The following is a 122,029-nucleotide window of genomic DNA, read 5'->3' on the forward strand; positions in this document are numbered from 1 at the left end:
TTTTAGCGGGGCAGATTTGAACCGACTCGCAGGGGTGCCCTTTTAGCTCGGGAAAAAGTTTCCCGATCGCTGATTGGTCGGACAAGATCATTCTAACCAATCAGATAGCAGGAAACTTTTTCCGAGGTAAAAGGGCACCTCTGTGAATCGATGCAAATGCGCCTCATTAAAAAAAATTGACTATAGTCATACCCATACTGTGCTGTGAGTATACAGACATATAGTATAGGGACGGTGGGCGGGGCTACACGCAAGAACTCTCCGTGCAGTGAGGGTTCGACATTGTACACTTCCTCACAGAGGTGTGCCAAGAATACCTGTGTCCAACTGTACCTTCAAATTATATATTTGAAGGGCAGTTATATGATTGATAGAGTAGATATAAGCAAAGGAAGAGTGAATGATATAGTAATAAAAATAGGATAGGAAAAGGTGAACAGAAAATTTTAAGATAAACGAAAATTTTGTTCAACAAGGAATTTAATCAAGGGAAAGCTTAATGAACAAAGTTATCTCAATAAAAAATGAACAAAAACAAACTTATCTTAATAAAAAATGAACAAAAACAAACTTATCTCAATAAAAAATGAAGAAAAACAAACTTATCTCAATAAAAAATGAACAAAAACAAACTTATCTCAATAAAAAATGAACAAAAACAAACTTATCTCAATAACAAATGAACAAAAACAAACCTGTCTCCATAAAAATGAACAAAAACAAACTTATCTCAATAAAGAATTAACAAAAACAAACTTATCTCAATAAAAAAATGAACAAAACCAAACTTATCTCAATAAAAAAATGAACAAAACCAAACTTATCTCAATAAAAAAATTAACAAAAACAAACTTATCTCAATAAAAAAATTAACAAAAACAAACTTATCTCAATAAAAAATGAACAAAAATAAATACTGTGTCAAGTGATAGTGATTTGGGAAGATGGAATGAATCATTAAGATTATAAAGAGTGGATAGAAGAGACAAGTGATACAAAGGTGAAGAAAATAAGAAAAAAATGGACGTTGGGCAGGGCATATAATGAGAATGACAGATAATAGATGAATAAAAGGAGTAACAGAATGAATGGATAAATAAATCCTACTTTCTATATATATTTAACATAACAAATATACAATTATTGCATTTAAAATGTTTTTAGAATGATATATTGTTAATTTATTCTCATGATTTATTTATTTCTTTATTTCCTTTCCTCACTGGGCTATTTTTCCCTGTTGGAGTCCTTGAGCTTATAGCATCTTGCTTTTCCAACTAGGGTTATAGCCTGGCTAGTAATAATAATAATAATAAAACTTGACAAAAGTTTATTCAAAATGTTTGATATATATTTTTTCAGCATAAGACTAAAATTTGATAATTGGAGAATTTGGAGAAATTTCAACTTTTTGAATCAATGATAAAATACTGTGTAGGAATTATATGGGCAAATAAATATCCTATTTTATATAATTTCGTTTTTATTCAGACGACTTTGAGGGATAAAAAACTATTTTTGGGGGCGTAAAAAAATCTAAAAAAAAGTATACAGGAAAATATTCCATAAGATATTACACATACAAAAATTGAAAAAAAAAATTCAAGGGTGTAAATTAAATAAAAAAAAACAGTTTCGAGGGTGTAAAAACATAAAAATTATAAAGAAAATATTTTGAAATATATTACACAGAAGATTTAAAACATTTTCGGGGGTCTAAAATATATAAAAATTATACAGAAAAATATTTCAAAAGATATTAAAAATATAAAATAAAGAAAAAAATCGAGGGTGTAAAATGATACTAAAAGCATACAAGAAAATATTTCAAAAGATATACAAATAAAAAAATGATTGTGTAAGTAGATATAAAAATGATACAGGAAAATCTTTCAGAAGATATTACAAATATAAAATTAAATTTGAAGAGAAACTTTAAGAAATAAAACAAAACGAATTGATATGAAATACATCACTCAAAAAATGGACAGAACTAGCCACCTACGACTTGGTCAAATGATCCGTGACGTCAAACACTCACAGACCAATTGGTCAAAGGATCCGTGACGTCAAACACTCACAGACCAATTGGTCAAAGGATCCGTGACGTCAAACACTCACAGACCAATTGGTCAAAGGATCCGTGACGTCAAACACTCACAGACCAATTGGTCAAAGGATCCGTGACGTCAAACACTCACAGACCAATTGGTCAAAGGATCCGTGACGTCAAACACTCACAGACCAATTGGTCAAATGATCCGTGACGTCAAACACTCACAGACCAATTGGTCAAATGATCCGTGACGTCAAACACTCACAGACCAATTGGTCAAAGGATCCGTGACGTCAAACACTCACAGACCAATTGGTCAAAGGATCCGTGACGTCAAACACTCACAGACCAATTGGTCAAACGATCCGTGACGTCCAACACTCACAGATCAATTGATCAAAGGAACTGTGACGTCAAACACTCACAGACTAATTGGCCAAAGGATCTGTGACGTCCAACACTCACAGATCAATTGGTCAAAGGAACTGTGACGTCAAACACTCAAAGACCAATTGATCAAAGGATCTGTGATGTCAAACACTCACAGACCAATTGGTCAAAGGATCCGTGACGTCAAACACTCACAGACCAATTGGTCAAAGGATCCGTGACGTTAAACACTCACAGACCAATTGGTCAAAGGATCCATGACGTCAAACACTCACAGACCAATTGGTCAAAGGAACTGTGACGTTAAACACTCACAGACCAATTGGTCAAAGGATCCGTGACGTCAAACACTCACAAAGCAATTGGTTAAAGGATCCATGACGTCAAACACTCACAGACCAATTAGTCAAATGATCCGAGATGTCAAACACTCACAAACCAATTGGTCAAATGATCGTGACGTCAAACACTCGCAGACCAATTGATCAAATGATCCGTGACGTCAATCACTCACAGACCAATTGGTCAAAGGACCCGTGACATCAAACACTCACAGATGGCCACCTATTCTAAAAAGTAATTACTCCAACGTCGCTATAGCCCACACGAACTGATATGTTATGCATTACACATTTCTATGCAATTAAACTTCTGTCTGTATTCGTATTTATTAATCGATATTGAGACCTGGCAAACGATAATTAAAAACGTGACAAAAATGTCTCATGTTCTCCAGTCTTTACATTGCACTGTATTTTAGTTTAATTCAAAATATTGATTCCCTTTTTAAAAAGGTGTTATTTTGAAATTTCTTCTATTTGTTCTCTGGGTGTCTTACTAAATCCAGTAAGAGATAGATTTTCTTAAATAGCAAATGATCAATTTCAAATAAATCTATAAAATGTATATGTGAAATTTTATCAAATAGTTGTATATGATTGTTAAAATGCCTAGAATATAAAAAAGGATGGTAAAAATACTTAAAATATAAGAAAAGTACGTTAAACTTGGGCTCCAATAGGAAAAAAGAGTCCAGTAAGGAAAGAAATTAAGGGAATAAACAAACTACAAGAGAAGCAATGAGAAATTAAAATTAAATATTTTTAGAACATTAACAACATTAAAATAAATCCCTAATATATAAACTATAAAAACTTGGAAAAAAAAATATGATAGAACAGCCTGCCTGAGTGTACCCTCAAGCAAGAGATTTAAAAAATATTACCCATATGACTCTCTGTTGGGTCCGGGGAGATCATTCAGCAATGAATTCATTTATGAAGCAAAAATTGAGGGACATATGTTTGTAGCACCTTCATTAATAAATTTTAACTAAACTTCTTTATCATACTTTTTTGGGCTCAGGCCATGTCGTCGTGATGGAAGTTCCTTCGAAGGTAGCTTCCTAGGTCAAATATACCTAGGAAGCTACCTTCGAAGAAACTTCCATCACGACGACATGGCTACCTAACCCAAAAATAAATTTTTCGCTTCTCTCAAAATCCGTTTATTCAAAAGTCTATTTGATAGATTTTTTAATTTTTCAACGCTTCGTGAAGACCTGGGATCACCTTATACGTAAATAATCGCGAGCAAGGTCCTTTGAATTAAAAAAAAATAAGTTAGATTATGTAAGACAACAACAACAACAACAACAACAAATTCAACAGTTTCTAGTCCACTGCGAGACAAAGGCCTCAGACATGACCTAGTTTTCATCACCACGCTGGCCACTGTGGATGGGTGATGGTGGGAGACTTTTGTCTGATCACTCACAGCAAGCCAACCTATAGTCCATATCTTTTATCGAGGCAGATTTGCACCGACTCGCAGCGGTGCCCTTTTAGCTCGGAAAATTTTCCTGATTGCTGATTGGCTAGAATTATCTCGACCAACAAATCAGCGATCAGGAAACTTTCCCGAGCTAAAAGGGCACCGCTGCGAGTCGGTGCAAATCTGCATCGCTAAAAGAAATTGACTATAGTATGGGTGGCCCTGACTAGTACAGCTTGGCTGATCATGGCGACGCACAAGCCCATTGTGGTGGCCGATGTGGTAACGTCACTGACTAGTGATCGCCAGACTGGGATTCGAGTCCCGCTCAAACTCGTTAGTTCCTTTGGTCGCTAAAACCTCACCATCCTCGTGAGCTAAGGTTGGAGGGTTTGGGAGAGCCTATAGGTCTATCTGCCGAGTCATCAGCAGCCATTGCCTGGCCTTCCCTGGTCAAAGCTCGGGTGGAGAGGAGGCTTGGGCGCTGATCATATATGGTTAGTCTCTAGGGCATTGTCCTGCTTGCTAGGGCAATGTCACTATCCCTTGCTTCTGCCATCCATGAGCAACCTATAAGGTATTTCCACTCAGGTCGCTAAAAGATACCGAAAACAAGAAATTAATATTTTTTTTTTCCAACAGAATGGAGAAAATGACAATAGGATTCTATTGGATACTACTGGCAACGTTGACCCTCGACCTGGTCATCCTTACCGAGGGACAAAACCTGCTGAAAGATGCCCCTCTGCATTACATCAAAGGGGGCGACCTATATCCAAGATCCATCAAATCAGAAGGATTTATCATCTCGTTGATGAATGCCTACTGGGAGGGTCCTGTGGAGTCAGAATGTGAGTATCAATCAGGCAACTTTTTTCTTCGTCACTGGTGGTAAACGGAGATAAAAAATGTCGATTCTTACATCCACAATAAGGAGGGACACCATCAGTAGAATGTGGGATACCAAACTAAATTCATTCTAAAATCTTGCTTCAGATCAGACAGGTTTATCCAGGTCAGCTCTGCTCTGGAAAGGTGGGGGCAATCAACAGAACAAAGCTGACCATAAAGTTCCATCTATTCCCTTAACCATTTTGTATAACAATATCAATTTTCAAATCCTAATGTCCTGCTTCAGATCAGACAGGTTTATCCAGGTCAGTTCAGTTCTGTAAAGGTGGGGGCAATCAACAGAACAGAGCTGACCATAACAAAGTTCCATCTATTCCCTTAAGCATTTTGTATAACAACATCAATTTGCAAATCATAATGTCTTGTTTCAAATCAGACAGGTTTATCCAGGTCAGCTCTGCTCTGTAAAGGTGGGGGCAATCAACAGAACAGAGCTGACCATAACAAAGTTCCATCTATTCCCTTAAGCATTTTGTATAACAACATCAATTTACAAATCCTAATGTCTTGCTTCAGTTCAGACAGGTTTATCCAGGTCAGTTCTGTTCTGTAAAGGCGGGGGCAAGAGGAAATCATAACAGAACAGAACTCACAATACCAAATGTCCCCTAATAATTTTATATACAGTATCAACAGAAATTTGCAAATTCTAAAATTCTGTTTCAATTCAGACAGGTTTATCCAGGACAGCTCTGTTCTGTAAAGGTGGGGGCAAGGGGAAATCATAACAGAACAGAACCCACAATACCAAATGTCCCCTAATAATTTTATATATCAACACAAATTTGCAAATCCTTAAATCTGCTCTGTTATGTAAAGGGAAGGGAGGCAAGGGGAAATCGTAACAGAATAGAACTGACAATACCAAATGTCCCCTAATAATTTTATATATCAACACAAATTTGCAAATTCTAAAATTCTGTTTCAATTCAGACAGGTTTATCCAGGACAGCTTTGTTCTGTAAAGGGAAGGGAGGCAAGGGGAAATCGTAACAGAATAGAACTGTCAATACCAAATGTCCCCTAATAATTTTATATATCAACACAAATTTGCAAATTCTAAAATTCTGTTTCAATTCAGACAGGTTTATCCAGGACAGCTTTGTTCTGTAAAGGGAAGGGAGGCAAGGGGAAATCGTAAAAGAACTGAACTGACTATCACGAAGAGACTGAAGACTTTCTTATTCCGCGAGTCCTTTGACAGTGATGATTTAACAGTAAATGAGCAATACATGATATGAAATGTTGAATACTCTGAACGAACAAGATAAAATGACAGCGGAGGTCCTGTAGAGAGTGTCCCCTTCTGTATAGGACCGGAAAAAAATCAGATATCAAAGTCAAAGGACCCCGTAAGCATTTTGTTCACCAACACAAATTTGAAATAGGAAGGGGTCACATCCTATCTTCAAAATCTGTGGATATCCTTTCTCCAGACACCCGATGATTTGTGGCTGATACGGCAATCTTTATTCATTGAGGCGATAACCAAATTTCATTCTATTTCAGGCGCATGTCGAGTGACATGTTGGACACACGTAGAATGTGCTGGATTCTCGGCCCACAAAGAAGGTGATATGATGCTTTGTCGATTAACGATTTTGCCTCCAAACGAGATAAATTTCGAGGAAAATCCCAGTAGTACATATACCTTCTGGATGGGTAAGTACACAAACTTATCAAGACTGTCAAACAGTTAAAATATACATACAGATAACACTTATATATACATACACTTACAACTTACAAGCATCTGAGTAGGGATACCTTAACGGGGGTGAAAAGGTTTGCATATCGACATGAACAGCAAAGCTGTACTAGTCAGGGCCAACCATACTAGGTTGGCTTGCTATGAGCAATCAGATTAAAGTCTCCTACCATCACCAATCCGGGAAAACAAGAAATTAGAAAGAAATGTCAACTGATTGGGGATTTTGAGAGTGAAATATAATTGACAGGAACTTGAAATACAGATTTAATAGAAGGCCTAAATTTCTCGAGTATAGCTGAGCCCAAGTCAACCAAAAGAGCCACAATACATTGGAATGTTAAATTAGGGTCTCGGTGGGCGGTTATTATTATTATTATTATTATTATTATTATTATTATTATTATTATTATTATTATTATTATTATCAAACGCTACGCAACAACCCTAGTTGGAAAAGCAAGATGCTATAAGCTCAGGGGCCCCAACAGGGAAAATAGCCCAGTGAGGAAAGGAAACAAGGAAAAATAATATATTTTAAGAACAATGACATTTAAATGAATATTTCCTATATAAACAGTGAAAACTTTAACAAAACAAGAGGAAGAAAAACGAGATAGAATAGTGTGCCTGAGTGTACCCTCAAGCAAGAGAACTCTAACCCCAGACAGTGGAAGACCATGGTACAGAGGCTATGGCACTTCCCAAGACTAGAGAACAATGGTTTGATAAAGATTCATTTGTAAATGGGCTACTTAGGAAGGTTAACATATGAAGAAGTATAAAGCAAGTGACCGCATCCCGACCGAAACGATTAATAGTTAAAGTAGAAAAAATAAAATAAAAATAAAATACCAAAAATACAATATACAGTAATACCTCTGGATACGAAAGTTTCTGCTTACGAAAAATTCAGGGTACGAAAAGCGATACAAAGATTTTTATGCCAAAGTATACAAAAAAATTTTCAGGATACGAAAAGCTTACGAGATCCCAACTCGTCGCTGAGAGTACAGTACCTTTTTTTCAGGGTATCAACCCTTAATTTAGGTGTACACATAACAATACATCTTCACTGATCCAAATGCTTTACATACAGTACCGTAACTTTTATACAGTAGTAAAGAAAACGGACCATTTTCTTAGGGCTTGGAGGGGATAACTAGGCTATAACTACATTATTGAATAATCTCATGGTGGTTTCTGGAATGGATTAGGCTGTTTTTAACGGTTGGGTTGATTATTGAATGATAGAAATGGCTGCATTGCATGTTTATTACTACAATTTAGCATGTTTATGAAAGAAAAGGTGTCTTTTCGTAAGGCTTGGAACGGATTAGGCTATTTACATGTAAAACGCGACTCAGGATACGAAAAAATCAGCATACGAAACCGTATCCTGAACGGATTACTTTTGTATGCTGAGGCATCACTGTATTAGAAGGCATCATATCCAAAATCTAAAAATAAAAGGCAATCCTCCTGGCTAGTACAGTGGTAACGTGTTTACCAAGCATTTGCTTAGCAGCAGATCGATCTGAACGAACAAGATCAAATGACAGTGGAGGTCCTGTAGAGAGTGGGGTTCCCCTGCTGTATGGGACCGGAAAAGCAGCCGTCAAAGTAAATAAGTAAAAGGTATAAGTCAATACTGTGTTGGGAAACTATCAAAACGTATAACATGTTGGGAAACTATTATAAGGTGAAAGTCAATACTGTAAACTATCATAAGGTGAAAGTCAATACTGTGTTGGGAAACTATCAAAAGCTATAAGTCAAGACTGTGTTGGGAACTATCAAGAAGTATAACGTGTTGGGAAACTATCGACCTCAATACTGTGTTGGAAAACTATCAAGAGGTATAAGTCAATACTGTGTTGGAAAACTATCAAGAGGTATAAGTCAATACTGTGTTGGGAAAATATCAAAAGGTATAAGTCAATACTGTGTTGGGAAAATATCAAAAGGTATAAGTCAATACTGTGTTGAGAAACTATCCAAAAGGTATAAGTCGATACTGTGTTGAGAAACTATCCAAAGGATATATGTTAATATTGTATTGTTAAACTATCAAGAGGTATAAGTCAATACTGCGTTGGGAACTATCAAGAGGTATATGTTAATACTGTATTGTTAAACTATCAAGAGGTATAAGTCAATACTGTGTTGAGAAACTATCAAAAGGTATAAGTCAATACATGTACTGTGTTAGGAACTATCAAGAGGTATATGTTAATACTGTATTGTTAAACTATCAAGAGGTATAAGTCAATACTGTGTTGGGAAACTATCAAAAGGTATAAGTCAATAATGTGTTGAGAAACTATCAAAAGGTACAAGTCAATACTGTGTTGGAAAACTATCAAGAGGTATAAGTCAATACTGTGTTGGGAACTATCAAGAGGTATACAGTATGTTAATACTGTATTGTTAAACTATCAAGAGGTATAAGTCAATACTGTGTTATCAAACTATCAAAAGGTACAGTACTAACTAAATTTACTTCAATTTCAGGTAGCGTTGCATCCATTCTGTATCAAATGTTTGGTGGGTACATGTACCTGGTCCCCGTAGGCAACAGGAATTTCCCGGATAGCAAAGCATACTGCGAAAGTATACCTGGACATCGACTAGGGATATTTCAGACACCCAGAGCCCTTCGGAGCCTTGAGAAAGTAATGACTACAACAGGTACGTACAAATAAATTAGTATTCGGCTGCACGCGTGCAAATAAGCCTGGCTAATCTGGTCACATTATGCGCATGATATTAGCATATACGGTGCAGACATTTGGAGATACAAACACAGGTCTAACTGAAAATAACAAAGATAAGATAGAGAAATACTGTCGTTTAACAAAATTGGACTTGCAAACAATTTGACTTAAAAGCTTCTTGGAACTAATTAAGTTTGTAAGCTGACGACCTTCTGTATTTCATTTCAAAAGTCAAATAAGACGTTAGTTAACTCTCAGTAATTATCCAAAAATCACAATATATCTTAAAAAACAAATCATGGAACAGTAAAGTACTGTACCTTGATTTAAAAAAAAAATGACACACGCATTCTAGATGAATCCTCCCTTTCTGAGATGGAATGAACAAATAAAATAAAATCTTAAGAACAGTAACAACATTTAAACAGATCTTTCATATATAAACGATAAAAAGAGACTTATGTAAGCCTGTTCAACATAAAGACAGTCTCCATTTTAATACAGATAGTAACACTGCCTATTTTTAAGCGGACCAAGTACTGCAATTACGGTTACCAATGACACAGTAAAAGTATATATATTTATACCCCGACCCAAATGAATATAATGAAAACTATTCAACCCTTCAACTTGTTTGTTGATGGAGTGGTGAGAGAGGTGAATGCTCGCGTGCTTGGTCGAGATTGAAACTAATACACGAGAATGAATATGAATGGGAGGTAAATCAGTTGTTGTTTGCAGATGATACTGTACTGGTTGCAGACTTGGAAGAGAAGCTTGGTCGATTAGTGACAGAGTTTGGAAGGGTATGTGAGAGAAGGAAGTTGAGAGTTATGTGGGTAAGAGTAAGGTTATGAGATGCATGAGAAGGGAGGGGGGGGGGGGCGCGAGGTTGATTGTCAAGGTGAATGAAGAGTTACTTGAGGAAGAAGATCAATTTAAGTACTTGGGGTCTGTTGTTGCAGAAAATGGTGGAGTGGAAGCAGATGTACATCAGAGTGAATGAAGAATGCAAAGTGTTGGGGGCAGTGGAAGGAGTGGCAAAGAATAGAGGGTTAGGCATGAATGTAAAGATAGTTCTATATGATAAAGTGATTGTACCAACTGTGATGTATGGATTGGAGTTTTAGGGAATGAAAGTGACGGAGAGACAGAAATTGAATGTGCTTGAGATGAAGTGTCTGAGGAGTATGGCTGGTGTATCTCAAGTAGATAGGGTTAGGAACGAAGTAGCGAGGATGAGAACGGGTGTAAGAAATGATTTAGCAGATACAGTGGATATGAATGTGTTGAGGTGGTTGGGCCATGTTGCGAGAAAGGAAAATGGCTGTCTGCTAAAGAAGGTGATGAATGCAAGAGCTGATGGGAGAAGTACAAGAGGAAGGACAAGGTTTTGGGGGATGGATGAAAGGAAGAAAGCTCTGGGCGATAGGAGAATATATGTGAGAGAGGAAAGAGAGCGTGCTAGAAATAAGAATGAATGGCGAGCGATTGTGACGCAGTTCTGGTAGACACTTCTGCTTCCTCCGGTCGCCTTGGTGACCGCGGAGGTAACAGCAGTAGGGGATTCAGCGTATGAAACTTCATTTGTAGAGGATAACAGGGGAGGGGGGACTGTGGCACCCTAGCGGTACCAGCTAAACTCGGCTAAATCCCCCGTCAGGCTGGGAGGAGCGGAGAGAGGAAAGGCCCCCTTTTGTTCCTTTGTTTGATGTCGGCTAACCCCCAAAATTGGGGGAAATGCCTTGGTAAACAGATACTGTAGACTATTCAAAATAACGAACACTAACCCATATTTTTTCTTGTCTTTTTTCTAAAGGACTGGAGCTATGGACCGACTTGCACAATAGTCCCGATGGGCCTATTTGGGGCGATGGCGTCTTCCTCGACTTTGATGTCACTTTGCCCATTTTCGAAGTTTCGTACAGCTTAATGGATACTTCACCTATAAGAATTAGGCCTCCCGGGGTTTTAGATGACAATCCGAGTATGAATATCCGGGGTTTTGTCTGCCAGGCAAGCTTCATAAACTAATGGCTGATATTGGGACCTTTACTTCTTACTGTACACTGAGAGAATGTGCTGGGGCTATTTTTGTTTTAAAATAAAGGTCAATTAAATTAAGTACATCATTACTCTTCTAGCACAGCCAAATCTATCCACAAATAACATTAGTTCCAACACAAATAAAATCCCCCTCCTTTGATAGAAGTATGATTTCAGCTTGGCTGGAATTCGGCTCTTAGAATCTTGAAGAGGCATGTCGGTGGTTACTGGTGAGTGTTGGTGAACCTTCGTCCCCTCACCACACACTTAGCCTTCACTTTGACTTCAGCCATCAAGGTGTATAGACACTCTCGGTGTTCTAACTTCAGCTGTTTAATTATTTTCTTCTTGCCCTTTGCAGTGAAAGTGCGTGCGGCGATGGAGAAGCCATGAGCAGACGAAAGTACGGCACCTTTATGAATAGTAATTATGTGAATCCTTGTGTGTTATGCTCTTACAAAGGGCATGATTGAAAAGTCTTTCCCCTGTAACAAGTGCAGAATCTGGCCGTCAGAACAGTGGGTGGAATATGAGATAAAAAAGGAAGAAGCTGCCAAAATGGGATTGATCACAGCTGGGCTCTTCCTCAAAATTGAGGAAATCCATTGGCACACTCCCTCCAGCAGAGTAACAAAGAAGAATGAAGATGATAGAAAAATAACAAGAGCATCAGTGATAGCGGGACCCCGCAAGTGAAGTACCAATACTGTACCTCTACAGTACTTAATATGCCTAAGGAAATTCTCCTAGATGCTTAGGAAATCGCCTTAAGGATACTGTGGCCTTCCTTAGGCATATGAGTCATCCCACTGATGCATAAATTACCTAAAGCCCTGAGTAATAAGCAGGGATTTTCTCTTCCTGTTGAGCAGGCGGAAATACCCGATGTAGAATTATCCTCTTTATCAGTAGTCTAAGGATCGCAGATAACCGAGATGCAAATGACAGTTTTGAAGGGAAAGCGACCTCGCACACCTTCCTTAAAAAGTCCAATCTATCATACTTCTCCTTCAGTGGAGAATTTACCTGTATCCTCAAAGTATAATGAGAAATACATTACAAGACTTCCCGAGCATATGAATGTGCACAACTCTCTTGCCCGCCTACAAAAGTTAGCACTCGCACTTTGGACAGAACTCTTCAACCAGTGGAAACTCTCGCGTTCATTGCGCTCACCCTCAAGGAAGAGCTTATCGCACTCGCCTATAAGGTCACGCTTACCTCTACCATCAAGGACGTCTAGACAGGCACGCTCGTCGCTACCACTTACAGGCTACAAGTGTGGTCATCGTGCTTACCTTTACATACAAGTTCAGTGCATTCTCAAGAACACTTCCAGCTATAGCGCTCTCCTCTTCGCGCACAGCAGTTCACGTGCCTCAATTGCATGAATCACTGTTTCCAGGAAATGGGGACCGCACTTACCTCTCGTGCTCACCCTTGTTTGCGCTACGTACTCAATCATCATGATCACTTTTGCTTGACTACTCTTTACGAATATCACATTCGCACTCACTGAGTGAGCACTCCAGACAGCGCACCATTACATAAGAGATTGCGAATTGCCCGAGAAGATATAGGTAACGAAAGCAATCACATGGCTATTAGATCACATTTATCACGCAATCTCCAATCATGGGAATATACGCACTTAAAATTAAGCATGCTCACACCTAGAGTTGCCAATTCCGCACGCTCTCAAAGAGATCCGAGCACTTTTAATATGTGCCAGTCGCGCTCACCTGATCAGGCAAATTTACTGGGTTGCGGCCACATTTGGTGCTCTAGCAGCATCGAGCGTGCTTTTAATTGGCACTTGCTTACCAACAAGAGCAATAGAAGAGTCTCCTATTCGTCATCACAGACAGTTCTCACTCACTAGCATGCCTGAACCGTTGCTTCCTACTTCAAGTATGCGAACTCCGACAATGGAAGAGTTTTCGTGTCACTAACTCTCCACAGCGACCACAAGCTCCCCTGTCCACAGCCACTTACACTCATCCCAAGATGTGCGCTCTGCAGCACGTAAATGCATGCCCTCCTTGGAATACAGTAGGAGCCTTTCATATAATATGCGAGCTTCATATGATAAGAACTCATCATATGGCAAGGGCTCCTTATATAACATGGGCTCACTTTGGTGCTCACTTCCCACAGCATGTACACCATTCTGCCTCAGGAACATCTCCTTTGCAAGCAAATAATTCTTTTGAAAGAAACTTGAGGAAGCATGGACATGAACACAATTTCTCACACACTCATTTCTCAATTGAGGATGATACATCGATGGATGTTAATTCACCAAGTCCCATTCATACTCATAATCAACCAGGAGATAATTCAGCAAGACTGCGTGGGTAAGAGAACTCACATTCTTGCACAAGGGAATGTTTCTATGAGATAGATAAATTGACCATTCCGGATCGTGAACCAAGCGTTCAAGCCTCAATTGAGGTAACACCCCATGAGGAGGACTTACCAAAAGGGGCCTGCAACACACCAGGCAGTTGATGTAGGGACTCGCTTGTGATGCATATCGCATTTCCCCAACGACCACTTCCTCGCAGAGGCATTCTCCAGACAATCATCGGAAGGGGATTTTTTCGAAGGAAAGCGTGAGCCCTTCAGAGGTACTGTATCTCCCCCCCACCCTCCTTTATGAGGGGGAGGATGGTTTGTATGTAGATCCCATAACTTATATCGGCTTAACCTTTGAGTTTCTTAACCCGTATTAAAGGAGGCAGAAGTCAACACCTCGCAACACCTGCGGTCCAGTGTTTGACATCCCGGGATTTTCAACCAGACAGTATGGTTATAGGAGCTCCCTCCCACACCATGAAGAGTATCCTACTAAAGAACGAGGGATTTTATTATAAGGACAAATCACAAATTTTATAAGTACCTTGTATTTTTCTTAACTACTGTACACAATCCAGAGTCCTTAAGTCTCATTTCCTGCCACAACAAACTCACAAGCCCTTGGTGAATGTCAATGTGACATCTCATTGTGCTGCCGAGGAGCCAGGCTTCCACCCGCCGTCCACCAACAACCGCCGACACGTCTCGCTAATATTCCAACAGCCCAATTCCAGTCAAGCTGAAATCCTACTACGTATTATTAGAGGGGTCACGCTTGTATAGTTAGTGAAAATGCAAATTACTTTTTAAAATTTGTGATATTCTACACATGATCAACCTGAAACGCACGTGAAATTGGTACTGCACCAATTTAGTCACGGTAAAATAATGATCATCAATGTTTTTCATGTTGCTTTTAGATGGCAGGTAGTTATTTCTGATTATGAATCACGTCTCTAAAGTTGTCTTACTAATACTGTAATACATCCTGAACACATTCTAGCTTCAATTATATATTTTCATGTATGAAAAATGACAATGTCCTAAATTGTATTTTTCCTAGCTATACATACCTGTAATTATTTAATATAGGAATTAGCTTCCTGTATTAAATGGTTACGAGGTTTGTATATCGCATCGGAACAAATTAAAATTTGTCCTAAATTGTATTTTTCCTAGCTATACAAACCTGTAATTATTTAATATAGGAATTTGCTTCCTGTATTAAATGATTACAAGGTTTGTATATAGCGTCGGAACAAATAAATGTTTATCCCCATGTGTATCAAAAAAATATTTGATGGCAACTCCTAAAATGTATCTAGCTTCACATATTATATATACTGTGCACACAACAATGTTCAAAGAGCTTAAAAATGGTTTTAAAACCTCCATTATGCTACCTCAAAAAAAAAAAAAAAAAAAAAAAAAAAAAAAAAAAAAAAAAAAAAAAAAAAAATTCATAATACCTTTTTCATTTTTTACACAAACTAAATTAGCCCATATTTGTGGTTTTCACGAATCCTAGACATTTCATTCCAAATGAAAAAGATAAAAACAGTAAACTCATAAAAAAAAAAAAATTAAAAAAAAAGAAAAAAAATAATAAATAAATAAATAAAATTGTAGTATAAACGTCATTTGTCCTTTTCTTAGTTCTCTTTAAAACTTTGTTTTCATTCGCTCCATTCTGTTATCCGGGATAAATGGATAAAGGTAGTACCACAGCACCTTGGTAAAAGATGTGTGCGACAAGGAATCTACGGTTGGTTATATTACCTTAAACAGGGTAGAGTAAAATTAACTTTAGTCAGTGCTCAGATTATGGTAAAACAATCATAATAAACAACAAGCTGGAAATCTCCTTAAATCTCCGACAGCTGCCGTCATTAAAATTGTTCAAAAAACCTAAAATTACATCGGGAACACCTACTTCCACCAAAAAGGATTATTGGTTACTTAAGGAATTTTATCCAACAGCTTGGAAGGGGGAGGGAAGGTGGCAAGGACAATGTATCATAAGTTAGGTTAGGTTGTACTGTACACCTACAGTATGTCCTATGTTTGTTTTCTTAATGAATATGGGTTTTTAGGTCCATCTTATTGCGTTTCACGTATTTGTATAATTGGGTAGCGTTCCCTTGCCGTATAGGACCCAAAAAGCCGCCCGTAAAGTAAAATAAACGGGTTTATGACACCTACTTTCATCAAGAGCAACTTTACCCAAACTTTCAAGTGCAAATTGTCAGGGTCCAAAAAGAACGAAGATATTAAGGTTTTCAAAAAGTTGATGACTTTCTTGTCATACAAATGCTTCGATAATATGGATTTGACAATTATCGCAAGACTGCGCTATGTGATACTCAAAATACCCAAGAATATACAGTATATGAAAAGCAGATCTTGTCAATCATGTAGGGCACAAGGTTTCCATGCATGACAGGATCAGGAAAACAGCGTTTAACAGCTCTTATTATTATCATTATTATTACTAGCCAAGATACAACCCTAGTTGGAAAAGCAAGATGCTATAAACCCAAGGGCTCCAACAGGGAAAATAGCCCTGTGAGGAAAGGAAATACAGAAATAAAAAAATGATGAGAACAAATTAACAATAAACCATTCTAAAAACAGTAACAACGTCAAAACATATATGTCATATATAAACTATAAAAAGACTTAAAGTAAACCAAGTCCCCTAACACCTGTTCACGTACAGCACTTGGCAATTTAATAATTTCACTTTTCTGATGCAACTTCAAAGTGTTCTTGCTCATAATACATAAAGTTATAAATGATTACAATCAAAATGCAGTTAGCATATCACAAAAAAAGCAAATGGGTAATATGTTTGGAAAGAAAAGACAACTAACTATATGGTAGGCCTATAGCCTATGTCTTGAAAGAAAAGGTGACAACTTGTTTCATAACTTGAAATGCTATTAACAAAGAACCTTTATATCAATAAATATTGTTTGATAAACTATAAATGATAGATAAACTACAAATGTTGGGTTATGTAGGTTACTTACCAACATTCACAGGATTTCATGATGTCATCTTTCAAGTTCCCGATTTAAATTGGTTATCCTGGCTCGTGTAGGACTACAGTTTTATAGGCAAATTTGGCACTATTTCGTAAAATTCACAATAAAAACACACATTATAAAGTTTAAATAGAGTTAATTTATCTTAAAGAATAGCAACGAACACTCACTTAAACAAGGGATATCAATAAATGACTGCTATTTCACTGTTTACAAAAATACCTAATCTTTAGTAATCAACAACAATCAAGGATACAGGAGTTCTGATATATAAACTTGGAAAGAAAAATAATATCTTAGCTTTTATACAAGCAGACACTTAAAAAAATAAATAAATAAATAAAATAAAAAATAAGTTCAATTTACTTAGTATAAAGTTTAGTCAGTTGTTTAAAATAGAGAAAATAAGAGAGAATTGTGCAATCTAGTAAAATTTGTAAAAATGATAATGGAACAGTTTTAATCATATATTAGTTTTTCTTTATCTAGTCCATATCATCCATATGGGCTCATGTCCCCATTATACATTGGCATATATGAGTATACAGTATTGTATAGACGTGAATAGAAGTATTTTTGTTTCTTTTTACTGCCATCTTTTACTATCATTGTAAGTCAAATTTTGATTTTGTATATTTTGTAATGTACTCTCATGCCCTGAGAGGGGTCTCTAGAGTTAATAAAAATCCTTAAATCCTTAAATCCCAAATCCTAGAACTTTCAAGGCTAAAAATGGGGAGCCGTTACAAACTTAACCCTAACTCTTACTACTATTATTTCTTGTGTTGTGACCGAAGCTACAACGTGTCAAGCAAGTTCTAAGTTTCAACAGTTTCAACTTCTTTTGGCAAATTAATACCTTAATAAGGATTTTAAGACTGAAGAGAAATAATATCATCCATCATTGGGAATACTTAGAAAAAAGGAGCATCGTTGTAAGTATCCGTAGTGCAACGTATTAAACTTTTTTTTTTTCTTTTAGCTAAGCCTAACTTCATTACCCCGTCTTAAGGTAGGCTTACGAGTAAGATTATAGAATAATACAATGTACTTAATGAAGGAACTAGTTACTGTTCATAGTGTAATTATAGGTATTATGAATTATTCTAATGAATATATTTGTCGGATATCGGTATGTTTAGAATTATTGATCTTTTAACGTCAATACCTTTCGCACTCATTAAATCAACTTCTTTTGTAATCTCATTGAATTTGTATATCAGCGGCCAGTTCCTCACGCGTTCATTAAAGATGAACATCAACCAACCTAAAGTTTCCCCCCTAACCTAACCTAAAACCTGTGTCCTTACCTACTTACCTATCCATAATGATACATACAGGTGGCCGCTATCATACATACACCCTTCAATTTCTCTTGCAATCATTAAATTTAGACATTACGGTGCCATTGTAGATAAGCGGCCAGGTCCTCGAGCACGCGTAGAAAACCGGAATTTCTTCCCTTTTTTTCTAGCCGTTCGTAAGATGAGGCCGCTGTACTACAAAAGCAGTTTCTATTGGTCAGTAAAACCTCTTCAAAAGGACACTACCTAACTTGAACGACTCCACTTAACCTTACCTACAAGCCATGTCCCTACCTAAAGGGGGGACAAACGGCCACTGTGCAACCCCCCTTTACATTGCCGTGTTCGTAGTCCTTACCTTATGGGGGGGGGGGGCGGCTAATGCCGCCCTGCTACCCACCTTACACTGCCCTGTTCTTAATCGGCCATCATTATACATAAATGCTTTAGGCTACTCTATATACATATGTAAATTACCTCTCACTGATAAATGGCTCCACTGCCAAACAATAAATGCATTAAATAATGAGCACAAAGGATTTTCTTGAAGGTAGACAAAAGTGTGAAATCGTGCCATATATCCAAACTTATGGTAATTAATATGTTAGCCTGTCCAATGCCGAATGGATGACATGTAGCAATCCTCTTGCCAGGTAGGGCAAGATTTTGGGGGAGTGAATTTTTGTTTCTTTCAATTTGAAATACGTACCCTCGTCATTTAAATCAGTAAATCCGCTGCTGCTTGGCCACAGCCAGAATCAAGAAAATTGTTGGACCCTGATAGCTTTGCATTGCCAGCAACCCAACCACGCAGGTAGGAGTGGCCTAGTCTGCAGGACTTGCATCACTTAATTCCTGGTTATCGTTCCAGCCAGATCCCTGCTTCGACCAAGGTGAATTTATGTGTTTTTTTGTGATTTCTGGTACTCTGGGTTTAGTTGAGGATATTCATGGGGGATATTATTATTATTATTACTAGTCAAGCTACAACCCTAGTTGGAAAAGCAAGATGCTATAAGCCCAAGAGCTCCAAAAGGGAAAAATAGCCCAGTGAGGAAAGGAAATTAGGAAATAAATAAATGATGAGAACAAATTAACAATAAATCATTCTAAATACAGTAACAATGTCAAAAGAGATATGTCATACATAAACTATTAACAACGTTAAAAACAGATATGGTATATATAAAGTCCGTGCAGTCAGGTAAGCACCCGGTGTTGTAATTTTCAATATTAATCTTACCCGGTGATCATGTAGCTGCAGCTCTGCTGCCCGACAGAAAAAACCTACGGGCGGGATACGCCAGCGATCGCTATACAGGTGGGGGTGTACAACAACAGCGCCATCTGTCGAGTAGGTACTCAGGTACTTCTTGTCAACAAGAACCAATTTTCTCTCTGTCGTGCCACCGGCAAGACCTACTTGATACGCTGTTGTTTCTGGAGTTGTTTTCACGCTATTTGGTGATGTATTCTCTCTAGTTATTAGCTTTCGCTGTACAGGAGTTATCATCAATACCTTATCAAGCTTTATTGATTAGATTTTGGATTATTTGTTGACGACTTGGATAGATTTTGGATTTCCCCCTTTGACTAATTCAAGATGTCTGACCCTACTCAAGTCCCCAAGTACAGGCAATGTAGCGCTAGGGACTGTTCTAGGCGTCTTCCGAAGGCCTCTATCGATCCTCACACCGTTTGTTCCAATTGTAGGGGTAAAGCCTGTCAATTGGAAGATCGATGTGAGGAATGCGCTGGGCTTTCGGAATTCGATTTTCAAGAATTCCTTAAGAATGCACGTAGGCTAGAGAAGGATAGGATCAGGAGGAGTTCTTCTCGCTCTTTTGATTTTTCCTCTCCCCATGCCCCTCAACCTATTCCTTCCCCTGTAGTGGTTACACCCGACCCTTCTACTAGCTCTCAGCAACCCTCGATGGCGGACATGATGCGTGCCATTAAGGCTCTTGGTGACCGAGTTGAGTCATTAGCGAATGACCGCAATCAACTCTTAGCCGACGTCAAAGAGTTGAAGGAGAAAAGTGCAGTGGGAAGTGTAGTGAGTGCAAGTGCTGTGAAAAGTGTCAGTGTTACGCATGAGGGTGCATCTGTTCGTGCCAGTCGTCCTCCCAGTCCGGGACCTCTTGCAAGCTCCCAAGCCCAGGGGAGAAGCAATGTCGAAGGACCAAAGGGTTCGACAGGCCTTGATCAGCGTACAGATGTACCCTCAGTGGTTGCGGACGTATCTTGCAGAGATCGTCCCACCCACAAACAGACGAGTGAGCCCATTCATTCCTCGTCTGCGGAAGAAGTTTCTCGTCAGAAACGCTGGACCAAGGTCTCACGACCTCCCAAGCGCAAGGTCCCTTCCGAGCGAGTCCAACGGCCCAGGTGTAGCCACTGGGTCAGTTCGGACTCGCCGCAGTCTTCCGAAGACTGCACACCTCCCAAGAGAGGTAGAGTTGTTCCGCAGCAGGCAATCACTCCGTCTGTTGCTGCACCAACCGCTGTAGACCCTAAGTGGTCTTTGCTGCAGTCTATGCAGACTCAGCTAGCTTCCTTCATGCAGGAGTATCGTGCTGAGAAGGTTGAAGCTTCACCCGTTAACTCACAACCTGCCACGGTTGTGCGCTCAGCTGACACTGCGGCTGCCTGCTCCCACACTCCGGCTGTGAGAGCTCCACCACCGATGCGCAGTCGACCCTGCCAGACGCATGTTGACGTTAGCCGACGTGCGGCACCCTCCGTTGACATGCGTGAGCTACCGCATCAGCAGTGGGAAGGTGCTGTCAAGCTGCCGTGTTTTGACGCAATGCGGCAGTCTCCGCAACCCACGGTAGTCCCCACCACGCACCACCACTCCGCTTTTGTTGTTGCCAGCTCTCAGACTGACCAGCAGCGGCATGATGTTGGATCCAGTGCAGCTACGCATGCACCCGTGCTGCCGGATTCAGCCGTTCAGCTTTCTGCTCCTCCTTTGCCGCTTCCTCCTCAGCATTCGGATGAAGGAATCTCTGATGACGACGAAGCTGCTCATTTGGACGATCAACACTCCGACATAGATGAACCCAAGACTAAGCCTCCCTCCTTAGACTTTAGGAAAGTCCTTGCTCTGTTTAGGGAGTTGTATCCGGACCAGTTTGTGTCTGCAGCCCCACGCTCACCTCCCTCTGAGTTCGCTTTAGGCATGCAGTCAGCAGCTCCTGCCTTTACGAAGCTCGTACTCGCGCGCTCATCCAAGAGAGCTTTAAGGGTACTGGGAGAGTGGTTGCAGGCCAAGAAGCAACTTGGGAAGACGTCCTTCATCTTCCCCCCCACCAAGCTTGCTTCCAAATCTAGCGTCTGGTATGCCACGGGAGAAGATCTCGGCTTGGGAGTTCCTGCCTCTGCCCAGGGCGACTTCTCAAGTCTGGTAGACTCTCCCCGCAGACTGGCTGTGAGACGCTCCAAGATTTGCTGGACCTTTTCGGACATGGACCATCTTTTAAAGGGAGTTTTCCGTGCGTTTGAGATCTTCAACTTCCTGGACTGGTGTTTGGGAGCGTTGAGCAGAAAGACCTCCCCTTCGGATAAGGACTCTGCCATGCTCATCATGTCATGCATGGACAAAGCCATTCGGGATGGATCTGGCGAGCTTGCGGCTTCTTTCGTGTCTGGAGTTCTTAAGAAGCGAGATCACCTTTGCTCCTTCTTGTCGGCGGGGATCACACCATGTCAGAAGTCAGAGCTGATGTTTGCTCCGCTATCCAAGTGTCTCTTTCCTGAAGAGCTGATCAAGGGGATTGCCGCCTCGTTGATCCAGAAAGACACCCATGACCTGGTGGCGTCATCCGCACGTAAAGTCACAGCTTTACCTTCCGTGCCTAGACCTAGGATGGACACACCAGCGTCTAGGTTCATTCCGCCCTTTCGTGGCAGAACCTCCAGCAGAGGAGGTACCCGTGCCGATAGTCAACGTGGCAAAAAGAAGAAGGGTTCCAAGTCCTCAAAAGGCAGAGTCTGACTGCCTTCTTCTCCAGACAGCAGTGGGAGCCAGGCTCAAGAACTACTGGCAGGCCTGGGAGAACAGGGGTGCAGACGCACAGTCTGTGAAGTTACTCAGAGAGGGGTACAGGATTCCATTCTTGCGCAAGCCCCCTCTAGCAACAACTCCCATCGACCTCTCTCCCAGGTACAGAGAGGAGGACAAGAGGCTAGCTTTACAGCAAGAGGTGTCTCTCTTGCTACAAAAGGGAGCGGTAGTCATAGTCCGGGACCATCAATCCCCGGGCTTCTACAACCGTCTCTTCTTAGTAGCGAAGAAGACAAGAGGGTGGAGACCGGTGCTGGACGTCAGTGCCCTAAATGTCTTTGTCACCAAGCAGACGTTCACCATGGAGACGACGAAGTCGGTGTTAGCATCGGTCAGGAAGGAAGACTGGATGGTCTCGTTAGACCTCAAGGACGCGTACTTTCACGTCCCCATCCACCCAGATTCCCAACCTTTCCTAAGGTTCGTCTTTGGGAAGGTGGTTTACCAGTTCCAAGCCCTGTGCTTTGGCCTAAGCACGGCACCTCTAGTGTTTACCAAGCTGATGAGGAATATTGCCAAATTCCTACATTTAGTAGACATCAGAGCCTCCCTCTATTTGGACGACTGGCTTTTAAGAGCTGCGTCAAGTCGTCGCTGTCTGGAGAATCTCAAATGGACTATGGATCTGACCAAGGATTGGGTCTCCTGGTCAATATAGAAAAGTCCCAACTCGTCCCATCCCAAACTATAGTCTATCTAGGTATGGAGATTCAGAGTCAAGCTTTTCGGGCTTTTCCGTCGGCCCCCAGAATCAGTCAAGCCCAAGAATGCATCCAGAGCATGCTGAAAAGGAACCGATGTTCAGTCAGACAGTGGATGAGTCTAATAGGGACGTTTTCATCGCTGGACCAGTTCATCGCGTTAGGGAGACTCCACCTCCGACCCCTTCAGTATCACCTAGCTGCTCACTGGAGAAAGGACATGACGCTAGAAGCGGTCTCAGTTCCTATATCCGAAGAGATGAAGTCTGCACTGACTTGGTGGAAGAACAACATTCTTCTCAAGGAAGGTCTACCACTGGCTGTTCAGACCCCCGACCACCTTCTCTTCTCGGACGCATCGGACACGGGCTGGGGTGCGACACTGGACGGTCGGGAATGCTCGGGCACGTGGAATCCGGATCAAAGAGCACTTCACATCAACTGCAAGGAGCTACTGGCAGTTCATCTGGCCTTGAGAAGCTTCAAGTCCCTCCTTCTAGGCAAGGTGGTGGAGGTGAACTCCGACAACACTACAGCCTTGGCGTACATCTCCAAGCAAGGAGGGACTCATTCGAGGACGTTGTTCGAGATCGCAAGGGACCTCCTCACCTGGTCAAGAGATCGAAAGATATCGCTTGTAACGAGGTTCATTCAAGGCGACATGAACGTCATGGCAGACCGCCTCAGCCGGAAGGGTCAGATCATCCCTACAGAATGGACCCTTCACAAGAATGTTTGCAACAGACTATGGGCCCTGTGGGGTCAGCCCACCATAGATCTGTTCGCTACCTCGATGACCAAGAGGCTCCCAAATTATTGCTCACCGATTCCGGACCCAGCAGCAGTTCACGTAGATGCCTTTCTTCTGGATTGGTCCCATCTAGACCTTTATGCGTTCCCCCCGTTCAAGATTGTCAACAAGGTACTGCAGAAGTTCGCCTCTCACGAAGGGACAAGGTTGACGTTGGTTGCTCCCCTCTGGCCCGCGAGAGAATGGTTCACCGAGGTACTGCAATGGCTAGTGGACGTTCCCAGGACTCTTCATCTAAGAGTGGACCTTCTACGTCAGCCGCACGTAAAGAAGGTACACCCAAGCCTCCACGCTCTTCGTCTGACTGCCTTCAGACTATCGAAAGACTCTCGAGAGCTAGAGGCTTTTCGAAGGAGGCAGCCAGAGCGATTGCCAGAGCAAGGAGGACATCCACTCTCAAGGTCTACCAGTCAAAATGGGAAGTCTTCCGAAGCTGGTGCAAGGCGAATTCAGTATCCTCAACCAGTACCTCTGTAACGCAGATAGCTGAATTCCTTTTACACCTAAGGAATGTAAGATCCCTATCAGCTCCTACGATCAAAGGTTACAGAAGCATGTTGGCAGCAGTCTTCCGCCACAGAGGCTTAGATCTTTCCACCAACAAAGATCTACAGGACCTCCTTAAGTCTTTTGAGACCTCAAAGGAGCGTCAGTTAGCCACACCAGGTTGGAACTTAGACGTGGTTTTAAGGTTCCTGATGTCAGCAAGGTTCGAACCGCTTCAATCAGCCTCTTTTAAAGATCTCACTTTGAAGACTCTTTTCCTCGTTTGCTTAGCAACAGCTAAAAGAGTCAGTGAGATACACGCCTTCAGCAGGAACATAGGATTTTCAATATTAAACTTACCCGATAATCATGTAGCTGTCAACTCCGTTGCCCGACAGAATTCTATGGAGGGATACGCCAGCTATCACAATACTAGAAGGGGGTGTACTTACCAGCGCCACCTGTGGCCAGGTACTCAATCATTTGTTGTTGACACCTCCTCAATTATTCCTCTGTCGTGCTTCCGGCTAGACGTTCTGGGATACGCTTATGGTCTTCGAGTTTATTCATGGATATTTGGTGAAGTATTCTCTTAGATTAACGGCTGTCGCATTACTGGAATCCTTTTTATATTAGCTAGATAGCTTTTATATAAATACTGGTTAACGGTTAATGAATTTTTGCTTGTTTTTGGATCACCCTTTGGCTAACTCTTTGAAACAAGATGTCTGACGTTTCGCAAGCTCCCTCCCATAGACGATGTAGGTCTTGCAATAGGCGTATTCCGAAGGCCTCGGTAGATCCTCACACCGCTTGTTCTGACTGTAGGGACAGGCCCTGTCTATTAGAAAATCGATGTGAGGAGTGCGCCGGACTTTCGGAATTGGAATTTGTCCGTCTTTTAAAATATTCATCTAAGTTAGAGAGAGGTAGAGTTAAGAGAAGTTCTTCTCACTCTTCTATGTTTTCCTCACCTCATGATCCCCTACCTTTTCCTACCCCTGTAGTGGCTACCCCCGAACCTACTGTGTGCCCTCCGCCTGATATGTCAACTGTTTTGCGTGCTATTCAGGCTTTAGGAGATAAAGTAGAATCAGTGGTAAGTGACCATAAGTCTCTGATGGCCGAGGTTAAAGAACTGAAGGTCAAGAGTGCAGTGGGTGGAAATAGTGCCAGTGCTGTGACGAGTGCTAGTGTCGGTGCAGTGCCAAGTGCTAGTGGTGCCAGTGTGGTGCGTGAGGATTTTTCTGTGCGAGCCAGTCGTCCTCCCAGTCCGGGACCTCTTGCAAGCTCCCATGCCCAGGGGAGAAGCAATGTCGAAGGGCTTAAGGGTTCGACAGGCCTTGTTAGGCGCACAGAATTATCCTCGGTGGTTGCGGGCGTGTCTTCCTTAGACCGTCACTCCCACCTGCAGACGATTGAGCCCGTCTTCTCGTCCGCTGATCAACATGCAGGGAAGAAACGTTGGTCTCAGGTCTCGAGACCGCTTAAACGGAGAGTTCAGTCAGCGAGTGCTCAGCCAGGTTGTAGTCATTGGCTCAGCTCCGACTCGCCTCAGTCATCGGTCGACTGTACTCCGCCCAAGAGGAGTAAGGTTCTGCCTATACAGAGCCCGACTGTGACTTTACCTCAGTCTGTTATCGTTTCTGCCGACCCCAAGTGGACCCTGCTTCAGTCCATGCAAGCTCAGCTTTCGGACTTGATGCGTGAGTGTCGGGCTGAGAGTGTTGCACCTCCTCCTCCGCCTACACTCCCTCCACCTGTTCTCGCTCCGCCTGTGCTCGCCCAGCCTGCACCTGCTCCGCCTGGTCGCAGCACCATCTGCCAGGCGTACGATGTTGAGCCACTTTCGGAGTTTGCTGTTCCCAGTGTTGTTCAGCCTCAGCCTTCTTTAAGGCAACCCTTGCTTTGGGATCAGGAGAGTTATTCCACTCTTCCTCCTCCTCCCCTTGCTGCTCCACCAGTGGTGCAACTCTCGGTTGGGGTACAACAACCTCTCCCCTCCGTGAGTCTGTCTGCTCAACCATCGCTGCAGCGAGCTCAACCCTCCTCTAGGCAAGCTCCTCTACACCCTGGACTTGCGCCTCAGGAGCCTCAGCTTGCGAGAACTTTACCTTGTTCTGCGCAACCTCAACCTCTTCATGCTCCACTCATCTCACAGGAACAGGAACGGACTACTCCGCCTCCGTCCTCCGCTCAGCTTGTGCAATCCTTGGGTTCAACTCTTGCTAGGAGTCAACCTCCTTCACCCATGCGCCTGCCTTCTGCTTCGTCTGTTGTTCAGCCTATGCAGTCTGAGCCTCAGGTTTTCCCTCAAGATGAGGAAACCTCTGTTATTGTTCCTACCCGTTCTGACTCTGCGGTTCAGCATTCTGGTCCTATCGCTTCGCTACCCTCTGCTGATGAAGTGTCGGATGATGAGGAGGCACACCTTGATCCCTCATCAGACGTGGAGGAGTCTAAGCTTTCTCCATTGTCTATTGATTTTCGAAAGGTCTTGGCTCTACTCAGGGAGATTTACCCAGACCACTTCGTCTCTGCTATTCCCCGCTCTCCTCCATCTGAGTTTTCGCTGGGCGTACAACAAGCTAAGTCCAACTATACTAAGCTTGTCCTAGCTAGATCCTCCAAGAGGGCTTTAAGGATCTTAGGGGAGTGGCTTCAGTCTAAACAACACCTTGGCAAGACTTCCTTCATGTTCCCTCCAACGAAGCTCGCTTCGAAAGGTTGCGTTTGGTATGCCACAGGGGAAGCACCAGGCTTGGGAGTACCTGCCTCTGCCCAGGCTGACTTCTCAAGTCTGGTGGACTCGCCTCGGAGGACTGCGATGAGACGCTCGAAGGTTTGTTGGACCTTCTCAGACCTGGATCATCTTCTGAAAGGGTTGTTCAGAGCTTTCGAAATGTTCAACTTTCTCGACTGGTGCCTGGGAGCCCTCAGCAAGAAAACCTCTCCTGCGGACAAAGATTCTGCCATGCTAATTATGTCCTGCATGGATAAGGCCATCAGAGATGGATCGGGTGAGCTAGCGTCGTTATTTGTATCAGGGGTGTTGAAGAAAAGGGAACAACTGTGTACCTTCCTCTCCGCCAGCATTACTCCGTGCCAACGGTCACAACTCCTTTTTGCTCCACTCTCAAAGTTCCTCTTTCCCGAGGAGCTAGTTAAGGACTTGTCGGCTGCCCTGATACAGAAGGACACGCACGATCTTGTAGCCTCATCGGCTCGTAAGTCTAAGGTTACCACCTCTGTCCCCAAGACTTATCGCTCCCCAGTGGCTGATACCCCGGCTACGAGGTTCATACCGCCCTTTCGTGGTAGAGCCCCCAGCCGAGGAAGCTCCCGTCCAGACTCTCACAGGAGCAAGTCTAGGAAAGGACCCAGGACATCTAAGGGAAAGAACTGACTCTCAGATTCTCCAGACAACAGTAGGAGCCAGACTCAAGATCTTCTGGCGAGCCTGGGAGAAGAGAGGTGCAGACGCACAGTCTGTCAGTTGGCTGAGGTACGGTTACAGGATTCCATTCTGCCTCAAACCGCCTCTGACCACATCGCCCATCAACCTCTCTCCCAACTACAAAGAAGAGGACAAGAGGCTAGCATTGCAACAGGAGGTGTCGCTACTTGTGCAGAAGAAGGCAGTGGTTATAGTCCGGGACCATCAATCCCTGGGCTTCTACAACCGTCTCTTTCTTGTGGCCAAGAAGACAGGAGGTTGGAGACCGGTGCTGGACGTCAGCTCTCTCAACGAGTATGTCACCAAGCAGACGTTCACAATGGAGACGACCAAGTCGGTCTTAGCAGCGGTCAGACAGGAGGACTGGATGGTCTCGTTGGACTTGAAAGATGCATACTTTCACGTTCCCATTCATCCAGACTCCCAACCTTTCCTGAGATTCGTTTTCGGAAAGGTTGTCTATCAGTTCCAAGCCCTGTGTTTTGGCCTAAGCACAGCTCCTATGGTCTTTACTCATCTGATGAGGAATGTAGCGAAATTCCTGCACTTATCGAACATCAGAGCCTCCCTCTACCTAGACGACTGGCTGTTGAGAGCCTCCACGAGTCGTCGTTGTCTGGAGAACCTCTCTTGGACTTTAGATCTAATCAGAGACCTAGGTCTATTAGTCAATATAGAGAAATCTCAACTCATTCCCTCCCAATCCATTGTGTACCTGGGAATGGAGATTCAGAGTCAGGATTTTCGGGCTTTTCCATCGGCCCCCAGGATAAACCAAGCCCTAGAGTGCATCATGAGCATGCTGAAGAGGAGCAATTGCTCAGTGAGACAGTGGATGAGTCTCACAGGGACCCTCTCATCACTGGCCCTGTTTGTCGAGCTAGGGAGACTCCACCTCCGCCCTCTTCAATTCCATCTTGCGGCTCATTGGGACAAGGGCTCGACTCTAGAAGCAGTCTCTATCCCTATCAACCAAGAGATGAAGACCACTCTCCTGTGGTGGAAGCACAATCTCCTTCTCAAGGAGGGTCTATCATTGGCCATCCAGACCCCCCATCTTCATCTCTTCTCGGATGCATCGGACTCGGGCTGGGGTGCGACCTTGGACGGACGGGAATGCTCAGGAGTATGGAACAAGGAACAAGGCTTACTCCACATCAACTGCAAGGAACTGTTAGCAGTTCATCTTGCCCTGTTGAACTTCAAGTCCCTCCTGCTAGGCAAAGTGGTGGAGGTGAATTCAGACAACACCACAGCCTTGGCTTACATCTCCAAGCAAGGAGGGACCCATTCGAGGAGCCTTTACGAGATCGCAAGGGACCTCCTCATTTGGTCAAGAGGTCTAAACCTCACACTGGTCACGAGGTTCATCCAGGGCGATATGAATGTTTCAGCGGATCGCCTCAGCAGAAGGAATCAGGTCATTCCCACGGAATGGACCCTCCACAAGAGTGTGTGCAACAGACTTTGGACCTTGTGGGGTCAACCTACCATAGATCTGTTTGCCACCTCCATCACCAAGAGACTTCCGCTTTATTGTTCCCCTGTTCCAGACCCTGCAGCGGTTCATGTGGATGCTTTTCTTCTGAACTGGTCCCATCTCGACCTGTATGCATTCCCTCCGTTCAAGATAATAAACAAAGTTCTGCAGAAATTCGTCTCGCACGAAGGGACACGGCTGACGCTGGTTGCTCCCCTTTGGCCTGCAAGAGAATGGTACACAGAGGTACTTCAATGGCTAGTCGACTTCCCCAGGACTCTACCTCTAAGAGTGGACCTTCTACGTCAACCACACGTAGACAGGTTGCACCCAAACCTCCACGCTCTTCGACTGACTGCCTTCAGACTGTCGAAAGATTCGCTAGAGCTAGAGGCTTTTCGAAGGAGGCAGCCAGTGCGATTGCCAGAGCTAGAAGAATTTCCACTCGTAGAGTCTACCAGTCTAAGTGGGAGGTCTTCCGAAGCTGGTGTAGAGCCAATTCAATATCCTCTACCAATACCTCTGTGATCCAAATAGCTGACTTCCTTCTTCATCTTAGGAATGAGAGATCCCTTTCAACACCTACGATTAAAGGATATAGGAGCATGTTGGCCTCAGTTCTCCGCCACAGGGGTTTGGACCTGTCTTCCAACAAGGACCTTCAAGACATTCTCAAGTCTTTTGAGACGTCTAAAGAACGTCGTCTTTCCACTCCAGGCTGGAATCTAGACGTAGTCTTAAGGTTCCTTATGACATCTAGGTTCGAACCTCTCCAGTCAGCTTATTCAAGGATCTTACCCTCAAGACTGCTTTTCTCGTTTGCCTTGCAACAGCTAAGAGAGTCAGTGAGGTTCATGCCTTCAGCAAGAACATTGGTTTCACAACCGAATCTGCTACATGTTCTTTTCAGCTTGGATTCCTAGCAAAGAACGAGCTTCCTTCACGTCCTTGGCCTAGATCGTTCGAAATACCTAGCCTCTCCAACATGGTAGGTAACGAACTAGAGAGAGTTCTTTGCCCTGTCAGAGCTCTCAAATTTTATCTGAAGAGGTCTAAACCTATTCGAGGACAGTCAGAAGCCTTATGGTGTGCCATCAAGAAACCCTCGAGACCCATGTCCAAGAATGGGCTTTCGTACTATATAAGGCTTCTGATCAGAGAAGCACATTCTCACTTAAAGGAGGAAGACCTTGCATTGCTGAAGGTAAGGACCCACGAAGTAAGAGCTGTAGCTACTTCGTTGGCCTTTAATAAAAACCGTTCTCTGCAGAGCATTATGGATGCAACCTATTGGAGGAGCAAGTCAGTGTTTGCATCATTTTATCTGAAAGATGTCCAGTCTCTTTACGAGAACTGCTACACCCTGGGACCATTCGTAGCAGCGAGTGCAGTAGTAGGTGAGGGCTCAGCCACTACATTCCCTTAATCCCATAACCTTTTTAACCTTTCTCTTGAATACTTTTATTGTTGTTTTTATGGTTGTTACGGTAGGCTAAGAAGCCTTCCGCATCCTTGGATTTGGCGGGTGGTCTATTCATTCTTGAGAAGCGCCTGGGTTAAAGGTTTGGTAGAGGTCCTTTAGTAGGGTTGCAACCCCTTGTACTTTGGCACCTTTGGGTTGATTCAGCCTCCAAGAGGAACGCTGCGCTCAGTAAGGAAGACGAACTTTAAATAAAAGGCAGAGTAACGGTTCTATTCGACTTCCTTACCAGGTACTTATTATTTCATTGTTATTTGAGATAACTGTTATATGAAATATGGGATACTTAGCTATCCTTTAATCATGTACACTGGTTTTCACCCACCTCCCTGGGTGTGAATCAGCTACATGATTATCGGGTAAGTTTAATATTGAAAAATGTTATTTTTATTAATAAAATAAATTTTTGAATATACTTACCCGATAATCATGATTTAATCGACCCTCCCTTTCCTCCCCAGAGAGAACCAGTGGACCGAGGAATAATTGAGGAGGTGTCAACAACAAATGATTGAGTACCTGGCCACAGGTGGCGCTGGTAAGTACACCCCCTTCTAGTATTGTGATAGCTGGCGTATCCCTCCATAGAATTCTGTCGGGCAACGGAGTTGACAGCTACATGATTATCGGGTAAGTATATTCAAAAATTTATTTTATTAATAAAAATAACATTTCTTGAACTTAACCTAACATAGGACACTGTCCCGTTAAATATTGGTTGGAGTTAATCTCGATGTCTGTAAACGTTAGACCATTAATGAACTCATCTTCTGGCTGTGTGACTGCTTGTTGATTATATTCAGGTACAGCTTTGATACCTGATATAGAAAAGAGGAGTCCATCTCCTAAGGTGAATACTGGCTACTAATAAAGAAATACTTGGCTAGGCATAAGTAAAGCTCTATCTATCTATTTACCAAGGCACTTCCCCCACTTTTTGGGGAGAGCCGACATCAAACAAAGGAACAAAAGGGAACCTTTCCTCTCTCCGCTCCTCCCATATCAACAATTAGAACAGCGCCAACATATCCCTACATGTAGTAAGAGGCGACTAAAAGGGACGAGACGAGGGGAATGGGAACCCCCCTTTCCTGCATTTTATTCCTGTGAGATATCAAAGAGATAAGTAAAGGTATTTTGAACATATGCCAGGCCTCTTATCCACTTCATATCTCACCACAAGCTTTCAAAATACTAAGTTTAAATATTCTTATTCTTATTTTGAACAAACTCTTAAGGTAAGGTTAGTAGCAAAAGGCATGTAGCCATGCAGATCCAGGTGCTATTAACTTTCTCAAAGGTAAAAAAAAACCCTTATCCTGGCTGAATGTGGTGCTTGATTGACAGCTTTCTTCCAGAGGAACAATGAACTGATGCATTCAGTATCCCTAAGTGACCAAATTTGGTTTGAATAAAGGGATTTTGACGAAGGAAAAATCTATTTCTGGGCGAGGGACCTGTGTCGCCCAGAGAAATGCTCCTTTTAGTACCATTTCTAAGGTATAAATACTGCTGAATATACCAGAGAAAAAAAGATGCATGGAATGCCAGGAATATACCCAGCTCGCTCACCCTTATAGGGTCACCTCGTTGTAATTTACAATTACGTTTTTATTATGGTTTCATCTATTTCATCCCCAGTGACAGGCCCACCAATTGGAGATCTGTCTAAATCTATGGCCTGTCACGTCAGAAGGAAATGATTTCAAGTATACTGTATTATTATTATTATTTTTTCAATATTAATCTTACCCGTTGATCATGTAGCAGCTCTGCTGCCCGACAGAAAAAACCTACGGGCGGAATACGCCAGCGATCGCTATACAGGTGGGGGTGTACATCAACAGCGCCATCTGTCGAGTAGGTACTCAAGTACTTCTTGTCAACACAGAACCAATTTTCTCTCTGTCGTGCCACCGGCAAGACCTACTTGATACGCTGTTGTTTTCTGGAGTTGATTTTCACGTTATTTGGTGAAGTATTCTCTCTAGTTATTAGCTTTCGCTGTGCAGAAGTTATCCTCAATACTTTCTCACTTTCATTGATTAGATTTTGGATTATTTGTTGACGACTTGGATAGATTTTGGATTTCCCCCCTTTGACTAATTCAAGATGTCTGACCCTACTCAAGTCCCCAAGTACAGGAAGTGTAGCGCTAGGGACTGTTCTAGGCGTCTTCCGAAGGCCTCTATCGATCCGCACACCGTTTGTTCCAATTGTAGGGGTAAAGCCTGTCAATTGGAAGATCGATGTGAGGAATGCGCTGGGCTTTCGGAATTCGATTTTCAAGAATTCCTTAAGTATGCATGTAGGCTAGAGAAGGATAGGATCAGGAGGAGTTCGTCTCGCTCTATTGATTTTTCCTCTCCCCATGCCCCACAACCTATTCCTTCCCCTGTAGTGGTTACACCCGACCCTCCTACTAGCTCTCATCAACCTTCGATGGCGGATATGATGCGTGCCATTCAGGCTCTTGGTGAGAGAGTTGAGTCATTAGCGAATGACCGCAATCAACTCATGGCTGACGTCAGGGAGTTGAAAGGTAAAAGTGCAGTGGGAAGTGAAGTGAGTGTCAGTGCAGTGAAAAGTGTCAGTGTTACGCTTGAGGGTGCGTCTGTTCGTGCCTGTCGTCCTCCCAGTCCGGGACCTCTTGCAAGCTCCCAAGCCCAGGGGAGAAGCAATGTCGTACGACCAAAGGGTTCGACAGGCCTTGATCAGCGGACAGACGTTCCCTCCGTGGTTGAGGACGTATCTTGCCGAGATCGTCCCACCCACAAACAGACGAGTGAGCCCATTCATTCCTCGTCTGCGGAAGAGGTTTCTCGACAGAAACGCTGGACCAAGGTCTCACGACCTCTCAAGCGCAAGGTCCCTTCCGAGCGAGTCCAACGGCCCAGGTGTAGCCACTGGGTCAGTTCGGACTCGCCGCAGTCCTCCGAAGACTGCACACCTCCCAAGAGAGGTAGAGTGGTTCCGCAGCAGGCAATCACTCCGTCTGTTGCCGCACCAGCCGCTGTAGACCCTAAGTGGTCTTTGCTGCAGTCTATGCAGACTCAGCTAGCTTCCTTCATGCAGGAGTATCGTGCTGAGAAGGTTGACGCTGCACCCGTTAGCCTACAACCTGCCACGGTTGTGCGCCCAGCTGACACTGCGGCTGCCTGCTCCCACACTCCGGCTGTGAGAGCTCCACCACCTATGCGCAGTCGACCCTGCCAGACGCATGTTGACGTTAGCCGACGTGCGGCACCCTCCGTTGATGTGCGTGAGCTACCGCATCAGCAGGAAGGTGGAGTCAAGCTGCCGTGTTTTGACGCGGTGCGTCAGTCTCCGCAACCCACGGTGGTCCCCACCACGCACCACCACTCCGCTTTGGTTGTTGCCAGCTCTCAGACTGACCAACAGCGGCATGACATTGGATCCAGTGCAGCTACGCATGCACCCGTGCTGCCGGATTCAGCCGTTCAGCCTTTCTCTCCTCCTTTGCCGCTTCCTCCTCAGCATTCGGATGAAGGAATCTCTGATGACGACGAAGCTGCGCATTTGGACGACCAACACTCCGACATAGATGAACCCAAGACTACGCCTCCCTCCTTAGACTTTAGGAAAGTCCTTGCCCTGTTTAAGGAGTTGTATCCGGACCAGTTTGTGTCTGCAGCTCCACGCTCACCTCCCTCTGAGTTCGCTTTAGGCATGCAGTCAGCAGCTCCTGCCTTTACGAAGCTCGTACTCGCTCGCTCGTCCAAGAGAGCTTTTAGGGTACTGGGAGAGTGGTTGCAGGCCAAGAAGCAACTTGGGAAGACATCCTTCATGTTTCCCCCAGCCAAGCTTGCTTCCAGATCTAGCGTCTGGTATGCCACGGGAGAGGTTCTCGGCTTGGGAGTTCCTGCCTCTGCCCAGGGCGACTTCTCAAGTCTGGTAGACTCTCCCCGCAGACTGGCTATGAGACGCTCCAAGATTTGCTGGACTTCTTCGGACATGGACCATCTTTTGAAGGGAGTTTTCCGTGCGTTCGAGATCTTTAACTTCCTGGACTGGTGTTTGGGAGCGTTGAGCAGGAAGACCTCCCCTTCGGATAAGGATTCTGCCATGCTCATCATGTCCTGCATGGACAAAGCCATACGGGATGGGTCTGGCGAGCTTGCGGCTTCTTTCGTGTCTGGAGTTCTCAAGAAGCGGGATCACCTTTGCTCCTTCTTGTCGGCGGGAGTCACCCCATGTCAGAAGTCAGAACTGATGTTTGCTCCGCTATCGAAGTGTCTCTTTCTTGAAGAGTTGATCAAGGGGATTGCCGCCTCGTTGATCCAGAAAGACACTCATGACCTGGTGGCGTCATCCGGACGTAAAGTCACAGCTTTACCTTCCGTGCCTAGACCTAGGATCGACACACCAGCGTCTAGGTTCATTCCGCCCTTTCGTGGCAGAACCTCCAGCAGAGGAGGTACTCGTGCCGATAGTCAACGTGGCAACAAGAAGAAGGGTTCCAAGTCCTCAAGAGGCAGAGTCTGACTGCCACCTTCTTCAGACAGCAGTGGGAGCCAGGCTCAAGAACTACTGGCAGGCCTGGGAGAACAGGGGTGCAGACGCACAGTCTGTGAAGTTACTCAGAGAGGGGTACAGGATTCCATTCTTGCGCAAGCCCCCTCTAGCAACAACTCCCATCGACCTCTCTCCCAGGTACAGAGAGGAGGACAAGAGGCTAGCTTTACAGCAAGAGGTGTCTCTCTTGCTACAAAAGGGAGCGGTAGTCATAGTCCGGGACCATCAATCCCCGGGCTTCTACAACCGTCTCTTCTTAGTGGCGAAGAAGACAGGAGGGTGGAGACCGGTGCTAGACGTCAGTGCTCTAAATGTCTTTGTCACCAAGCAGACGTTCACCATGGAGACGACGAAGTCGGTTCTAGCATCGGTCAGGAAGGAAGACTGGATGGTCTCGTTAGACCTAAAGGACGCGTACTTTCACGTCCCCATCCACCCAGATTCCCAACCTTTTCTAAGGTTCGTTTTTGGGAAGGTGGTATACCAGTTCCAAGCCCTGTGCTTTGGCCTAAGCACGGCACCTCTAGTGTTTACCAAACTGATGAGGAATATTGCCAAATTCCTGCATTTAGCAGACATCAGAGCCTCCCTCTATTTGGACGACTGGCTTTTAAGAGCTGTGTCAAGTCGTCGCTGTCTGGAGAATCTAAAATGGACTCTGGATCTGACCAAGGAATTGGGTCTCCTGGTCAATATGGAAAAGTCCCAACTCGTCCCATCCCAAACTATAGTATATCTAGGTATGGAGATTCAGAGTCAAGCTTTTCGGGCTTTTCCGTCGGCCCCCAGAATCAGTCAAGCCCAAGAATGCATCCAGAGCATGCTGAAGAAGAACCGATGTTCAGTCAGACAGTGGATGAGTCTGATAGGGACGCTTTCATCTCTGGACCAGTTCATCGCGTTAGGGAGACTCCACCTCCGACCCCTTCAGTATCACCTAGCTGCTCACTGGAGAAAGGACATGACGCTAGAAGCGGTCTCAGTTCCTATCTCCGAGAAGATGAAGTCTGCACTGACTTGGTGGAAGAACAACATTCTTCTCAGGGAAGGTCTGCCACTGGCTGTTCAGACCCCCGACCACCTTCTCTTCTCGGACGCATCGGACACGGGCTGGGGTGCGACACTGGACGGTCGGGAATGCTCGGGCACGTGGAATTCGGATCAAAGAGCACTGCACATCAACTGCAAGGAGCTACTGGCAGTTCATCTGGCCTTGAGAAGCTTCAAGTCCCTCCTTCTAGGCAAGGTGGTGGAGGTGAACTCCGACAACACCACAGCCTTGGCGTACATCTCCAAGCAAGGAGGGACTCATTCGATGACGTTGTTCGAGATCGCAAGGGACCTCCTCACCTGGTCAAGAGATCGAAACATATCTCTAGTAACGAGGTTCATTCAAGGCGACATGAATGTCATGGCAGACCGCCTCAGCCGGAAGGGTCAGATCATCCCAACAGAATGGACCCTTCACAAGAATGTTTGCAACAGACTATGGACCTTGTGGGGTCAGCCCACCATAGATCTGTTCGCTACCTCGATGACCAAGAGGCTCCCAAATTATTGCTCACCGATTCCGGACCCAGCAGCAGTTCACATAGATGCCTTTCTTCTGGATTGGTCCCATCTAGACCTTTATGCGTTCCCCCCGTTCAAGATTGTCAACAAGGTACTGCAGAAGTTCGCCTCTCACGAAGGGACAAGGTTGACGTTGGTTGCTCCCCTCTGGCCCGCGAGAGAATGGTTCACCGAGGTACTGCAATGGCTAGTAGACGTTCCCAGGACTCTTCCTCTAAGAGTGGACCTTCTGCGTCAGCCGCATGTAAAGAAGGTACACCCAAGCCTCCACGCTCTTCGTCTGACTGCCTTCAGACTATCGAAAGACTCTCAAGAGCTAGAGGCTTTTCGAAGGAGGCAGCCAGAGCGATTGCCAGAGCAAGGAGGACATCCACTCTCAAGGTCTACCAGTCAAAATGGGAAGTCTTCCGAAGCTGGTGCAAGGCGAATTCAGTATCCTCAACCAGTACCTCTGTAACTCAGATAGCTGACTTCCTTTTACACCTAAGGAAGGTAAGATCCCTTTCAGCTCCTACGATCAAAGGTTACAGAAGCATGTTGGCAGCAGTCTTCCGCCACAGAGGCTTAGATCTTTCCAACAACAAAGATCTACAGGACCTCCTTAAGTCTTTTGAGACCTCGAAGGAGCGTCGGTTGGCCACACCAGGTTGGAACTTAGACGTGGTTTTAAGGTTCCTGATGTCAGCAAGGTTCGAACCGCTTCAATCAGCCTCTTTTAAAGATCTCACTTTGAAGACTCTTTTCCTCGTCTGCTTAGCAACAGCTAAAAGAGTCAGTGAGATACACGCCTTCAGCAGGAACATAGGATTTACATCTGAAACGGCTACATGTTCCTTACAGCTTGGTTTTTTAGCCAAAAACGAACTCCCTTCTCGTCCTTGGCCCAAATCGTTCGAGATTCCAAGTCTGTCCAGTTTGGTTGGAAACGAACAAGAGAGAGTCCTATGCCCAGTAAGAGCTCTTAAGTACTATTTAAGACGTACGAAGCATTTACGAGGACAATCAGAAGCTTTATGGTGCTCTATTAAGAAACCTTCTTTACCGATGTCGAAGAACGCAGTGTCTTATTACATCAGACTTTTGATTAGAGAAGCTCATTCTCTTCTGAATGAGGAAGACCATGCTTTGCTGAAGGTAAGGACACATGAAGTTAGAGCTGTCGCAACTTCAGTGGCCTTCAAACAAAACAGATCTCTGCAGAGTGTAATGGATGCAACCTATTGGAGAAGCAAGTCAGTGTTCGCATCATTTTACCTTAAAGATGTCCAGTCTCTTTACGAGAACTGCTACACCCTGGGACCATTCGTAGCAGCGAGTGCAGTAGTAGGTGAGGGCTCAACCACTACATTCCCATAATCCCATAACCTTCTTTTAATCTTTCTCTTGAAATGTTTTTATTGTTGTTTTTGGGTTGTACGGAAGGCTAAGAAGCCTTTCGCATCCTGGTTGATTTGGCGGGTGGTCAAATTTTTTTCTTGAGAAGCGCCTAGATTAGAGGTTGTGATGAGGTCCTTTAGTATGGGTTGCAGCCCTTCATACTTCAGCACCTAGGAGTCGCTCAGCATCCTAAGAGGATCGCGAGGCTCAGTAAGGAAGACGTACTTAAAAAGGCAGAGTAATTGTTCAAGTCGACTTCCTTACCAGGTACTTATTAATTTTATGTTTGTTATTTTGAATAACTACTAAAATGAAATACGGAATACTTAGCTTCTAATGTTAACATGTATGCTGGTCTCCACCCACCCCCCTGGGTGTGAATCAGCTACATGATCAACGGGTAAGATTAATATTGAAAAATGTTATTTTCATTAGTAAAATAAATTTTTGAATATACTTACCCGTTGATCATGAATTAAAGGACCCACCCTTCCTCCCCAATAGAGACCCAGTGGACCGAGGAGAAAATTGGTTCTGTGTTGACAAGAAGTACTTGAGTACCTACTCGACAGATGGCGCTGTTGATGTACACCCCCACCTGTATAGCGATCGCTGGCGTATTCCGCCCGTAGGTTTTTTCTGTCGGGCAGCAGAGCTGCAGCTACATGATCAACGGGTAAGTATATTCAAAAATTTATTTTACTAATGAAAATAACATATTACTAGCCAAGCTACAACCCTAGTTGGAAAAGCAAGATGCTATAAGCCCAAGGGCTCCAGTAGGGAAAAATAGCCCAGTGAGGAAAGGAAATAAGGAGATAAATAAATGATGAGAATTAATTAACAATAAATCATTCTAAAAACAGTAACAACGTAAAAACTAAAGGGAAAAGTTATTGTTGTCAATTGTTTTCTGGTGGTTCCAATTATTACTTATGAAATGAGTAATAAAAGTCGCAATATTCTATGTAGGCTACAGTAGAGAGATTAGAGCCTTTCCATAAGATGCTTTATAGTCTGAAAAAGGGAATGAACAACAATGTTGTTTCTCTTTGTCTTGGGGACAATGAAAATCTTGTGGACACTCTAGACCTGATGCTAATCCATAAAAATAGTCGCTACAACAATTAATGCACTCAAAGTATTTGGTAACATCTCTTCTCTTGAAAAACCATAATGGCACAGAATTGTTTAAAAGAAAATTATCTCCTATTGGCACAAGCTGTTGTACATTATGCAATGTTAAAAAAAACAATTGAATTAACAAGTCTCAGGATATTGGTAGGAAAGTAGTCCAATCAGCCAACTTGCCTGCCGTAACTTTGATTGTTTTATTTTCCGCATTTTAAGGTTGATTATTTGGTTAGGATCAAGTACAGCAGTTTCTAAAAATACAAGTTGTAATGGTTTTTATCTATGAAACATGAACTTATTTAATTGCTATTCTAATTTTAAACATTGATGGTCCAATTGATTTTTTCCCAAAAATGCTTTGAATCCCAGCTGATTTATTTTATATCAATGGTCTTAATTTAGAATTTGTTTGAACTATTTATTCAGCAATATTATACAGTACAACATTTTAGAAAATTCCCAAATCTAAAGCACTTCTTATTTCAGGGTTTTAGGACCTACAAATATGGCAAATAAGCCTTATACTTCCGGTCACACGAGGGGACACAAACAAAAACGTGACCACGGATGGGAAGAGCAAGATAAATTCAAAGGCTATGACAACAACAGAGGAAATTTTAAGAGGCACAGGAATGACGATGGAGGTTTTGACAATTTCGACAGAAATGAAACTCGAGGAAATGGTTACATCAAGGTAAAGAAACCAAGACAGGCCCGGAAATATACGGTCAGCATAGCTGTTCCGGCGTCGATCCTCGACGAGACGAGCATAAAAGATGAACTTCGCACATATGTTGTTGGCCAGCTCGCAAGGGCAGCGGTCATCTATTCAGTGGATGAAATAGTAGTTTACGATGACGGTTATTCCTCTAAGAAAGACGGTGGACAAGAAAATGCCAACCAGGCGTCACTAGGTATGTATATTCAATTATGCTTCGTACTGTACTAGTGTATATGTGGTTAGTGATGGTAAGGCATCCAGACCATATGTTGATTATTATTATTATTATTGATATTATTATTATTAGCTAAGCTACAACCCTAGTTGGAAAAGCAAGATGCTATAAGCCCAAGGGCTCCAACAGGGAAATATAGCCCAGTGAGGAAAGGAAATAAGGAAATAAATAAGCAATATGAGAAATGGTTAACAATTGATAAAATATTTTAAAAACAGTAACATCAAAACAGATTTTTCAATATTAATCTTACCCGATAATCATGTAGCTGTCAACTCCGTTGCCCGACAGAATTCTACGGACGGGATACGCCAGCGATCGCTATACAAGAGGGGGGGTGTACTCACCAGCGCCACCTGTGGCCAGGTACTGCAGTACTTCTTGTTGACACCACCTCAATTTTTCCTCTGTCGTGCTTCCGGCAAGACCTACATGGATACGCTTATAATTTTGGAGTCTTTGTTCACGGTTTTGGTGAAGTATTGCTCTGAGATTTCAGCTTTCGCTATACAGGAAGCTTTTCCCTTAGCTTAGATAGCTTTTGGATTAATTTTGATTTATGGTATAACGATCTTTAGCTTTAATTTGGAATCCCCCTTGACTGTTCTCTGATTCAAGATGTCCGACCATTCTCAAGCTCCTCCCCAAAGACGATGTAGGACTTGTATTAGGCGGCTTCCGAAGGCCTCGGTTGATCCTCACACCGTTTGTTCCGACTGTAGGGGAAAATCCTGTCAGTTGGAAGATCGATGTGAGGAATGTGCCGGACTTTCGGAACTTGATTTTATTCGATTCCTCAAGTATACCACTAAGTTAGAGAGAGAGAGAGTTAGGAGGAGTTCGGCTCGCTCTTTACTTTATTCCTCCCCCCATGATCCTCAACCTTTTCCTCCCCCTGTAGTGGCTACCCCCGAACCTACTATTAGTGCTCAGCCTGATATGTCAGATGTTTTACGTGCCATTCAGGCTTTAGGTGATAAGGTGGAGTCGGTAGTGAGTGACCACAAGTTCCTTTTGGCAGACGTCAAGGAACTTAAAGTGAAAAGTGCAGTGGGAAGTGGTAGTGCCAGTGCTGTGCCTAGTGCTAGTGTCAGTGTCAGTGTTGCGCGTGAGGATACTTCTGTGCGTGCCAGTCGTCCTCCCAGTCCGGGACCTCTTGCAAGCTCCCAAGCCCAGGGGAGAAGCAATGTCGAAGGGCAAAAGGGTTCGGCAGGCCTTGATCGGCGCACAGTAGTATCCTCAGTGGTTGCGGGCGTATCTTATAGAGATCGTCACTTCCACTCTCAGACGATTGAGCCCTTAATATCCTCGTCTGCGGAAGATTTTTCGGGGAGAAAACGCTGGACTCAGGCCTCAAGACCTCTTAAGCGTAAAGTCCAGTCCGCGCGAGTCCAACAGCCAGGGTGTAGCCATTGGGCTAGCTCGGACTCGCCGCAGTCATCAGGTGACTGCACGCCTCCTAAGAGAGGTAAGGCGCTGCCTCAGCAGACCTCAACTTCTGTTAAAGCTATGCCTCAACAGACCTCAACTTCTGTTGATCCTAAGATGGCTATGCTGCAGACTATGCAGTCGCAGCTTGCGGTGTTGATGCGGGAGTTTCAGGCAGAGAAGGTTAATACACCTCCTCCTGCGAGCGCTCCTCCTCCTCTGCGCAGTCCAATCTGCCAGATGTATGAGGTTGAGGTTCCTCAAGCTACCTCCATGCGTGAGCTGCCGCGTTGGGAGTTGCCAGATACCAGCGCTGTGCAGCAGCCTCCACTTTCCTTGAGGCAGGAGCCTCTTACCACGCAGCAACCTCCTCAACAATGGGGGCAGGAGCCTTATGCTTTACAACCTCCTCTACCCTTGAGGCAGGAGTATCTTGCATTACAACCATCCTCGAGGCAGCAACCTTTTGAGGTACGACAACCTCTACCATCCTTGAGGCAGCCACCTCAACTCTCGCAGCAGCCACCTCCACTTTCCTCGAGGCGAGCACCTCAACTCTCGAGGCAAGCACCTCAAGAACCTCAACTCGTGAGACAAGAGCCTCTCTCTGCGCAGCCACCTCAACCCTTGAAGCAAGCGCAACTCTTGAGGCAGGAACCTCATGCTATGAGTCAGCCACCTCAACGCATGCATCTGCCACTTTCTCCTCAGCTTGAGCCTCTTCCCAGTCAACTTGAACCGCAGTCTATGCAGCATGAGCCTCATGCTTTACTACAGTCGCCTCTCACCACGCTTGCTCCTCAGACCTCCGCAGAACCTCCTTCATCCCAGCCTCATGACTTTGTCATTACCAGCCCTCATCCTCTTCAACAGAGACTTGAGGATGAATCCGCAAGTGCGCATGCACCCGCTCTTCAGGATTCAGCCATTCAGCAGACCGCTTTAACTTTACCTCTCGCTTCTCAACCCTCAGGTGATGAGGTTTCTGAGGATGAAGCTGCTCACCTGGATGATCCTTCATCTGACGTGGAGGAACACAAGTCATTGCCACCCTCCATCGACTTTCGCAAGGTCCTGGCTCTGTTCAGAGAACTTTACCCGGATCACTTTGTTTCTGCTACCCCTCGCTCTCCTCCATCCGAGTTCTCTCTAGGCATGCAACCTGTTAAGTCTGCCTACACTAAGCTCGTCTTCGCTAGATCTTCAAAGAGAGCTTTGAGAATGTTAGGGGATTGGTTGCAGTCCAAGCAGCAACTGGGAAAGACGTCTTTTATGTTTCCACCTCCTAAGCTGACGTCTAAGGCGGGCGTCTGGTATGCCACAGGAGAGGAACCAGGCTTGGGGGTCCCTGCCTCTGCCCAGGCTGACTTCTCAAGTTTGGTTGACTCTCCACGAAGGTCGGCTATGAGACGCTCTAAGGTCTGCTGGACCTTTTCTGACCTGGACCACTTCTTGAAGGGAGTCTTTCGCGCCTTTGAAATTTTTAATTTTCTCGACTGGTGCCTGGGGGCCTTGAGCAAGAAGACTGCCCCATCTGACAAAGACTCGGCCATGCTGATCATGTCCTGTATGGATAAAGCAATTCGCGATGGTTCCGGCGAACTTGCCTCTATGTTTGTATCGGGAGTCCTCAAGAAAAGGGAACAACTTTGCTCCTTCCTTTCCACTGGTATCACCTCTTGCCAAAGGTCACAGTTACTTTTTGCTCCTCTTTCAAAGTTCCTGTTTCCTGAGGATCTTATCAAGGAATTGTCTGCGGCTCTTATTCAGAAGGACACGCATGATCTTGTGGCCTCTTCAGCACGGAAGGCTAAGGTTGCTCCTTCAGTTCCTAGAACTTACCGCACCCCAGTGGCTGATACTCCTGCTACTAGATTTATTCCGCCCTTTCGTGGCAGAGCCCCCAGCCGAGGAGGTACCCGCCCAGACGGTCACAGGGGCAGGTCCAAGAAAGGTATCAAGTCTTCGAAAGGCAAACATTGACTCTCCTCCTCTCCAGACAGCTGTAGGAGCCAGACTCAAGATCTTCTGGCAAGCTTGGGAAAGAAGAGGTGCAGACGCCCAGTCTGTCAAGTGGCTAAGGGAGGGTTACAAGATACCATTCTGCCGCAATCCCCCTCTGACCACTTCTCCCATCAACCTCTCTCCCAACTACAAGGAAAAGGACAAGAGGCTAGCGTTACATCAAGAGGTGTCGCTCCTGTTACAGAAAGAGGCAGTGGTGATAGTCCGGGATCATCAATCCCCGGGCTTCTACAACCGTCTCTTTCTGGTGGCCAAGAAGACAGGAGGTTGGAGACCGGTGCTGTACGTCAGTGCGCTCAATGCTTATGTCACCAAGCAGACGTTCACTATGGAGACGACGAAGTCGGTCCTAGCAGCGGTCAGGCAGGAGGACTGGATGGTCTCGTTGGATCTGAAAGACGCTTACTTTCACGTCCCCATTCATCCAGACTCCCAACCTTTTCTGAGATTCGTTTTTGGAAAGGTTGTGTACCAATTCCAAGCCCTGTGTTTTGGCCTAAGCACGGCACCTATGGTGTTTACGCGACTGATGAGGAATCTTGCGAAATTCCTCCACTTGGCGGACATCAGAGCCTCCCTTTATTTAGACGACTGGCTGTTAAGAGCCCCCACAAGTCGTCGCTGTCTGGAGAGTCTCAATTGGACTTTGGACTTGACCAAGGAACTGGGTCTTTTGGTCAACTTAGAAAAGTCCCAGCTTATTCCTTCCCAAACCATCGTTTACCTGGGAATGGAGATTCGGAGTCAAGCTTTTCGGGCTTTTCCGTCGGCCCCAAGAATCAACCAAGCCCTAGAGTGCATTCTGAGCATGCTGAAGAGGAACAGATGCTCGGTGAGACAGTGGATGAGTCTAACAGGGACCCTGTCATCGTTAGCCCTGTTCACCGAGTTAGGGAGACTCCACCTCCGCCCCCTTCAATTCCATCTAGCAGCTCACTGGGACAAGAATATGACGCTCGAAGCGGTCTCTATTCCTGTTACCAAAGAGATGAAGACTACTCTCATGTGGTGGAAGAGCAACATCCTTCTCAAGGAGGGTCTCTCGTTAGCTGTTCAGACCCCCAATCTTCATCTCTATTCGGACGCATCAGACTCGGGCTGGGGCGCGACCTTGGACGGACAGGAATGCTCGGGGACATGGAACAAGGAACAGGAAACGCTTCACATCAATTGCAAGGAGTTGTTGGCAGTACATCTGGCCTTAATGAACTTCAAGTCCCTCCTGCTAAACAAGGTGGTGGAGGTGAACTCCGACAACACCACAGCCTTGGCATACATCTCCAAGCAGGGAGGGACTCATTCGAGGAAGCTATACGAGATCGCAAGGGACCTCCTCATTTGGTCAAGAAGTCTAAACCTCAAGCTGGTAACGAGATTCATTCAGGGCAATATGAATGTCTCGGCAGATCGCCTCAGCAGGAAGGGTCAAGTCATCCCCACAGAATGGACCCTTCACAAGGACGTGTGCAACAGACTTTGGACCTTGTGGGGTCAGCCAACGATAGATCTGTTCGCCACCTCCATGACCAAGAGGCTCCCATTGTACTGTTCCCCAATTCCAGACCCGGCAGCAGTTCAAGTGGATGCTTTTCTGCTGGATTGGTCCCATCTCGATCTTTATGCATTCCCGCCGTTCAAGATCATCAACAGAGTTATTCAGAAGTTCGTCTCTCACGAAGGGACACGGCTGACGTTGGTTGCTCCCCTTTGGCCTGCAAGAGAATGGTTCACAGAGGTACTGCAATGGCTGGTCGACGTTCCCAGGACTCTCCCTCTAAGAGTGGACCTTCTACGTCAACCTCACGTAAAGAAGGTACACCCAAGCCTCCACGCTCTTCGTCTGACTGCCTTCAGACTATCGAAAGACTCTCTAGAGCTAGAGGCTTTTCGAAGGAGGCAGCCAGAGCGATTGCCAGAGCAAGGAGGATTTCCACTCGTAGAGTCTATCAATCCAAGTGGGAAGTCTTCCGAAGCTGGTGCAGAGCCAATGCAGTTTCCTCTACCAATACCTCTGTAACCCAAGTTGCTGACTTCCTGTTGCATCTTAGGAATGTTAGATCTCTTTCGGCTCCTACGATCAAAGGGTACAGAAGTATGTTGGCATCAGTTTTCCGCCACAGAGGCTTGGATCTTTCCTCCAACAAGGATCTACAGGACATCCTTAAGTCTTTCGAGACCTCTAAAGAACGTCGCTTGTCCACTCCAGGCTGGAATCTAGACGTAGTCTTAAGGTTCCTGATGTCTCCTAGATTTGAACCTCTCCAGTCAGCCTCTTTCAAAGACCTTACTCTCAAAACTCTTTTCCTCGTCTGCCTTGCAACAGCCAAAAGAGTTAGTGAGGTTCACGCCTTCAGCAGGAACATAGGATTCACATCCGAAACAGCAACATGTTCCTTACAGCTCGGGTTTTTGGCAAAAAATGAACTTCCTTCACGTCCTTGGCCTAGATCGTTCGAAATTCCTAGCCTCTCCAACATGGTGGGTAACGAGCTAGAGAGAGTTCTTTGCCCTGTCAGAGCTCTAAAGTATTATCTTAAAGGGTCAAAACCTATACGAGGACAATCAGAAGCCTTATGGTGTGCCATCAAGAAACCTTCGATGCCTATGTCCAAAAACGCAGTTTCGTATTACATAAGGCTTCTGATTAGAGAAGCTCATTCTCACATGAAGGATGAAGACCTTGCTTTGCTGAAGGTAAGGACCCACGAAGTGAGAGCTGTAGCTACTTCGATGGCCTTCAAACAGAACCGTTCTCTGCAGAGTATTATGGATGCAACCTATTGGAGGAGCAAGTCAGTGTTTGCATCATTTTATCTCAAAGATGTCCAGTCTCTTTACGAGAACTGCTACACCCTGGGACCATTCGTAGCAGCGAGTGCAGTAGTAGGTGAGGGCTCAGCCACTACATTCCCTTAATCCCATAACCTTTTTTAACCTTTCTCTTGAATGCTTTTATTGTTGTTTTTGGGTTGTTACGGTAGGCTAAGAAGCCTTCCGCATCCTAGTTGATTTGGCGGGTGGTCAATTCGTTCTTGAGAAGCGCCTAGGTTAGAGGTTGTGTAGAGGTCCTTTAGTATGGGTTGCAGCCCTTTATACTTCAGCACCTTAGAGTTGTTTCAGCCTCCTAAGAGGAACGCTGCGCTCAGTAAGGAAGACGAACTTATTAAAGGCAGAGTAATTGTTCAAGTCGACTTCCTTACCAGGTACTTATAATTTCATTGTTATTTTGAATAACTGATAATATGAAATACGGGATACTTAGCTTCTTGATATACATGTACACTGGTTTTCACCCACCTCCCTGGGTGTGAATCAGCTACATGATTATCGGGTAAGATTAATATTGAAAAATGTTATTTTCATTAGTAAAATAAATTTTTGAATATACTTACCCGATAATCATGATTTAATTGACCCACCCTTCCTCCCCATAGAGAACCAGTGGACCGAGGAAAAATTGAGGTGGTGTCAACAAGAAGTACTGCAGTACCTGGCCACAGGTGGCGCTGGTGAGTACACCCCCCCTCTTGTATAGCGATCGCTGGCGTATCCCGTCCGTAGAATTCTGTCGGGCAACGGAGTTGACAGCTACATGATTATCGGGTAAGTATATTCAAAAATTTATTTTACTAATGAAAATAACATATTTCATATATAAACTATAAAAAGACTCATGTCAGCCCATTCAACCTAAAAACATTTGCTGCAACTTTGAACTTTTGAAGTTCTACTGATTCAACTACCTGATTAGGAGATCACTCCACAGCTTGGTCACCCATCCATCCATATACCAAGGCACTTCCCCCAATTTTGGGGGTAGCCGACACCAACAATGAAATAAAACAAAAAGGGGACCTCTACTCTCTATGTTCCTTCAGCCTAATCAGGGACTCAACCGAGTTCAGCTGGTACTGCTAGGGTGCCACAGCCCAACCTCCCACATTTCCACCACAGATGAAGCTTCATAATGCTGACTCCCCTACTGCTGCTACCTCCGCGGTCATCTAAGGCACCGGAGGAAGCAGCAGGGCCTACTGGAACTGCGTCACAATCGCTCGCCATTCATTCCTATTTCTAGCACGCTCTCTTGCCTCTCTCACATCTATCCTCCTATCACCCAGAGCTTTCTTACACCATCCATCCACCCAAACCTTGGCCTTCCTCTTGTACTTCTCCCATCAACTCTTGCATTCATCACCTTCTTTAGCAGACAACCATTTTCCATTCTCTCAACATGGCCAAACCACCTCAACACATTCATATCCACTCTAGCCGCTAACTCATTTCTTACACCCGTTCTCTCCCTCACCACTTCGTTCCCAACCCTATCTACTCGAGATACACCAGCCATACTCCTTAGACACTTCATCTCAAACACATTCAATTTCTGTCTCTCCATCACTTTCATTCCCCACAACTCCGATTCATACATCACAGTTGGTACAATCACTTTCTCATATAGAACTCTCTTTACATTCATGCCCAACCCTCTATTTTTTACTTATCCCTTAACTGCCCCCAACACTTTGCAACCTTCATTCACTCTCTGACGTACATCTGCTTCCACTCCACCATTTGCTGCAACAATAGACCCCAAGTACTTAAACTGATCCACCTCCTCAAGTAACTCTCCATTCAACATGACATTCAACCTTGCACCACCTTCCCTTCTCGTACATCTCATAACCTTACTTTTACCCACATTTACTCTCAACTTCCGTCTCTCACACACCCTTCCAAATTCTGTCACTAATCGGTCAAGCTTCTCTTCTGTGTCTGCAACCAGTACAGTATCATCTGCAAACAACAACTGATTTACCTCCCATTCATAGTCATTCTCGTCTACCAGTTTTAATCCTCGTCCAAGCACTCGAGCATTCACCTCTCTCACCACTCCATCAACATACAAGTTAAACAACCACGGCGACATCACACATCCCTGTCTCAGCCCCACTCTCACCGGAAACCAATCACTCACTTCATTTCGTATTCTAACACATGCTTTACTACCTTTGTAGAAACTTTTCACTGCTTGCAACAACCTTCCACCAACTCCATATAACCTCATCACATTCCACATTGCTTCCCTATCAACTCTATCAAATGCTTTCTCCAGATCCATAAATGCAACATACACCTCCTTACCTTTTGCTAAATATTTCTCGCATATCTGCCTAACTGTAAAAATCTGATTCATACAACCCCTACCTCTTCTAAAACCACCCTGTACTTCCAAGATTGCATTCTCTGTTTTATCCTTAATCCTATTAATCAATACTCTACCATACACTTTTCCAACTACACTCAACAAACTAATACCTCTTGAATTACAACACTCATGCACATCTCCCTTACCCTTATATAGTGGTACAATACATGCACAAACCCAATCTACTGGTACCATTGACAACACAAAACACATATTAAACAATCTCACCAACCATTCAAGTACAGTCACACCCCCTTCCTTCAACATCTCAGCTTTCACACCATCCATACCAGATGCTTTTCCTACTCTCGTTTCATCTAGTGCTCTCCTCACTTCATCTATTGTAATCTCTCTCTCATTCTCATCTCCCATCACTGGCACCTCAACACCTGGAACAGCAATTATATCTGCTTCCCTATTATCCTCAACATTCAGCAAACTTTCAAAATATTCCGCCCACCTTTTCCTTGCCTCCTCTCCTTTTAACAACCTTCCATTTCCATCTTTCACTGTCTCTTCAATTCTTGCGCCAGCCTTCCTTACTCTCTTCACTTCTTTCCAAAACTTCTTCTTATTCTCTTCATATGACTGACCCAATCCCTGACCCCACCTCAGGTCAGCTGCCCTCTTTGCCTCACGTACCTTGCGCTTTACTTCCACATTTTTCTCTCTATATTTTTCATACTTCTCTATACTATTACTCTGCAGCCATTCTTCAAAAGCCCTCTTTTTCTCTTCCACTTTTACCTTCACTCCTTCATTCCACCATTCACTGCCCTTCCTCATGCTGCCTCCAACAACCTTCTTGCCACATACATCACTTGCAATCCCAACAGCTGGAATAAAATTTCTAGAAAACTGTGTGGTATTGAGCCTCATGATGGAGAAGGCCTGGCTATTAGATTATTTTATAGATAGGTGTATCTAAGCTGGAAATATAAGAGTTTGGTTATGTTCCAAGAACTTGAGTAGTGCTAAGTAGGCAAACAGTCATGAAAATCATTTGTTCCGTAACTGGAATACAAACCACGCTATTTAAAGTCTACGCCGAAAGGACGAGCCATTAAAATTTAACAAGGGTTTACTACCCCACCGCTAGTTAGCAGGGGGTAGGGAGGGTAGTTACCTACCCTCCCCCCTCACACACCTGTGTTTAAGCTCACTTTGCTTACGGCTCGGGTGCTAGTCAGACGTGTCCGCTGTCACCCTCTCCTACACGACAGCCATTAATCATTGCTTTTGCTTTTTCTTTTCTAGAGTGTTGTGAAGTTGGCCTCTACAATGCGGAAGTGCCCTGTGTTACCTGACCACCCTTGTGGGACCTTCATGTCTTCAATCGACACGGATCCACACACATTATGCCCTTATTGTAGGGGTCAACGGAGTGAGAGTGATAACGTATGTATTGAATGTAGGGAGTGGCCTACCTCCCAGTGGGAGAGGTTTTCCCGGCGCCGGAAGAAGTCCAAACGAGATATTTCTCCTTCAAAGGTTTCTTTGAAGAAGGAAAATCCTAAGGACTCTTCTTCCGTAGCCCAAACCCCCTCCAAAGCTCCCATTCGGTCGGCTTCTCGTGAGAGGCCGTCGAGTGGTAGCGTAGGCCGTACTGTTGTTGACCGATCTTGGGGTTTGGGAGAGGGAGTTGCCTCCCATAGCAAGGCAGCTCCTCCCCCTCCCCTGAGGGAAGATTTAATTATTTCTCCTGATGTTAATAATGATGATCTTTTGCAGCTTTGGGCTTCCTTGGGGCTTAAGGGTTCACCCTCCAAGGAAGCCCTGTTTGACATGATCAGGTTGGGTGCAGCTGTCAAACAGTCACCGGCGGTAGCAGAGGTTGACCCTCTGTCTATTGTCAAGGCTGTTGTGGCAGAGGCTTCCAATGAGAGTGTTCAAACCTCTGCTCCTGTTGTAGCTGAAGGCTAAGCTCCCCCCTCCGAACATCCTTCGAGGGAGGAACTAAGTCCAATGGTCTCTCCTGCGGGTAATCCCCCCCCCCCCCCCCCCCCCCCGGGAGTTCACTGACAGAGACTCCTCTTCGGAGGACTTCCGATGGTTTGCCGCTCCCAGAGGACGTATCCGACGTAAGGCTCGCCTTCCTCTTCGTCGCCGAGGTCTTCCTTCTCATCACAAGGGTGTTAGAAGGCGCCTCTTCGGATCTTCATCCTCCCAGTCCCCTGCAGAGGAACCTCGTCCTTCAGCTACTGTTCCTGCTACTTCCTTGGACCTGGACCTTTCCGCAGATCGTTCGCGATCTCCTACGCCTGCCAGACCTGCTGACCTGCCCTCACCTTTCCTGGCTGCTGATGCGCTGTGGGCGCCCACCCATCCCGTTTTCCAACGGGCACCGGTCCCTCCGGGGCAAAAGGGGCTTTCACACATTGTGTGCAAGTCCCTTAAGCACCAGGTTTCCCCTGAGCGCCAGGTTTCCCCTGTGCGCCAATGTTCGCCTGTGGGCCAGTGCCCTCCGGTTGCAGTCTCATCTCGCCAGCACTCTCCTGCACGCCCACGATCTCCTGTTCGTCCTGCAGTTCCAGAGACTACGCGCGCACGATCTCCTGCTCGCCAACGGACCTCTGCGCGCCCTCGGCCTGATGCACGCCATGGACGCCCTCGGTCTCCTGCTCGTCAGCGCTCTCTTGCTCGTCAGCGATCTCCTGTGCGCCAGCGCTCTCCTGCTCGCCAGCGCTCTCCTGCTCGCCAGCACTCTCCTGCTCGCCAGCGCTCTCCTACTCGCCAACGCTTGCCTGCTCGCCCTCGATCTTCGGATCAGGGCTCCAAAGGGAAATCTTCTTCCTCTCCTGCTTGCCAACGCTCTCCTCCACGATCGCCGACGGGCCATCAGACCTCGCCTGCTCGCCATCCCTTGCCTACGCGCCATCGCGCGCCCACGCGCCCACTGCCAGAACTTCTGTGCCTGATGAGCGCCCTCCTGCGCGCCCGCGCGCTAGGGATATTCCCCCTGCACGCACGCGCCCTACGGCTTCGCCCTTACGGGCCCTTCAGGATCCTGTGGCTGCACTCCGTCCGAGGTCTCCAGAACGCGCACCAACACGCCAACGCGCCCCTTCACCTACGCGCCCACGAGCTCCTTCTCCTGCGCGCCATCGTTCGCCCACGCGCCAACGCGACCTCTCCTATGCGCCAATGGTCGCCTGCGCGCCAACGCGCACTCCCTCCTCCAGAGGGCTTTAAAATCAAAGCCCTATAAGCCTCCAGCACCTTAACAACCTCGCCCTGCAAAGACGACAAAGCCGGCAGTAGCAGCAAAGGCAGTGGTGTCAAAACAGCCCTTTCCCATCAAGGACAGGAAAGGCAAGAAGTCCTCTAGGGGAGGCAAAAATCCTAGGGGGAGTGGCCGAGGCCACAAACGCTAAGATTGGCAGTCCCCCCGCATATCCACTAGTGGGGGGATGCCTCCTAAGTTGCACGGACAGGTGGCAGCAACTCAGGGCCGATTCCTGGACGATCTCCGTGATCACCCAAGGATATCGCGTCCCGTTCATAACATCTCTACCTCCCCTGACAGCGAATCCAGTGTCGTTGAGCTCTCCTGCCATGGGATCGGCAAGAGGGCAAGCCCTTTGGGCAGAAGTCGAGACCATGTTGAAGAAGGACGCTCTCCAAGAGGTCGTCGACGGGTTTCCAGGCTTCTACAATCGTCTCTTTCTTGTAAAGAAGGCGTCTGGAGGCTGGAGACCAGTCATCGACCTCTCAGCTCTGAACAGGTTTGTCAAGCAGACCCCGTTCAGCATGGAGACGGCAAACACGGTCAGACTCGCAGTGAGACCGCGAGACTTCATGTGTACACTGGACCTGAAGGACGCGTACTTCCAGATCCCAATCCATCCGTCTTCAAGGAAGTACCTAAGATTCAGCCTAGGCAACAAGATCTACCAGTTCAAGGTGCTGTGTATCGGTCTCTCAACAGCACCTCAGGTTTTCACCAGTGTTCACCCTGATATCTTCGTGGGCACACAAGATCGGCATCCGTCTCCTCCGTTATCTGGACGACTGGCTGATCTTAGCAGACTCGGAGTCAAGCCTTCTTCGACACCGAGACAAACTTCTGGGGATTTGCCAAGATCTAGGGATCATGGTAAATCTCGAGAAGTCTTCTCTGCTTCCTACCCAAATACTGGTATATCTAGGCATAATATGGGACACCTATCTCCACAAAGCCTTCCCATCAGACGACAGGATAGCAAGGCTGAGGAAAGTCGCAAGTCCTTTCCTCAGACGAGACGAACTCCCAGCCCAATCGTGGTTACGTCTCCTCGGCCATCTCCCATCCTTGGTACGTCTAGTTCCCAACGGTCATCTCAGAATGAGATCCCTGCAATGGCGACTCAAGTCCCAGTTGAGTCAAGGACACGATTCCCCGGACGTCTTGATCCCTATGGGTCTCGCGGAACGGACGGACCTTCAGTGGTGGGTGGCAAACGAGAACCTACGAAAGGGAGTGGATCTTCTCGTCCACCCCCCGGATTTTATGCTGTTTTCGGACGCCTCAAAGAAAGGGTGGGGGCCCCATGTTCTGAACCACAGGACCTGAGGCCTATGGTCAGAATCAGAAAAGTGCCTCCATATAAATCTGCTAGAAATGAAGGTCGTTTTTCTGGCCCTTCAACAGTTCCAACAGCACCTGGCAGGTCACTCTGTGGTGGTGATGAGCGACAACACCACAGTAGTGGCTTACATCAACAAGCAGGGAGGTACCTTTTCAGAACAGCTATCCCATCTTGCAGTAGAGATACTGAGATGGACCGAAGTCCTCTCGATTCCACTTTTGGCTCACTTCATTCTGGGCAAAAGGAATGTGCTCGCCGACAGTCTGAGCAGAGCGTCTGCAAAGACGACAAAGCCGGCAGTAGCAGCAAAGGCAGTGGTGTCAAAACAGCCCTTTCCCATCAAGGACAGGAAAGGCAAGAAGTCCTCCAGGGGAGGCAAAAATCCTAGGGGGAGTGGCCGAGGCCACAAACGCTAAGATTGGCAGTCCCCCCGCATGTCCACTAGTGGGGGGATGCCTCCAAAGTTGCACGGACAGGTGGCAGCAACTCAGGGCTGATTCCTGGACGATCTCCGTGATCACCCAAGGATATCGCGTCCCGTTCATAACATCTCTACCTCCCCTGACAGCGAATCCAGTGTCGTTGAGCTCTCCTGCCATGGGATCGGCAAGAGGGCAAGCCCTTTGGGCAGAAGTCGAGACCATGTTGAAGAAGGACGCTCTCCAAGAGGTCGTCGACGGGTTTCCAGGCTTCTACAATCGACTCTTTCTTGTAAAGAAGGCGTCTGGAGGCTGGAGACCAGTCATCGACCTCTCAGCTCTGAACAGGTTTGTCAAGCAGACCCCGTTCAGCATGGAGACGGCAAACACGGTCAGACTCGCAGTGAGACCGCGAGACTTCATGTGTACACTGGACCTGAAGGACGCGTACTTCCAGATCCCAATCCATCCGTCTTCAAGGAAGTACCTAAGATTCAGCCTAGGCAACAAGATCTACCAGTTCAAGGTGCTGTGTATCGGTCTCTCAACAGCACCTCAGGTTTTCACCAGTGTTCACCCTGATATCTTCGTGGGCACACAAGATCGGCATCCGTCTCCTCCGTTATCTGGACGACTGGCTGATCTTAGCAGACTCGGAGTCAAGCCTTCTTCGACACCGAGACAAACTTCTGGGGATTTGCCAAGATCTAGGGATCATGGTAAATCTCGAGAAGTCTTCTCTGCTTCCTACCCAAATACTGGTATATCTAGGCATAATATGGGACACCTATCTCCACAAAGCCTTCCCATCAGACGACAGGATAGCAAGGCTGAGGAAAGTCGCAAGTCCTTTCCTCAGACTAGACGAACTCCCAACCCAATCGTGGTTACGTCTCCTCGGCCATCTCTCATCCTTGGTACGTCTAGTTCCCAACGGTCATCTCAGAATGAGATCCCTGCAATGGCTCAGCCTTAAGTCTAGCCTTCAAGCTCAAAGGAGTGGACATTTCTTCTTCGCTAGAACTTTCCCTACTCATATGTAGTTATGAACTTACCTGCCCTCAGTCGGAAGTGAGACCTCCTCCATGGAACGTGGTTTGAGTTCTCAGGTCTCTTAAGAGACCTCCCTACGAACCATTACGCCAGGCTTCAGATCGCCACCTGACTTGGAAGACGGTGTTCATACTAGCTTTGGCATCAGCCAAGCGAGTTAGCGAACTTCATGGTCTCTCGTATGACATCGCCCATTCAAGGGGATGGGGGGAGGTAACGCTCAGCTTCGTTCCTGAGTTTATTGCCAAGACTCAGAATCCGGGAGTGCCAGACCCTCGCTTCGACTCCTTCCGGATTTCGAGTCTTCGTTCCGTAACAGATGACCTGGACCATCTCCTACTGTGCCCATTAAGGAGTCTGAGGCTATACATGAAGAGAACAGCTGCAGTTCGTCTCCAAGTGCGGGCTTTGTTTGTCAGCACTGGGGGATCGAAGAGGAGGGTTACCAAGAACACCATCTCAGCATGGATTCGAAAGGCAATCCATCTGTCCCTGAATCCTGACCCTCCTCCATCACGTCGTCCTAGAGCTCATGATGTCAGGGGAGTAGCTACCTCCTTGGCCTTCAAGAAAAACTCAGTGACGCAGGTTCTACAAGCAGGGGTGTGGAAGCGTCAAACGACCTTCACAGCCCACTACCTGCAAGACGTGACCCACAGGAGGCTCGATACGTTCTCTATCGGCCCTGTGGTGGCTGCACAACAGCTGGTTAGGCTCCTTAATGGACAAGTAGCAGAGGGTTGAGGGCATTGTTACCCAGTTTTAGTCTGCATGAATGAAAAGGTATGCCTGGCCCTTATTCTTTTCTTCATTCTTCCCTCTCTTGGGGAAAGCAGCATCCTGGGTTCTCTGCACAGCTGACCTCAAACCACTGCAGGTAAATCATGTTCCCTTGTATTCCTAGTATTAAGTTAATACTGTCGCGTTCCCATACCCTGACGAGGTGGTATTGGGAGAGTCCTAGCCTTAAGTTTCCATCTAAAGAACTTCAGGTCAACTTCCTAGGACGAGTCACACTTTTTTCCTTCACACACAGCTTACGTAGGCCGCAGCTTTTGCATAGCAAGGTGCGAGCGAGGTGCAGGGACTCTTTATTGTTGAGTGCTGACACACTCAGATAATGAGTCCCCGGGCAAAGCCAAAGCCAGTATGGTTGGGACTTATTCCACCCTTCCTAAGGGTTAAGTCACCCACTTTAAAAAGCGTGTTTTGTATTCCAGTTACGGAACAAATGACAAATTCGTAGATAATTTGTATTTTTCCTAACTATACAAACCTTAGCTATTTAATCAAACTTGCCCTCCAGCCCTGTCCCCCATGAAGTCCTACCTCTAAGCAAAGTGAACTCAATCACAGGTGTGTGTGAGGGGGGGAGGTAGCAAGCTACCCCCCCTACACCCTGCTAACTAGCGGTGGGGTAGTAAACCCTTGTTAAATTTTAATGGCTCATCCTTTCAGCTACGCCCAAAAGTAATTACCCACTTTAAATAGCTAAGGTTTGTATAGTTAGGAAAAATACAAATTACCTACGAATTTGTCATTTCAGCGAAATGTTGCTAGACAATAGATATAAATTCAATATGGTACAAAGATCATAAATGTACTGTATCGTGCTTACTCTTATCATGTTTTAAAAAATACGTTTTTAAAAATACTATACAAGAGCTTAGAAATTCATCCAGATTTTTTTATATATGTTATTATAAGGTATTGATGTTTATTTTATACCATTTACAGTACAGTAATATCTTATTGTTATTCTTTACAGTTATTTATGCACTACAATTGCATTGCTTATATTATAAAATCTGTTCATTACTCTAAGACCAAGATTTCTGATAATCATATAGAGTTTTTCTTTATCTTTAGTAAGCAATGGAGTATTATTTAAGCTTCCCTATACATGTTCAGAATACAAAAAAGTACTTAAATTGATAAATTTCCTTGTGAAGTACAGTGTGTACTGTACAATACATTATGAAAATTTTAATTTATGACTCCGATACCAACGTAAGGTGGGTAAAACAACATGAGTTTGATTATAATTTTTCTTTATTTAATATTGAAGGAGAGTGACGTAATATTGGAAGTGACGTGGCGTCAGAACTGACGTACGGTATGTCTAACTGACATAAAGAGGCTTAGTACTGTAGACTCATTGATAGTGATATACTCTCAAAGGTAGGACATTTTAAACGCCAAGTATGCATGCACATTTTCAGTTAAATGTAAAGTACTGTACAGTATTAGAAATCGGATGCTTGTACTCCTCATATCACTAATGTTAATTTACGTCTTCCAGATAAAATGAAAATTTTGTTGGAGTATCAAGAGTTACCTCAGTACCTGAGGAAATATTTCTTTGGGTTCGATAAAAATCTACGATTTGTTGGACTGCTGAATCCTCTAAATGCTCCACATCATTTTAAATTCAATGAATGGTGTGAGTACAGGTAAGAATATAAAATAAATTGTCCCCATTTTTATATGTTAGAATAGTTAAAAAAAGAACTTACATAGTGTGTACATACAGTGCTTCAGTTTGGAAAGGTTCTGCAAGTTTTTATAGTTTTATTAACACTGTAGAAAATGTTATAGAAGACTAAAGGAGTGTGTCTCCAATCAGTGACCTGGTTAACCCTTTTACCCCCAGGCTATTTGGAAATTTCCAACCCTTAACCCCCAAGGGGTTATTTTTTTCCCAGCACATTTTGCAGTATATTTTTTTAAATTGCTCTAAATGCCTTATTTTTTGTCATAGAGAGGTCAGGTTGGTCTCATTCTCTTGGAAAATGCCTGAAGTTTCTCAAAAAAATATAAAAAATATGAAAAAAAAAATTTTTTACAGCATTTTTTTGCAAGGACGCACCGGTACGTCCATGGGGGTAAAGGGATGGCTTTTGTGAAACGTACCAGTACGTCCTTTGGGGGTAAAAGGGTTAAGCTAACAACTGTATTAATAATGATAATTACATGGATTGTATATACTATTTGTTATCTCCTGGACAATATTTTCAAGTATAATAACCTATCCCTTGCTTCTGTTGCTTATTCTTAACTTTTAAACCAAATATGACAAGGTACAAACCATTTATACAGGGGGTTGCTTTTATCCATACCTGGTACATGATAACAAAACCACTGTGATTTTCAGACTGGTACATTACTGAGTGCTGGTTTGGCATGGGATCTCACATCACTTCACGGTGAAGCAAGAACCATTAGATTTTCTTGAATAAATATATACCGGGATTAATTATCTAAGAAATAATAATCAATCATTGATGTTAGCGTGCGCAGCTCAACATTACCGCTTGCTAGTACATATGGAGCTTGATGTTTTTATTTTTCGCGAGCGAAGCGAGCGCACGGCGAAGCAAGAACCATTAGATTTTTTATTATTCTTGTTTTTTTTACCTTAAAAAAATATTGAGATTGTATACCAAAGCAAAGAAGAATTTCTGAGATCACAACATAAATGAGATTGCTTACCTAAAGAGCACCCATTACTGTATTAGCAATCAGTGCTAAGTTGAACTGCCAAGAAAAGTGAAATGGTATTGGTTGAAATTGCGTTTGTATCTAAATTTATGAAGTGCTATGAATATTTGACTTTATTTTACAACCCAAACCCTCAATATATTTTAACTGTAATTGATATTGATTGATATTAATGTATGAGGCACAGAATAGCTTGGGATAGAAGTCTGTGGAGGAACCTGGGGAAGGCCTACATTCAACAAAGGACTTTTGAAGGCTGAAATGATAATGATGATGATGAGAGAAAACAATACATAACTATATAATGAACTATTACATATACTGTACTTAATGCTTTCTTGCCTAGGGATCATATTTAATGGTTTTCAGAGATGGGGTGGTCTCAGAGAAGTGCAAAGGATCTGTACTTAATGAACTTTTATATAGGGATCATATTCTTTAATGGTTTTCAGAGATGGGGTGGTCTCAGAGGAGTGCAAAGGATCCCTTTCTTTTGTTGATGTTGGAATCGATAGAAATGTATTGATCGATAAAAAGATAGATCCTGGTCTGCGAGTGACCGTCAAGCTACCGCCCGAGCCACCGGCGGATCATGACGATACCAGTGAAATCCATGCTACTGTGGTTCCGCCTGAGGAACCAAGATCAAAAATGGGCTTCTACTGGGGCTATTCTGTTCGAATAGCAAATTCCCTTTCAGAGGTATGTCTATTTTTTTTTCTTTTTTTGGTAAAAGTATGCATACAAAAGGTGAGCTTCAATTTACAAACATTTAACCTGCAAAAATTTGGAGATGTCAACACAGATCCAACTGAAGATAACAAAGATAAGATAAAGAAATATAATTAAACAATATTATATCATTTCATACAGTAAACTGTGGCCTGATTGGTAACGTCTCTGCCTGGTGTTTGCCAGTAGGGTGTTCGAGTCCCGCTCAGACTCGTTAGTGCCATTAGTGTCTGCAACCTTACCATCCTTGTGAGCTAAGGTTGGGGGATTTGGGGGAGCCTATAGGTCTATCTGCTGAGTCATCAGCAGCCACTGCCGGGCCCTCCCTGGTCCTAGCTTGGGTGGAGAGGAGGCTTGGGCGCTGATCATATAATATATGGTCAGTCTCTAGGGCATTGTCCTAACTGCCATGGCAATGTCACTGTCCCTTGCCTCTGCCATTCATGAGCGACCTTTAAACCTTTAAATAGCCAGATATTTATTTCATATGAAACCCAACTATTTATTGAATTTTGTAGCTGGAAATCATAGGCACGGTATTCAGGATAGGCCTTCCCTAGGCTACAAAATGTAACAAAATTTGACTCACAAACAGCTTCTTGGAACCTATTAACCCTTTTACCCCCGGGGTATTTGGAAATTTCCAACCCTTAACCCCCAAGGGGTTATTTTTTCCCCAGAACATTTTGCAGTATATGTTTTTTAAATTGCTCTAACAGCCTTAATTTTCATCATAGAGAGGTCAGGTTGGTCTCATTCTCTTGGAAAAGGCCTGAATTTTTTATAGCATATTTTTGCAAGGACGTACCAGTATGTCCATGGGGTAAAGGGATGAGTTTTGTGAAACGTACCAGTACGTCCTTTGGGGGTAAAAGGGTTAAATTTGTAAGTTGAGGACCTATACGTATCATAACTCGTTAAAGGTCAGAAAGCAAAGTAGATTGCTTGCTTGTTGCCTTCTTTTGCTTGCTTGTTGCCTTCTTTTGCTTGCTTGTTGCCTTCTTTTGCTCGCGTTGGTGCAATTTGACAAATTTATTCTCTAGAAATTAGCAATCCTCAGAGGACTCGGTTTAGTGAGAACTGTATATACTATCCTGTTTATAATACTGTACTAGACAGGCAGTTAATTCTAATAGCCAGGCCTTCTCCATCATGAGGCTCAATACTACACAGTATTCTAGAAGCTTTATTCCAGCTGTGACCAAGTTGTGGAATGATCTTCCTAATCAGGTAGTTGAATCAGTAGAACTTCAAAAGTTCAAAGTTGGAGCAAATGTTTTTATGTTGACCAGGCTGACATGAGTCTTTTTATAGTTTATATATGACATATCTGTTTTTGACGTTGTTAATAGTTTATATAGGACATCTATTTTGACGTTGTTACTGTTTTTAGAATGGTTTATTGTTAGTTTGTTCCTATCATTTATTTATTTCCTTATTTCCTTTCCTCACTGGGCTATTTTTCCCTATTGGAGCCCTTGGGCTTATAGCATCTTGCTTTTCCAACTAGGGTCGTAGCTTGGCTAGTAATAATGACAATAATTGTGCTCTCTCTCTCTCTCTCTCTCTCTCTCTCTCTCTCTCTCTCTCTCTCTCTCTCTCTCTCTCTCTCTCTCTCTCTCTCGTATACAGTTTATTCATGCATTCCACTAAGTTTTGAAATGTTCTCTTCTCCATCACACTTGATACAGGTCATATCAGGGGGATAGTTCTGTTGGCCTCTGCACAAAGAAAAAGAAAAAATTTACTGCACTGTGTACGTTTTTCTCTATGCGTACTTCAGTGTCTATCATGTATTTATAATTACAATACAATGCATATTTATCATAGTCTTAGTTACGCAAGAAATATTTTGGCTTGTATTTTAAGATTGAACTAGCAGTATAATGTTAGATCTTGCTTGATTTTTGTGGTTTTATTGCATTGGTATTTTTTTTTTTACCAAAAGAGAGTTGTGCCCCTGGCAAGAAGTCTAAACACTATAAAAAGTTATATGATTAATTATGACCTTTTATATGAAGTTTTATCAGCTTTTAAACCAGGACCTAAGGTAGATCTTTAAATGCATTAGTTGTGTACTAAAAACATGTTCATGACACAATTCCTTTTTAACAACTTGTCTGAAATTACAATTGCTTTATGTCTTGTTGATCTTACTTGCATCCATAATATTAAATAAGGAAGCAGCTCGAATGTGAGAGGAACAAGTAAGGCTGATAAAGAATTGTCACAATAATCCTTTTTGTTGAAAGGCTAAGGAATTCATTTCTCTGACAAAGACTTAAAGAGAACGGGCAATGCTTGATGATGGAGAAACTCACTTTGTACCTGAATGTAAGGTTTTCATAGCATTCAGGTAGTAATTATTATTATTATTACTTGCTAAGGTACAATACTAGTTGGAAAAACAGGATGCTATATTCCCAAGGGCTCCAAAAGGGAAAATAGCCCAGTGAGATAAGGAAATCAACTGCAAGAGAACTACTGTAATTAACAATTGAAATAAAATATTTTAAGAAGAGTAACAACATGAAAATAAATCTTTCATATATAAACTATTAAAACTTAAAAAAAATAAGAGGAAAAGAAATAAGATATAATAGGTTGCCCAAGTGTATTTTGAAGCGAGGCTAGTAGATGAAATAACAGGTTTCAACCGTATTTCTCAACCAGACAAGCAACAGTAGCAAATTGAGTGTCTTAAATGCACTGTTACTATTCATCACCGTTTTCAAGCTAATGTAAACCCCATGGGGGTTCGTGCTATCAGTGTACCTCGAGCAGCGATGTAAGAAGTAATGAAAAATTAAGATAAGATATTTTAAAATTATTAAAACAGGTAATTCATATATAGACTATAAAAAGACTTATGTCAGCCTGTTCAACATATAAAAAACATTTGCTGCAAGTTTGAACTTTTGAAGTTCTACCGATTCAACTTCCCGGTTAGGAAGATCCTTCTACAACTTGGTCACAGCTGGAATAAAACTTCTGGAATATTGTGTAGTATTGAGCCTCATGATGCAGAAGGCCTTACTATTGGATTTAATTGCATGCCTAGTATTACGAACAGGATGGAAGCTGCAGCATACGCTCAATCCCTAGCTATACCTCCATTCATACATAATTTCTTTCATTTTGCTGTCCATCCTCTCAACTTTTTCTTTTACAATGCATTTGCAGCAGGTTTCCCTGTTGCAAAGGAGTACTGAATTGGCTCCTAGGGCAAGGTGCTGCAATTCATAGTTTATGGACTATTAGAGTATTGTATGAAAATCTTCTCTCAATTGTTAGATCACACTATGGTTATTTATCCAACATTCTATATGATTCAGCAATAATTAGAAACAATAGAAAGGGTTCAAAGAGTATAATTTATTCATGGACTTTTAATAACTATATCATACATACATACATACATACATATACCAAGGCACTTCCCCCAATTTTGGGGGGTAGCCGACATCAACAAAGAAACAAAAACAAAAAGGGGACCTCTACTCTCAACGTTCCTCCCAGCCTAACAAGGGACTCAACCGAGTTCAGCTGGTACTGCTAGGGTGTCACAGCCCAACCTCCCACATTATCCACCACAGATGAAGCTTCATAATGCTGAATCCCCTACTGCTGCTACCTCCGCGGTCATTTAAGGCATCGGAGGCAGCAGCAGGGGCTACCGGAACTGCGTCACAATGGCTCGCCATTCATTCCTATATCTAGCACGCTCTCTTGCCTCGCTCACATCTATCCTCCTGTATGAAAACTTAAAAATATACCACAACAGACAAGTTTATAACCGTGTAGGAACAAGGTATGCTTTCAGGATCTATCATAGTTCATGATTAGAAGTAATGACGTATAACGGTAACGTCATAGGTCTCTAAGGTCGGAGCGACCAAGGAAATGTTGTCTTGAGGTTAAGGCACAATTGGAAAATCCACAGATACATTAATGCTCTGGTAATCTTCCATCAGGACGACATGGCCTTTGCCCAAAAATGATTAATATAGCATTAGTATTCATTTCTAAAAGTACTGTCGTACTTTAATTACATCTGAAGGCTCATCATTGTTATGCATTTTGTATTTATTTTCACTTTGCTTTTATGATATGGTTCTGCATTTCTATTATGTTCCAGGTTGTCACAGGCTGCACGTTTCCTGGCGGATACGATCTCATAATTGGCACGTCGGACAAAGGGAGCGATGCAAAGAGGTCTTCATTTCCTGTGTTCTCTCATGCATTACTTGTGTTTGGAGGTAAGGTTTTTTTTAATTTTGAAAAGCTTGTTAGTCTTTATTGTTTAAAATGTTACGAGGCCTATAAATAGCTATACACCCAGGTAGGAAATCCTATCTATCTTACATAAAACAACATTACTATAAGCAATGGTCTTCTGGCTCGAGATCAATAGGATGGCTCAGTGCAACCTTCAGAACTTCGTTGGGGCGAGGGGGCAGCTTGAAGATGGTCAGTAGGTCAAATGGGAGAAGGCAGGCAGGCAATCAATTGCCTTCTTGTAGCATCAAAGCCTATTCCTAAGTTCTTGGATGCACATCACTTAGTTTGTAACTCTCCCTGGCTTCTCAATCCATGGTTTGTGGAATTAAGAACTTCTGATGTTGATCTTGATGAAGGCTTGGTACCATAAAAGCATTATCATATAGAATGCAATGGGCAGACCTGCACTGATCAGCAAAGCTTGAAGTTCTGGGTTGGGGCCTTAAATTGAGAAAATAAGTTTCTAGGTACTACATGTAAGTTTATAAGTGATCTCAAAGTTGTTGGATGCAGTAGCTGTAGAGCTCTGACATCAATTATCTCCCTCTCAGACAACTATGTTAGTTACTTTTAGTTAGGGAAGTTTTGTTAGAAAAAAATAAAGTATAATCTTTCAAATACTCTACAGTTCTGTTGGGAAACAGTTTCCTAAGCATCTGCCTGTCAACTGAAAAGAATTATTTTCAATATTAAACTTACCCGATAATCATGTAGCTGTCAACTCCGTTGCCCGACAGAATTCTACGGGAGGGATACGCCAGCTATCACTATACTAGAAGGGGGTGTACTCACAAGCGCCACCTGTGGCCAGGTACTACAGTACTTGTTGTTGACGCCACCTCACTTTTTCCTCTGTCGTGCTTCCGGCAAGACGTTCTTGGATACGCCTATGATTTTGGAGTATTGTTCACGGTTTGGTGAAGTATTTCTCTAAAATTTGCAGCTATTCGCTATACTGGAAACTTCTATATTAGCTTAGTTAGCTTTTGGAATTAATTTGATTTTTTATGGTGACGAAGAGAGTATGAACTCTCTTTCACCTTTTTATGGCCGACCCTTCCCTTAGACGGAAGTGTTGGTGTCTAAGAGAGTATAGACTCTCTTTCTTAATTTTGCTTAACAAAAGTTATAGATTTATTTTATATCTCTCCGCCTCTTATAGGCCTCTTCGATTAACTTCCTTTTATTATAAACTTATTAAAATTAATTTTTATATTTGTTTATATTCGACCTTCCTAATAGTAGGCGGTCTTTTCTTGGTACCGAAGTTAATTAACATTGAGCCCGTCATTTCGGTTTTACCTGTTAACATATTATGCTATTTTAATGTCTTTGAAAGAATTTCTTTGATCGTCTCGTACTGTTTTCAAAGTTGAACTAACGTTTTGTTTTGTCTCTGCAGTTGTTGACGTTCAGAACGTTCAACTTGCGCTCTATCGTTACGATAGAGAAAGAATTTTCACGGTTTCACGTTGCAGTAAGAGTAACCGTGTCTAACGTTTTGTTCATTCTTTCTTAACTTAATGGTTTTAATCCTATAAAGGAACTTTTCATTTTGGGAAATATTTCAGTTTTTTCCTTTAACAATAATATGTTTTAACGATATATATGATTGGGCTCTTCTCTCAGGTTCTAAGTCAAGAAAGAGAGAGAGAGAGAGATAGAGACGGAGGGAGAAAGAGGAGGATAAACGTTTCATTCAAGCGAGTAACGTTGTTATCGTTTTTGCTCTTCTCCCTAGTCTCTTTAGGGGAAGAAGGTAAACGTTTCTAGAGTGATCTAGTGTTTAGTCTCTTTCCAGCCACTAAATTTAGGGGAGAAAACGCTGGTCTCAGGTCTCAAGACCTCTTAAACGTAAAGTCCAGACCTATGCCAGACGTACGAAGTTAGAGTTCAACCCGGATGCAGTCATTGGGTTAGCTCTGACTCTCCTCAGTCATCAGTTGTATGCACTCCGCCTAAGAGGAGTAAGGTTCTGCCGCAACAGATCTCTGCTGTTAAGGCTTTACCTCAGCAGACCTTAGTGTCTGCCGACCCCAAGTTGACTCTACTGCAGTCCATGCAGTCACAACTTTCGGTCTTGATGCGTGAGTGTCGGGCTGAGAAGGTTGCGCCTCCGCCTGCGCTCGCTCCGCCTGCGCTCGCTCCGCCTGCGCTCGCTCCGCCTGACCGCAGTACCGCCTGCCAGGCGTACGATGTTGAGCCACGTTATGAGTTTACTGATCCCAGTGGTGTGCAGCTCCCTCCGCCTTCCTTAAGGCAACCTCAGCAATGGGAACAGGAGGCTTATACCTCTCTTCCTCCGCTTCCACTTGCTGTTCCACCAGTGAGGCAACACTCGCTTGAGGTACAACAACCTCTCCCATCCATGAGTCAGTCTCCTCAGCTCTCGCTACAGCGAGCTCAACCCTCCTCAAGGCAAGCACCTCAACACCTTAGCCTTGCGCCTCAGGAGCCTCAACTTGCGAGTCTTTTACTGCGTTCTGCGCAGCCACTTCCTTTTCGCTCTCAGCTCACACCGCAGGAACCTCAACTCGTTCCTCAGGAACTTGCTACTGCGCATCCGCCAATCACTCAGCAAGCGCAACCCTTGAGTTCAGCCACTCATGCCAGGAGTCAGCCTCCTCCACCCATGCGCCTACCTTCTGCTACTTCCTTTGATCAGCCTTTGCAGACTGAGCCTCAGGTGTTCCCTCAACAGAGTCTTGAAGAGGAAACCACAACTATTGTTGTTCCAGCTCGTTCTGACTCTGCTGTTCAGCATACCTTACCTCCATTTTCAAACATTATGATAATGGAGGTTATTTGTATTACTTATAAAAATATACTGTATTTGTATTCCTTGCAATATATTTTTAACAATATCGCAAAATATGGCAAAAATATGAATCATGAGTTATGAATGTAAGGTAAATATTATGTTGATATTAAAACCCCATGCAAGCATGCATAAAGCACTCTAGCACTGGTCATGGAATTTCTGAGAAATGTTAAACGCCATGCACACGCTCTGCTTACCTTACAGCATGCTCTACATACAGCATGCTCTGCTTACAGCATGCTCTGCATACAACATGCTCTGCATACAGCATGCTCTGCATACAGCATGCTCTGCATACAACATGCTCTGCATACAGCATGCTCTGCATTCAGCATGCTCTGCATACAGCATGCTCTGCATTCAGCATGCTCTGCATACAACATGCTCTGCATACAGCATGCTCTGCATTCAGCATGCTCTGCATACAACATGCTCTACATACAGCATGCTCTGCATACAGCATGCTCTGCATACAACATGCTCTGCATACAGCATGCTCTGCATTCAGCATGCTCTGCATACAACATGCTCTGCATACAGCATGCTCTGCATTCAGCATGCTCTGCATACAACATGCTCTACATACAGCATGCTCTGCATACAGCATACTCTGCATACAACATGCTCTGCATACCTTACCGCATGCTTCTCAGTCACACATCTTTGGTTGTTGCCAACTCACTAGACTGTCAAGCAGTTTCATAACGTTGCCTTCTAGTCTGCTGCTTTTGCACCAGTGAAACCCTCACTGAGAGAACTTAGCTTTTCTAGGATATGGTCCCTGTAGATGAGAAAGTTCTTTTCTCCCTCCTTCTGATATTCCCTTGAGGACTCTGTCATTTGGAGGGAGCCTTTAGCTGCGTAGCCTCCTATGGACTTTTATTTAAGCATAACATGCTTCCAGGGAAGGTAATGGTTCCACTTCAGTCGCTAATCCCGTCTGTTACCACACCTGCTCCCATAGACCTTGAGCTGTGTTGCAAGACATGCAGTCCAAGCTTAGTCCTTGTTAGAGGATTTTTTGTTTACGGAGTCAATGTGTCACGGGGAGGACGTTCAACAACCAGCAGAAGTGACTTGTTGTGACGCAGTGCGGCAACCTCAGCAACCCGATAGGAGTTGTCTGTACGACCCAGACAGTCTAGACAGATTCGGGTTGTCACTGTACTTCCTCGCTTGCCCATGGTTGACAGTTCACAGACTGTGCAGCAGTACCATGATCTTGTGTCCGGCTCCGTCAGACGACTGGCTTTTAAGAGCTCCCACAAGTCGTCGCTGTCTGGAGATTTTCAAATGGACTATGGATCTAACCAAGGAACTGGGCCTCCTGGTCAATTTTGAGGAGTCTCAGCTCGTCCCATCCCAGACCATTGTCTCCTTGGGTATGGATCTTCAGAGTCGAGCTTTTCGGGCTTTTCCGTCGGCCCCAAGGATCTTCCAAGCCCTAGAATGCATCCAGAGCATGCTGAGAAGGAACCGATGCTCAGTCAGGTAGTGGATGAGTCTAACAGGGACACTTTCATCGCTGGCCCTGTTCATCGTGTTAGGGAGACTCCACCTCCCCCCCCCTTCTGTATCATCTAGCTGCTCACTGGATAAAGGACATGACGCTAGAGACGGTCTCAATTCCTGTTTCCGAAGAGAGGAGGTCTTCTCTCGCGTGGTGTAAGAACAGCTTTCTTCTCAAGGAAGTCTACCTTTGGCTGTTCAGAAACACGACCGCCGTCTCCTCTCGGACGCATCAGACACGGGCTGGGGTGCGACTTTGGACGGACAAGAATGCTCGGGAACATGGAATCAGGAGCAAAGGACACTTCACATCAATTGCAAGGAGTTGTTGGCGGTTATTCTGGCCTTGATAAACTTCAAGTCCCTCCAGCTTAACAAAGTGGTGGAGGTGGACTCTGACAACACCACAGCCCTGGCTTACATCTTCAAGCAGGGAGGGACTCTTTCGTGGAAGTTGTTCTAGATCGCAAGGGACCTACTCATCTGGTCTAAAGATCGAAAGCTAACTGGTAACGAGGTTCATTCAGGGTGGTATGAATGTCATGGCAGATCACCTCAGCCGGAAGGGTCAGGTCATCCCCACAGAGTGGACCCTTCTCAAGAATGTTTGCAGCAGACTTTGGGCCCTGTGGGGTCAGCCAACCATAGATCTGTTCGCTACCTCGATAACCTAGAGACTCCTGTTGTATTGTTCTCCGTTTCCAGACCCAGCAGCAGTTCACGTGGATGCTTTTCTGCTGGATTGGTTCCATCTCGACCTGTATGCATTCCCGCCGTTCAAGATTGTCAACAGGGTACTTCAGAAGTTCTCCTCTCACAAAGGGACACGGCTGACGTTGGTTGGCTCCGCTCTGGCCCGCGAGAGAATGGTTCTTAGAGGTACTGCAATGGCTGGTCGACATTCCCAGGACTCTTCCTCTAGGAGTGAACCTTCTAAGTCTACCTCACGTAAAGAAGGTACACCCAATCCTCCACGCTCTTCGTCTGACTGCCTTCAGACTTTCGAAAGACTCTCAAGAGCTAGGGGCTTTTCGAAGGAGGCAGCCAGAGCGATTGCCAAAGCAAGGAGAACATCCACTCTCAGAATCTATCAGTCTCAAGGGGAAGTCTTCCGTAGCTGGTACAAGACCAATGCAGTTTCCTCAACCAGTACCACTGTAACCCAGATTGCTGACTTCCTGTTATATCTAAGGAAAGTAAGATCCCTTTCAGCTCCTACGATCAAGGGTTACAGAAGTATGTTGGCAGCGGTTTTCCGCCACAGAGGCTTGGATCTTTCCACCAACAAAGATCTACAGGACCTCCCTAGGTCTTTTGAGACCTCAAAGGAACGTCGGTTGTCCACTCCAGGCTGGAATCTAGACGTGGTCCTAAGGTTCCTTATGTCATCAAGATTTGAACCTCTCCAATCAGCCTCTTTTTAGGACCTCACATTAAAAACTCTTTTCCTCGTGTGCTTGACAACAGCTAAAAGAGTAAGTGAGATCCACGCCTTCAGCAGGATCATTGTTTTCACATCTGAAACGGCTACATGTTCCTTGCAGCTCGGTTTTTGCTAAACGAGCTTCCTTCACGTCCTTGGCCTAAGTCGTTCGAGATCCCAAGCCTGTCCAACTTGGTGGGGAATGAACTGAAGAGAGTACTTTGCCCAGTTAGAGCTCTTAGGTACTATCTAAAAAGGTCTTAACCTTTACAAGGACAATCAGAAGCCTTATAGTGTGCTATCAAGAAACCTTCTTTTCCAAGTTCTAAGTACTCAGTTTCTTACTATTCAGGCTTCTGATTAGAGAAACACATTCTCATCTGAAGGAAGAAGACCTTGCTTTGCTGAAGGTAAGGACACATGAAGTGGGAGCTGTGGCTACTTCAGTGGCCTTCAAACAGAGCCATTCTCTGCAGAGTGTTATGGATGCAACCTATTGGAGAAGCAAGTCAGTGTTCGCATCATTCTATCTCAAAGATGTCCAGTCTCTTTACGAGTACTGCTACACCCTGGGACCATTCGTAGCAACGAATGCAGTAGTAGGCGGGGGCTCAGCCACTACATTCCCATAATCCCATAACCTTTTAACCTTTCTCTTGAATACTTTTTATGGGTTGTATGGTCGGCTAAGAAGCCTTCCACATCCTTGTTGATTTGGCGGGTGGTCAATTCTTTCTTGAGAAGCGCCGAGGTTAAAGGTTGTGAGGAGGTCCTTTAGTATGGGTTGCAGCCCTGTATACTTTAGCACCTTTGAGTTGATTCAGCCTTCCAAGAGGAACGCTGCGCTCAGTAAGGAAGACGATCTTATTAAAGGCAGAGTAACGGTTCAAGTCGACTTCCTTACCAGGTACTTATTATTTCATTGTTATTGTGGATAACTGATTATATGAAATACGGGATACTTAGCTATCCTTTAGTCTTGTACACTGGTTTTTCACCCACCCCCCTGGGTGTGAATCAGCTACATGATTATCGGGTAAGTTTAATATTGAAAAATGTTATTTTCATTAGTAAAATAAATTTTTGAATATACTTACCCGATAATCATGATTTAATTGACCCACCCTTCCTCCCCATAGAGAACCAGTGGACCGAGGAAAAAGTGAGGTGGCGTCAACAACAAGTACTGTAGTACCTGGCCACAGGTGGCGCTTGTGAGTACACCCCCTTCTAGTATAGTGATAGCTGGCGTATCCCTCCCGTAGAATTCTGTCGGGCAACGGAGTTGACAGCTACATGATTATCGGGTAAGTATATTCAAAAATTTATTTTACTAATGAAAATAACATTTTTCACTAATATTCAAACGTTGAAGTTATCACATAACTGACAAAGATCTGCTTATTTATAAAGTACAAGCATACAAGAGGATTTTTCATGCTAAATCTTTTGGCATTCAGACAGTTATTAGATATTATTTGCTTCCAGTTTCATCTAGGGAGTACCATTATTGTGTGTTAGAATGAGAGTAGACTCAAACTTGGGTGAGCAGCATTACCAGGTTATGCATAAGTAGGGAATCATTTTATTGATAACTATTGAAACTTGGAGAGAAATTTCTCACCACCACTGTAGTTATATTTTTCATCATTCATCGTGAGCTTAGATTTTATTAATTTAAAGACAGTTTCATTACATCTGTCGTATTCTAATTTTGTTAATCTGGACATGAGTGCACTCCACTTTTGCTGAAATTTTGTACCTTTTTAAATGAGTAGGGAACACGTTTCATGGTTTATCGAAGGATCATGTCTTCTCTTTAACAATGATCTTTAACCCTTTTACCCCCAAAGGACGTACTGGTACGTTTCACAAAACCCATCCCTTTACCCCCATGGATGTACCGGTACGTCCTTGCAAAAAATGCGATAACATTTTTTTTTTCATATTTTTGATAATTTTTTGAAAAAATTCAGGCATTTTCCAAGAGAATGAGACCAACCTGACCTCTCTATGACAAAAATTAAGGCTGTTAGAGCAATTTAAAAAAAATATACTGCAAAATGTGCTTGAAAAAAATAACCCCTTGGGGGTTAAGGGTTGGAAATTTCCAAAGAGCCTGGGGGTAAAAGGGTTAAGTGTATAAATTACTTTGCTTCTGACACGAACTAAAGCTGGCCGGGAAACGTGAATCTGTATCTGATTGCTCCGAGCGGTACTTGATGCAGGTGTTCACTAGCCTGTTACCATATGAAACCGAGCTCTGAACCCTTGATCGGGATGAAGAACACCGCTTTCTTTCTTATCCTTCCGACAGTTCCCTAGGGACAAGGAGATCAGGACCGATTTGAACACACTAATGGTCTTCGAGGCATCCCATCACGTACACTGTATCATCAGGAAGGCTTATAACCACCAACAATCCTTTACACAATGTGCCTGCATTCCGCTCAGTGCCACCCTCTTCTGTTCGCCATTCAGGAACTGAAGCAACTAGTGCTTCCAGGAACTGAAGCAACTAGTGCTTCCAACCAGAAGGATTTGCCTGAGTTGCCGAGCTTCCAGACACGGCACTAGCTGCTCACAAAAGAGGAAGAAGCCACCTATGAAGGCTGATCATTCAAAGTCATATAAGTATTTGTTCAACCTCGTCTCACGTACATGAGGGGCTGGTGCTGTACATCACCTTCCAACCAAACATGGGGAGGTAGGTCAATATGAAGTATAGTGCTGACACTCCTGTATACTTGTTCCTGTACTGGTCAGGATGAAGGCCACTGCCATTGCCCTTCACCTCCTTCAGAGGGTTTTAGAGACATTTTCACTCATGAGGACAATACCCTGTGCCTATTGAGTGAGAGGAGTTTGAATTTCATAAAACTGACCTTTTCCTCTACTTGGTTTCAAAGAAGAAACTGCACTGTATGATTACTAGACACTTCTAGAGATGTTTCAGTAGGAGTTATTAGGAGCTCATACTCCTGCTGCCATTGTGAGGTGTCATGCAAGACAAAGCACAAACTCTACAGATTGGGACATTGGCAGCTGCCATTGTCCTTCTTATGTGCTTTGACATTCCTGTGATGCTTCAGTGATGCCACGCAAAGAATGTCGAGAGAACTAGTGGCATGTTCTGGGAGCATTTTCACTTGGGAATTGAGTTCTGGTATGTTCTCTCCTTTAAGCAAGACTAGAGGTTCCATATCAGGAAGTTTACTTACCAGAGAATACATTTTGGTTCGTCTTTTACGTGTACACACGCCTGTATTAACTGCTCAGTCTTGTTCGGAACTGAACATGCGCACCCCTTATAGGAGGATAAGCTGTTCACTCCTTCTCTTCTCTCTTCAGAAAGTTCCAAAAACAACAATGCAGACCATCCCTTCCATATCACCATTGAACTTTTATATTTTTCATCACTGCTTGAGTGGCCCTTGCGCACTTAGTCACTAGAAACAATCTTCTACGCGCTGGTCCTACACCACACAGTTGGACTGGATTATGGTGAAAGAAGAATCTATAATCGGTCACATCACTGGCACGAACTACGTGATCTTCCCTTCATGAGCACCGATGTTTCCTTCTTCCCTTCATGTTTCATTACGGGAACGATTTGATTGCGTTCACTCCCCCAAGACAGGGTTCCTCACGCTTGGTCTGTATAATCGTAGTTGCAAACAGGAAACCATGTGATTTGAACCACACACTTGGAAACCACATGCTCAGAAGCCATGGGAATCACGCAACCAGAAGACACGTGATAAAAAATCACACGATCAGAACCTGCGCTTGTTCTTCAAATGACTGTGACTTTCGATTCTCCAAGGAACTTACCTTGACTGGAAGGTCTTCCTATTCAAGGTCCTAATAAAGGAAGAGCGATCGTATACATGTATGAACAAATCACAAATATTTCAAGCAATTTAAATTTTTCATAACTGTACAAAGCTGAGACGTTTACGTTTTACTTATTGCCTCAACCAACCCACAAGTCCTAGATGAAGGTCAAAGTGGCTACTCTGCAATCCCTGCAGTAACTACCGACACCTCGTTAAATTTTTAACAACCGAATTCCAGCTATACTGAAAACACACTCCTATTAAAGGACTGGTTTGTACAGTTAAGAGAAATACAAATGACTGAAAATGCAAGATGTTTAAATAATTTCTTTTCTGTTTAGGTTTGCTCTTGTCAGGAATTTGACACGTTAAATAGGCTGCTGAATTTTGTCAAAGTACAAGATGTTAGATTTCTAAATAGTAATAAAAAAAAGACCATGAGATGTTAAAAATAGACCATGAAATGTTATGGTATGTAAGAATATTGAAGCAGATCTTTTTGTAGTGAACTAATTCTGCCTTTTAAAAGATTGATTACTAGACTATAATTATAATCTGTAATTAATTATATACAGATTAATGTAATCTGTCGTTGGTTACAGAGTTAATGCACATCATAATGATTCCCCTGATTGAAATAAACACGAAAAGAGTTCTCTCATTTAATGTCTGTTTATCGATTACGTTGCAAAAAAAAAAAAAAACAATTGAGGTAAAAATATAAGTTACACATCCGATATAAAAACTCCAAAGAAATTATCTTTATTGAAATGTTTCGACACATTCAACATTCTCTTTGCTTCATAAAAAATCTCAAGTATGGACTCAAAATACAGTATTGTTAGTTTAAATAATTTTTATGGTTTCCATAACTTCAGGGTCAAAATTTTGTGGGGAAAATTTTCCAGAATTGATTACTCTGCGACTATTATCCTGGAAAAGTTTAGTTAATTGTCATTTTATTGATACATACATACATACATATACCAAGGCACTTCCCCCAATTTTGGGGGGTAGCCAACATCAACAAAGAAACAAAAACAAAAAGGGGACCTCTACTCTCTACGTTCCTCCCAGCCTAACAAGGGACTCAGCCGATTTCAGCTGGTACTGCTAGGGTGTCACAGCCCACCCTTCCACATTATCCACCACAGATGAAGCTTCATAATGCTGAATCCCCTACTGCTGCTACCTCCGCGGTCATCTAAGGCTTCGGAGGCAGCAGCAGGGCCTACCGGAACTGCGTCACAATCGCTCGCCATTCATTCCTATTTCTAGCACGCTCTCTTGCCTCGCTCACATCTATCCTCCTATCACCCAGAGCTTCCTTCTCTCCATCCATCCACCCAAACCCTGGCCTTCCTCTCGTACTTCTCGCATCAACTCTTGCATTCATCACCTTTAGCAGACAGCCATTTTCCATTCTCTCAACATGGCCAAACCACCTTAACACATTCATATCCACTCTAGCTGCTAACTCATTTCTTACAATATTATTTTCAGACAATCGCTCAACTATGTTATGAATAACCATTTGCGAAGAAGAAATAGCCAAAAATTTATATCATAAATAATAAGCTAATACTGTAGATAAGAAATATGTAGTCAACCCAGTTTGTACAACTGTCATGTAATCATTATATACTGTCATACCTTGAATGATCATCATCATCATATTATTATTATTACTATCTAAGCTGCAACCCTAGTTGGAAAAGCAGGATGCTAGAAGCTTAAGGGCTCCAACAGGGAAAATAGCCCAGTGAGGAAAGGAAATAAGGAAATAAACTACAAGAGAAGTTCAAGAACAATAACAACATTAAAATAAATCTTTCATATATACATACATACATATACTCTCTACGTTCCTCCAGCCTAACAAGGGACTCAACTGAGTTCAGCTGGTACTGCTAGGGTGCCACAGCCAACCCTCCCACATTATCCACCACAGATGAAGCTTCATAATGCTGAATCCCCTACTGCTGCTACATCCACGGTCATCTAAGGCATCGGAGGCAGCAGCAGGGCCTACCGGAACTGCGTCACAATCGCTCGCCATTCATTCCTATTTCTAGCACGCTCTCTTGCCTCTCTCACATCTATCCCCCTATCACCCAGAGCTTTCTTCACTCCATCCATCCACCCAAACCTTGGCCTTCCTCTTGTACTTCTCCCATCAACTCGGCGTCAATGACCTTAGATGTCAGGATGCCTGAAAACTTTAAATCATTCATTCATTCTCCCATCAACTCTTGCATTCATCACCTTCTTTAGCAGACAGCCATTTTCCATTCTCTCAACATGGCCAAACCACCTCAACACATTCATATATAAACTATAAAAACATAAAAATAACAAGGGGATAAAAACTTCAAAATAACAAGAAGAGAAACAAGATAGAATAGTGTGCTCAAGTGTACCTCAAGCAAGAGATCTCTAACCCAAGACAGGGAAAAACCATGGTACATCTATCCCTTGTACAGTAATACAAATTTTTTCCATTTGCATTTTAAACATGAATAAGCAAATAATAATAAACTTATTGTAGGATCAAATTCTGGTAAACTGCATATGATATGCACAGTGTAGGGCACGTAAAGAAATGATAAAAAAAGTTTAGGAACTCATGAATACATGTACAGCCTTGATGTTATAAATCTATTTTATTTTTCACTTCCATAAATATGCACAAATTTATTTTAGAAATTTATTTATTTACAAAATGTACAGTTTAGTTAAAGAACTACATACAATTCTATGCCATTTTGGGAATGCCACAAAAGTCTAGAGGGTACAAATGTTGCTCTTGGTTCCATTTCACATTTTTCAGCGTCTAAGTATAACAAGTTAAAATTCCATCGTATTGAATCAAAATTGTAGTCCTTCAGAAATTGCTGCTTATGACAGAAGGAAATATCCTCCAAGAAAATGTTATGACGAGTTATTTTGGCAGCTTTTGTATCTTGATGTTATGGTAAAAGCTGGTTGACTATTAAGGTACATGAAGAAAAAATAAACGGTATGATGGTAATGCGTTAGCCTAGCATTCGCATGACAGCAGATTGATCCCAGCCTGGGACAGGTGAGTTTAGTGGGGGAATTACATTGGGGGCGGGCTTGTCCGGCTAATGTTCTGTTGCACACCTCTTTGAATTCTGGAACTGAAACCAGACATCTTTAACTTTATACAATGTTGTTGCTACAGTGCAGCTACACCATCTGGCATAGTTAATCCTGTTGTCATCTGTTCATGTAACAAAAAGTGCTTTATAGAAAATCTATTCAGTTTCTATTGCAAATTTCAGTTTCTATCGTTGTTCCTTTGTTAGTTGCGCTACAAAATGTCAACATAAGTAGGTTGGCACATGTCATTGCTCCCTGGCGGAAAGTCATGAGCCTGAGAATGATTTTGACATGGGTCGAATCACCTGATGGTTAAGAAACATGTACAGTTTAAAGTCACTTACCAATCACCGAGTTATATAATCAGCTACGTGTGTGCTTACTATTGTGAGGAAGTTTTTTAAAGTACTATATGGTACAAGAAAAATGTGTATGTTAATCTCGGATTTGTTTCGCTATTGTCATGGAAGCATAGACGTGGACATATGAGCAAAGTGAGTTGAGCAATATTTTAGACATTTTGTTACTAGTTTAGTCATGTACTTTTTTTCTGTATTTGTTTATTTGGGTATTCATAGGTACTGCTTCCAGTTGAAATCACTTTCTCGAGGTGGTAAGAGATGAAACTCTGCTAATCTTCACCTGCCCTCTATCCCCTGATCAGGGCCTATCTTCAAAAGTTTTAGAGCTTAGAAACCATGGATTTAAGTGTTGCAAGATGAGTGACTTTTCCTGTTTCTTGACAGACCCTACCTTGTTTTGTCCAGCTGTTTTTAAGCATTACTCTTTCCTGGATAATATGCATTTCCTTGATAAGATGGTATGCACCTATGGTCACTTGAAAACATCAACTGGGTTTTCTTTTATGATTATATCAATCTGAAAAATTAGCTGTTCTTGGAGTTTCTCACAGTAGAATTGTAGCATTGACTTGCAGATTCTCCTCGCTTTTTGTTGGGCTTATGATCTGCCAATCAATTTGGACAATTTAGATTCTGTTCTTCCACATAAGCAAAGTACTTTAGGATGAAGCTATATAACATCACGGAGGTTCTTCCATTGATTTAGTTAATAACACATGGTATTATCTTCAGCCCACGTCCAAATTATGGCAGGCGATAATCAGTCTTCTGGAAGTGCTGAAAATACTATTTTTTTTTTTTTTGCAGTTGGCTCTGTTTTCTCGTATGCATTGTGTTGGAAAGCTGCCCCATTGTCACAATTTGTCCTGGATTCTAGTCACTAAGTATGTCCTGGAAAACCTTTGGTGGTGGGAAAATCAGTGGAGTATGTTTAAGGGAACCCCTTTGGTTCCACTGGATCAAACAAAGGCTAGGGTACTCACTTGTAAAACTTGTGAGCAAAGGACATCTGGTGAGAGAGGAACGATGTTAGAACATCTAAGCATTTCTGGCCATCTCATGTGGCTTTGTGTTGATGCCTATGAATGGCAAATAGCTACTGCACTATTTGCTACAGCCAAATACAGGTACTTGCATTGTGGATGCTGTAATTCAGATCTGGAATCACATGAATTTTTATGCTTTTCCCCGGTTCAACCCTCTGAGGCAGTGGCTTTAAAGTGCTTGAAGTTCAGCGAGCTATATGGCATACTTTGCTCCTTTTTTGTGTGGAGATTATTCAGCTTAAGTCTCAGAGAGTTACTCTTTGGTCACCACTATTGTTACTGCCGGTATATGACTTACCTTTACCAGAGCAAATAGGTACAATTTGTTGAGTTCATCAAATAGGTTTTTTCTCCACTTAAAGTCTCTGTTCCAAGTTTAGCCGCGTTCATTTACCTAATCAATGTTACGAAACTATTTCTCTTGGTCACTAAAGGATAAAGACCAGCCGTTTTTCTCCAGCGCTACTTGGATCTAGGGAATAATAGACAGAATGGTTGAAAATAGAAATATTTCTATCATTATACAGTACCAAAGCTAAATCCTACCTTTGAAATTTAACTATAGCTGGAAGAATTTATCAGGCAAAATAGCATGAAACATCAGAAATATTACTGATCAATTTCTTTATAAACAGCTATATTTCAAAGGTCGGGTTTAGCCTTGATACTGCACAACCTCGTCAGACCTTATGGACTCATGGGGGAATGCCTCGTTACTGGATTTGGCCTTCAAAACGATGGTTGCCATCAGTAAACATGTTGGTGAGATTCATTCTTTGTTGAACTAAGTGTGTCATTCCTGCAAATGGTCTTCTGTGTGCTTTTAGTTTGTTTCAGACGTCATAGCCAAGATTTAGTCCTCAGAACAAAGTGTCGGTCCTGTAAATGGTCTTCTGTGTGCCTTTTGTTTGCTTCAGACGTCATATCCAAGATTTAGTCCTCAGGGAAGCTTGGTCTGAAGCTTGGTTTATCTTTGGATTCCTTTGCTATTCCTTCTATGTTCATTCTGATTTTTAAGGAGAGTATATCTACTGCGTACACTTTCTGCTCCCATCTCTTGCTCAACTTTCTTCATATATGTTGTAAAACATATATGAAGCCCCCTGTGGCCGCGGGGGCATAAAAACAATTAGAATAGCGCCAACGTTATCCCTGCGTGTCGTAAGAGGCGACTAAAAGGGACCGGACGAGGGGGCTGGGAACCCCCTCTCCTGTATTTACAATCCTGTGAGACATCATCATAGAGATGGAACTGGGGGGAGAGTGACTGCTCCCTGCACTTTTGTTTCTTTTGTTTGATGTCGGCTACCCCTCAAAACTGGGGAAAATGCCTTGGTATATGTATGTATGTATGTATGTTGTAAAAAGATACAGTTTTGCGTTGGTTACAGTCAAGTATTTCCAGGGTTTAAAATTACATTCCGTTAGAGAACCCATCTCATCTCAAAGGTTATGATTTTGCCAAGTGGAATTTGGGTCATACAGCTCGACAATGGAACCAAACTTCACTTAGCACTAAGGTACGACTTGGGGAGAAAACCTCGCAGTTGTACTATCGCCTTGTCAGATGATGTGTGGTTCAAGCATGAGCAGTTTGGAATTAATCTTTTAAGATATATCAAGGCAGTGCAGCTAGTGAGCTGTTTGCACATAATAAGGCTATTTTTGAATAATAGGTTTGTAGAAAAAATATATTTTGTAAAAACCTAAGTTAAAATTGTTATTGAGTAATGGATCATGATATAATAGAATTACTATGGTTTACATATACAGTATAGAATACTGTATAACTGTATTCATTCTGAAGGGTATAACCATATGCCATTCCATATCTATATATATATATATAGATATGGAATGGCATATATATATATATATATATATATATATATATATATTTTTATATATATATATATATATATATATTTTTATATATATATATATATATATATATTTTTATATATATATATATATTTTTATATATATATATATATATATATTTTTATATATATATATATATTTTTATATATATATATATATATATATATATATTTTTATATATATATATATATATATATATATTTTTATATATATATATATATATATATATATATTTTTATATATATATATATATATATATATTTTTATATATATATATATATATATATATATTTTTATATATATATATATATATATATATTTTTATATATATATATATATATATATATTTTTATATATATATATATATATATATTTTTATATATATATATATATATATATATATATATTTTTATATATATATATATATATATATATTTTTATATATATATATATATATATATATTTTTATATATATATATATATATATATATTTTTATATATATATATATATATATATATATTTTTATATATATATATATATATATATATTTTTATATATATATATATATATATATATATTTTTATATATATATATATATATATATATTTTTATATATATATATATATATATTTATATATATATATATATATATATTTTTATATATATATATATATATTTTTATATATATATATATATATATATTTTTATATATATATATATATATATATATTTTTATATATATATATATATATATATTTTTATATATATATATATATATATATATATTTTTATATATATATATATATATATATTTTTATATATATATATATATATATATATATTTTTATATATATATATATATATATATATTTTTATATATATATATATATATATATATTTTTATATATATATATATATATATTTTTATATATATATATATATCTATATATTTTTATATATATATATATATATTTTTATATATATATATATATATATATTTTTATATATATATATATATATATATATATTTTTATATATATATATATATATACATACATACATACATATACCAAAGGCACTTCCCCAATTTTGGGGGGTAGCCGACATCAACAAGAAACAAAAACAAAAAAGGGGACCTCTACTCTCTACGTTCCTCCAGCCTAACCAGGGACTCAGCCGAGTTCAGCTGGTACTGCTAGGGTGCCACAGCCCAACCTCCCACATTTCCACCACAGATGAAGCTTCATACTGCTGAGTCCCCTACTGCTGCTACCTCCGCGGTCATCTAAGGCACCGGAGGAAGCAGCAGGGCCTACCGGAACTGCGTCACAATCACTCGCCATTCATTCCTATTTCTAGCACGCTCTCTTGCCTCTCTCACATCTATCCTCCTATCACCCAGAGCTTTCTTCACACCATCCATCCACCCAAACCTTGGCCTTCCTCTTGTACTTCTCCCATCAACTCTTGCATTCATCACCTTCTTTAGCAGACAGCCATTTTCCATTCTCTCAACATGGCCAAACCACCTCAACACATTCATATCCACTCTAGCCGCTAACTCATTTCTTACACCCGTTCTCTCCCTCACCACTTCGTTCCTAACCCTATCAACTCGAGATACACCAGCCATACTCCTTAGACACTTCATCTCAAACACATTCAATTTCTGTCTCTCCATCACTTTCATTCCCCACAACTCCGATCCATACATCACAGTTGGTACAATCACTTTCTCATATAGAACTCTCTTTACATTCATGCCCAACCCTCTATTTTTTACTACTCCCTTAACTGCCCCCAACACTTTGCAACCTTCATTGACTCTCTGACGTACATCTGCTTCCACTCCACCATTTGCTGCAACAACAGACCCCAAGTACTTAAACTGATCCACCTCCTCAAGTAACTCTCCATTCAACATGACATTCAACCTTGCACCACCTTCACTTCTCGTACATCTCATAACCTTACTCTTACCCACATTAACTCTCAACTTCCTTCTCTCACACACCCTTCCAAATTCTGTCACTAGTCGGTCAAGCTTCTCTTCTGTGTATGCTACCAGTACCGTATCATCCGCAAACAACAACTGATTTACCTCCCATTCATGGTCATTCTCGCCTACCAGTTTTAATCCTCGTCCAAGCACTCGAGCATTCACCTCTCTCACCACTCCATCAACATACAAGTTAAACAACCACGGCGACATCACACATCCCTGTCTCAGCCCCACTCTCACCGGAAACCAATCGCTCACTTCATTTCCTATTCTAACACATGCTTTACTACCTTTGTAGAAACTTTTCACTGCTTGCAACAACCTTCCACCAACTCCATATAACCTCATCACATTCCACATTGCTTCCCTATCAACTCTATCATATGCTTTCTCCAGATCCATAAACGCAACATACACCTCCTTACCTTTTGCTAAATATTTCTCGCATATCTGCCTAACTGTAAAAATCTGATTCATACAACCCCTACCTCTTCTAAAACCACCCTGTACTTCCAAGATTGCATTTTCTGTTTTATCCTTAATCCTATTAATCAGTACTCTACCATACACTTTTCCAACTACACTCAACAAACTAATACCTCTTGAATTACAACACTCATGCACATCTCCCTTACCCTTATATAGTGGTACAATACATGCACAGACCCAATCTACTGGTACCATTGACAACACAAAACACACATTAAACAATCTCACCAACCATTCAAGTACAGTCACACCCCCTTCCTTCAACATCTCAGCTTTCACACCATCCATACCAGATGCTTTTCCTACTCTCGTTTCATCTAGTGCTCTCCTCACTTCCTCTATTGTAATCTCTCTCTCATTCTCATCTCCCATCACTGGCACCTCAACACCTGGAACCGCAATTATATCTGCCTCCCTATCATCCTCAACATTCAGCAAACTTTCAAAATATTCCGCCCACCTTTTCCTTGCCTCCTCTCCTTTTAACAACCTTCCATTTCCATCTTTCACTGTCTCTTCAATTCTTGCGCCAGCCTTCCTTACTCTCTTCACTTCTTTCCAAAACTTCTTCTTATTCTCTTCATATGACTGACTCAGTCCCTGACCCCACCTCAAGTCAGCTGCCCTCTTTGCCTCACGTACCTTGCGCTTTACTTCCACCCTTTTCTCTCTATATTTTACATACTTCTCTATACTATTACTCTGCAGCCATTCTTCAAAAGCCCTCTTTTTCTCTTCCACTTTTACCTTCACTCCTTCATTCCACCATTCACTGCCCTTCCTCATGCTGCCTCCTACGACCTTCTTGCCACATACATCACTTGCAATCCCAACAAAATTTTCTTTTGCTAACTTCCACTCCTCCTCTAAATTACCAGTTTCTCTTACTCTCACCTCGTCATATGCCATTTTCAACCTTTCCTGATATTTACTTTTTACCCCCGGTTTTATTAGCTCTTCAACCCTCACTAGCTCCCTTTTACATCCACCTACTCTATTCCCCCACTCTTTTGCTACAACTAATTTTCCTTCCACCAAAAAATGATCAGACATACCGTTAGCCATACCCCTAAACACGTGCACGTCTTTCAATCTTCCAAACATTCTTTTCGTTATCAACACATAATCCATTAATACCCTTTCTACTACTCTTCCATTTGCCACTCTTACCCATGTATACTTATTTTTATCTTTCTTTTTAAAAAAGCTAGCACTTATTACCATCTCTTGTTCAACACACATATCTACCAGTCTCTCACCACTCTCATTTTCACCTGGTACGCCATACTTTCCAATGACACCTTCTACCTCTCCAGCGCCCACTCTAGCATTTAAGTCACCCATAACAACTACATAATTCCTTCTACCCAGTCCTTCTACACACCTAGTTAATTCATTCCAGAACTCATTCCGCTCTCCTTCACTTTTCTCACTACCTGGCCCATACGCACTGACAAACGCCCAACATTCCCTACCCAACTTAACCCTTACCCACATTAACCTAGATGATATCTCCTTCCATTCCACTACTTTACCTGTCATCCATTCACTCAGCAATAAAGCCACACCCTCTCTCGCTCTTCCCCTTTCAATCCCAGACACTCTACCAGACATTTCACCAAACATCACTTCACCCTTTCCTTTCATCTTTGTCTCACACAAGGCCAATACATCCATCCTTCTACTTCTAAACATACTTCCAATCTCACATCTTTTACTCTCTATCGTACTACATCCACGCACATTCAAACACCCCAAAACTAGAGTGCGGGGAGCAGTCACTCTCCCCCCAGCTCCATCTCTTTGATGATGTCTCACAGGAATTTCACTTCAGGAGAGGGGGTTCCCAGCCCCCTCGTCCCGTCCCTTTTAGTCGCCTCTTACGACACGCAGGGATAACGTTGGCGCTATTCTAATTGTTTTATGCCCCCGCGGCATATATATATATATATATATATATATATATATATATGTATATATATATATACAGTAGGTCAATATGAAAATGAATCTGTCGATATAAATAAGATTGATACTTTTGGGTAAAATTACTAGTATTGCATACAGTAATGTATTATATAGAGGTGACTCCCAGAGAAAGAAGTTTGATAGTTTAATGCATAAAGCAGTAAGGGAAGAAAATATGTGAATTGTAAGCTTTATATAAGGATTTTGAATGTTTCAGAACCATTCTAAATGATGGAGCATAAAATTATGATTTAGATTATGTACTATATTAAGAATTTTAAGGTTTGGGTGGATGAATGGAGTGAAGAAAGCTCTGGGTGATAGGAGGATAGATGTGAGAGAGGCAAGAGAGCGTGCTAGAAATAGAAATGAATGGCGAGCGATTGTGACGCAGTTCCGGTAGGCCCTGCTGCTTCCTCTGATGCCTTAGATGACCGCGAAGGTAGCAGCAGTAGGGGATTCAGCATTATGAAGCTTCATCTGTGGTGGATAATGGGGGAGGGTGGGCTGTGGCATCTTAGCAGTACCAGCTGAACTTGGTCGAGTCCCTTGTTAGGCTGGGAGGAACGTAGAGAGTAGAGGTCCCCTTTTTTGTTTTTGTTTCATTTGTTGATGTCGGCTACACCCCAAAATTGGGGGAAGTGCCTTGGTACATGTATGTATGTTAAGAATTTTGGGTTAAATTGATAATAACGAATAAAGGTGTGTAGCAAATACATACACCAACATTTTATTGTATGAAATTATCATGTTACTGTCAGTTATAAAGAATTATAAAAACTATTAATTTACAGGTGTTGAAGGGCTAGAGTCGGCAATTAAGGCGGATTCACAATTACGAGGGTCAGAACCGTCGGATCTTTTCCACTACTACGTCAACACTTGCTCCCGTCAACAGGTTCGCACCATTCGAACAGAAGAAGCGGTATTGATATCACTGTGTGTTTTACATGATAAATTCTCAGAAAGAGGTATTAAGGAGTAAATTTTGTATTGTTCAATGAAGAATATTTTAATATACAGGATTTTCCTTCACAAGAATCAGTGATACTACGTAGCCTTTCGTAACCATATTTTAATGTCTGTATTGCAAAAGCTGGCCATATAATAATAATACTGTACAGCTAGTGGTAGGCTGCTTAATGCACCTAATACTATTTTTTAGGAAGTTGATAAAGGACTGTTCATTGCAAATGTTCTATATTATTGTTAGTTTAAGTCGACCATTCTGAGCTGAAGTAAGTGATAGTTTGAGCATTGAGCTACTCTGGATGGAAAGGAGCCATAATCTTAGTTTCATCTGGCAAGTTATTCTTCTAACACAAGTAAAGACTGTTCTGTCGAGCCTTCAGAGGGAAACGTAGTCGGGAGTGAGTTCCAATATAAAAATATAATCCTATTTTACTTGTGGATATATATTAACAAAATTACAATTAGTTAATCTTTTATAATATGGAATATAACTCCATGAAAGTATTGGTTATCTAGTTACAGCATACAATCCAAACAATTTTTTTTAGCTGCTCAACTTCTAAAGGTGGTAGTTTTAAGAGTTTTATGGGATACAATACCAGTTGACTTGAAATGAACAATCGGACAAGCAGTACCTGTCCTTTTTATTGTAAAACTGATTCCAGTTTAATTGAATACAGTAGGGGATTCAGCGTTTGAAACTTCATTTGTGGTGGATAAGGGGGGGAGGGTGGGTTGTGGCACCCTAGCAGTACCAGCCAAACTTGGCTGAATCCCTCATCAGGCTGGGAGGAGTGGAGAGAAGAAAGGTCTCCTTTTGTTCCTTTGTCTGATGTTGGCTACTCCCATGGGAAGAGCGGAGAGAGGAAAGGATTCCATTTGTTCCTTTGTCTGATGCTGGCTACTCCCAAAATTGGGGGATGTGCCTTGATAAATAGATAGATAGATCAAGAGCCATGTAGCTGGTTGGAGGAGTCTGTAGTCAGCTTTCCTTAGGAGTGGAAGCATCACCTTCTTGTGAATGTAATTCTCCTTCGCCTTTTCTTTGAGGCTCACCTGTTGCTTTTCCAATTGGCGATGATGACCGGGATCTGAGAGAGATGCGGCTTTCTTTGGGCATCACTGGTGCTCCGTTGGAGGGAAAGGTTCTATAGTTAATTCTTTTTAGTGAGGCAGATTTGCAACGACTCGCAGGGGTGCCCTTTTAGCTCGGAAAAGTTTCCTGATCGCTGATTGGATGGACAAGATAATTCTAACCAATCAGATCGCAGGAAACTTTTCTGAGCTAAAAGGGCACCTCTGCGAGTCAGTGCAAATGCGCCTCATTAAAAAAAATTGAGTACAGTCGCCGCCAGGACAGGACTTTTGAGGCTTTCCCCGCTGTATCTTCCCCGTCTCCTGCTCCACCTGCAGAGGCGCTAGGTCCGTTGAAGTGGTCTCAGCTGCTGTTAAAAGGGTCTCTTCCTCAGCTACAAAGGAAGATGGAAAACAGATGATCTGAATACCATTTGGCATGTAGCTGTTTGCGAGTGATCAGGGTTGTGCCGAGCTTTGATATCTTCAACCAACTGTTGAGTAATGAGTGAAATGGGAAAATGAACTGAAAGGAGGAAGTGCCTAGAATTCCTAGGGATGTTAGAAGGCCTCCTCAAATGCTGCTGACGCACTGAGACTGGGGAGCAGAATGCTGGGAGTTTCTTGTCCAACTGAAGGGTGAAAACCTGAAGTAAGAAGCCTTATCGCCCCGCAGTAATAGCACGTTACCCTTGCACCAAGTCCCTCTCGATTGAGTATGTTGCTTGAACAGTCCTCCTCCTGCGTTGTTGACTTCCCAAGAGTTCACCTGCTTAGTAAGGACATGTGAAACGAGTTCCTCAGTTGACTTAAATCATGAAGGAAAGTACTGCTGTTCATCAACATTACTAAGTGCTTTACTAAACTCCTTTGAAAGTTTTGCATAGTAGCCATGCTGCATGCTTATCCTGTAGGTTGAAAAGAAGTTCGTTTCTTCAGAGGATCATATCCCCGATAGCGTGATACCATGCTCCGTCACACGAGTGCCTGTCCATGGCTAGTAAGGATCTTTACCGACAACTGTGCAAGCATGATGTGGCATCTCTTTGTTTGTATGAGTGCTGAGATCGTATTCAAGAAGTCACCTGTTCCAATTCCTGTTGCATGAACAAGTTGACTGACCTTAGCGTTGGTAATATCTCAGTGCATGGGAAGATATCATGTCTCTGAGCATGTGAAGATCTAGTTTATGTTATAGTCTTTGGGTGTCGGAAATTATTGAAAGATTCTAGTATGCAGGAAGAACTCGGAGCTGGGAGTGATGGGAAGGAACATAATGACAGGTATACCAGTTTCCTGGTGACTCGAAAGTGGCATCTGAAAAGTGCATAGAAGACCAAACCCGTAGTGATAGGTCACACCAAGACCTCTTATGTGGGGACGGAGCTTTGGGAGACTTTTGGCGATATGGAATGCTGGGATTGTGTATAATGTTGTGGGATTGGTCACCCAGGACAAGTATGTCAGTGTTCCCTATTAGTCAGCTGGGACAAGACTAATAATGTCATTATGTTCCTGGTGCTTGTTGATCATATGCTTCACTATACTCCTTATGCAAAGTTGTCGTCTCTGGAACTCTCCAAAGAGGGAAGGGGACAAGGGCAGTACTATCATCTTACAGGAGGATGCGCATTTAGTCTCATATGAAACTGAGCAATGATAGCATTCCTGTACCGCATACCGAAACGTATGCTCTGGGAAGGAAACATTCCTGATACAAAACAGAAAATGTTCCAGGATCGATTTCCATAGAGGATTCGTTCCCGGTATGTACTGTTGAAAATCTTGCTGTCCTTCGCAGGTTTGGCGTCAGTGAAGCATCTCAGGGTAGGAGAGGGACAAGGGCATCTGCCAAACATCCTGACCAGTACCATGTACTGAACTGTATTTTCAGCGAAGGAAGCGTTCCCGATAGGAAGAGGCAAGAACGTACTAGCATTGTCTTCTCAAGTGGATACATTCTCTGTATGCGATGTGGAGTTTCGATGATCATAAGAGCATTCCGAGCAGTCGTGTTAAGTCACCTGCTTAGACTCGAACATGAGGAGTAGTGGGAAGGTCCCATCTCGTTTGTTCTTGGAGTTTGGGGACCTCATGACGTAGAACAGCCTCGGGGCATAGGAAGATCTCAATAAATCAGTGCAGAATACTGAGAAGATGCAGGTGACAGTTACCCCGGGGCATGGAGACTGACAGTAACATGGATCCCAGGTGCGTGGAGGGTCAGACAGCGGGAGACCAGTGAGGAAGAGGTGTAGGACAAAAGTCTACCGATGTCATCATGCTATGTTCGTCAATCATAGACACCAACGTGGATCAAAGAGTTGAGAGTGCCAATGCTCCATCCCGCTATAGGACAACTTTCAGGACTTGTTCAAGAATGGCGGGACCTGGCACCGCACTGTCTTTCCCATGGGGAGAGAAACAGTAGGAGTCACTCAAACGCGACCCCTATTGATCAGTCTCCCTGAACATCCCCATGATGTCTACAACTTACTCTCTAAAAGTAGCAGTGAAAACTTATGAATATGAGACGGAGGAGAAGGAGTAACTTGAAGTTTGCCTTTTACCGATTCGTACGGATCAGTGACGACACACTTACGGGGGTTGAGACCACAGGAACTCGGTAAAGAGACAACATGCAGATGTTACATACTTAACACCTTTCTGGGATCAGGAAAAGACGGACACCTTTCCGAGATCAGGAAAAGACGGACACCTTTCCGGGATCAGGAAAAGACGGACACCTTTCCGGGATCAGGAAAAGACGGACACCTCTCCGGGATCAGGAAAAGACGGACACCTCTCCGGGATCAGGAAAAGACGGACACCTTTCCGGGATCAGGAAAAGACAGGTGGCCCCCTTCCCCTTCACACACGGCAACAACAAGAACTTCTTCCTCTGACTGAGCACATCGATATCTGAGTATTGCCAACCTCTTTAGGATTACATTGTTGTCACAAGGTCACACAAGCAGAGGAATAAACAGCATACGAGAATGCTGTCGAACACGAACAAGAATGTGGATATCAGCAGGTTTGCACAGAAAACAGTCACACAGTTACAGTTGTTTGGGCAAAACAGCAAATCCTCTTCCTTGATTTTCCTTGCATACGCCAATGAACCAAAATATATATAAAAAAAAAATCAAAAGATTAAAACAGCGAGTTGAGGGCGCATGAATAACATCTGTACTATCCAGACGCTAAAAACAAAGTTGGAACTTGGTGCTCTATTGGGTGGGCAGGGGCTTACTGCCACCCTCCAGCTAACTACCCCCCACCTCATTAAATTCTAACAGCCATGACCAGCTTCTCTGAAAACATACTCCTATTAAAAGACGAAGGATTCTATCCTTGTAGGATCAACTGATATCAAAATAAAATAAATTTTCAGCTAAAATATGAAAGAACTGAAAATAAAAATATGTAAGCAACTAAAAGCCATACTGTACATCACACACATCTCAGAGTAAAAATTATCAATTTTTTGACTGTTTGAGATGAGTTTCACAAAGCCCTTTGCAACTCCTTGAGCAGAGGCCTGAAAATTATGCATTGCTTTTTTAATGGTCAATCCATTCACATTGTATGATGACTGAAACATGTTACTATGGTTTCCTGTAAACTATCATTAGGGTATTTGCTTTTATTGAATTTTTCCAGTTTAGTGAGGTACTGTACTATATTTTTTTCATTTTACTGCAGTTAAACAAAAAATATTCTATGGATAAATTCATGAAAACCAAATTAGAAAATAAATTGTGAAATCATTTCATTCTTTAAAAAAATGTGGAAATTATGTGCAAACAAAGCATTTCACATCACATATACAATTTAAAATCACTATGAATTTCTTACTCCACCCAACCATACGAAAACTAATATGCTGATTTTAAGTGGATCTCTGCACTGAATTTTATTTTTAATACATTGTATTATCAGAGAATTAATTATGAAATAAGAGATACATCAACATGTCTAGTATGCCTCTAATAGGACGGACTCCTTTCTTGCAATAATTGCAGTACTGAGAGACTTGAGCATTTGAATTTCAAAACTACAGGTACGTAATTGATAATTAGTTATAATTTTGTACATGAATATACATATTGCCCTGAAAATAAAAACAATATATATTAATTTGTAATAATGCATTACTATAACAACAATAAACTTTTAATTACAAAGGTAACATCACAGAATAATTCAAACGGGGTGATACTTGTACATCTCCAGTGCAAACTGACTTAATGAGGATATTTGCACTGCCTGCAGAACACGTTTCTTACTTTAGGAGTCCACAACACCTGAAAATGAAAGGAGAGGAATATGTATATAAAAGAAAGAATTTTTCTAAATTACAAAAACTGTTATTTTTAATAATGTCAAAAAATAATTTAGCATCAAGACATGAATTTGACTAAAAATTCTGCTAATTCTTGCTATCTTGTGAAAAAAAAAATAGTTGTTCCTACACTAAATACAAACCCTCATTCTTTACTATAGGAGATATTCTAGCGCGAGCTGAAAAATACGGCAGAAAAACCTTAACAAGGTCGTTAACGACTGGGCCGGTAGTTATCCACCTGTTAGGGGTGGGGAACTAGCCGTCGCAGTGGTAACACCGCTGCTCCTGCTTTTGTTTGACTGGCAGACTAGCCTTTCTTTAGTGTGTTTTTTGATTAACTTTTTCTTTTCTTTCTTTATTAGATGTGATGTTCTTTAATATGAGGAAGTGTCCTGGGATTCCCCCGAAATCTTGTGGCACATTCATGTTCTTTAATATGAGGAAGTGTCCTGGGATTCCCCCGAAATCTTGTGGCACATTCATGTTCTTTAATATGAGGAAGTGTCCTGGGATTCCCCCGAAATCTTGTGGCACATTCATGTTCTTTAATATGAGGAAGTGTCCTGGGATTCCCCCGAAATCTTGTGGCACATTCATGTTCTTTAATATGAGGAAGTGTCCTGGGATTCCCCCGAAATCTTGTGGCACATTCATGTCACCACCGGAGGTGGATCCTCATTCCCTATGCCCTTCGTGTAGAGGTCATAGGTGTTCTAAAGGCTCCCCCTGCCAATTATGTAGAGAATGGTTGCCAACGCAGTGGGATAAGTTCATGAAGAGGAAGAAGAAGAAATCCAAGAAAGATTCGTTACCTCCAGGTTCGCCGTCGAAAGGTAAGGAGTCTCGGGCCTCCTCTTCAGCCTCTCGATCTCTTCCTTCAGACTCTTCCTTGCCTCCTTCCTCCGGGGGGAAGTCAAGGAAGAGCGGCACCATTGACTTAACTCCCATTCCCCCGGGTCAGGCGGATCAAGTTGCCCCTCCCAGTGGGACAGTTTCTTCCATCATCGGAAATAATTCTATAACTGCTTCTATTCCAGATAACGTATGAATGGTATGGCCTGCCCTTGGACTTCCTGGTTCTCCTTCGGTGGAAGTGTGGAACCAGTTCCTCGTGGGCACGGTTTTACCTCGGGTTCCTTCTGTTTTGGAACCTTCGGGAGTTCCGGACCTCGCTGACATCCCGTCAGTCCAATCAGCGGTCGCTGAAGTTTCAGCAGATGTAAGAACTTCAGCTCCCGCAGAACCTACTTCGCTCCGTTTTTGCGCTCCTACGAAACAATGTCGCAAGGGCGATCATCGGGATACCTCCCCCTTCTCCTCCTCCTCCTCTTCCTTATCGTATTCGTCGTCCTCGGAGGATAGGAGAGAGCGAGAGAGAAGAGGAAAAGAACAGCTCGCTCTCCTTCGCCCAGACATTCTCGTCGGAGAGAGAGGTGACATAGGAAGAGACGTCATCGTTCTAGCTCTTCCTCGCCTTCTGTCTCTTCACGAAATGGCTCGCCGAGAAGCGATAAGCACTCTCGCCATAAACATAAGAAGAGTACATCCTCGCGCCATCGTTCTGCTTCGCGATCGTCTTCTTCTCGCGAGGAATCATCTAGGCGCTATAAGAAGAAGAGCTCTACGATATATTCGCGCTCTTCGTCATGAGAGTTTTCTCATAAGCGCAATAAGCGCTCCCGTTGGGGTGATGTTAAATCTAAGGAAAGAGAGCGCTCTGACCGCGATTCCTCCCCTCACATTTTATCGGGAGGAGCTCAGAGCGCTCTAGGGAAGGGAGAAAGAACTCTTCTTCTCGTTGTCGCTTTATATCAATAGAGAGAGAGTGCTCCTGTCCTTCAACCTACCGATCACGCAAAACTCCGGATTTACCTGCATGGGGTCGTTCACCTCGCCCTCGCAGATCGGACAGAACAGCTCCCGTTCCCGTACTTTATAATGAGTTACGGAATATGAGCTTCACGAGAACTTCAGAAGAAGACACGGGTTCAACCCTTCTTCTCGTCGGCTGAGAACAGAGGAGAAAACTGATCAATGCAACCTCTTATTGAGACAGTACCGTTGATTCGGTCGCCTTCGCCTAGACCATCAACTTCCAGGCAAGATCGGGTGCGCGCGGCGCCATTGGCTACCGCCCAGCCTTCCCTAGGAATATCGGCAATGGAGTATGCTACTTCGCCGTTACCCTCAGACACTCGGGCTTCTATCACCCCCCCTCGCGAGGAATTAGCGTGACCGGAAGATTCCTCAGAAGAACAACCATCAAAAGATTTAGAGTCCGCCTATCTGAGGGCTCTATGAACGATGTGTAATATCTCAGGCCTCGGAGATTTACATCTGTCACCTCGACATACCGACGCTCCAGCCTTAAACAGACTATGTCGTCCTCCACCAAACCCTAAGACCAGAATCGAACTTCCCTGGTCTATTCACACTGCAGGCCCTCTGAGGAAGGTCTCGCAGGCCTTCTTGGGGGAAACGGGTTCCTTGAAGTCTCAAGGATCCCATAAACTTCTGCATTTTCCTTTTTCGAGGCAGAGGCGTTTTTATAAGGTCAGAGACGCCAACCCTTCTCCTCTGACACTGGATCCCCTCACAGCAAGGCTCATGCCTGGCTGCTCTGCAGAGAGACTCTCTTCTCTCCAAGTCTCTTTCACCGCCACAGAAGCCTCGGCAATGGAAGCAGCGTCAATGTCCCTTCTGGAGGCATTATCCTGGTTTGACACGTGGTCAGATACAGTCGGCTACCTAGCTAGTCACAAAGACCTTTCAAACCAAAACTCCATGCAGTCCCTACAAGAAGTCCTAGCAGCCGGGGCCAAAACAATGGACTTCCTAAATGCTACGGCTGCAACAATGTGGGGCAACTGGATTCTCAAAAGGAGGGAATCAGTAGTCTCCAGACTTCATAGGAGCATCGGTAAGACTGAAAAATCTGATTTGAGGAACTCAGATCTTCTGCAACCCTTCCTGTTTTCTAAGCAAGCGGTCTCCTCTGCCCAGGATACTTGGAGGAAAGAGACGCAGCACTCTGCGATGCTAAAGGCTGCTTCCTTTCGCCCAATGCAACAGCCTAATGTGAAAGCCACCACTGTTTAATCAGTTCGAGGTGAAGAGTTATAACTGGCTCGATCTCCAGCACCATACAGTGGTAGGCTGATAGGGGGTACTGTTCACGCTAACTTCTCATGCCGATACAGAACTCATGCATTGACTGGTTGGTTAACAATCATGACCCTGGTGTGACATGACCACTGTTTCATCAGTTGCATGTTAGTGATCGTATCTCCCGCACAAATATGGTTATTATTTACGCTAATCCTCAAGCAGCTGCAGAGCGTAGCCAGCAGAGCTAACATGCCGGCTGGTACAATCGTGAGCTTGGGGTAACAGCTACTACCACTGTCTACCTTCTAGCTGCTGTGGAGTTTGACCCTTACCTTTGGGGTCAATCAGTAAGGTAAGCTCCACACAATAGTGACTGATGCTTACACCAGTATGAGGTGATTGGTTCTCCTCGACCAACTCCAATTTCTGCTTCCAATTTTGAAAAGACAGAAAGAAGGAAAAATTGAAGAAGTTCAGGAAGGCCAATCACAAAAAAATCCTGCGGGACATTGAGGAATTTCTCCTCTCTTGAGAAAAGAAGACAGTTTTCACTCGGTACCTTATCGTGTGGATTAGAAAGGTAGGCCATGGGTCACGTACAGCTGCGCTGATCCAAGGAACTGGCAATTACTCAGACTGATCACAAAGGAGCACCGCCAGTCACCAATGGCTGACAGCTTATAGGGCTATGGCTAATATTCTATGACCTTTCACACAGGCTAACGGCATGTGGGGCAGTGGCCAGTCACCCAAGAGCCGACAGCCCTCAGGCCTGAGGCCTATCAATCGGGAGCAAACAGCCTGCAGGGCCACTACTGATCACATATGGCTGATAACCAACTTACCCCATATGGGGCTAAGAGCCAATTGGTCCCGCACAAGGCCAATCACAGCAAAGGCCAAGTGATCGAGGAGCTTGATTGCCCTCCTTCACCATTTACCTGGACGAGGGAGTATTGCTTCGGTCTCTGATGTCGTGCATCAGTACTGCTTCATCCACTGTGTGGTATCCCTCAAGTGCTCTGGTCTTTCAAGTAAGACCAGGGTCAAACCATCTGGCTTGGGTTTGAGGAAGGTGTGTGCCTTCTCCAAATCCCAGGAATGACCACAAGCAGCTTCTTCCTCCAAAAGGGATTGGACCCTGCTCTAATTATTCTTGTCCCTCCCAGGTTCAGGCCAGCTTGGCAGTTTGGAGGAAGAAGAATTGTGAGGAGCGATGTAAAGTTATATCCCCCACCCTCAGTCATGGGGATGCCTTGCCATGCACATTCCCTTATCCTTCCATCCAAATACACTCCATACTGTACCTATTTTCTAGGTTCCATCTCTGGACATGTGAAAAGAGGTAGGTCGATCCTGGATTTTTGCACTTCAACTTCTACAATCCTCTCTCGTCGGCTGATCATGAGTTGTGGCAGAGATGGAGCATGAATCTGTACTCCTCTTGGACGAAGCAACTGAACATGCTATGTTCAGTTGGAACTTAAGTCCATACTCAGCCTTCGGAGAGCAAGACTTCATGCTTTTGGAGATTCCAGGGAGTTGTTGTACATGAAGGCCTTCACTCATTCTGAAAAGGCCTCTTTTATTCCTCAGGTGTTCACAAAAGTGTCCAGCTGAGTGTTAAGCTTGGGACACTTGGAATTACTAATTCATTATTTCCAGGATGAGATTGAAACTACTCACTCTTATTACGATCTGAGGATAGCGATTGAAGAGAGTCTGATCTCATGCCCAAGCAAAGGACGAACACCTAGGAATGCTGTTTGACTGAATTTTTCCTTGTACTTGTATCACCAAACTCAAACAGGTAGTGCACCTGTTCCTGATCAGTAGGAATGAGCACTCATGATAGCAAGGAAGAACTGTAGAAAAAAGGAGAAGAGTGAGTTTGCTCTCTCTTCTTCCTTCTCTACCAATTCCTCCTTTATTATTATTATTATTATTATTATTATTTCTACTTGCTAAGCTACAACCCTAGCTGGAAAAGCAGAATGCTATAAGCCCAGGGGCTCCAACAGAGAAAATAGCTCAGTGAGGAAAGGAAACAAGGAAAAATAAAATATTTTAAGAAGAGTAACAGCATTAAAATAAATATCTCCTATATAAACTATAACACTTTAACAAAACAAGAGGAAGAGAAATAAGATGGAACAGTTTACCCGAGTGTACCCTCAAGCAAGAGAACTCTAACCCAAGAGAGTGGAAGACCATGGTAGAGAGGCTATGGCACTACCCCAGACTAGGGAACAATGGTTTGATTTGGAGTGTCCTTCTAGAAGAGCTGCTTACATAGCTAAATAGTCTCTTCTACCCTTAACAAGAGGAAAGTAACCACATTGCTGTAGTTAACCCCTTGCATGAAGAAAAACTGTTTGTTAATCTTAGCGTTGTCAGGTGTATGAGGAAAGAGGAGAATATGTAAAGAATAGGCCAGTCTATTTGGTGTGTGTGTGCAAGCAAAGGGAAAATTAACCGTAACCAGAGAGAAGGATCCAATTTAGTACTTTGTGGCCAGTCAAAAGATCCGATAAAACTCTAGCGGGAGTATCTTTCCCACTAATATTCCCTTTAGACACTTCTTAGAAGGAAGAAGCAGTAGTAGTTGTACAGGATGCCTCTTGCAATAGTTCCTCTAGAATTCTTGCTTATGGTTCTCTTCTTCGGGAGGGATTGACATATCTCGGCCTCTGATCATCACCTTAGAGGTCAGGTGGAGTTGTAAGCCAGGTGAGAGAGAGGATGCTCTTACCTTCATCATTCTTTACATGATACTGTATAGGAGAAATGTCCTTATCCTTAGGAAGCTGCTCTTCCTCTTCTGAAGGGAATATTGAGTCTCAACTGCTTGTCCAAGGATCAACAACCTTCACCATCCAGGTCGAGTGGAATAGGTTTGTCTCCCTTCCTGGTCTCTTACATGGAACCCTCCGAGATGACTCCAAGTCAAGTGGTGTCCTGTTTTGTTAGCTCTCAGGTAGGCTGTGAGAGAGAGACACTAGAATGGTGGATGAAAAGAATGTCTCTCTCCAGTCAGAGGACTTTTCAGCAGATCATGGATTACTGAAAAAGCTCCACAGTAAAGTTTCGATCCCTACCCCTTGGGGGAATGACTCATGCTTGAAGGGAGCTTTGGCAAGTATGGCCCTTATCTTGAGTGATCATGTGCATTTGCATTGGGTCTTTCCCTCAAAACTCCCTGGTCTCTGCTTTGGCAAGAAATTGGAGAAAAAGAGGCTTCTCGGTATTGAGTGGATAACCTCCTTCTCAAGGGAACTGTTCATGCTTGAAAGAAGTTTCGAGAATTCATGTCTATACAGCAGCTTAGAGCCTCATTCTCATGGTACTGGCGCAAGCGGCTACTGCTAATCTGAGGAGTTAATCAAAGGGATCTTTCCATCAAGACTGGATGTCTTCTCTGCATTGGCAAGATTAGGAGAGTTTCAAGCTTTTCATCATGTCAAACCTTTGAGGGATGGGGTTCTGTTGTGTTCACCATCTCACAAACTGTAAGTTGACATGAAGTTGCCTGGGGCCTCATCAGGGCACTGCAGTGCTATTTGAGTAAGACTTTTGGTCTGTGCATACTTCTGCAATCTCAAGGTAGAATTCTCAAGCCTAGCCCTGTCAATAGCCTTACTGTTTAAGCTGTTGGTGTACTAGGAGCTGAAGTTGTAGGACCACCCTTGCCTCTCTATACATTACAGACGTTACCCACAGATCCTTAGACCACTTTTCCTTTTCCTTGGGTCCTAAGGTGGCTGCTCAGTAGTTGTGTAACATTCTCAGCTCCTCATAGGACTTATTATGACTCCCATTGAAGGTAATACATGATTCTCCAGGAAAGCTAGAAAGAATGGTTCTTCTACCTCTTTCTTGTTCCCCTCTCAAGGTGATGCAGCAGCTTCAATCGTTACACGTTGGTCGGACATCTGATGCTGGTGAGTTTAATGATAAAGCACAGCACCTTTTTTGCAAGCTAAGTCTACCAAGATACAACTCCTCCATCCTCCTGGTAAGGGGAGGAAGGGTTGGTGTCTTAGTAGCACTGCTCTTGATACTCCTATTTTAATACTAACAATGATATCTCCCTGTTAGGGAAATAGGTTTTCCATGTCATAGTACTAGCTTCCTTTTAAGCCAGTAATGGCCCAGGTCTTAACAGCTTCTACATCCCTGTTATTAGCTGTTAGTTGTTGGAGTCATTTTTCTCGGAAGGATGATATGTCCAGTGAAGAAAAGAACCTTCCCATTATTTCAAAGGACAAAAGGTTTGTATATTCGTAGGAACAAGTAACAAAATAAAGTAATTTGTATTTTTCTTAGCTATTCAAATCTCAACCACCCCACTCAGTCTTAGTCTTAAGAACAAAAATGGACAATCGTTAAGCAACTTCCTTGTTAACGATTCAATGTACATTCCAACAATGCAACGGCGCTGAAGTTAGCCTTAATTTAAAATGACCTGAGTGTGGATAGCTAGGAAAAATACAAACCACTTTCAAAATACATTATCTTTCTTAGCAATCTAAAAGTTCTCTTGAGTCTTAACCCTTTTACCCCCAGGCTATTTGGAATTTTCCAACCCTTAACCCCCAGGGTTTTTTTTTTTCCCAGAACATTTTGCAGTATATTTTTTTTTAAATTGCTCTAACAGCCTTAATTTTTGTCATAGAGAGGTCAGGTTGGTCTCATTCTCATGGAAAATGCCTGAATTTTCCTTTTTGCAAGGACGTACCGGTACGTCCATGGGGGTAAAGGGATGGCTTTTGTGAAACGTACCAGTACGTCCTTTAGGGGTAAAAGGGTTAATAAATATGATAATATATGAAAAAAAGGGTATTCAAACCTGATATTGTTTCACTGACTGTTCCACAATGCTGAAGGGCATTTCTGTTCGTACATGACTGGAACTTTTGCACCTGAAATAAAAAAACAAAATACAATCTGCCAAGAAAATTCCGATAATTTATCAACCCTAATCATTTGATTTTCCTTGTATTAACAGAAAAATAATTCAACATATTTACTCTTACTAGAAATTTCCATTACAGTTTTTGGAGTAGGCGTGCAGAAATGCATTTAATAGTTTTAGAAATAAACTACTACAGAACTGCGCTGTACTTTCAGCTAAAGACATTTTGCAAAACTAAAAATTTATATTGAATAAATACAAGACAGATAAAAATTTTAAATACTTTACTGTAGAACAGTAGCATATGCTACCAAGACAAGGAAAATTTTTATAACTGGTACTTTACTCTTAAATAGATAGCAATGCATTAATATATAGTATTTTTTCAAATAATTAAGACGCTATTTATTCCACAAACTCAACTATTGTAATCATCTAACTAGAATATTAATATTCACTTGAATGAGGATGAAAAACCTAGTGTAGGATGTCTAGACATATGTAACTTTTAAAATAACTTTTTCTCCAATTCTTATTTATTTTAGTAGCACTCTGTGCTAGGGCTGAACAACACAGGCCATACGCTGTACAATTGTGTTCCAAGAACAATAATCAACATCGAGCAAATGCTGTGTTAAGCCTTTTACCCCCAAGCTATTTGGAACTTTCCAACCCTTAACCCCCAGGCGTTTTCTTCTTCAAGCACATTTTGCAATATATTTTTTTTTTTCAAATTGCTCTAACAGCCTTAATTTTCGTCATAGAGAGGTCAGGTTGGTCTCATTATTTTGGAAAATGCCTGAAGTTTCTCATAAAGTTATCAAAAATATGCTAAAAAATGTAAATAGCAGATTTTTGCAAGGACGTACCAGTACGTCCATGGGGGTAAAGGGATGAGTTTTGTGAAACGTACCAGTACGTCCATTGGGGGTAAAAGGGTTAAAAGATGCTGTCAGGGCGGAAGTAATGTGTACCAATTTTTTGCCAAAATTTGTATATAGACTTTCATTGCCTAGAAGCTGCTTCAACAACTAATAAACAATAATGTATAAAGTTCTGGCCCTTTAGTAATCATGGACAGTGTACCAATCCTGGAAAACCAAGGTTGATTTGACAAAATGAATCTTAGCAGAATTTCCTACTAAAAGACTCAAGTTTACTCAGTTGCTGACATAAATTATAAGGAACTAAAGCTAACAACAGGTGAAGATAGACCAGCGAATGAATTCCTATTTCATGATAGCTGGGTGAGTTTGATTCAGGTTAACAGTGAAAATAATGCAATATGAAATTCAATGTCTGTAAAGGATTCAAGGTGAAATATGTTGTCCTAAGTTAAACTATATTATAATCTGGGAATCTTGATTATTTCAATAAGCTGTCTTCCCATAGATAAGGATAAACCTATCTCAACAAAGAGTTAGAATACTAGATTGGGAACAGAAATATTTCTGGGCTCAACCTGTGTCGCTCCGTGAAATGCTCCTTAAAGCACCATTTCTAAGGTATAAATACTGCTAAATATACCAGAGAAAAAAAGTTGCATGGAATGCCAGGAATATACCCAGCTCGCTCACCCCTAAAGGGTGTCGGTATTAAAACTGGGGGCGAGTGAAACCACTACCAGAGGTCCCTTTCCAATTAGACTTCTCCCTCCTCAAAATCCCCCGTTACTACGAGGTGTCGTTCACTACAGCTACTGGCCCCACCCCCCACCACCACTATATCTTTTTTCCCCGTACGTGATATGCACAGCTGATCTAATCAGTTAACTCAATATCACAGTTTTTACAGACCAATAGGAACAGTACTTTCATGTTCCATGTAGCTTGAAGAGTGTTAGCAAACAAAGTAAAGCAGTCTTTGAAAATAGGATGCAAAGTAGTGTGTAGAAACAATGAATTACCTACTTACAGTACAGTAAAACCGAGTTAATGGCTGTTAAAAAAATATAATATAAAAACACTAATAAAACAATGCATCTCTTGCAAAAAATAAAAATCAATGAACCTAAACATAGTGCTGTGTAAGTCTTCGCGCAGATAAAAAATACCCGAGTAATATACATTTACAACAGCTTAGAAATGTAAAAAAAAAAACATGTTTGAATAAAAAAATATAAAGAGCTTACCTTGGCTATCTATAGAAGGTGCCACATACTGGTTTGGAATGTTGCAGAGTTGCTGCATGTTTGTTGCTGTAGCGTTTGTACTTGCTGCTTGTGAATGACAGACAGAAGAAGACTTGGATAACCAGTCTTGTGGTGTGTGTACTCTTTGGTGTGGGAAACTCTGAGACTGTTCTAAGAGATTAGAGCAATGATGATACAGCTGGTCTTCCAGAGACTTGGGCTGTCTCTGTAATTTAATGTCAAACTCGGGTATTGATGAGCAATGCGATTGATTGGGGTATGGAGCCGTGTAATCGGGGGGATATGTAACGTGATGAGGAACTGTACGAGGTGCTTGTAAATTTTTGTTTTGCTTGTCGAGGTCATCGCCTGGCTCGATATACTTATCGTACATCTGACCTTGGTTGTGGTGAGATGAGGGATGACTGGAAGCATTGGTACTCTTAGATACGATTTGACATTGATAAGCATTTGCCGTTGATTGCGTGATTGTATTTACACTGTAAGTATTTTGCGCATGATATCTTTGACTGTGGGTCACCGAGGACCCTCTGCCGTCAAATTCAGTTTTACTGCACAGCCTGCAATTTTGATTACTCCTATTCAATAGGAAATTACTTTCATTACCAGTTGTTGGGCAATGCCTATATGCAGCATTACTTTCAACTTTTGAATGATGGTGAAGATGCATATTACATGTACTTGATGTGGAATGACAATTTTCGGATGTATGAATGCTATGAAATTCTTTGTTTGTATTTTGTGGGTGATAATTGAGCTTTTCATTTGAAAGTGTTACGGATGAGCACAAAAAGGGTTGAACTGTTTCAGGACTAAGTTGAGGTAAAGGTATTGAGTCTTGGGGGCTGTAACTCTGATGGTAAACGTCTGCTTTTGGCTTACATATAGTAGAGTTACTGTGCATTTTTGTTGGGAGGGTGCATAGTTCTTCAGTTGAGGTGCGTTTTCGAGGAATGTTCGATGTCTTGTGCTTCCTTTCCTTTTTAAAGCACTCCTCCATGGTAATAAGCTCCGAAAGCTCTGAGAAACTGCAGTCTTCGGGTTCTTTTTTAAGCGAACAAGATTCCGTTTTAAACTCTTGACTGGCTCTTTTTGGAACCTTTGATCTCTTGCTTATTCTAAATTCAGAAGAGGATTTAACTGTGGGATCTACCTCTTCAATCATTTTCTGCAGGGTTTTAGGATCTGTGAGATGCTCAACCATTGACAACATTTCAGGGGGCATCTGGAAAAAGATGAAACCATATCATTCTAAGAGGTACTTTCCCTATTTCTTACAAGTATAAATTTTTACCCCATAATTAAACAAACTTAGAAATCAATGTCAGTAATGTATACATACAGTGAAGCAAGCAAAATGAAATTCCATTTTAAAGTGATTCTAAATAGAAGAGTAATATAAAAGAAAACAAAATAAATTTTAAAATGGATTTGTACTTTTCCTAGCCATACAAACACGAGTCCTTTTAAAAAAGGATATATCTCCAGTAGTGCTGGAAAGGTGAAAGGCCATTGAACTATGTCCCGAGGATAAGGACCATCCCACCCCGGGACTTAATACCCTGGCCTGGCAAGATTGCTCAAAGCTCTCTTTAAGCATGGACCATTCCCCCTGAAAAGAAGGGGTCTAACTCTACCGAGAAGCTTCTTCAGCACACAGGGCCAGGCAACACTCGGTCTAAATCGGGTAATTCCCTCGTTAGGTAGAGAAACTATGATAAAGCAAGACAAGTTACACTCCAAATATCATCATCTTCCTGATCGGAAGAGCGAGAAAAATCTCCAGTAGATGGGTACACAACACATGGTACAGTATTTCAAAGGTTTGTATCCTCATGAGAAGAAAATTCACTCCACAACATACTTACCTTACAGTGCGCTTATCCTCTCAAGCAAGGGCTCTCACTAAAATGAAAAAGCCAATACTTATAAATGAACAAAGAAAAGATCCAACAGCCGAGAGAGAAGCGAGACGATCCGTCTGTGGTCATTGCTACCAAAGACAAAAGTGGCTATTTTGTGACAGGCAGCGGGTGGATGGGGCTTCCCCCTCACGCCACCTGTTGTTAACCAACTACCTATACCTCGTTAACAATTTATGGCCATTCAAGCGGCGCTGAATACATACAATCGTACAGTCTCCCTATTTAAAAGGATGGTAGGTTTGAATACTGTATGTGGAGGAACAAATGACATTAAAACAATGTGAAGCTTTAAGATTCTGAAAGATGAATTGCATACTAATGCCCCTGTATATGAATATGAGTATATTTACGTAAATTGTTTAGTTTTTAATAAATGTACTAATACTTGAAGTGAATCTCTCTACTTGTTTGTCAGTATCAAACTAATGTCCACCATGTTCTTTCATGGGATGTGGGTACTGTATAGCCTTACTATTATATACCTATTGTATAGCTGTTCAATTCTGTTTTACTAATTCTCCATAAAACTTTAGCCACAGTTTTATCCATATTAATAACGAACATATTGGTAAAGTAAGAGCCTTGTCATGCAAGTACATTTGCTGATGTCCTGCCTTCCAAGTTAGCTCAAAGAAGCGAGTATTAGCGAGAAAACTTTAGTCGCCCATACTCGTCCTCTAGCGACGACTAAGGATATCTCATTACAGTTTTGTAATGATCAGAGTTGCAGATAGGCTGTGACATCCATAAGAGAAATATGAGTGTGGTCCTTATCGGCTGAAGGTAAATAGATGATAGGATTCAAGAATTGATCTGCAATGCTTATTAGTAATACCAGACAAAAAGTTGAATTTTCTTACTGTACTTTATATAAAGACAACAATAAAGTATTTGCAGCTGGGGTTATAATAAGCTCCATTACTGTAGTAGAATTATATTATTATTATTTGCTAAGCTACAACCCTAGTTGGAAAAGCAGGATGCTATAAGCCCAGGGGCTCCAACAGGGAAAATACCTCAGTGAGGAAAGGAAACAAGGAAAAACAAAATATTTTAAGAACAATAACATTAACATAAATATTTCCTAAGTAAACTATAAAAACTTTAACAAAACAGGAGGAAGAGTGATTAGATAGAATACTGTGTCCGAGTGTACCCTCAAGCAAGAGAACTCTAACCCAAGGCAGTGGAAGACCATGGTACAGAGGTTATGGCACTACCCAAGACTAGAAAACTATGGTTTGATTTTCGAGTGTCCTTCTAGAAGAGCTGCCATAGCTAAAAATAGTTTACTAAGACCTCGGAGTAACGTTTATAGAATAAGAATTTACTCAAAGGGCTTGTTCTTAAATTAGATAAAAATATACCAAAGTAGTTTTCAAACGAGCAATTGGATACGAGAATACAGAAAATGAAAAATAAATGTAGCTGGGTCCCAAGGTACACTGAGCTCATTATGAAGTATACGATGCTAGGCAAAATGAGCCCTCAAGGAATTCAATATCAGAAGAAAGTGGTACTGAAGGATTTAAAATATGAAGTAAGGAAGCACACAAAAAAGGGCATATAGCATCCTATTATTATTTTATCAAAGAAATCTTAATCAAAAAGATAATACGGCTTTGAGCTTGGGTACACTTGGGCATACCATTTTATCTTATTTCTCTCCTTTTTTTTTTTTTTTTTTTAAGAATCTATAGTTTATATATGAAACCTCTAATTTATTGTTGTTACTTTTCTTGGAATATTTCATCCTAATTGTTCATTACTTCTCTTGTGGTTTATTTATTTCTTTGTTTCCTTTCCTCACTGGGCCATTTTCCCCGATGGAGCCCTTGGGCTTATAGCATCTTACTTTTCCAACTATGGTTGTAGCTTGGCTTGTAATAATATCTCAATGACAATGTGATTGAAATATTCTAGTCTATTTGTTCATTACTTCTCTTGTGGTTTATTTACTTCCTTGTTTCCTTTCCTCACTGGGCCATTTTCCCAGTTGGAGCCCTTGGGCTTATAGCATCCTACTTTTCCAACTATGGTTGTAGTTTAGCTTGTAATAATATCTCAATGACAATGTGAGAGAATGATTACACAATACATTCAAAGACAAAACAAAATCTGATTGGGGATATCTTTAAAACTAGTTGAAGAGAAAGAGGTTATCACAGTCGGCTTACCGAAGAAGTAACGGAGATTAGGTGTTCCTCGCTATTCTGACTGACAATTATTGGGAGAAGTTTCCGTCTCTGATTTCTGATCTCGTCCTTGGCCTCCTTATTGCTGGGGAAAGAATGAATTAAATTAAGATTTGTCTTTTTAAAAAGGTTTTGCAACCTTTACATTCTGCTACAGCAAAGTTGGTTTGTCTTTAGAAAATTAATTTTGTCTTGTACAGTACTTTACTGTATTATGGTAATAGACCTACGCATACTGGATATGGGTGTACTATTCCTTTACATAATACTATCTATGATTACAAAAATTAATATCTTGATTTATATATTAATAATAATGTTGGTATTACTGTAGTGTGATGAATTACAACCCACGAAACTAAATGAAGCAGTTTATGGAAAAATATTGCATAGTAAAGAGTTATTTACGTATAACTATTCATGAAATTATCCACAAAATATACATTGTTATTAAAGCCTTGACTTGAAAGGAAGAAATAAACTGAAGACAGGCTAACAATTCACCAGTACTAAGCACATTCCAGTTACCATCAATACAGTACATATTATGCAAGTGAAAAATATCTTTCATTATCTTCTGATATACAGTAAATAATACATACATACATACATATACCAAGGCACTTCCCCCAATTTTGGGGGGTAGCCGACATCAACAAGAAACATAAACAAAAAGGGGACCTCTACTCTCTACGTTCCTCCCAGCCTAACAAGGGACTCAACCGAGTTCAGCTGGTACTGCTAGGGTGTCACAGCCCACCCTCCCACATTATCCACCACAGATGAAGCTTCATAATGCTGAATCCCCTACTGCTGCTACCTCCGCGGTCATCTAAGGCATCGGAGGCAGCAGCAGGGCCTACCGGAACTGCGTCACAATCGCTCGCCATTCACTCCTATTTCTAGCACGCTCTCTTGCCTCGCTCACATCTATCCTCCTATCACCCAGAGCTTCATCAAAAAAGAACTGAAACCATTTCATTTTCATCCCCAAGGTAAACTGTAAATACTACATTGACAGTCTTGAAAGGCTTCATTAGGAAAAATAACCTTCTCTTGCCTTCGTCCATTTCATTTGAAATATTTACCTGACGACTGTATTGATGCAAACAAACGTTTCCGCCTGGGCCGTCTCCTTGTTGAGCTCGATATAACCCCGGCTCCTGAGGGTAACGAGAGATCCTCCCTTGCACTTCAGTCTGTAGGACACCAGACCTTGGCCTTGCGTGCTTGTGAACACTAAGGAAGAAAATACGATGCATTTTGTGTGATTGCGATTATTAACCCTTTTTCCCCCAAAGGACGTACTGGTACGTTTCACAAAACTCATCCCTTTACCCCCATGGATGTACCGGTATTTCCTTGCATAAAAATGCTATTTAAATTTATTTTTGCATATTTTTGATAATTTTTTGAGAAACTTCAGGCATTTTCCAAGAGAATGAGACCAACCTGACCTCTCTATGTAAAAAATTAAGGCTGTTAGAGCAATTTAAAAAATATATACTGCAAAATGTGCTTGAAAAAAAATAACCCCATGGGGGTTAAGGGTTGGAAATTTCCAAATAGCCTGGGGGTAAAAGGGTCAAAGATTTTTAGTGGGATAAAAAAATGTAAATACACATACAGTTCTTATAAACCTAAATAAAATATTTATTTCTCATAATTACAAATTGTTCTCTTACTAGAGATCTGGGTATGGTGTACTCCACAATCTCGTTCCCCTTTTCCCTTAAACAGGTGTTGTGAAAGTTTTTAGCAGCTAAAGTATGAATGTGGCAGTAACTGGTGTGTTGTTTTTATGTGGACCCACCTGTTAGAGAAATGGCAGATTGTTTAAAAAAATATATATGTGTGACTGTTTTTGCCCATACATACATACAGTAGTACAGTACACACATATATATACAATTTATACACATTATAGGAAACAAAAGACTTACTTAGTTTATGAGCCACCATTGACCACACCATATCTTCCGAATGCATATACTTGAACGCAGATGTCCCTATCACTTCCGTTGGCATAAGGCCCGTGACGAACGATATTCTGAAATCGGCAAAGAAAGTAATTGTGTAAATAAACCTTTCACAATGTTTACATAAAAACGTGTGAATGCGAGAATATATCTTGTTTATCTCCCAAAATACGCAAAAAAAAAAAAAGTAATTGTATAAATAAACCTTTCACAAAGTTTACAATACCGTAAATATGTGTGAATATGAGATCTTGTTTGACTATCTCCCATAGGATCTGTATTAGTGCATATTTTTTTGTGGATCATCAGCATCCAAATTCAGTTGTGCTGTATAAAATTTTCAAACTGCTAATGATATCCATTCACCCCTTCATGAAAATCCCGAGGAAAGATCTAAATCTTCAAAATCCATTAATACTACTTGCATTTGTTTTGCATCATTTATATTAGCTGGTCTGACCAAAAAAGGGATTTTGACGAAGGAAAAATCTATTTCTGGGCGAGGGACCTGTGTCGCTCCGTGAAATGCTCCTTATAGCATCATTTCAAAGGTATAAATACTGCTAAATATACCAGAGAAAAAAGTTGCATGGAATGCCAGGAATATACCCAGCTCGCTCACTCCTAAAAGGTGTCGGTATTAAAACTGGGGCCAGTGATACCACTACCAGAGATCCCTTTCCAATTAGATTTTTTTATGTGGGAATATATTCATCTGTTTATTGAATAATCTTTAATAATTTAGCTTTGTCTACCTTGATGGTTATGTTTTCTTGTCAATTGATCTGTCCACTTGTCTATCTATCTTCTAAGATGATTACGCTAAATTAAACTAAATATATTTTGATGTAGCTTGGTGAAGATATTTATTCAATGAACCTTATATAAATTACTTTTTGGAAAAAGTGCCTGATTAAGTTGGAGGTCAGGATTTAAGATATTTTGTAGTTAGAATGTGTCACAGTCAGTTACCATTTTTGGAATCCTTTTAATACTGAAAAATCATAATAAAAAACCCTAATATTAGTGTTCAAGTTTGACCTCTAAATATCAAAGGCCGAGGTTACAGATCTGTTACCAGTTTTTGTGATATTTCCAAAATAGTAGATAATGGCTATGGCTTAATCAATTCGGCTTTAAGAGCTTTTGGTAAAGGTATGCTTTCGACTAAGTAATTTTGTCTTACTTGCATAACTATAAACATTCTATTCATTGGGAGCTTGCTATGATATTAGTTAATGACCTGTAAAGATTTACTAGGTGCTCTTTTCTTTGTATATTTTTCTTTTCTAGCATAACTATGGACATTCTATTTATTGGGAGTTTGCTATGTTATTAGTCAATGAACTGTTAGGCCTGTCCTCATAAATAACTGCTCATTTTCAATACTGTCCCAACCGCAACATTGATATTGATCATTAATAAACAGATTTTGACGAAGGAAAAATCTATTTCTGGGCGAGGGACCTGTGTTGCTCAGTGAAATGCTCCTTAAAGCACCATTTCTAAGGTATAAATACTGCTAAATATACCAGAGAAAAAAGTTGCATGGAATGCTAGGAATATACCCAGCTCGCTCACCCCTAAAGGGTGTCGGTATAAAAACTGGGCCGAGTGAAACCACTACCAGAGGTCCCTTTCCAATTAGACTTCTCCCTCCTCAAAATCCCCCGTTACTACGAGGTGTCGTTCACTACAGCTACTGCCCCCCCCCCCACCCCCACCACCACCACAACTACCTATCCTTCTCCCAACATTCCTTGTTAGCACCCGTGAAAGTATAGCCATGTCGTCCTGATGGAAGTTCCTTCCGGCAGCTTCCTACTGTATAATATTTCTGCGAGTGATTTTACAAGAGAATTACCGTCAGGTATCACGGGGTTCTAACCCCCGGAACGACTATTCTAAGATATCGTGTATATCAGGGAGGTAAACAAAATCTATGAAACTTACCTGTGATCTGAGTAAAGTATTTTACCATCCATGGTATGTCTGGTTATGTACTCGTCCTGGGTGGACTCCAGAAGCGAGATCTCCGTTATGGGTCTGTCTTTGACGACTCTGATGAAGCCTACCAGTAAGTGCGTCCCGATTTTGTTCGTCGAGCACACGCTTTGAGCGTCGTCGTCATCTGAGTCTGAGCAAGTGCTGTCTGTCGTTTCTGTAATGTATGAAATATTTCCATTTACAAAATTACAGTATTATTTGTCGCTTTTCTTTTATTTAAATTTATTGCAGTTTACAAAATGAACACAGCACAATCAGTTGAGAAAAGCTAAGCCATCTATATTAATATTTCTAATCTAAGAGGCAACAATTTTTCATATCTAAAATGTGAATTGTGTATTCCATTTATCATTGAATCTTTCATTGCAAATATTTATGACGATATTTGATAAAATAAGAACTGTGTATTCTATTTCATTGAATCTTTCACTGCAATTATTAATGACTAATGCTGTGACACCTGTTTATTAGTACATTACAAAATTCTTAATTTCTCAAAATTCAAGTAAATTTGTTGATAAAGCTTTGAATGAAAAACTTCCCCAAAATGAATGACTTAAATGAGAAAGAGTTAAGAAGAGCGGAGAAAAAAACAAAATGGTACGAAAAACACATTAAAATTTTTACTTTAAGCTCTCGAGGCCTTTAGGATTTAATATAAAATTAATCATACCCAGATTTCTTTTATATCTGGAAGCAAGTCTTGTAATTCATTTTGAGCCTTCATCTTTTATCATTTAAATATTATAAAGGTTGAAGGGAGAATTCATTCAACTTTCTTAAAAGACCAAGGTCTCTCTCCACCCAAGCTAGGACCCATGAAGCCTTTAAACCCTAAATCCTTAACTCAAAAGGACAGGAAGATGTGGACGCTCATGAAAACTTGGGTCCCACAGATGCCGAATCTTTCTTTTCCAACATTCTGTTTTGCTGTTAGATTATGCTGGTTTTGTATCGACATGTATGTTAAATTTTGTTGGAATGGATACTAGATAAATTTCAACACGACTCTTGTAATCACAAGCCCCTGCCTTGACCAAGTTGGGATAATGTACAGTAGTTCGGTCAAAATATGAGTCTTGCTTCACAATCATTAAGGTACAGTACTGTGGAAAAATCATGAAGTTGAGTGTCAGCTGACTTTGTCAGCCCTTCATTAGAATTTACCTCCGGAATGTGAAGCAGTCTGTCTTTTGTATTTCCTGAACTATTTAACCTGCATGTAAAAGATTTGCTATCAATTAAAGAAGGTGGTGTAGACACGTGGTGAAGTAGTGAGGAGAACTTGGGAGGAACTTGTTAGGGGGGAGAAGATTGTGAAGGAGGCAGAGAATTAGATGGTGAGATAAGGTGAAGGATGATATGGAGAGAAGATATTTAGTGGAAGAGGATGCCTTTGATAGAAGGCATTGGAGAGGGCGCATCAGGCAAGCGACCCCTTATTGTATGGATAATGGTGAGGAAGAAAAAACATTTAAGCCATTTTCTTGATTAAAGACATCCTGATTCTTTCGACCTCTTCTTAACCCTTTTACCCCCAAAGGACGTACTGGTACGTTTCACAAAAGCCATCCCTTTACCCCCATGGACGTACCGGTACGTCCTTACAAAAACATGCTATGAAATTTTTTTATTTTTCATATTTTTGATAATGTTTTGAGAAAATTCAGGCATTTTCCAAGAGAATGAGACCAACCTGACCTCTCTATGACAAAAATTAAGGCTGTTAGAGCAATTTAAAATAAATATACTGCAAAATGTGCTGGGAAAAAAATAACCCCTTGGGGTTTAAGGGTTGGAAATTTCCAAAGAGCCTGGGGGTAAAAGGGTTAAGTGTGCAATCTTACCTGGAGTAAATTTGGAAGTACTAGACGAGCATGTTGTTGACGGGCATCTCTCTGGAAGGGGTTTCAGAATGCCTACGATGTGAATGATCTCGTATCGGCTGGGATCGTTACGCGAGAGGGCCTTCTCCATCATTCGGCAAAAGAAGGACCTTCGGGTATCTCTGACATCCTCTGGAAAAGAAGCGAAGACGCTCGAACTACATTCTTCTTAAAAATTTCTTCTTATTCTCAGAGCCTAAAAACTTTCCCTTGGAAAAAATACTAAAAAATTACTTTATTTCTATATATACACTAACCCTAAGTTAATTTGAGTGAGAAAAACATAATATTGAATGAATAAATATTGTATAAATATGTATTTAACTTTAATACACTTTATATGCATACACATACATTTATACAGCAAATACCTCGGCTCTCCAGCTGTTCTCGAACGATTTCGTGGTCCTCCATGTGAATAACGTTATAAATGGAGCTTCCCAGAAGATCGACCTACAAACAGATTAAATTACATAAATGTGAGTCAAGTAGTAAATAATATGCCACTTTCTTTCCTATTCTAATTCATATGTAAAAGATGTTGAAACCTCTGATGTGGAAGAAGTTAGTATGTGACACCTGCAAAGGTATAAAAATCCGATATATGGTACATTCATTTTAAGAATAAGTTTTTAAATTAACACCTTTCACATCAGACATTTTTAAAAAGCAATATTTTCCCGTAAAACTCCATCGAGGAAAATATCAAGGTATAAGTATCATTTTGCACAATAGCATGAATGCCATACGAGAGGAAAAAAAGTGGGTTAACCTAAGGTCTTCTATTGGGGAAAATAACAAGGTATAAGTATCTTTTCGCACAATAGCATGACTGCCATACTAGAGGAAAAAAGTGGGTTAACCTAAGGTTTTCTATTGGGGAAAATAACAAGGTATAAATATCTTTTCGCACAATAGCATGAATGCCATACTAGAGGAAAAAAGTGGGTTAACCTAAGGGCTTCTATTGGGGAAAATAACAAGGTATAAGTATCTTTTCGCACAATAGCATGACTGCCATACTAGAGGAAAAAAGTGGGTTAACCTAAGGTTTTCTATTGGGGAAAATAACAAGGTATAAATATCTTTTCGCACAATAGCATGAATGCCATACTAGAGGAAAAAAGTGGGTTAACCTAAGGTCTTCTATTGGGGAAAATAACAAGGTATAAATTTCTTTTCGCACAATAGCATGACTGCCATACTAGAGGAAAAAAGTGGGTTAACCTAAGGTCTTCTATTGGGGAAAATAACAAGGTATAAATATCTTTTCGCACAATAGCATGAATGCCATACTAGGGGAAAAAAGTGGGTTAACCTAAGGTCTTATATTGGGGAAAATAACAAGATATAAATATCTTTTCGCACAATAGCATGACTGCCATACTAGAGGAAAAAAGGTGGGTTAACCTAAGGTCTTCTACCTGAGGGAAAACGAAAAGAATTCTTTTTACATGAATCAATCCTAGAAAAAAGGTATATACTATATGTCCTACCTATGTAATTTCCCCCGTATGTATAACCTTATGTATACAGTATGAGATATAAGAGGATATCAACCCTTTTACTTACAAGGAAGGAGTAGGGTAGGACAAGACCATAGAGGTCTAAGGGTTAGGTTAGGTCTAACCTAAACTAACCTAACCTACGCTGCTCTACCAACCTGAGTATATCCGAAGAAGCTTTCGACGGCCTCCGTGATGAAGATCACCTTACCAGTTGACGATATGACCAAGAGAAATCCACCGATGGCCTGGAGACGGGAGGAGTTGATGAGTAGGAATTATTACTGTTATATTTTGCATGATGTTTAAAATAGTTTATAAAAATAAAATAATTTTGGTAAATTTTTCAAGTTATCTTACATTAAATAGAATTCCTAAGGGTAAACGGAGGATAACGTGAATTTCAGATAAGAAATAATATGTAAATTATTGTATAAATAATAGATGAAGGAAAAGCCTCAAAACTACTAACAAAGGATTAAATAAATACAAAAACTAAAATCTAATAGTTTCAGTAGACTAAACTGACTAGATGGATTATTTTGCTTTACTAACTCATTCAGTAATAAATTCATCAAGTAATAAGCAGTTTTAAATTATACATTCTATTTCTTTTGGTATACCACACATATAGCAACCTAAATAGATTTTGCACACACCATATATATATATATATATATATGTATTCAACAATAAACCAATAAACCACTGTTTAGCCTAATATAATACAGTATATGGTTCAGTGGAAAAAACAACAAAACAATATACTGCTATATTCATCCTCTCAATTCGTAAATCATGGACGAACCATCTGTGCAGTGAAAAATATTCCACATTATTCGCTTCGCATACATACACAGGAACCTCATTAACAGCTCGACGAACCCGTCAGGCACATTTCACCAAATACCCCATCCTGAGTGTATTTTTGTACTACCTGAATGTTTAGGTCCTTCCTCTCCAACGTGTCTTTCACGCCATCTATCCAACACCTGTTTAAGCCTTCCTTTCCTCCTTCCTCATAGTGCTTCTGAACTATCCATTCTTTCCACATGACTGAACCACCTCAAGATACTACGATGTATCCTTTAACGAATGCCAACCATTTTGCCACTTTAAGGTTTGAAGGTTGATTATGAATGGCTGAGGCAAGGGGCAGGACAATGCCTCAGAGATTGACCATAAATACATGTGATCAACACCAAAGTCCCCTTGCCATCAAGCTAGAACCATACATACACAGGAACCTCATCAACAGCTCAACGAACCCGTCAGGCACATTTCACCAAATACCCCATCCTGAGTGTATTTTTGTACTACCTGAATGTTTAGGTCCTTCCTCTCCAACGTGTCTTTCACGCCATCTATCCAACACCTGTTTAAGCCTTCCTTTCCTCCTTCCTCATAGTGCTTCTGAACTATCCATTCTTTCCACATGACTAAACCACCTCAAAATACTCTTGATCTATCTTTCAACAAACATTTTGCCACTTAAAGGTTTAAAGGTTGATCATGAATGGTATAGGTAGGACACAGGACAATGCCCCAAAGATTGACCATAAATACATGTGATCAACACCAAAGTCCCCTTGCCATCAAGCTAGAACCAGACAATGGCTGCTGATGGCTTAGCAGATAGACCTGTAGGCTTCTCCAAACCCTTAGCTTACAAGGCTGGTGAGGTTGCAGACACTAAAAGCTACTAAAACTATCGAGCTTGAGCTTAACTAACTCTGGTCCAACATAATGCTAGGCAGAGACGTTTCTAATAAGCTACCAAATTCCCTTCTACGTAAATCAACATTTTCACCCAAACATAAATTGTCTTACATGACATATACTACACATACATTTAATTTTAACAGTCTTAGCCTCTCTTCTTTCTTACATATTCAACATCCATACTACACTATCCATATGTATATTGCAAGAACAAGTAGAAAATAATGAAATTTCTTAGTATCCAGTGCTTTCGTGCACTTTAATGTACATTTCTTTAGGGTACAGTACAATGTGATTTACAGGTGAAGGACGTCAATAAGTGAAAATGTGAATATCAATAATTTAGGAACAGCTTATCAGCTTACTAGCGTAGTCAAACATGCAAATATTGCACGAAAGGTACTAAAATATTTCATGACTTCGTACTGGCTCTTGCAGTACATTTAGTCATGCGATCCCTGTAACGGCACACACACACACACACACTTATATCTATCTATCTATCTATCTATATATATATATATATATATATATATATATATATACAGTATATATATATATATATATACAGTATATATATATATATATATATATATATATATATATATATATATATATATATATATATATATATATATATATATATATATATATATGTATGTATATATACAGTATACAGTATATATATATATATATATATATATATATATATATATATATATATATATATATATATATATATAATATAAATATATATATATATATATATATATATATATATATATATATATATACTGTATATATATACAGTATATATATATATATATATATATATATATATATATATATATATATACATATATATATATAATATATACTGTATATATATACAGTATATATATATATATATATATATATATATATATATATATATATATATATATATATATATATATAAAATATAATATAAAATAGCAAATGCAGCCGTTTCTAGTCCACTGCAGGACAACAACCCCAGACAGGCCCTTATTCATGTCTAGGGTTTGGCCAATTTTCATCACCGCGCTGGCCAATGCGGACTGGTGATGATAGGAGACTTTCGTCTGATCGCTCACAGCAAACCAACCTAGTATGGGTGGGCCTTACTAGTACAGCTTTTCTGATCATTGCAATGCACAGACCCTTTCACCAAGTGAAGGTGTCCCTTATGTATATTTATATGTGTATACATGTACAGTATATTTATGTGTATACATGTACAGTATATTTATGTGTATACATGTACAGTATATTTATGTATGGGCGTATATCTATATTTAACTATCTTACCTCTTCAAGCGAACCCATGAGCCCTCTTTGACCTGGACTTCTAGATGTGAAGACTTTTTCCAGTTGCTCATTGTCACCCAAAACTAAAAGAAAGAGAAGAAACACGATTAAGTAAGAGAGACTTGATTATTCTTACAGTACAGTTACATCATTCTAAGTTTATTATTTTTTCCATTATCGTTTTTTTTTAAATCGTATGACACTATACACTTTCTAATTATATTTTCACCCATCTTATTTACCTTATGATTATTATATTACCTAGTTATATTAAGCTTTAAGTTAACTCATAAAATTTAAGTTCTGATTGTTCTTAGAGTACAGTTACATCATTCTAAGTAAATTCATTATTTTTTTCCATTATTTTTTTTCTAATTCCTGACACTACACTTTCTAATTATATTTTTACCCATTTTATTTACCTTGTAATTATTATATTATCTGGTTAAAGTTTCTTCGTATGAGTCTTTTTATAGCATATATATAACATATCTGTTTTTGACGTTGTTAATAGTTTATATAGGACATATCTGCTTTGACGCTGTTACTGTTTTTAGAATGATTTATTCTCATCATTTATTTATTTCCCTATTTTCTTTCCTCACTGGGCTATTTTTCCCTATTGGAGCCCTTGGGCTTATAGCATCTTGCTTTTCCAACTAGGGTTGCAGCTTGGCTAGTAATAATAATAATAATAATAATAATAATAATAATACATGTGACAACATTGTTGGTGATAAAGCTTCTAGAAGATGAGCACAGAGAAACCTTTGCTATTGAATGTAGGAATCAATTTGCTGTCTTAAGAGACTTTAAAAAACGAAGAGCAGACAAAAGGAAGAATTGTATGATAAGAACATATATCAGTCAGTTGGTAGTGAAGTTTTGGGACGTGCAGTTACAAGGAGAAAACCATAGATATCAAATGATACTTGACATATAACTTGTGCAAAGATGAAGAAGATACTACCGAACATTTATTTCTATGCCCAAAATTAGGACAGCCAATGAATGTAGACATAAGTTTAGGTACGCTGAAAAATCCTAGCAGGGATCCGGCTGCATTTATAGGTAGGGCGATGCATATAAAAGAAGAATTTAAGAAGTCCAAACTGACCACAATAGGTTGCCAAAACTGATGATAGCAAGGTGTTATCCTATCTAATTTCAAGGTAAAATGGAATAAAAGTAAAGATTGAGAATCTCATTACGATATTAATTTATTTAAGGCACAGGTAATATAAACAATAACAATAATAAGACTAAGCTTAGAAGCTTTGCACCTATCTATAACCTTATTTTGCGGAGTGAGCAATAAGGAACCAGGAACCAGGGAAAAAGGAGACAAAGACAGAAATTGATCACTGAAAGTTTTCGAGGCAGTAATGAAAATTACAAGGTAGAGCATGCTAAGTATTCCAGTAATAACAGTGAAGTAAATAAAAGCCATGAATAAATAGAGGGAATATTTAGACAGGAAACCAGACGAGGCTGGCACAGCTATGAATTCAAGGAGTGGATGGTGTAAGAATTGCTCGTAGAATTGTTAATGAAATCTCTACTGGGGCAAAGAAGAAGAAGCATATACCCATCAAAAATAGATTTGTCTGTTATAACAACAGAAGGTGAAGAAAGGCAACGTTGGATAGTACGCTTTAGTGGGGTCATGAAAAGGAGATATTATTATTATTATTTTTATTAATTGCTAAGCTACTACCCTAGTTGGAAAAGCAGAATGCTATAGGCCCAGGGGCTCCAACAGGGAAAACAGTCCAGTGAGGAAAGGAAACAAGGAAAAAATAAATATTTTAAGAATATTAAAATAAATATCTCCTATATAAACTATAAAAATTTTAACTAAACATGAGGAATAGAAATTAGATAGAATAGTGTGCCCAAGTGTACCCTCAAGCACGAGAACTCTAACCCAAGATAATGGAAGACTATGGTATAGAGGCAATGGCACTACCCAAGACTAGAGAACAATGGTTTGATTTGGTAGTGTCCTTCTCCTAGAAGAGCTGTTTACCATAGCTAAAGTCTCTTCTACCCTTACCAAGAGGAAAGTAGCCACTGAACAATTATAGCGCAGTAGTGAACCCCTTGGGTGAAGAAGAATAGTTTAGTAATCTCAGTGTTGTCAGGTGTATGAGGACAGAGGAGCATCTGTAAAGAATATGCCAGACTTTTCGGTGTATGTGTAGGCAAAGGGAAAGTGAACCGTAATCAGAGAGAAGGGTCCAATGTAGTACTGTATGGCCAGTCAAAGGACCCCATAACTCTAGCGGTAGCATATGAAGGGAATAATTTGATTGATATACCAGAAGATGGTTTCGACATGCTCTTCGCACTCCTCAAGAGAGATTAGTTCACCAAACTTTCAACTGAGCTTCACAAGGCACTAGAAGACTTGGAAGACACAGACCTACAAGGCTGAGGACTATGAAGCGTGAAGTAGGAGATGATGAATGGAGAAGTATTGATTTAAAAGCTCGAGGTAGAGACGACTGGCGAAATCTAAGAGTTCCTTTACGTCAATAGGCGTAGGAGGAGATGATGATGATAATGAATATTTAATTAGATAAAAGGTTGCAGCCGACAATAAAATACATAAATAAGTATTAAACACATACATACACATGTGTGTATATATATATATATATATATATATATATATATATATATATATATATATATATATATATATATATATGTGCATATATAAATATGTGCCCACTTAGTTTGTTGCTTGAAAACATTATTAATATTTTGAGAGCAAAGACTGACGAGATGAGTGACCTTGATCTTCACAATTCACTGCTATTTTCAGCTACGTAGCCTCGGTAATATACAAGGTGCCATTCAACAATTTATCATTCTTTCTAAATAACATATCAAATACCTGTTATGTTTTCACAATTTAGTGGCATTTTTTAAAGTAAAAAGACTAAATATCTAGAATTATCAAAATATCTACATACCTGCACATTTTTCTTAAATATTTGAAAATAGTCATTTCAAACTCTTAAAACTCTATTTAATTCGTGCACTGCTAAGAGATTCTTTAAATAACAAAGTATTCAAGATTAATGCTCCATGAAGACATCAGATGAATTTCACAATGAAAAATTTCTAGTAGTTATGTTTATAACTTCATAATCTTTATCAAAGATACAGGTATAATCTATAATACCAGACATATACTACGTAACCCCGTTTTAAGGTTAACACTATTACGTACATTATTTCATAGTAAGCTAACACTTTGTTGCAAGTACCAAAATGCTAGATTTCATACGACTAACAATGGGCAAATAAGTAAATAGAAATAGCAGAATGAAAAATCATAACAGCACACAACATCTAAATAACAATTGAACATCGTAATCATAATGGAATATTAGAATTAATAACGTTAATAAGGGATTTGTGCTGCTTCGATTATCCACATCTATGCGGTTATAAGAGCGGTTGAAACTTCGGAACATCTGAAGTCTGAGTCAGTTAACGACAAAGTTGGATCCACAGGTCAGTGAAGGTAATGTCACACGTCAATGAATTCAGGGTTAGAAAATCAGTGAGGTCAGGGTTGAAGCCAGGCATAAGTGAGGTCAGGGTTGAAGCCAGGCATAAGGGAGGTCAGGGTTGAAGCCAGGCATAAGTGAGGTCAGGGTTGAAGCCAGGCATAAGGGAGGTCAGGGTTGAAGCCAGGCATAAGTGAGGTCAGGGTTGAAGCCAGGCATAAGTGAGGTCAGGGTTGAAGCCAGGCATAAGGGAGGTCAGGGTTGAAGCCAGGCATAAGTGAGGTCAGGGTTGAAGCCAGGCATAAGGGAGGTCAGGGTTGAAGCCAGGCATAAGTGAGGTCAGGGTTGAAGCCAGGCATAAGTGAGGTCAGGGTTGAAGCCAGGCATAAGGGAGGTCAGGGTTGAAGCCAGGCATAAGTGAGGTCAGGGTTGAAGTCAGGCATAAGTGAGGTCAGGGTTGAAACCAGACAAAAGTGAGGTCAGGGTTGAAGCCAGGCATAAGTGAGGTCAGGGTTGAAACCAGACAAAATTGAGGTCAGGGTTGAAGCCAGGCAAAAGTGAGGTCAGGGTTGAAGTCAGGCATAAGTGAGGTCAGGGTTGAAGCCAGGTAAAAGTGAGTTCAGGGTTGAAGCCAGGTAAAAGTGAGGTCAGGGTTGAAGCCAGGTAAAAGTGAGGTCAGGGGTGAAGCCAGGCATAAGTGAGGTCAGGGTTGAAGCCAGGTAAAAGTGAGTTCAGGGTTGAAGCCAGGTAAAAGTGAGGTCAGGGTTGAAGCCAGGTAAAAGTGAGGTCAGGGTTGAAGCCAGGTAAAAGTGAGGTCAGGGTTGAAGCCAGGTAAAAGTGAGTTCAGGGTTGAAGCCAGGTAAAAGTGAGTTCAGGGTTGAAGCCAGGTAAAAGTGAGGTCAGGGTTGAAGCCAGGTAAAAGTGAGGTCAGGGTTGAAGCCAGGTAAAAGAGAGGTCAGGGGTGAAGCCAGGCATAAGTGAGGTCAGGGTTGAAGCCAGACTAAAGTGAGGTCAGGGTTGAAACCAGGTAAAAGTGAAGTCAGGGTTGAAACCAGGTAAAAGTGAGGTCAGGGTTGAAGCCAGGCAACAGTGAGGTCAGGGTTTAAACCAGGCAAAATTGAGGTCAGGGTTGAAGCCAGACAAAAGTGAGTTCAGGGTAGAAGCCAGGTAAAAGTGAGGTCAGGGTTGAAGCCAGGCAAAAGTGAGGTCAGGGTTGATGCCAGGTAAAAGTGAGGTCAGGGTTGAAGCCAGGCATAAGTGAGGTCAGGGTTAAAGCCATGCATAAGTGAGGTCAGGGTTGAAGCCAGGCATAAGTGAGGTATGGGTTGAAGTCAGACAAAAGTGAGGTCAGGGTTGAAACCAGGTAAAAGTGAAGTCAGGGTTGAAACCAGGTAAAAGTGAGGTCAGGGTTGAAGCCAGGCAACAGTGAGGTCAGGGTTGAAGCCAGGCAACAGTGAGGTCAGGGTTTAAACCAGGCAAAATTGAGGTCAGGGTTGAAGCCAGACAAAAGTGAGTTCAGGGTAGAAGCCAGGCAAAAGTGAGGTCAGGATTGAAGCCAAGCAAAAGTGAGGTCAGGATTGAAGCAAGACAAAAGTGAGGACAGAGTCAGACAAAAGGGAGGTCAGAGTCAGGCAAAAGCGAGGTCAGAGTCAGGCAAAAGTGAGGTCAAACAAAGGCATCACTTTGGTTAAGAGTCAGGTAACAGTGAGACATCAGTGAAGTCAGTCAGGGCAAAAGTTAAGGTTAGAGCCAGGTGTCAGAGAGGTCAGAGCCAGGCATCACTGAGGTCAGAGTGAGACATCAGTGAGGGCAGAGTCAGACATAAGATGTCATAGTCGGACATAAGTGAGGTCACAGCCAGGCAACAGTGAGGTCAGTCAGGCAACGCTGGGGGCAGAGTCAGACATAAGTTAGGTCAGAGTCAGACATATGTGAGGTCACAGCCAGGCAACAGCGAGGTCTGTCAGGCAACGCTGAGGGCAGAGTCAGACATAAGTGAGGTCACAGCCAGGCATCAGTGAGGTCAGTCAGACAGCAGTGAGGTCACAGCAGCCAGGCATCAGTGGGGGTCACAGTCAAGCTCAGTCAGGCAAAAGTGAGGTCAGAGTCAGACATAAGTGGGGTCACAGCCAGGCAATCAGTGAGGTCAGTCAGATATCAGTGAGGTCACAGCAGCCAGGCATCAGTGGGGGTCACAGTCAAGCTCTGTCAGACAGCAGTTGAGGTCAGTCAAGCAACAACATTGAGGTCAGAGTTAGACATCATCAAGGTGTCAGTCAGTCAACAGTGACATCAGAGCTAATAAAAGCTAGACATAAAAATAACAATGTCTCCAATGAGATGCTTCATCAGGTTGAGCAACAGAAAGACAAGAACAGTATTAGGTTTATATAGATATATAAAGAAAATAAGACCTCAAGCTTACTATTGTGCATCCTGATGTAATTGGCTGCCAGTCTGAGGACGGACGTCTTATCGATGCGCTTGTTCGATCCGCAGACGAGGGGAACGATGGTGGCCAATTCGGACACGTAGTTGTTCAACTTGTCGCGTCGCATCTTCTCCGCGATGTTCCGCATCTCCCGCGAAGAGCTGCGATAGAAAAAAGATAATTTCTTAAAAGGAATCGGATGATGGAATATTTAGCAGCATCTTTAAAAGAGATCAGAGAAGGTAAGAAGTTAAAAATTCTCTCTCTCTCTCTCTCTCTCTCTCTCTCTCTCTCTCTCTCCTCCTCCTCTCTCTCCTCTCTCTCTCCTCTCTCTCTCTCTCTCTCTCTCGCACACCAAGTCAAGAACGTAAGAACTTCTTAAGAGGACTTAGAATTCTTAGATGATAGGATATTTAGCAGCATCTTTAAAAGAGATCAGAGAAGGTGAGAAGTTAAAAATTCTCTCTCTCTCTCTCTCTCTCTCTCTCCTCTCTCTCTCTCCTCTCTCTCTCTCTCTCTCTCTCTCTCGCACACCAAGTCAAGAACATAAGAACTTCTTAAAAGGACTTAGAATTCTTAGATGATAGGATATTTAGCAGCATCTTTAAAAGAGATCAGAGAAGGTAAGAAGTTAAAAATTCTCTCTCTCTCTCTCTCTCTCTCCTCTCTCTCTCTCTCTCTCTCTCTCTCTCTCTCTCTCTCTCTCTCTCTCTCTCTCTCTCTCTCGCACACCAAGTCAAGAACATAAGAACTTCTTAAAAGGACTTAGGATTCTTAGATGATAGGATATTTAGTAGTATCTTTAAAAGAGATCAGATAAAGTTAGAAGATGATAAAAATAATTCTCTCTCTCTCTCTCTCTCTCTCTCTCTCTCTCTCTCTCGCACACCAAGTCAAGAACATA

At 42.0% G+C, this 122,029-nt stretch overlaps 3 protein-coding genes across 5 annotated transcripts; 2 read left to right on the forward strand and 1 right to left on the reverse strand.

Moving 5' to 3' along the window:
• Positions 1-4,862: 4,862 nt before the first annotated feature.
• Positions 4,863-11,599, forward strand: LOC137620458 (uncharacterized). Its single transcript, XM_068350616.1, has 4 exons — positions 4,863-5,070; positions 6,641-6,793; positions 9,354-9,530; positions 11,376-11,599. Exons 1-4 carry the CDS (start codon positions 4,863-4,865, stop codon positions 11,588-11,590), a joined length of 753 nt encoding a protein of 250 aa, XP_068206717.1. The 3' UTR covers positions 11,591-11,599.
• Positions 11,600-17,805: 6,206 nt separating this feature from the next.
• Positions 17,806-85,068, forward strand: LOC137620494 (putative methyltransferase C9orf114). Its single transcript, XM_068350663.1, has 6 exons — positions 17,806-17,942; positions 39,901-40,328; positions 57,375-57,525; positions 59,026-59,275; positions 63,444-63,564; positions 84,845-85,068. The coding sequence occupies exons 2-6, from the start codon at positions 39,920-39,922 to the stop codon at positions 85,033-85,035; spliced, it is 1,122 nt and encodes a 373-aa protein (XP_068206764.1). The 5' UTR covers positions 17,806-17,942; positions 39,901-39,919; the 3' UTR covers positions 85,036-85,068.
• Positions 85,069-89,762: 4,694 nt separating this feature from the next.
• Positions 89,763-121,282, reverse strand: LOC137620493 (neuronal PAS domain-containing protein 2-like). 3 transcript variants are annotated; one of them, XM_068350660.1, is made up of 12 exons: positions 121,120-121,282; positions 115,171-115,253; positions 112,278-112,367; positions 110,986-111,067; positions 110,576-110,746; positions 108,675-108,882; positions 106,686-106,792; positions 105,831-105,981; positions 104,725-104,827; positions 100,602-101,847; positions 98,405-98,477; positions 89,763-90,406 (listed from the first exon to the last, which is right to left on the reverse strand). In XM_068350660.1, the coding sequence occupies exons 1-11, from the start codon at positions 121,271-121,273 to the stop codon at positions 98,416-98,418; spliced, it is 2,457 nt and encodes an 818-aa protein (XP_068206761.1). In that variant the 5' UTR covers positions 121,274-121,282; the 3' UTR covers positions 89,763-90,406; positions 98,405-98,415. The 3 variants fall into 3 exon arrangements, with proteins under 3 accessions (XP_068206761.1, XP_068206762.1, XP_068206763.1); XM_068350661.1 differs by lacking the exons at positions 115,171-115,253; positions 121,120-121,282 and adding an exon at positions 114,207-114,321; XM_068350662.1 differs by lacking the exons at positions 115,171-115,253; positions 121,120-121,282 and having other exon boundaries at positions 110,969-111,067; positions 112,278-112,314.
• Positions 121,283-122,029: the final 747 nt, after the last annotated feature.

Source organism: Palaemon carinicauda, chromosome 27, assembly GCF_036898095.1.
Source record: "Palaemon carinicauda isolate YSFRI2023 chromosome 27, ASM3689809v2, whole genome shotgun sequence".
Lineage (NCBI taxonomy): Eukaryota > Metazoa > Arthropoda > Malacostraca > Decapoda > Palaemonidae > Palaemon > Palaemon carinicauda.

Bases quoted from the DNA above. Each gene is read 5' to 3' on its own strand.
- LOC137620493 (XM_068350660.1), bottom strand. From the start codon at position 121,273: ATGCGGAACATCGCGGAGAAGATGCGACGCGACAAGTTGAACAACTAC. The intron at 111,068-112,277 runs GTTGGTAGAGCA...ATCTGTTTGTAG, and splicing joins GCTTCTTCGGATATACTCAG to GTCGATCTTCTGGGAAGCTC. The intron at 106,793-108,674 runs GTAAGTTTCATA...TGCCGATTTCAG, and splicing joins ATACTTTACTCAGATCACAG to AATATCGTTCGTCACGGGCC.
- LOC137620458 (XM_068350616.1), top strand. From the start codon at position 4,863: ATGGAGAAAATGACAATAGGATTCTATTGGATACTACTGGCAACGTTG. The intron at 5,071-6,640 runs GTGAGTATCAAT...ATTCTATTTCAG, and splicing joins GGGTCCTGTGGAGTCAGAAT to GCGCATGTCGAGTGACATGT. The intron at 6,794-9,353 runs GTAAGTACACAA...CTTCAATTTCAG, and splicing joins TACATATACCTTCTGGATGG to GTAGCGTTGCATCCATTCTG.
- LOC137620494 (XM_068350663.1), top strand. From the start codon at position 39,920: ATGGCAAATAAGCCTTATACTTCCGGTCACACGAGGGGACACAAACAA. The intron at 59,276-63,443 runs GTATGTCTATTT...ATTATGTTCCAG, and splicing joins TAGCAAATTCCCTTTCAGAG to GTTGTCACAGGCTGCACGTT. The intron at 63,565-84,844 runs GTAAGGTTTTTT...ATTAATTTACAG, and splicing joins TGCATTACTTGTGTTTGGAG to GTGTTGAAGGGCTAGAGTCG.